Here is a 121413-nt window from a genome sequence, read left to right on the forward strand (position 1 = left end):
GAGGGCAGATAAAACATTTAATCTGACCCAGTGTTTGCCTGGGAGGAGAACTCACAAAATGCATGAACTAGTGATTGAAATTGCCACTTCGATACACTTTTCTGGTGGAAATGACAGGACTGCCCCAAAAACAAAGTGTTGTAAACAGTTACTCCTATTTTCCTCCTAAGGCAACAGAGGTATGTCGCGAGCATTTTTTACAAATCGTATTCAATAATACTTTGACAATTTAACAATACTTTACCAGGATCGCGCACCCGCAGTGTAGTGTAGATCAGGACAGATAACAAACTCCGCATTACCCCTGTTCTAGCGGAACTGTTTTCCCTCACGCGAGCGCACAAAAACAGATCTCACAATAATGATACACCCGGAAGCTACAGCTCAACGTAAATTCAACTGAATAATAACAAATGTTCGTTTGGAAAAACTACATAGAGGAAGGCACAAATCATTAGGCCATTCGATGAACGACGACAAATTTCCTTCATCACATAATTTTTTTCGTAGATTTTATATTCGAATCAAACCTGCAGCATAGGGCATCGAGGAGTTGACTCGTAATGGCAGCGTTGCGGCCTCAAGCATGCAATGACTGGTAGCCATGGTACCATTGGAGAATTATTTTTTGGCTCGCCAAGATTGTAAGCTTGGAATCTTTATGGAATCCACGACAGCCACTTGTCGTTGCATATCCTTATAAAATGTATATGAAAATATTCTCAATAGCTCTACAGTGGTTGCCCGCCGTTAGCGCGGTGAAACTCTCTGGCCGCCGATGGCAGACTTATCCTTATGTTGGGACAGCCCGATACAATGATGATTGACAAGTTCACGTGATCGAATCCGTAAGTCGTATTGGTAAAGATGGCATTCGGTGTATCAAAATTTCAACTTGATCAGATTTATGAATGATTTTACCCTGCAAATCATGTGTATATCACCTGTCTGATGGACCTTTTTACTCATTAAGTGAAAGTAATCCCGGGAAATAAAAACAGATCTCGACAATATTATTGCAATCTCCAACAATAATTTTGATCAGTCCACATCAAACGAAAAGAAAGAAAACAGTCCATATATGAATTTATTACACCTCAATCATATGGATTTGTCCCTCGGTTTGACATCATCGTATATGAGCGTTTTTCGCGGCGCCGCACCGTTCGAGCTGAAATAAAATTGCCGAAGATTTAAATCACAGGAGAGAAAAAAACAAAATTTCGTTTTCAATGAACGCACATCAGATATAAAGGTGTTATTTACAAATTAACTGCTGAGATGCTAAACATGCCAATAGACGAAGATAGGGGCGCGAAGTTCTTTCTCATTCGTACATGTTTCTGGCTTCTCTACCAGAGTGCCGATACGTTTCACACATCGTTAAAAATGAACACATATTTTGGAATATCAAATTCATTTCTGATAAATTTGAAGAACAACGCGATTTGAACTAATTTTGAATAAGAGGATGGTGAAGTAAGGTCGGTTAGATCTGCAAATGTAATCTCATCTGATTCTCTTTAAGTCATACACTTGTTTATGAGTAATTTGTAATATTGCAACATTTAGCTGTAGAGCATCTAACACTTTTGAGAAATTTGAAAAATCTGAAGATCCAATTATCCCAAATTAGTTCAAATCGTGTTGAACTTACAAGATGTAATGATTTATATTGTATATTTTTATCACCTAACAGAAATGTGAAGACAAATGATTAATGGCACTGGAGCAAACGACAGCGTTTAAAGAAAAGTATGCATGGTTGCAAAAACAGTTGCCATATGACTATCAGTATGTTATGCAGATATTACAAACTTAAGTCATCCTTGACTTCCTTGTCTTTGTCGGTTGCCGCGTGAATTTGAGATCGATGGAGTTGATCAACGTGACAATGTCTTACTTCATCCGGACCTGTTTGAACTTTGTAGGGTACATGTTCTGTTTTCTCAGTGACTACTCATCTATTTATCGTTCCCGCGATAATTTCTGACATAAAAGCTTTCTCCTAAGTCAAGTTGACGATCTTGTGCAGTCTGTCTGGTAGCTGCTTGATCTAGTTGCTTTTTTTGCACATTGCTGCGTAGATCTGGTTTCAGGAGATCTAGAATTGTACGCATTTTACCGAAGAATACTAATGCTGGCGTTCCTCCAGTGGTAGAATGTGCAGGTGCGCATCTATATGGCACCTCAAGTAGTTTACTTGCATGTTTCCGCAATGTTTCTTTTGGCATGTAATGCTTCCTTGAAGGAATGTACAGATTTCTCTTCAAATCAATTAGTTAAGGTGTTGTATGGTGCAGATGTGATGTGTTTGATGCCGTTTCTCTTCATGAATGTTTCAAATTCATCTGCAATGAATTGTGGGCCCCTGTCACTTACAATACTTCTTGGATATCGTATCTTACAAATACATGTATATGTTGCACAGCATATCTACCGTCCTTACAACAGTAGGGGTCGTCAACAATATAAGAATTACGTCAGACCATTTTGAGTGTGTATATTTATTTATCCAGAGCTTCGTCAAACAATAAAGTTTCTTTAGCTAAAGCTTTCAACTTTACATTCATATACAAAGATGATATCATTTTTTAAATAATGCCTGTCTCCCTATGATTTGTCCTCCTGAATTGGAGATATACGAAGCTACTGAATCATCTGCTTCTGTTTCTTATTTGGATATTTTTTCTCGAATTTGACTCTTATGGTTACCAATGTAGAAGACCGTACGACAAGAGAGATTATTTCAACTTTACTATCATCAATTTCCCTCAGCTTGACAGCAACATTCCACATTCCAAAGTTTCTGACGGAAAAGCTTTAAATTGTTCATACCAGGCTGAAAATCTTAGTTAAAATATCTACGTCAATTATAGACTCTTTCTAACCTACCTTAGTGTATATTCTGTAATCCAAACTTCAGGTCATCATTAATGTCCATCGACACGCGATGTAAACATGTATGTTACAATCTTTTCCCCGTCCACTGTTTAATGGATAACTACTCTTTTTACATCAGATACGGTTCACCGTTTTTATGAATTATTAATGGTGCGAGTTTGACAAGGAAAACCCGCATATTGACATGGTCTGATAGAACTTTCCAAAAAGTGAGATCCATGCTACATCGTCATACCGATATGTAAAGTAACACAAACATTGGTTTTGAACAATGGCTTCGTAGATACTGACAACAGACTACAGATAGTCCGTTCGAGAGTGTTTTTGTCTTAATTGGAGGCGCTTTAGTGATGGTGATACTTCTGCTAGACAGGGTCCCTTAAAAACTGAAACTTTTAATTGGCAATACCAAAACTCTCTGTTTTGTCTGCAGGCAAGTAATATTGGCTTAAATATATCCCTTCTTGCTTTTCTTAAAATATTTTTTTCTCGCAATGAAACTTTGAGGGCAGATACACTGATCATCAACATGAAGATAGAATTATTAGGCTGCAACTCAGAGTGTAAAAACCCACTGTGAGAGCGGTAATAAAACATTTTAACACGATTGGAACTAATTTGGGATAATGTCGATTTAATCTACAAATGTTATGTCATCTGCTTTTCTTTGTATATCACACACTTGTTTTTATGACAAATTTGCGATATTGCAACATCCAGCTATATGGTACCTAACACTTTTGAGAAATTTGCAAAAATATGAAAATCCAATTTTCCCAAATTAGTTCCAATCGTGTTTTTGGCTCTCTCTCCCAACCCCCAAATGGGAAATGGGAGGTTTCTCTCGGTTTGTAGCATATCACCTCGGCATATTGGTCTTTGCCTTCACACAAACATTTCTCTTTTCATTGATTAAAACCATTGCCAGTCATGACAAGTTTGTCATATGATGCCATGGTTTGAACCAGCAAGTGTTGTCATTTTATGATTTGGCAATATCTTAGATGAGTAGACACAGCATTTCACGTCTATACTAGGGCCTTGGATAGTCAGTAGGGCGAGTCAGGTATTGTGTATGTAGGCCCCATAAAGACCGATACTTCCAATGGTGTCCATTAAATTTCAATTTTGCCGCATTGTTTGGTTCTATGAAGCTTTTGAATATTATTTACCTGTACAAACAGTGGCTTTTCTTCACTTGCTACCACTGTTTCTGAGCAGACGTTCAGATTAAAAGCTCAGTAAACACAAAATTGCATACATTTTAATGAAAGTTTATTAAACATTAAATGATGTATAATCGAACATCGTTCAGAACTAATCAATTCAGAATTTTGACAAATAAGTATTTACAAACGACAGGATAAGAAGGTCAACTTTGAAAGGAACTATTCAAGACAAATCTTTCATTAAAACATTACCAGTCTGATGTCTGACACTGGGTAGTGAGTTTCTAATATTTGGTAATAGTTTCATTACTTATGTACAGTATAGATTCAAATACAAAAATATGCAATCCAAAAAAATCCCAAGAATGCACCCAAGTTGGCTAATTGGCTGACATGTTGTGCCATGGAGCTGATTATTGCGTACAGTTCTCAAGAAAATGCAGTGTAAGGCCATGTTGTTTAAAAAACAAAAGTTTAATATATATACACCACGTGAGGGTGTCCTTCATAGTAATGACTGTTGACTCAGTAGACTGAAGAAGAGTATGTCATTTGTACATGTTTTGGATAATTTTTGACTTTGACTGTCAGTGCGTATCTTTCAATATACAAATATTCTCTTTGAAAAGCATTCTCTATCAACCCTTCCATTCCTTTTCTCAGGAAGTCATGATAAAGTCTGTAAGAAAATCTGCCCGGTGTGTATCGTGTTTTACATGCTTCTAGTTTGGTTCCTGAATTGAATATGGTTCGTTGATTCTTGGTTTGTTGGGGTTGTTTGCAATTAACCAGTCTGCAAGCCATTTCTGAGGAGACAAAAAAGATGACAAAACGATAGATATTATATTCACACCTGTGTGTAACTGATGGTGACACAATGCTGGCCGGATTAAATTCCATGAATTCCTAAAAAATGTATCAATGTTCTTCTTTCATTGCGTGTATACGAAAAAGGTAAAAGAACAAAAATATCACACAAGGTGTACTTACAACAGGATCTTCTGGTTTCTGTTTGCAAAGTTCTGTCAGGCCTTTAAGCAGTGTGGGATTAACCACTTTTGAAAGGTAATCTTTAGCAGCCTGTCCTGCTGGAATTGGTTCTACTATACCTGGGTTGGTGAATAGAAGGGGGTTTTAAATTGTGAGAATTTGAATGTAATCATAGCACTGTGGATCAAGGCATAGGTGCTTATGAAATTGTTCATGATATCGTATTTGTGAAAACTGTCCATGCATTGGATACAAATCAAGAAATCTGCAAATATTTGCCCATCTATGCTTGGTACACCTAAATGGTTTGCCTACTGTGTTACAGAAGGTATAGTATAACACTCAACAACCTAGCTAACATCAGTGTGAACTGCACGGATATTAGATCACAATTTAAGAATTATCAATGCTCGACTCTGGTATTGAACTCAATGCCAAGGCTAGATATTACAGTGATTTCTTCTGACAGTCATTACTCTGTGAAAGTTCTGCAGTTGTTAAGTTTCCAGAGAGAAGAGTTTGGAAATGAATGCACAGGCAAAAACTGTGAAGTACTCATGATGACTGGCCAGCTTTAATTTACAAGATTCATTTGTAACTAACCCTGATTCCTTCTACGACAGCATATCATCACTGTGTTGGTGTATCAGAAATTCTTTTCTCACTATGTTTATTGTAATTACATGTACACTGTTTTGATTTACAGAAATTGCAGCCAGTCACTCAGTTACCATTACAACCACGACTTCAACGTGGTTGTTGCGACTACATAGAAGTACTTACTATCTGGAAAGAGGAACCTGATTTCTCTTTCTGCACTGGAATACATGTCACTACCATGGACTGCGTTACGCTGGTCATCTGTGCCGTACAGTGCACGGATACTGTGGAGATAGTGAGATTGAAAACACATAGAGTTACTGTAATGTAGGTCAAAATTTACAACTAACATTATTTGCTGTTCAGTACAGGTCTGTATTGAAACATGCTCATGTCTATGATAATAATAGGATGAGAAGTTAGACTGGAACAAATATACTGAACTGGATTTAAAATGTCACACTTTATCAACAGTGTAATGAAGTCTTAACCCTTTGAGCGCTGTAATTTTTTCCCACCAAAATTTTAGTGCAAAATTTTACCAATTTTTATGAATTTTCTGTAATTTTTTGATAATTTTGGACCAAATGGACATCACAGTTCATTAGCTACAGTTTTTTATCAAAATTTTGGCAATCAAATGAAAAAAATTGACTGGGGTATATTTTGTAAAGGTGACATAAATTGACTTTGGCGCTCAAAGGGTTAATCTGAAGATCCTATAATGGACTGTAATTAAAGACAAAAACCCACAAGGGACACAGGATGATATTATATGTAAAATGAAAATCTTATCTCTCAAAATTCAAAAATTCTACAAAAGAATAGATGTTCATCATTATGTCATAGTAAATAACTTGAAATACTGTAACACAAATCTGTCCATCACCATGATAGAAATGGTCAATGAAATATTAAGAAACAAATTTCCGTCAAGTACTAAAATTATTGAATAATTAATTTTGACTAGTTGGTCATCTATGTTATACAATGCATGGATGCTGCAGGCTAAGACATTGAAAATACAGCACAGAGTTTCATGTTATTTCACGTGGCCTAGTTAAATAATTTTATGATGATGAGCAAACACTTTCTCCTGCTGCAGTTTTGTCTGCGCCACAACACAGCTAAGTTAATTAACCCATTCATCACCATGGTTTGGTCCAAACCCATTGTTATTAATAGTGACTGTGGACCTTTTTACAGAGAATTTGGGGGTGAACAGCTTAATACTGATGGGCGTAAAAAAAAAGCACACCATCTTGACAATGTACACTGAGACTTCTCACAAACAAATGACAACAAACATTCATGTTTTCATATCTGATGTCAATACATGCTATACAGATTTATGTACAACCATAGATCTGTACAGGACATGTTGTACAGATCACGCATTTAGTAATTTTCCCTTTCAAAGAAGTACCTCAGAAATGAAAGTTTAAAGCTTTGCCAGTATTTTGCTCAAGGTAGCTCAGGACTGGTTTCTTTCAAGATCAAAATTAAAAACCTGCAGTGGATTTGATTGTCGTGAAAATCACCTACATTTATTGCTAGCTGAAACTGAAAATACTAAATTTTCTTTGTTACCTCTATGGAAGAAATATTAATTTTCAGTGCAAAAATGAACAAGACGGAAATGAGTCTAGATGAACAAAGGCTCTAGACCTGAAAAGATGAGTAGAATGTTTTGAGTTCAAATACTAGTATCTGCCTCCAAGCTGCCTTAGTGTAGTACAAAGACTAACACTTTGAATTACCTGTCAGGGTGTGTTTCCCTTGCTTTCAATGTATTTGTTGGCCCTATGAGCTCCCTCCAGTATGATATCGCACACTCCCTGGCTAACACCATTGCCACAATTGGACCACTGCTCATGTACGCAACAAGACTTGGGAAAAACATCTTGCCGTAGTGCTCAGCGTAAAAGTCACTGGTCTGCTCTGGTGTAAGATGTACCCTTCTTTTCTGAAAAGAAAAATATTAAGATATGTTAAGATCATATTGGAACTAAATAACACAAAATCTAGTCAACATTTTTCCTTTCAAAAATTTATAACGAAACTGTATGTGTCATGGACTATAATAGGTAAGTATCCATCTGGGAACAACTAATGGATAAAACTATATGGAATCAGTGAAGCAAGAATGAATCTGGAAATACAGTACAGCATCCACATGGGATTGTGGAGTTTTTATGCTACATTCTGCATTATACAATAAATTGAATTTTCAAGTCATAATGTACCCTACACTGATTTTTTTCCCTGCAAACTAATGAAATGGATCTACTCCCGTGAAACTGTGAATCGAAAAGTGCAATGACCCTTGTGCCATTATTGTAATGTGCTGACACAGTCTCGCAGCAACTCAATAAACTGACTCTTACGCAAATTGAATCAAGCAGGATGATTGGTCTCCAGTGTGTGGAAAGTAATAAAATTTTTGTAATGAAATTACAATTTGCCTATGGCTTGTTAGCATATCAAACAGCTTTCAAAAAAATTCAACGGAAACGTGACGAAGTCATCCTTGCATCTACTTAAAAATGAATAGAAATTATCTGACTGTTGTGTTCATCCATCAAAAATTTTCACAGTCACTCTTTCTTTCTTTGAAAGATCCTGACCTTTCTGTATGGAATTTTTTTGTTATTTTCTTCTCGTGTACTAAGAAGTGGCCCCCCCACATTATTTCTGTCTGCTACAGAGAACTTGGGTTTTTATTTTGTTTACTGAGCCTCGTATTATGAGTCAATGTATTTTGTGCAGTAGTATTAGTTTGAAAGAAACATCTGGATCATTCTAGATCACATTGTCAACTCTGTACACTGGCTGTGGTGAAAGTTTGATGCTTTGGGGGAGAAGAAAAGGAACGTTTTTTCACAAAGCTGAAATTTTTACGGTCAAAGTTAAAAAAGCACTGGTATACACATTTGCTTTTTTTGCCCTCGGGATTACTACCAGCACTGTTCAAGAAAAGATACCAATGACAGTCGAACGATAAATTTTGTGGGATTCGAAAATAATGGCATATTGCACGTAATATTTAGGTTATTGGAACAGGACGGTTTCTACTGTTTGTCTGTCTCAGCTGTACATGTCCATGATACATGTATACCGTACTGTAGATGTAATTCACGTTATCAGGCGTGAAAGGGTTATTTAGCATTGCTTCACAATTACGTTATATACGGTAAACCTGATTCATTTCACATTCATTGCATGGATTTCCACGTCACGTTATGAACACTAGCCACTATGATTACAATTTGTCATGTACAGGGTCGACAAGCTAGTTCGGTTTCTTTGATGCATGTACACATTCTTTTTACGTGGCGAATAACTCGTCAAACTCGGTTCTTTATGGGACCGAAAGGTGTCAACGATTTGAGTACTGCACTAACTTCTACGGCACACACAACTTTGATTCAGATTTACGCGTAGCGACACAGTTGTGCGAAGACAGATATGAGGAAAACAGTGGTACACTGGTAAATCCAGGACTTCTCTACTATTATTACTTGGCTTACCTGCAAAATTGTGAATCCGGATCTGAGGATGATTTCTTCAATTTCATCGGCTTTATCAACACAATCTGGCTTGATTATCGCCAGAGTACGCTCAACAAATATCTGCGGTGGCTCCATGGTCACCGTTTCGGAATCTATCTCAGGCATTTTCGTTGGAAAGTTAGAATTTCAGCGTATTCGATAAGACCGTCCACAGCTCTTCGACTGACTGTTGCTATGTTACGTTGTTTTGATGCTACCACGCAGCTGACTGCGCAGTAAGCGCCCTCTTTGCTGATTATTGTAAATTCGTTTGTTCCATATGAGAGGGCGCCTTCTTTGGTAGAAATGATGGTTTCGTTTGTTTGAAGTTATAATATGAGGGGCGACCTCTTTGGTAGATATAATAAATTCGTTTGTTCGAATTCGCTCACAAGAGGGCGTCCCATAACTTCCCATCGCCGCTGGACACAAACTTCCCCAGATGTGAAACTTTCCGTCGCTGTTGATATCTGCACGAACGGCAATCCAAGCAAATAAAATGCCTTGCTCGTATTTGTTTGCTTGACTTATTCATTTTAGTGATATATATTCTCTCTTGATGTTGGCTATATTTGCTTTCGAAATATCATTTCATGCATGAGATTTGAAGATAAAGACAGCCTTTTATATTGAGCTTTTTCGTAATTTCTTGCGCTGAAATCAAGAAGGACACTGTGCCTCAATCGTTTTAATCGACCTAATCTCAGTGCAACTCTGCTATGTATTCTTATTTACATGTTTATTTGCAGTTATGCCAACATGACTTACTATATTGATGTGCGCATGCATGTCTTCTGTCAGGGTTGCATTCATGAATAAACTTTTAAGGTAGTATGCACCTCGGAACGTGAAAGACTTGTTTGTTTGCTCAAAATTTTCCCGATGAAACTTTTAATCATTTTCTTATCAAATCAACAATAAAAATCGGGGGTTTCCGTACAAAATTTGGAACTAGAGAAACAAATAATCCAAAATTTTGTGATATTTGAAATTCATATTGGCCATCATCCCTGTGTATGAGGAAAAATTAAACTTTGGATTTCATAAAAAAACTAAGACGGTGAAAGTTTTTCTTTTTCAAAGAGCTTTAAAATGAGCCCCCACTAGTGATACATCTGGCAGGAGTTGTAATTTGAGAGTCGGAATATCTGTCCCCGGGGCGCATTACGCCTTAGCTTTTGAAAAGGACTACACTAGAACTGAAGCACTTGCAATGCAGATATCATGACCTTTGCCAGTTTCTTACAGTAATACATGTAAGTGATGCAGTTGGACTGATGCACAAAGAATTGCAGTGCTGGGGCAGATTCAAAATGCAACTCCTGTAAACCTTTCTACAGTTGCTATGTCAACAACTCTTTGGATTTCACATTATAAGATCAGCAGAAAGTAAGTTTCACATCCAGGGTGCCTACAAGGAGAATGATTTTGTACCTACAAATCCGCAAATGCTTGCCAAGTAGCATCCAATCTCCATTTTAACTTTTTGTCACAAATTTTAATTTCCACATATAGTCTCAAAAAAGACATTAAATATTTTTAGAGGGAATGTGTGAACACCTCCTAATAAACTGCTTTGACATGGAATTACATTGAATAAGAGTTCTAAGGCCCATCTAACATCCATAAATACTGATTGGAAATGTTGATTAACAGTAAGGTAGGCATGGCCAGAGGCATTTATTTTTACTTGAACAGTGCTGATCATGATTCATGTGACATCATTATTGGTATTTAGTCTGTAAACCCCCGTCCAAAAAATAAACAAACAAACAAAAACAAAAAAATGTCAAGTTTACATGTAACAGCTACCTTCATCACTTTTGTGCAAGGAGTTTACTTTTGATGACAAACAAAAATTGCAAAATAAAAGACAATATATCTTGGATATGCTGTTGAAACATCATAGATACAACTGAAGGAGACAACGAAACTGATGATTATGTAGCATTTTATAACACGTACATTTATTTCAGTGTGTGCCGTATTGCAATCCTACTAATCACACAGAATGGAAGGATTAATGTGATTGTCAATCATGATTTTCACTGTGTGCGTTCCAACAGACAATCATGACTGTGATTGGCCAATTATGATTACGATCATGCAAATTGAACACACCCCTCATGACTTTATTACATGAATCACTTTGCATACCACAAAATCTGACTTGAATTTGTATACTGACACCAACCTCTTTCATCCAACCACACCTCGCACCATCAAACAAAGAACAACAATCATAAATTGTACATTTCTACGTTGTGGCAAAGATCTGTTTATTTTCTTATTCAATTGATAATGCACAGCAATGTTATTAATACAAGACCACAACAAAGCTTGATAATTTATCAAAATTTCACATGTTTTGTGATTACAAAGTCAAAATCACTACAGCAAATTTCTAGATACACAATTTCTGATTATTTCACATTCTACAATGCTACTGCTCCCAAAACCGCAGATGATGTGGTATTGTACATTTGGGGGTCGTAAGATTTCAAAGTTGCTTTGAATAAAGTGACAGTGCAGTTGAACTGGTGAATCTTACTGAAAATCTACACTGTGTCATGTTTAAAAAATATCCAAAAATTTTAACATCACTTGGAAATCTACAAATTATGACACGCTGCTTTAATTATCAAACATAGGAGGAAACAGATCTGGTTCAAAATAAAATGACACAAGTGAGTTTCAAAAAATCTACTTAACAGCAATTCTTCAAACTTATACTTGAATTTATTACAAAAATTTTGTTGACAAAAAAAATATTTATATCTCTCAATGTGCTGTCTTTGAGAATCACAATATTTGCTTTAAGATCTGGCCTTTTTTTATCTTCTCACTATTAGAGTCAAAGATGAATGTATTGTGCATTTGTTAATTTCTACTTTTTACTGATATATACGTTAAGTCCTTTGAAACAACCCATCTGTAATCTACATGGCATTGATATATTATTGTGAGTGGACCCTGACGTTTGTCTGTAAAAATAAAATGTTGCTGACAAAATACAGGACACAAAGAGCTTAATAAAACAGTTGCTCTTCACCTTTGCATAACTGCTGTTTTACCACACATGTAACTTGCAGTGTTGGACAGCCTGAACGATTGAAGAAAAAAAAACATTTCTGTCATTTCAGAATATTTGTGTGCAGGTATAAAGAAAGAGTATTATATCTTTGTCTGGCAGAGATTTTTGTTTATGAGACTTGTCACTCACATGTGAAAGTTAAGCATTTATGAGATGTAACATCGGCATTATGCATTTCTCTTTTGTGGAAGCAAAATTTTTGTACACATAATATCATGCTAACAACAGTGATGAAGAAATCTGGTAGCAATATTGAATTTCAAACATGATGAGTATGATTATGATAACTTTTGTCTTCTTCAGTTGAACTTAGATGAGTTTCGTCATGTAAGCAAGTTTCATGGTTACCAGATAACAAAGATGAGATTAACTAGTGGTAGAATAATTTGATTGCTAACTTGATTTTCAATGCTACATGTAATAAAACGTCTCGCTAAACAATTTTTGTACTGATTGTAAATGCTTCATTGCATACCATATTTATCAAATTGTAACTTTTCTTCTGTAATGTAACTCTTTGCAATAGGGCTGGAGGCTTTGAAATGCAATTAACACACACACACACACAGAAACACACACACACACACACACACACACACAAACACACATATATATATGACAACTGTAATACATGTACTCACATTGCACATTTTAGCATTTGTCTCACTGGCACACCAGAAGGCCGGTCCAAATGAACACTTCTTAGCTCCCAGCAGAGGATTGCCTGTACAAAGTCCCAGAACCTGGCACAGGGAAAAAATACATTCCTTTGAATCAATATTTTATAGCAATTAAGAACAAAACCCAGAAAAAGTCGGCTGACTTGCAGCGTGTTTGCGAGGTTATATCTGATTGGTCGATTGTCACTATTCACAGCAACTTAGGGAGTTTATTTGTATTATTTCATTATAACGGTACAATTCTGCCAACCAATTGGATAACAGCTTCGAAATCGCTGCGAGTCGGCCCCAAAAAGTACGAAAGTATAAATCTCAACAAAATAGTCCAAACTACTAAACTCCATGTTAAACACATCCTGCATACAAAAAAATTATGGAAAAGTTCCTCACTATATGGCCTGCAAAAGACGCTGAAGGGATGTATGTACTACCCGGTATATCACTTACCTGACAAACTTCATCTGCTGTGAGAGACTGCAGTAGTTGAAAGATGACTGGTCCATACTCCTCAACCAATGAAGTGCACTGTTCAAAAAGTACATAATTGACACTATGAGCAACGACAGACAAGAATTGTCTTTCATGTTAAACTAAAGTACTAAGCCTACCATGGAGGGGACATCTCCGGTGAAAGGATGATTTTTTTGCATGTGACAATTATTTACACTACATGTAATAATGGAATCATGTTCCTTAATCTGTTCAGATAATTCGTAATACTGACAGTTTTAATACAACACTTATTCACTATATATACTGCTTTCTAAAAAAACACATCAGAATTTTCATGACTCAAGACTTTTATAGTATGCTTGAGGTTCAACAACACAAAATCATTGTGCAAAGTTTATGGACAATGATAATTTTAGAATCCAAATGAGACAAAGCTAACTATACTTTCCACACAGCATAAATTTCAGTGTGTAATTGCAGATTAGTGTGTTAAACTTCACAATTTATAAATATTATAATGACACCCTGGGCCTTTAACGTGCCTTTAACTCACCTCATCTTTAATGGAGGCTGGCAAGATACTGCAGACTTCTTCCAGGGCTTGTTCGATCTCCTGTTGAGTGGCGTTTTTATCCAGAACAGTTAAGAGATACTGAGCAGCTAGCTTGCATACATCACACCCAGTATCTTGGACTTTTGGCACTGTGTGACGACAAATTACAAATATATGTGTCATGTCAGTAATAATTCTGAGTTATCCCTTTCCATCACAAATAGACTACTTATGTGACACTTTCACACCCATTTACTAATAGAAAGGTCCAACTTTTCCACTGCGAACAATATGGTTTGACTAATTCTCACAATAGAGGGGTGGGGTGCCTGTGTATCTGAGTATACCATATTGTACAGAACATTGCCCATCCTTATCATGGCACAGTCATCTGTCGACTCACATTTGAAAACTAAAACACAAGAAAGCCTTGTTTTTTATTTGGTGCATGAATTTAAAATAATGTGAAGTTACAGAGTCTTGGTTTAACATCTTATAAATATCTTTTATCGATACAAAAAGTCCATACATGACTTGAAAATGTGTGTTAATTTCATGGTATCAATTAAATAATCAGTGCATTTGGTTTTAATGAAATCTGTGCTAGAGAATTCAGATGCATTTGAAAACTAGGAAGTGCACAGCTTGGTGCAGTGTTTGACTCCCCAGAGGAGTATTAATCAGACCAATAGCAAAGTAGACGGAAACTTGAAAGTGCTAATGAAATGTTGAACTCTGAGGGCTGTCTAAAGAAAATGTTTTTTTCTAGCTTGTAATATTTTCCTGCATAATAGCCAGTTCAAATATTGAATGCCAGCCTTAAAGTACGACATTTAAAAGTTACAAAACGATAACATTACCGTAGCCAAAGCAGCTGATTAGACATAGCCAGACTTTTAGAAGTGATGGCGCCCTCTATCATACCCTACTACAAAATAAGTATCCATGATCATTGTTAAACATACCTTTGACCTCATTTGATGTGCATAGACCAATCAGAGTGCAGATTTGTTGTGGTTCAATCTGACTGATGAGCAACTGAATGACAGCAGGGCCGTACTCATCGACGAAACTCTTACATTCTGCACCGAGGGAACCTGGCAGCAAACTGCAAACTTGATCCACAGCAGCAATGATCTCACTCTGGATGGAAGACAAGAACATCACCAAACAAATACTTATGATAATTGTATGAGCCTTAAAAAATGAAAGATTTTAACTTTTCCTCAAACTTTCATAAATGAAACCTTCAACTATTCTTTTACAAATTCAAGACTAAAAAAGCAGGGATCACAGTGCAAAATTTGGTCCTAGAGAAATAAATTACCTAAAATTTATCGATATTTGAAATTCAAAATGAAAAATTTTATTGTGCAAATTTTACGATAATGACTTATCATCAATGTTGCATATTTAACCTACTGAGTGCTGTGATTTTTCCCACCAAAATTTTAATGCATCATTTTACCAATTTTAATGAATTTTTCTGTAACTTTTTTGATATTTTGGACCAAATGGACATCACATTTCATGAGCTACAGTTTCTCATCAAAATTTTGGCAAAAATCTGAAAAAATCTGACCGGGTATTTCTACAAAGGCAACAAAAATTGACTTTGGCGCTTAATGGGTTAAGTATTTTGGATCAGAGCAGACAATTGTTTGTGGTACATTTGAAATCTAATTGGACTAATGCCTTGATAGTGACGGGTTAGTGACATAAACTCACCTGAGTGGCATTGTCAGCCAGCATTGAGTCAAGTTCTCTCAGCACAAATTCACACAAGGCACATGTTGGGGTGTCTTTCACAGGTGTAGTCTTTACCGACTGTAGCAGAAGCTGTATAGGAGACCAGAATGACTTGTTGAAGCGATGTGAAGAGAATTTTCATCAGGGATAATAAAGAACTTGTGGTGTGATGAATTCATAAATTTATATTTAATAATCATCAAACACATATCTGGAAACAACGCTTCATAACCTGTATCAGAGTTATTCTGTCACTGGAAATTTGCATATTTCCATATTTGGTCAAAAGCAGATGGCGCATCCATTGTTTTCTCATATGACATCAGTGGCACAATATCCATAATATTTTGTTTTCATGTGGCCACCAAAGTGAAACTCACTGATTGTCAACATAGGTTGAGATGACAGAATTCCTAAAGTATTGGAAGTCAATATATTTATCTCCTGTTATAAAGTATTGAGATAAGTTTTGCTGTGGATTTTCTGAGAGTTGAATTGATCATATTGATGACCCTTTCGTTCTTTTTCCCTATGCACAGGTCCAACCACACTATTTAAAAACAATGAGATTTACAAAGTCTGGATGTGAAGGGATGAATTGAAAATGAACAAAATATAAAGCATTGATTAGTAGTATCACTACCTGTTGGCTTGGTAACTGAGCTTCAACTGATTGCTGCTTTAGTGACATACATTGTGTCGACATATGTGTGATGCAAAGAAACAAAAAGTGGCTTCCAACTTACCTCTTTGTTTGTGGGACCACAAAGTCCAATCAACTGCAACAAACAACAAATATCTGTGTTAGTTTTTTTATTTTTGGATCAGCAGCACATTTTTACATACCCTAGATGCCTTTTACCCGTTTGTTAGCTGAAAACAATCATCTTCTGTAAGTACATATCTATGTACAGGAAAAAAGATGGCATTTTCAGTTGTAAAAAGTTCAAAGCTATTCACGTTAATGTGTGTCTTTAAAGCAAAAGCCTTCAACTTTTGCTCAAACTTTCCTGAGCAATTCTCAAACTAAACTTTCAACCATTCTCTTTCAAAATCAAGGATAAAAATTAGGGGTCACTGTGCAAGTTTTGGTACCTACAAACAAATTAATTGAAATTCAAGATGGTCGCAATCCCTGTATTAATTATTAACTCTATAGGGAAAAATTAACTTTTTTGATTTTTCATAAAATTAAGCAATAAATTTAGTTACTCCCTTGGCTTTAAAATGAGCCTAGACAAAAAGTAGACCAAAAAAGTTTCGTTCATGTTTTTGAGTCCAAATATCTATTCCTGATGTGCATTCTACATGTACCTTAAAATGACACATCGAGGCATTTGAGCAACATCCACATTGCTATGCTGGTTTATGTATCTGAAATTTGAAGAAGCTGCAGGCAAGATTTGCAATGGATGGTAAAATTTACGGGTTGTGACTGCTTGCGTTTCTAACACTGAATGAGATAAAGGGCATTATTTGGGCATAATAACTATTTAGTAAACACACTAACGATTATGAGTATCTAGCGTTTTGCTATTTTGACATAAAGGATATGAATTACTTTATTAATGAGCAGAATATCACACAGCTTAATGAAAGACCGTCTATTGTGAAAGGCACTGGCTGACAACTGCCATTTGGTTTCCTGGGCTGAAGTTCACCTGATATGACCTCGGTTCAAAGGTCAATCACAGGTGACCTGGACACTGTGCATTTGTCATGGTGTTGACAACATTGAGCAAATGATTAAATACTTGGTTTTGAAGTCTCCATCAAGGGACTATTTTGTACAGGGGGAAGGTTACATGAGTAATTTATCTGCTTTCACCATTGAGTAGTGACAGCATACCAAAATATCAGGAGTTAAGAAATCTTGACCAAAAGTCTTTTTTAAAAATATGAGAGCGAGTTCTTACCTGGCAGACTTTGAGAGGGTCCATCAATTGTTCTATCAATTCTGGGATAGCATAGCCATACTGTGTGATAAGATCATTGCACTGAAAAATGACAAGAAAAAATGTTCAACTATTTGTATTACTTAAAAGTTGACTCCAGAGTTCTTCAATGCATCAACAAATCTATAAATTACCAGACTAAAAATTTGCAAATTACTATAGTTCATAGTTGAGGCCTGTTAATTCAGTTATTAAATGTACACTGATTTAAACACATACATAGTCATAGTCTGTGTATGCTGTTCAATAGCACCGACGCCAAAGGTTGATATAGTTCTACCTTTCATATGCAAAGATAAATTCAGACAAAAATTTTTAAGAAACTATTGGAAAATATATGCACAGACCTGTGAAAAGTGCACTTTATTATCATGAATGTTACAATGGAAACTATACATGTAGAAGGCATATTTCAGGTGCTTCGCCTGCAAGTTACGGGAGTACCTTGTATATAAATATCATAACAGGCAAAATATGTCTGATTTTCTATCAGCACAAATGACCTCAACATTGTAATGTTATCTTCTGTAACACCAAAGGAACTGCAATCTGCAGTATTTGGTAGAATGGAGTGAATCTAAATCCTGGAGGATGAAAAATTCAACGCATTTCAAAAGAGGAAAAAAACTGCAGTTTACATAAATGCTTTATTAAGAGAAAGGAAGACAGAATCAGTGTTCTCCCCAGGATTTTTTGAGAAGAGGGCGAAGACGTGGTGCGAAGCACCACAAGCGACCGCGTTGGAGCTTTTGAAAAACAGCGATTAAAATGGTGTTATTTGGTGGCACTTGGGGAGTATTTTTTTCAGATTTTTTTCGTATAAAAAACTCAAAGAAAAGGAGATCTGAGACAGTGTACCATAACTTTTATTACAGTTCACTGATTTCAATTATGAAGATTTCATTTTTTGAAAACGAAAACGTAGCGAGAGACATACATTTATTCATCGATGTCAAAATTATCACCATAACACTCAGGTTTGGGCAGCATTTTTTCAGATTTTTTTCGTACAAAAAACTCAAAGGAAAAGAGATCTGAAAAAGTGTTCCATAAATTTTATTACAAACGAAAACATAGCGAGTCTAGAGACATACATTTATTCATCGATGGCAAAATTATCACCATAACACTTACGTGTTCTCATCCTGATACAAGTCCGACCGAGCCTAAAATTAGGTTGTTTTGCTTTTGGAAGGAATACACAAACGAAATTCTAACCTCTTATAAAAACTTCAGTGTACTCTGCTGTCCTTGGTTACCCTCAAGCTCCTTGCCATGTTTACTCAGCTAAGTCGGTTACCTAATGCACGGTCCCTATGGAGGGACCGTGGCTAACGTAACGTTACGGACTGAGCCATGCAAATATGGCTGCCTTCGATGAGTTGCACATGGGCTTATGATCTCGGATGACATCACAAACTCGCGAGATTTGCAAGATCGATGAGAATTACGTTTGCAGTCTGCAGGATCGACGCTCACGCTTGCATTTTGCTTGTAAATCACTGTCAACTTTTTTTCCCCGTACATTTTATTGTTTTATTTTTCAAAAAAATAAATCTTTTTCATTTCTGGCAAGGGGGCGCTCGGAATTTACAAGAGGGTGCCACGCCCCTGTTACCTTATTCAGGGAGAACACTGAGAATATTGTCTGTACCTGTCCCCTGATTGAGCCAGGCAAAATGTCACAGAATTCATGCAGAGCCTTTACAATTTCTTGTTTGGTTTGGTTCTTCTCCATGAAACCATCAAAGTATTGCATTACAAGTTTGCAGACGTCGCACTCGGCGTCCTTCAAAGCTAAAATCAAATGTAAAAACACAGTTTTTCAGAGATACATCTGTGAGCATCAAAGACTTCATATGATGCTAATGAATACATTGATCGACCAATCAATCAATCAGTAAATCAATCAATCAATGTTAATTATATATGTTACTCTGAAAGTCATGTCATGGATTTTAATCAAAATAATGGATGCAAAATCTGCAGTTTATAATCAGTGTCCTTGAGAGATAAAGCAACGCTGTGAACATTAATAGACAGGTCCATCAGTAAACAATAAAGCTTTCATGATTCTAATCATTCAATGTCAAATCAATCCATCTTCCTAATCAATGTCACACTGACACTGTTTGACACTGATGTTCGTCAAAATAAATTGATACAAAATTTACTGACGTCAAAGTCTGTGTCAAAATATAAAACATGGTATTGTTGAGATACAACGGTGAGGACCAAATGACTACTTAGAAAACAGCTGATATCATTCAGCAACATTTTCTACATGATTCTACAATCAAGTTTTATTTTCTTCTCTGATGTGGAAGATGCGCAGCGATATCATTGTTAGAGACAAAAGACTGAGATTCGGAATATTTATACCAGCTGCTACATGTATTACACAGTTTAAAACATGTCTCTTTGGTCTAGAGAGTCTAAAAAGAGTTCAGACCAAAGATGAAATGCAACATTTTGTTCACGAGCTGATTTCAATATACCCAGAAACACCCAGGCAGGATGGCAACACAGTACAAACACACACCAAGCACTTTGTCACACAGGTGAATGCCTTTCAAGCTAATGTAGTTTGCTCACTGAAGAAAGAAGTGACACCTCTCCCGTGTAGTACACATTGTACATTACTGAGTGACTGAACACGCCTACAAAAGCACACAGACAGTGTGACCTGTTTGATAACCTCTGCCACCATCAAACATCAAAGTAAATGAACTTTTTCAGAACTCCGATCTACCGTAGGTGTGGTAAAAATTTTTCCAGAGAGAAAATTGTGAGTATTAATAAGAAAGATTCAATTATAGTAACTTTTATCTGCTATACTTGTCTTTGGACTTGACTGCATGTTGTGAGGGATAATACGGTAGGTCAATCAACTTGCAATTTGCTAATTGGATACTAAGTGCCCTTTGAATTTTATGCAGTTTACAGTTATATAATTTAGATGCAAATGTCACAAAAATATTCATATTCAGCAAAGATAAACCATTCATATCACACCATTATGGGGTGAGAAATGTCCTATTATGTCCTAATATTACAGGCATGTCTACGCTGTTCAGAATATTATGAATTTGATTTTGTATTCATGACATGTTGTCAATGATATTCTTCTGGACTTTGCCCATAGAACAAAGTGCCTTGACATTAATGAGTAGACAGGGGCCATAGAAATCTGACCTACGACTGACAAAATACAGAAAAGCTGTACTCTTCACATTTGACAAGTCTGACAGAATTTCTGTGTGGTCTCTGTATTTGCCCACCTTCATCCAAATAAGGTTAACACACAGTACTTACGCTGTGATTTTAGGGTCTTGCCGGCGCAGAGTCCAAGCTTGGTGCAGACTTGAGTTGGGTTCAACTTTGCGACCAAGAGCTGGATGATTTCTGAGCCGTAGTCATCGATGAAGGCTTTGCACTCAGCACGGATTGTCTGCGGCAAAATGCTGCAAACTTTGTCAACTACAGAGATAATTTCAGACTACAAAAAAAAGAAAAAGAAAGTATGTATTCCTGATTGAGGAACCTATAATTATATGGTAAAAATAAATGATGAAAATTTATTTAAATATTACGATGCATTGTCCGTATTTCAATTTTCATTAGCGTCAATATCAACATCAGAATAGGTATCATATTTTACATTTTCATAAGCGAAGAGTGAATCAACATTTTTGTTTTAACAACTTACACATCATGTAATTATTAATGATAAAATACTTTATGTTAGTATTTTGATTCTTTGGTAAGATGTAACAGCCATTGAGATGTCACTAGGACCCTGAGATCAGAGAAAGATGGCCAATGGATAAGACATAGAGAGTTACTCACAGCTGTTGAATTCTGAGTCAGAAGTGAGTCGATTTCTTGCATTGCAAATTCACAAACTGTACATTCCAGAGAGGAGTCTACTTTCTTGGCAGGGGTCATTTTCACACTCGGAACAATCTGTTGGATAGGAAGGTAAAGATTACAACGCTTTATTTTTCCATTTTTTTCCTTTTATTTTTGAAACAAAGTTAAAACTGTATCTCTGAACACTACCAGTTTACATTGAGGATATATGTTAAATCAGACGTTGCAAGGTTAGACAAGATGACAGACACATGGATAGGTCATTGCAAAGTAGAGTTGAACAATACCCAATGATATACTTTGTTACTACAAGTACCATGATGATGAGGAAGTGAGAGACAAATGATGATTGGTTATTGTTGCTGTCTGGAGGTGAATACTAACCAATCAGTAGCTACGTTTCATTGTGTATGATATGGCAGTGAGGAAGTGAGTGATACAGTAAGTGAATGATAGGTGTCAAAAGTCTATTTTATAAAGGCAATATCAAACCCACAAGTACGCTAGGTTCAATATTTTAGTAGGTGGTTGACGGGGCACTCTATGGGAGTAGATCAGGCACTGACAACTAACTGACCACAGATATCAATCTGTTTGACCTAAAACAACACTAAATTAACGTCTAATTAGCTGCATTGTTGTGGGAAAATTTCAAGATTTTTCCCGAAAGTTTTATTAGTAAAGTGATCACTAACGACGTAACCTACATTTTACCAACTATTCACAGCAAAGTGATTTCACAACCATGCATGTTTAGAAAGGTGGGAAAAAAACTTGAAATACAAAAACAGAACACTACAAAGCAGACTTTTTAGTCAAAAGGCACACTATACATTCAAAACAACCTATTGGTGACATATTCTTACAAGTTTGGGTTTCATGGACAAAACAGTCTTTTTGGGGCAAAATCCAATGGCAGCACATATAGTCTGAGGATCCTGTGGAAAGAAACGGAACATGTACACAGAATATTAGCAAAAGGGACACATGCGATCATCCAGTAGTTTCGATGGGATTTTGTGAGCATGTATGTGAGAGTTTTCAGGATAAAATCATTTTATATCTCTACTCATATACCGGTGTATTATACTTCATTCTTATCTTCTACTGCAGTGACTAGCAATCACTTTCACTCAATCATGAGCGCACGACTGCTGAAGCTCACAAGAATTAGGCAAAGTCATGATCATGCACAAGGTATTATTACAAAAATGATAAAATCTGTTATCTGTTAATTTCGCACCGGTGTAAGTTTCTAGCCTAATATTAACTCCCCCCCTCTTCACTTCTTTTTGTTGATCTTGACATCTTTCTGAGAGTCTTTCAACGAAATCGACAAGCATCCTTTACCGAACTATCTCTTACCAGTTCTGTTGCCAGCAGATCCAACAACACAGGGATGTACTGATCCATGTAATTTTTGCATTGCTCTTCAAACGGGCCAAGCGACTCGCAGAGCTCATCAAACAGTTCAAGTATCTCTTCCTTGGTTTTGTTGTCCTCTAACGCTTGCTTAGCTTCACTGACGATTGCTTTGCAGTCAGTGCAGAGATCCTGTCTGCCACCAATCTGCAATAAAATATGGCATGGGGCATCTACAAAGCATGTGCTCTCCTAAATGTTTGGGTTACACCGAAGATAATATGGTAGTAGACATTACTGCGATCCGATACACCGATTTAAAGCTTTCAAAGCTTTTGTTCAAACTCTTACAGTTCTTGCTGACACACATAGTTATTTCAGCAAACGTGGCTCACAGTTAACATTTTAATAATGTTCAAAATTATTATCAAGACAAACTTATGGTGATCATTTGGTCTGTTCCATCTATCTCTTCCAGTTGAGGGGCAGCCAACAGGCAAAGTTACAGAACAGGACAATTTTATTAGGCGTATTACTTTTCATGTTGCCAAACATCTTTCAGATGTCATTCCATTTTCCTAAGCACATGGCATGTGAGTTAAGCAAAGGAAACTGGATAAACAAACACATGATCTGTAGATTATTTCTATTGATGCTTTTACTTCTACAGATGTAATAGATATATGTGGGTATTACAGAATACCTTAGATGTGAGCTAACATTATGTAAACATATCAAAAGTAGTTTTTATGCACCACCATTGTTACTACTACCGCTATCACTACATTGTGTAAACTATCCTGGGCCCATAAAACATGAATACCTGATAATATATTCATGATGAATTCTATCCTCAAAAACGTCTATTCAGTGTTCTGAAACAGTTTGAGTAGGCTCTGAATAAAGACACAAGGAAACAAAACAACGAAGAAATTTCTGCTTATCTTGCTGTTCTCGAGCAGAGGACATGACTATAAACTACACTGCAGAACGATATGCAAGATGATGGGTATGAAAATGGCATGGGTAAATGAAATGAAAATGGTGACACGCACACATATAATGAAATGGATACGCTCATTTTTGAGTAAACAAAAACGCTTGTAACCATAAAATTTTTGTTTATAATTTGTTACTACATGTATGGCAATAACCCCTGAACTCAATAGCTACCTCAAGCATGGGTTTGATGACTGGTTCCTTCTTAGCACCTGGTTTGCATAGACCAATGGCAGTGCACACAGTCTCGGGGTCAAGTTCACTGATGATCAAGTCGAACAGGACTTCAGCGTAATCATTCACTGCAGACAGACACTGAAAAAAGGACAAAAATTTATCATTTGAGAAAATATCGACCACAAACTTGTTCCTATTATAGCTTCACTAATGAGTGTTTTTAACAAATGCAGCCTTGGGTATGTAGCAGACTTCACATGCGAAAATTCCGTTAGCCCTAATGCCTGCACCATGACACAACGATACTCATTTCTGCAAATTTAAAGAATATTGAGGAATATTCTGAAGCTATACCAATCTGAGGACAATTATATTTTATTGGGAATGGAAATATTTGCACACCTTGCATCTTGCACTAGGGTATGACAAACAGGAGATTTCTGGTCAAGTTCATACTTCAAGTTTGTAAATTAGACAACTGCTGTACGGTACAGTTTTTTTGCACGCAACTTTAGTCTACTAGTGGGAACTCTAAGGATTACCGTGGTACCATACATGAGAGCAAGTTAGAAAATGTTCTTCTTTTAGATGTCATTGTGCATGTACTTGTATTTTAATCATTAGAGTTATTTTCACTGGACCAATATTCCACACAAATCAACTTTGTTGCAGTTGTCTATTTTTAGTGTGAACTTGCCCAGAAATCTCCTGTTTGTAATACCTTATCATTGCTAACAAAATGACCTCACCGAAAGGTTAAGCTAATAGCAGAAATTGTATGTCTGGGGGAACAAGGTTTCACAGACACACCAAACATAGCTGTGATGAAACACAATATATATTTCTATGGAATAACGGATTTCAATGCCAGGTACATGTAAACAGCTAATTACCATACATACATGACAACACTCTGAAATCTGCTGCACAAAAGTGTAGATTACATTCAATTAACTGCTTACCATATCCTTCAACGATTCATCTGGGATTAGATCACAGGCGGATTTCAGGAATCCCATAATCTGCTGCTCCGTTGCATTGTTTGCAATCAAGCTACGTACAGTTTTAATTACTTCGGTGCAGAAGTCGCACACCTCGTCATTCTGTCAACAAAAAAGTAAACAAATCATTTCCCATCGTTTCACAGGGTACTAATAAAATACAAATAAAATGGCATAGATATTCAGTGACAGAAACCATTAAAGCCATACCGATAGCCATATGTACATGTATTTCAATATCCAGGTATCACTAAAAGAAGAATGTTATTATCAGATATGAAATTTTTTTATAAATAAATACTGTAAACTACCTTTCATCTTTAACCCTTTGAGTGCTGTATGTTTTCCCATCAAAATTTCAGTGCAACGTTTTACGAATTTTATAAACTTTCCAATCATTTTTCTGATAATTTTGGACCAAATGAACAAAACATTTCATTGGCCACAGTTTTTTATCAAAATTTTGGCAAAAATCTGACAAAAACTGACTTAGGTATATTTTATACGGGTGACAAAAATTGACTTTGAAGCTCAAAGTGTTAAACCTGTGAAGGACACCTTCCTGAGATATAAGAGAGAGGTTTGATAAACATGGCTTTTGCTGTCCTTCAAAAATGTACACAGATTGCACTCTCAAGGTAAGTCTCACCTGCTTTGCATATTTTGGTGACCACACATTGTCCTTGCAATGTTGAACAGCTCCACACTCTTTAGCATTGCTGATATGAGAGCACCAGTATGACGGCCCTTGAGTGCATTTGTTTTGACCCAATAAATCTGCTGCACTGGCTGTATGAGATAAGGTAAGATAAAATTAGATTCAGTAAATAACTAAATAAATAACAAAATGAACAAATACATTAAATAAACTTAAATTTTAAATTAAATAATGAATTAAGTCAATAAATTTTGATATATACAGTATAAGCAGTTGTCTGTAAAATGAGCTTTTTTTTCTCTGATATGGCTATGCCGTATTGTGTTCAACATCACTAGAAAATTCATATGATCTGATGCAGCCATTCCTGAGATCAAAAATTTTGAAAAATGTATTTATTATGCAACACCTGGATCGTATGACATGAAACTGCATTATCTTAATATGTTCACTCAAATGTAGTTATGAGCCACATATATGCAACGTTTCATCAAATTTGTTGAGGTCAAAATAGTTGTCATGAAAACAATATCACAGAATATGCAAATTGGCACTCTTTTGAGTCCAGTTCAATAGGACAAGCTAAATACATGAGACTTATCTTTTGAGAATCACTTTCTAGGTTATTAAATATTTTGAAATGATAAGATCAAAAACCTTGGACTAAGCACATATTCAACACCATTGTCAATATCTGTTAAGGTAGTATGCTCCTGTTAAGGTAGTATTGTCAATATCTGTTAAGGTAGTATGTGCCTTGAAAGTGAAAGACTTAAACTTTTGCTCAAACTTTCCTCAAGGAATCTTGCAATCATTCTCTTTCAAAATCAAGAATAAACACAGGGGGTCACCATGCAAATTTTGGTACTAGAGAAACAAATAACCCAAGATTTACCGAAATTAGAAATTCAAAATGGCCGCCATCCCTGTGTTAACTCTATGGAGAAAAATAAAAATTTTCGAATTTCGAAAAACTAAGCCAGTGAAAAGTTTTCTTTCACCAAGAGCTTTAAAATGAACCCCCACATGTAGTATATCAGAAGAGAATTGTAAAAGTTTGACAGTCCGAATGTCTGTCCCCGAGGTGCGTTCTACCTTAATAATAATATCGGGTTCTTATATAGTGCACATATCAACAAGTACATGTGCTCAAGGCGCTTTACAATTATTATTACTTATAACTATGATAATATGGAGTGTTGTGCCAAATTTCATTTCATTCTGCAAAATGCCATTAAAGTACAATGTACAGCACACTGTCTCAGACTCAACAGGTCCATTTATGTATTTAATTGAACGACAATCTAAATCAAAGTAATATTCATGAAAATTTGATAAAAATTTATTCTAAATTTTGATCATATATGTTGGTTGTAATCTAACTCACTTCACTAGCCACACACTCATTGCATTTCCTTGCAGTGAACTTTAATGGCATTTTGCAGAATGAAATGAAATTTGGCACAACACTCCATATTATCATAGTTGGTGCAGAAATGTCTTTTATATTGAAAACATATACTCTGCAAATAATTGGCAAAAATTGCAATTGTAGTTCATTAAGCAAATAAATACCGGTAATGGGCTAATAGGTACTGGAGTACTGAACAAATATTAGAATTGAGTCACAACTCCTTTTTTTCTTGTCACATCTCTGTGGGTTAATTGTCACTATGTGAGCTGTGCCATTGTCAGGTCCAACAATCCATTCAGGCATGAAAGAGGACAATTCCGGACTTGCTTCCCGTTCAAGCAATAGATATAAAACTCGCATGACTGCTCCCACCAGGATGCTGTTTTACATTAAAATAGCCATGTGTCATGAACTCATCATCACATGACATTGGCATGCTCATTTAAATATTCATGACAGTATGCAAATTTTTCCTGCCAATACTGAGTAGTAAACACCCATTGTACCTGATGGTACTGTCCCTGAACTGTGCTATGTTCATTAGTACATGCTGGCATTGGGCCATGTCCATTTTCTGCACAGCATTCTACATACTCAAAACTTCTGGTGACTACATATTGGCTTACCCTTTCTTTCAATTTATCACTTGTCATAAAACATGATACCAATGAAAGAAAACATTAACCCTCAAAGCAAAAGTCACTTTTTGCCTCCTTTATAAAATACCTGTACAATACAACCAAGTTAAATTTTTTCAGATCAAGGTGATTTTTTTCCCCCAGATTTTTCCAAAAATTTTGATCAAAAACTGTAGCCCATGAAAAGTCTATTTTGTCCAAAATTATTGAAAAAAAAGAAGAAAAATAGGTAAAATTTGCTCAAAAATTTTGACGGAAAAAATTAATAAAAGTACTCAAATGGTTACAGTAACAGAAAATATGCTCACATACACCAGACAGGCTTAGAATCAAACTTTCAGTTTCTACAGTTGGAAGAAGCTTGACGATGACCAGGTGTTTTACAGTCTTTTTTCTAGTGATTTTGATTTTAATAAAGGTATATTTCGTATAACTGCTGGAGATGTATTTGTTTGCCATTTTGCACATCAATTTTTTGACCTTTTCATTTTGGTTTTACTAACACCTTGACACATTGCATTGGAAACTGTTATCAGTTGGAAGTATAACATTTGGTCAAATGAGATCAAGGCTTGATCACTTATGTGCGTTTTTTTTAATATCTTATCTCCTAATTTTTATATTTTATATCTCATGGTTTGCACCTGTGTTTTGTACAGGTATTCGTTTCTGCGATTGCTAGAAGCTTCTGACAACTATTAAGAATTTGAATCAATTCATGTACATGACAACACTTTTAATTCTTTCTTTTTTATGGTTTTCAAAGGTGGCAAAAACACCTTTTTGACGAAATTCACTTTTTTCATATTATTGATACAAATGTGGCTATGTGAGGTGATCTACTGGCCCTTTGGATATAGAGATGTTGCAATCTTAGCAAAATTTATTGGCTGTGGTGTAAAAGTATTTTATACGGTAAGTTTACACATTGGCATTTAGGGTCTGTCGATAATAAAAGCTGACGCACGACAAACGTAATTCTTTCGTTTAGGGGGGGGGAGGGGGTAAAAGCTCATTTCTTTTTGTGTGCGTCAAACTCGCATGAGGATTTTCGTCTATTGTTTTCGAAGTGCAACTTTGCAGCGAGAATGCAATACTACCTTCGCGTTCATCGAGAACAGAATGACCACAAAATACGGAGACAGAAAAGACAACGAAAAGAAATAAATTTGAAATAAAAACCTGTATGCTTTTTCAACGTGAATCATGTACGTGAAACATTTTCCTACGTGCGAAATGCATTAAGATTTTCTGTGTCTTAAAAAGTGAAACGCGTAAAAGGGGGGTTTTTCATGGGTGTGCGGACTGGAGAGGTGCGTGTGGGTTTGTCAGAAACGGCTTCATAATACGAAATTGATTTCGCATAAGAACTGTCGTTTTGAGGGGGAGGGAGGGGGTTTCAAGTAAAACGAAGGAATTACGTTTCTCGTGCTTCAGCTTTTATTATCGACGGCCCCTTACCTTACTACAGAAGTACAGGCATCAAACAAACAAACAAACAAACAAAAAATAGATAATGATAACGAGATTATGCACGAATCAAAATAACACTGTGTTGCACCAAGGGTTTAACCATTTTCACTTTGTGAACTAGCTGAATCATTATATCCCCTCTCCATATTCCAGCTTGGAATGATTTTTAGTTGTAGTACAATACGCCTACCACTTCTGCATAGTGTAGTTTGTGTGTAGGGTTGCCATTTTTCACACGAAGTCAGTGTTTGACAGTGTGGGTGGCAGCAAATTTTACTGCCACTACAATCTAAGTAGGATCACCTGTATGACTAGTGAAGAAGACAAAACTACTATTTTCATTTTACTGAGTGTCGAGAAACAATAACCCTTTATTTGGACATGTTCTATATATTTAGAAAGTGACTGGTGCTTGCAATGTTAAACAACAGGATTTTCCTGGTAACACAGGTGATACCAGTATCACTTCCAGTTTGTGATTTAGATGGTCACAAAAATACCCTACTTAATAATGGCATTTTTATGGTTGTTTACAGTTCTAATGAATATCGAAAGAATCTGAATACAGACATTGAGTGGAGAAAATAGAGAATGATCAACATTTGCATACAATGGGAAAGGGAAGATATATCAATTTATTACTCAATTAGCAAAATTAAATTTGTACTCAATTTGGGTAACCATAATTGACGCCCACAACAAACTGAATATTTCTAAAATATCTTTGACTCTACTATGGCACCTTTTCATAGTATTGATAAAGAGTTAATGTATAAAAATTTGACCTGACATATTATCTTTCCATTTAATAATGATGTATGTTGTCATTTGATAAAATACTCTGACACTAATATGATATTGATGAAATTAATATGTAATGAGCTTACTTGTTGAATCATATTTTACAGACTCAATGACACAGAGTAATCAAACCTTTTTTTCTTAATTGTCAAAACTTCTGAAATCAAGTTTGAAGTTTGCAATTTTGAGAAAGTGGTCGTAACATAGACAATTTATGACATTGAAACAAGGTGATAGCTTAAGCATGCAGGACTTACTGGTAATTAATTATGTGCAGTATGTTGGAAAAAAGTTACAAAAAATCTGAGACAATTCTTTGCAAAGAGGAATGTTATAAGATTTTCAAGGGTATTATTACATTCACCTGACAGTTTATAGGCATATATTTTTGTTATTTTTGACAAGTACTAAGTAGATAACAATAATACAGAACTCTTGGACACTGAAGAGAAAGGTTTTATTGATCTGTTTGACACCATGCCTAAGATTTGAAGGCCTCAAGATTTAACCATTGTACATATCTCTGTTTACTTTGTTTTCTATTTGTTTTCTGTAACCTTCAGTGAAATCTTGGCATAACAATTTAGAACAGGTAGGCCGTACCAGTGCAAAACCAAGTTGTACATATTTGTTCACAATCCAATTGTTCCCTGCGATCTTCATCAAAAGATTGGCAACTTTTCTGTTAACTTGGTACACTACAGCTAGCTCCATTTTTAAAGACAGTCAGCCAGGATAAATGGTAAATAATAAGTGACAATGGGGCAAAGGTTTACGGTAGATGTTCAGAAGGGTTCTACAGAGACTACCATTTTCGCCTTCAGGGCACTAGTAGTTAAAGCTAAGACCCTCCAGTCTGAATTTTCAGGAAAGTCCCAAAACTTAGCTAGGTCTATTAAAAGTCCTTCAGCATATTATGTTTGTAAACTACTAATATTTAATCATTTTGTTATATATTACAATTTTCTTTGCCTTCTTTGTCACCTTCTGCCTGTGAGTATGAGGATCATCCCTAGAATACCAACAGGTAGTTTTTCAAAAGGTTTGAGTGTTTGAGTAAAAGGTGGGGAAACTGTATTATTTCTGTTGTTCCTTGCATTGTTATTACAAGGGGGACCCAGATATCTTGACCAGAAAACTCTGACAAAATATAACTGGGTACCGCCCCAAATTACAAAAGCACTGATGTGGGCAGTGTCTGTGGAGCCCTCACACTAATCTTAATAACAGCAACTGTTTATGATCATAATACAATCAAAGAGAAGTATGTGTATGTCTTTCTGTGTGAATTGAGTTTGAAACTGCTTCAAAACAACTGATGATTTGGCAAGATGTTGCTTTTCGCAAAATATCTTGGATAAATACATGAGAACAAATTTTCCCCCTGTAAATTCCAAACAGCCAGGTCATATGATCAAGGTATCAGGTACAAAGATTGAAGTATTAAACAGATAAGATCAGGGTAGCTGAAGATGCACATAGACTAGATAAGCATTTGACCTCATGATATGATCGGGGTCACAGACACACCTCCTAAAATAAGTATGAAGTCCTCACTTAAATACAAATAATTCATAGGTGCAAAAAGTTACACAAAATTTCCTCTCTCATACTTTTGATATCAATTTGAATCCTGATTTTAAATAATATGCAAAAATTTCCAAGTCTAGCAAAATTAAAAAAATGTACAACAACTATCTGTAGAACAGCTAACTGCTACATGACTGCTAGAGTTATTATATAAAAGAAACTTATGCATTTAAAGGTTAGATAAAATCTTAAATAGAGAAACGTCAGTGACGCAATACTGCACACATTTGAAACACTGTTGTTCCTACCTCTGCCAAGTTTTGGTTTCGGGAATACAGATCCAGTTTCGAGCTTCCTTGGCTACTAAACAAGCCCATCAATTCAATATTTGCTATTTTGTAATCACATTCACAATTTTTCTCATGCAACAAGAAAGTCGTTTTCAGGATTGTTATCGATACATGTACCAAACCCCGGATGTGAATTCCATAGCCAACATTCGGTCATTGCCATCGGAGAATCTTTCTCTCATCCTCAACTTTCGCCTACGCGAAAGGCCCGTGAGCTTTAATCATCACTTTGTGAACAAAGCAAGTTCAGAAGAGACGGTGGCAATATGAACGGCAAAAGCAGCAAATACCATTGCGCGTAAGATTATTGTGGTGTTTGATCATCTCTGATATAATTTACTGTATAAAGAGTCATTTAAGTCACAAGTAACGTGACATATGTATTTCCGCACAGGCTGAACCAGAGTCATGGGGATGGGGTATGGCCCACATCGTAGTTGGGATTTCAGATTGTACTGCTGAGCAAGGTGTAATATTTCAAAACAGGATTCATTTGCCTTGAGATCAATTTAGCGATCTGCTATAACTGCAACTACAAATAATTATGTCTAGCGAGCATTAATAAGCTCTAACTTCTTCTAACGGACATGACCATGCAACAGAGCAGCGCACAGGATGTCGCACTCGTTCACCGACAAACTGAAACATTGCCAGTTCTGTTATGCATGAACTTGGCATTCTCGACCATAACAAATGTGACACGAAAACGATATCCTCAGCCCAACGTATCATTCTGCAGGTCTTATCAATCCCTAAATATACTCACCTGCCGCCAAAAATGAGATCAAGATCAACACTTTCATGATTATCGGCCCACTTTCTGCAGCAGTTGTTGATACAATAAGAGTTCCCCCTGCCAATGAAGCCATATCACGTGCCTTTCGTATTATTTACGAAGCCCTTCACCGGAAGCGCTATAACAAAGCGTTTCATTGGTTCAACGTGCTGACACTTGCGAACGTAAACCAATCAAACAGTATGTTATGTCGGAACAAACTGAAAAGCTGAAGATGAGTCACCTGACGTTTCGGCCTTGTGTGCACATCTTCGTACCGCTATCTGACCTTGTACATCACACAATTCACGGGGGGGAAAAGACAATACATGTTAAAGCTAGCATTACATTGTAACGAGTTAGTTCGAAAATGATGAAATGAGTGCCATACAGCTTCGCTCTGTACGAGCCAAAGGTCAAAGTTGCAAGGTCATATGTATGTTTTCAAAAGCAACCCACACACGTCGCAACACAACACGAGAAAATTCGAATAGTAAAATATTAACTCTTACAGTAAAACTTAACTTAGGTTCACGATTGATCTAGCAAGCGGAGGAAGGCATGCATTCCAAGTTTTCTTTTTGGACCTAAGATTCGGTGATTAAGTGACTATACTGTGCTGAGGGGTCCTTGCTGAGGTAAGTTTGACATTTTTATGCCAGTTCAGTCTGTGTGTACTGACAATTTTTACACATCATGGAGCTAACACTGAGACCATTATGAAGGCGTGCATGTATGCTGTACATGCACAAGCAGTTCATTGCCTTCAATTGACCAAATATTCGACTCTTGTAAGACTAGAAAGAGCAGGCAAATGTGCAAAAATTGACGGAAATAGTCGTGTACGGGACTGGTCAATTAGCAGTTAGCAGCGTGCTTTTGATTTTGGTGATGGGGAGGGGTCAACACGTCGAAATGCTTGAGGGGGGGGGGTTCAGTGTGTTTTGAATTAAGACAGGCTCACATTTACCTAAAATGCATCATACCAGTCACAAATTATCATTATTATTATTGTTATTATTTTTATTATCCTTTATTTCATGAAGGTGACCCATACAATAAAAATATATACTCAGAAAACTACATTAAAATATTTTTAAAAAGTGGGGATAAAAAAAATCTGATAGAGAATACTCCGACTGTGTTTACAAAAGCTGGAATGAAAATAAGAGTCGGAGTGCATCATTAAGTTCTAGTTTTTTGCACCCTTTGGATGATCACTTTAATATATCAGAGAAATAGCAAGGATTATATCCATATGAAAGTCAGCACTCATGCATCATGAAATCTGCAATTAATACAAAAACCTGACTCTTGACTGTTTTCTCTGTAAGATCTCAGTATGAGAAAGCAACATGCAGTAATATTTCTCAATACATCGATACAGTGACATATTTTACAGTGGAAAACATGACCCAATATTTTTCATTCTCATTAATGTACCTGAAAGGGAAACTGTTTTCCCCGTGTGCCAGGTTTGCAAATAAAAGGTGTGCATGGATATGTATGTTGACAAACTGAAGTAAAGACATTTCTGTGGTTAATAAACAGAATAAAATCATGAAATACATGCATTGTCAAAAGATACTACAGCTATCGTCCCTTACTCACAAATGACAATAACAGATTTTCAGTAAGCAAAGCATGGGTTCATCATCACTTATACAATGGCTGGTGACAGTCTAATTTATGTAATCCACTGAAGTGTTTCAATTCCTATACTACAACTGAATGTCAACAATTTCACAAAAACAGGATGTTAAAATGTAACTTTTAAAAAATATATATATATATATATATATATATATATATATATATATATATATATATATATATATATGTTAATATATGTATAATAACACTTTATAACTTCAAATATTGTATAAATATATATACACATGTGTATACACATATGTATGTATATATAAAATATAAATATATATTATATATATATATATATATATATATTATGGATGTATGTATATATATATATATATATATATATATATATATATATATATATATATATATATATATATATATATATATATATATATATATATATATATATATATATATGTTTGTGTGTGTATGTTTTGGCTCAGCTTTTTTTGGGGGCTGTTTTGCCGTTTCGAAAGTTGGAATGTTGGAAGCGACTGAGTTAGCAAATAGAAGTGAGGCTTATATGGATGGGCAGCATGAAGCACAATTAAATGGATGAAAAAAAAGAATACCAGGATTGTAAAGTACAAATTAGAGATTTTGGATAACATATCATCTGAAGAATGCTCTTCTGTGAACTTTTTTGACTACTTCTCATGGTTGCATGCAAGCAGACACATACATCTCAAATCACAAGGTTCTGTTTTGCAAGGGAATAAGAAATACAAAATATACTTCCTCATTTCAGGTGGTGCAAAGGCCAGAAAGTCAAGTTGCTGCCATGGGCTGGGTTTGGAATGGTGCAGCAATGGCTGCCGTGACGGGCATCATCGTAGCCAATATGAATTTCTGGATGACTGCTGAACGAGCAACTTTGAAGTACCTTTCAGATACCACCTTAGAAATCATCAACAAACAGTATGATAGATACAGCCATCATTTTGATTTCCTTGGTCAGGGCCGGAAGAAGTTCAGAGCCAGTGAGCTTTGGAAGGAATCAGGAGCAGTGATCTTGGTGGTCCGGAGACCTGGATGATCTTTGTGCAGAGAGGTGAGACAAAAATTGACGGTAGTGGCTAGTGGTTTCAGAAATAAACAAATTCAGTTCTATTCAATTTTTAGCCACTATAGACTATAGAAGCTATTGGGATGGGTATCCGTCCGGCGTCTGTCGTCAGTCTGTATGTATGTATGCATGTATGTATGTATGTATGTATGTATGTCCGTTTGTGAGGCATCCGTCCACTCAAATATCTTGAGAACTGCAGTACTTACTGATTTGATATTTGTTGTGTAGATGAAAAATATGATTTTGAGAAACCATTTTTTTTTAATTTTTTGATATTGTTGAAAATAGGCAAATTAACGCAAAAAAAGGCGTTTTTGGTAAAAAATCTTCTTCATAACCGCTGGTCAGACAGCTTTGTTATTTGGTATACAGGTCCCTAGGGATAACCCAACTTAGATTTGTTCAAATTGTGATGAAATATGCAAATGTGTATTTTTAAGGAATTTTTTTTGTCATTTTTGGTCAAAATTTGACTTACATTGTATGTAATTCTTGTACTGTATAAACCCTATCAATGCACCCAGAAAAAATAATTAATATGATTTTAAATAATTGAATTAATTAGGAAATCATCAAAGCCAAAATAATTTTAGTGTAGAATTATTAGAAAGTTCAACTTTTTCGACAGTTCATAGTGAAATGCTTACCATCTTGGAGGATTAAAACATGTAAAGGCAACTTTCCTGAATCCCAACTTTGACATATTCTGAACTGTCATTTATTGTGCCCTGTATGTTATCTAAAAGAAATTGCTCATAATAGCTTGACATGATAGGGTGGTCAAATAAATAGAGATAGAGAAAGTTCTGATTTCCAATTATGGTTGACTTGGTAAGGATAAAATAAAATTACTTTTTGAGGAAAAAATAGAGTGGTCAATTAAAAGAGTGGTCAAAGTGATAGGGTTTTTATGGTAAAGCTGGACTGTAAGATTCCTCATGTGCTATTTATAGCAATTATGCAATCTGTGTAAACAGTGCAATGAAAGTGTTAGGTGATTCCTTATAATGCTTTTGATGACCTTGAACTTCTTAAGTTTCAAACATTTGTCTCTTCTTTGTGCTCTCTCTGATTACCTACAGGCTCAACTTATTCAACAGAACTTACTTGCTGTAGTAAAAATTGAATATTGCAATGTTAATTTGAAAGTTAAAATGTGCTTGGTTAATAGGATGAAAATACATGTACTGATAAAGATAACCAGCTGAAGATTCTTTATAACCTGACAGATATGCTGTTTTTTATGACGTAAATCTTGATAATCAAGTCATGTTTGCTTTAATTAGAATGTAATTAACTCTCGTTTATTAGCTACTATAGACTAATATAGTCTATAGAAGCTATTGGGATGGGTATCCGTCTGGCGTCCACCGTCAGTCTGTATGTATGTATGTCCGTTTGTGAGGCGTCCATCCACTCAAATATCTTGAGAACTGCAGTACTTACTGATTTGATATTTGTTTTGTAGATAAAATATATGATTTTGAGAAACTATTTTTTTTTAATTTTTTGATGTTGTTGAAAATATGCAAATTCATCAATACATGTGTCACAAAAGGTTATTCTCTACGTAACACAGCAGAGCTCTGTCAACTGTTGGGTTGCTTCTTTTTTCAAAACCGCAGGTCAGACAGCTTTAATATTTGGTTAACAAGTCCCTAGGATGACCTTAGTGAGATAATTTCATACAGTCAGGAAATACTTCATTTTGTATCCATGTCTATAGTAGCTTCAGGGACATTGGCCCTATGTTTAAATTACTTTACCATTCCCAAAGATTAGTCGTTAGGGACAGGTCTGGTAGTTTTGATATGCACAGCCTTTGTAGAGCCTCTCTATGGGCCCAATGTTTGCTATGAACGTCTATGTCACATCTTGCTATGTTAGGCCTAAGGCCAAAATGCAGCAAAACCTCACTGGCTGTGCAAGCCGGCTGAATGGTGCTGCTCATGGAGTGGACTGGTGAGAGAGTTTGGGCATAGTAGTCTTATACATGTCGCCAATGCCATTGATGTTCACTTGTGCAGCGCTGCAACAGTGTGATGAAAAGCTCAAGGTCCAAGGTATTGGCAGTGCCCAGTCCCGGACCATGGCCCACTAAAGGTTGCACATGACATGCATTATACTTCTGATGCCATGTTTTTTTGTAGAGCTTCAAATGATTTGATCAAAATTTTGTCTCTGATTTTCAGGAAGCTGTTGAGCTGTCCTCTCTGAAAGGTGAACTCCAAGTTGGAAGTGTACCAGTGCCCATCTTTGCTGTGGTACATGAGACTCTAGGAGTTGACGAGTTTAAGCAGTATTTTGAAGGGGAAGTATTCCTAGACAAAGAGGTATGTTCTCCTCTCTTCCACACTCCCTCAAGAGTCCCCCTACTTCGATGTATATGTAGTTATTTAAGTTGAGTAGACTCATGTTTGTGACCAAAGAGACACATTGATGTTAACTTACACCCATGAGATACTGTGCCTTTATCGAAGTACTGACGGACATGACTGTTACATTACAGACAATTCACTATTTCACCATGGTTGTCCTAATTATTGAAACAACACAGCATAGACATACAGCGTGTTCATTTTTAGCCGGATGCCGGCCAAATTGACCGGCTACTTCCGTATTTTGGCCGGCTACTTTTCAGCACTGTTTCGCTCTAGCCCCAAAATTCAGGTTTGATAACAATATTTTGATTTTTTGGTGGTCTTGCAAGCCGGAAATAATATTTCAGAAGTGCCGGTGTGGCTATATACGCGGTGAACTTGTTGCTACCATGCACTGTAGTACCGCGATCAGCGAACGTGTTGTACTATACTGGTAATCGCTCTCGAGGTCAACCCTGCTTTCCCGATCACAGCCCGAATTATTCCGATTTTCACATCGGGTATAGCCGAACAGTGGACAAACATACAAGTACGTAATGCCCGCGAATAGCCGACCATTTCCGAATGAAGCCGACGTTGTTTCGCTCAAACGCCGAAGAGAAAGTAGACGCTTGAAAGCTTTGGTTGTCTGTGTAAGAGTAGGGCATTGTCTGATGGGTTTGGTAGGTTTTTGATCAAATCTAAAGCGACCAAAAGTTACTGAGTCTCATTTTTCGTACTTTTGAAACGCCATGTCAATCCATCCATGGTCGATCACGATGTCCGACAATATTCAACTCAAGTCGATCGACATCGCGTTTTGTGGAGGGGCTGTGGTTGTATGCATCGCGGAAGAGAAAGTCGACGCTTGAAAACTTTGATTTCTGTGTAAGAGTAGGTCTTTGTCTGTTGGTTTTGGGAGGTTTTAGATCAAATCTAAATAAACAAAAAATTACTTGGTCTCACTTTCCGTACCTTGGAAACGCTACGTCTATTACAGTGTCAAATTTCAGGTCGACTGATATCGCGTTGTGTGTACTGTATTACAATCGACTGCCCGTGCTTTGTACACATACGGTGTAGCACCGTCCCTCCGGACGGTGGGTGTAGTACAGGTTGGTGTTCGTATAGTTTCGGATTTTATCAAACATGAACACTAAAATTTAGCTCTCTTTCTTTTAATTATATTCAACATCACCAAAAAATCAATAAACAGCTCGCGGATTCGTTTTATTGTGAAATTTAATAGTACAGTGAATTGAAATCACTGAAAATTGTGTTCCTATAATTCATTGAATTGCATGAATAAACTGTTTGATTTTACTGCATCTTCAGTCAAGTTTATTTAAATCAGTAAAACACTTGGTACAGCCAGACTGGTCAGGATTCTAGTGGATAGTTTTCTGGGTTGTGAAAACCCCTATCTAAGATGTATTTCAAAATGTTTGTTGAAGATATGAGCTAAATATGATTCTACACAACAGTCTGGTGAAATTTTGCTATTCTTGCCAACTGAATGCAGTTACCCCAATGACAGGCCTGAGTGATATCAAATTAATTTTTCTGAACCGAACTATCCCACGAAAACATGTTGTAATTGATTGAGATAATGATTATTCTGTATGCTGAAATGGTTTTTCATACTGTACAAGAATGCATGAAATTACTCAAAAATGTCTTAAGATTTAAAAATTTCCTGCACACCCCCTCCCTGAAACCCTTCACATGTATGTATGTTGAAATAGCCTTTTATACATTGTAAAAGAATGCATAAATTACTCAGGAACGTCTTCAAATTAAAAAAAAATCCTTAACACCTCAACACTCTTATGCTGAAAGTCTTTCATACAGTACAACAATGCATGCAATTACTCCAAAATGTCTTCAAATTTTAAAAAAATTTCTTGCCCTCCCTGAAACCCTCCCCTGTGTGTATGTTGGAATAACCTTTCACACACTGTATAAGAATGCATAAAATTGCTCAGAAATGTCTTTAAATTAAAAACAATACTTAATACCCCCCCGCCCAGAGAATTTGGTTGCACACAGAAGCTAACCGCCTACTTTTCTAAATTTTCCGCCTACTTCAAAAATTTTTGAGAACCCTGACATATCATTAACTGCATATGGTCACATATACAATTTACAAGTGTTGGAGACAGCATCAAAATTCAATGTAGGATATTGATCAGTACTTTACTTCCAAAAAAAGTTAACATCTTGTAATTGTGATTGCTATTGTATTCCCATATGTCCAAACTCAAACTGTATTATATCTTTTATCTGACATTGCTGTTGTAATGCTTTTTCCTCGTTCATTGCTTGCTTTAGTATCTTTAATAATCAAGTTTTGTATTTCTCTTGTGCAAAGTATAAGTTCTTTCAAAGCTGTGACTTTGTTTTTCATTCATGCGCAAAGGAATTATGTTACCTGTTGAGCAACAATAAATATATGATCAATTTTTGATGTTTGTTTATAATTTCAGAGGCGTTTTTATGGTCCAAAGGAACGCTGGATGTTCTTGTCCGGTTTTCTGAGGCCGATGACTTGGCTTTCACTTATCAGGACATACAGACGAGATATAGAAGGCAATCTTGAAGGTATGTTTACACTGAACAATGCAGCAATAAATCTGATGAAATTAAAAGTGCCATTGTTGTCAAAGGGTAGACTGTACAAATCATCAGAAGGATCTCATCTACACTGGTTCTGATATTTGCCCGATTTTTGTAATGAAAAACAATATGTAAGTCCAAATTTTAAGTGAAGTATGGATGAAGAAAATAAAACTATGTTTGTCTGGAAGCACCTGCTGAAAATACCGGTACTCAGTAGTGTAATATGTAAAATTGGACAAACTAAAGTCATGGCATAGACTGCATAGGGCGCCCCCAACAGTAAAGTTCACTTATTTTGTAGCGTTCCTTGTTTGTTATGCCAGAACAAGAACAAAACCATGTCTTCATGATCTTTACTTATGGTAGCATTACAAGTTCATGTAAATTTTGTTGCCCCAGCCCAAAAAGGTTTATTTGAAGGGTTTTATTTAATCCCAAAGTTTTCCCTTTGTTTATCGTGCCGTTTCCATAAATTTTATTTACATAGCTGCATGTTTTCATGATTCATTTTCACACTGTGCAAAAATTCTGTTCTTGGTTTTGAATTACATAATGCAAAAGCTTTTAATTTTCAATGAAAATATCATGTGTGTTGCTAAAAGTGAAGAATCGATTTCAACCCATTTTTTTTCTGCACGCATTTTGATTTCTTGACAATTTTGCAATGTTCAGTATTCAGTGCAAATTATTTATAACCCTAATTGCAGGTGAAGGCCGTTTGCTTGGTGGTGTCTTTGTTGTTGGTGGTGGAGATCAAGGGATTGTGTATGAATACAGAAATGCCGATTTTGCTGACCATGCTAACTGGCAAGATGTCATCGATGCTGTACAGCTTATCCAACCAACCATTCCATTTGAACCGGAGTAAAATTATCCGGCATTCAACACAGCAGCACATTATTCTGTAGTAATGTAGTGTGTAAGTTGTAGTGGATGATGAAATTTCTGTAAAACTCTGTCAACACAAATTCACATTCTTTACAGATTTTGGGTCAGAATCATGTAAACATTAGGATATGTGTAATTATCGATGCAATTCTTGAAAAGTTCAAATACAATTTTTAATTTGCCGTGTGTGCTTGTTGTTGAGTGAAGTTATTTTGTTTGAAATCAGTGTTTGTAAGGAGAAAGATGCTATTTTATTTCAAAATAATTCAGTGTTGAACTTATGAACACTGTTATGCCAATATTTACATGCTTTAGGGATCCAAATACTAGTAGCCATTGTGCTGCAAGAATCAGGTGCTATTTCACTCTTTCACATTGTATGTGTTTCAGAAAATTGGAGGAAAATCGTGTGAAACCATAGATGTTTTCATCTTACACATTTCCACGGCTGTTTTGGGAAAACTGGTTCAGTAATGAGTTGGAGTGTGTCTTTATGATGGCACAGACTGAAATGTGGTGTCCACCATGGTCTGTGCTTGATGACATGACAGGTCCTCTCATTTCATGGGAGCCAGTTCTTTCATCACAGTTTGAACCAATAATGAGGCGATTTCTGCTTGAAAGTGACCTCCACAAGTCACTCATTATTACTGTCACCCTTGCAATCTGTTGGCATTTTTCTTATCATACGTGAGACATACTGTAGGCAGTCATACTTCAAGGCATTATACAATTAGAATTTCAAAATCAAGACATTACTCATTTCTATGTCATTATTCCAATATTGTTGAATGTGGATTCAATGACGGAATATTGTCACTGGCATGAGATTTTTTAGACCTGTTTTCGTTATCAACAATTTGAATGCTTGAATGGATTTGCTGTAATATTTTAAATAAACTGAACATCTTTTTGTTGTACCTGGAGTTTTCATGTGTTTTTGAGTGTTACAATCATAGAAGTATTTATATCAGAAATAAACGATTGAGATTGTAATAAAACAATGTTGTATATCAACAAATAACCATCTATAAAAGGAAAACTACATTGTGAGATGGCTCACAAAAATTAATTTTGGAAGAAAGATTGAATCAGTTTTTTATCTGACTTTCCAAAGGATAGTATCATCATACAGTTGCGACTAGCTTGATTAGCAGATAACAGGAAAAGATTATTAGTATAAGTATAAATCATACCTCAAAATTTTCTTCCATTGGGAACAAACCAGTCATGAATGGATAATGCAATCAGTGTGTTGTGTTATATGTCAAGGTGTCTGCCACTGTGGAAACTTTACATCTGATTCCAGATATGTACATAGCACATATCTGAGAATTTAAAGACAAGTTTGTGTTTACATGCAATTTCAAGTCAAAAACATTGAAAATTTGTCAATATTTACTTTTTTAATAACGATATTCATATGCGTCAATATAATTTCTTGAATCTGTTAAAGACCACAAAACCAATACGCTTTGATAAAGAGACATGCTATGAATAAAATCCACAGAGTTTTTTTAGCTCCCATAGCCATATGTATATATGGCAATGGAAGCTATTCTTATAGGCTAGGGAAATGTCTGTATGTCTGTATGTCTGTCCGTCAACATCAAAAACTCCAAAACCGCTGTACATTTCATCTTGATATTTGGTGTGTACATGGATGATGGGCTGTAGATGAGATTTTGTTCAAATGAAGTTGTCATTGCCAAAAATATGCAAATTAAGTGAAAAAATGTAAAAACAGTCAAAATTGAAAAAACTCAATAACCACTGAGCAGATTACATGAAACATTAGCATGTAAGTACTTTGGGCTGACATGAAATGATTGTGCACATCTTGGGTCAGTATCTTGGACTTGCTATTTTTCATGATTTTTTTTGTAATTTTCTCCCATTTTTGGTCAAAAAATCTCCTGCTCTGAAACCACAAGTCCGATTGATTTGAAACTTGGTATGGAAGTGCATAGGAGTGACCTATCCCAAATTTGGGCAAATCGTGGTGAAATTTGCATATTTTTAGTTTACACGTCCATAGACTCCCATGTATAAGGCAGATCTCCATAGACTCCCATGTATAAGGCCACGAAAAATAAAAATTTAGTTTCTCATCGTATTCATATTGCAAAAAGGATGCAGTGACACAATTTTTAGTCCCCACGGATGAAGTCCAGTGAGCTTATAGATTGGGTCATGTCCGTCTGTTCGTCCATCCGTGAGTCCATCCGTTCACGCAGATATCTCGGATATTTTGACAAAATGTCATGTGACCTTGATGACCTTTGATCTCAAATATACATATTTGTCCATAACTCAGTAACCACAAGTGCTACCACCCTTCATATATGGTATGATGGGACAGCTTGTGACGCCACATATTGTACCTCATTAATTATGCACATATCTAATTTTGAGCGAGCCAATAGAGCTAGAGGTCTGATTTTTGGTATATAGGGATAACTTAGCAATACAATTTTTTTGACAAAATGTCACGTGACCTCGGTGACCTTTGACCTCAAATATACATATTTGTCCATAACTCAGTAACCACAAGTGCTACAGCCTTCATGTATGGTATGATGGGACACCTTATGACGCCACATATTGTACCTGATTAATTATGTGCATATCTAATTTTGAGCGAGCCAATAGAGCTAGAGGTCTGATTTTTGGTATATAGGGATAACTTTGCAATACAATTTTTTTGACAAAATGTCACGTGACCTCGGTGACCTTTGATCTCAAATATACATATTTGTCCATAACTCAGTAACCACAAGTGCTACAGCCTTCATGTATGGTATGATGGGATACCTTATGACGCCACATATTGTACCTCATTAATTATGCACATATCTAATTTTGAGCGAGCCAATAGAGCTAGAGGTCTGATTTTTGGTATATAGGGATAACTATAGGAGAGAAATTTTTTGACCAAATGTCATGTGACCTCGATGACCTTTTACCTAAAATATATGTTTATGTCAATAAATCAGTAACCACAAGTGCTATGTCCTTTGTATTTAGTAGGATGGGAGACCTTATGACAACACACGCTTTACCTCATTAATTATGTAGACATCTAATTCTGGGCAAGCGAATAGAGCTAGAGATCTGATTTTTTGGCATATAGGGATTAATTAGCAATATAATTTTTTTTTTCAAAATGTCATGTGACCTCGATGACCTTTGACCTTGATTATACATATATATGCATATTTTAGTAACCACAAGTTCTATACCCTCCAATTTTGATAGGATATTAGACCTTAAGATGTCACATCTTGTACCTCATTTATAATGCACATATGTATTTCTTGGCTGGCCAATACTGCTAGAGGTCTGATCTTTTTTCCCGATTTAGAACCATAACTTAGACATGCCTCATGTGTTTCAAATTGGGAACAACAACAACATAGACCTATGTGCCCATAGATCTCAACATATACACCCCAGTGATACTTCTTAATGACCACATTTTCCTGCCCCATCAAGACTAATACTCCTATTACAAGTGGGGACTATGTCATTGTAAATGACTTGTTGAGTTAATGGTTGTATCACAGTATTCGATATATCTAATTCTGTATTTTTTCCATTTTATATTCTGAATAATTACATTAAACATATTTCACTGTCTCCAGTACATTTTCACTTCATGCACTTTATCCCTTTCACACATGTTCAAATATCTGACCAGAGAACTAACACTAAATAGTCCAGGATGGGAGCTACAGTGTCATTGACGCTATTTTTTTCAGATCTTTTCACTTTTATCATTATATAATGCTAGTTAATGTAATAATAATGCAACATTTCAACCAATTTCAACAAATGTTTTTAAAGGACCATGTAGACAGTGCCCAATCTCAAAAATTTGCCAGGGACCCCATTTTTTGTCATTATTTTATATATCTACTTGAGCTTTTTAAGTATGCAGGTAAACAAGCTGTATATCCATGCCAATAACATCACCAACACTGACACCACTAAGGTATGAAAGCATATGTAAGGCCCTTGTTTGCATTCCCTCCTTTCTTTTTACATTTTTGTCGTTGGGGGCGCACTGCAGGGTAGCTGTATGTTACACTTTGAGCAAGTTTTGTATGGTACGTAGGCTTATTAATATTCAACATGAGCCGTCGAAGACTGGCAAGCTTACAAAGTCACAAAGATTCTTAATCACTTAACCTGACACAATTCTACTCTTCAAGATTTGATGTGACATCGGATTGCAGCAGAGGCAACTCAAAAGGTCTTTGATGCTTGTGCATAATGAAAGAGCAACAAGGGGCCAGTAGCTGTAAATTTTGATAAATTTTTCACTATTTTTGTTTGTCTGTCGATTACCATTTCTACTGGGTAAAACCTCAATGAAACACCAACTAATTAGCTTGTCAACTCGGCATCTAATGCACTGTTATTGTTTACATTTGAATTATAGTCTGGACCAGAATTCACTTGCCAACAATACCAATGAAGTTTACAAAAGTACAGGCCTCCGGCCCAGTCGACAAGCTGAATACCGTGTCTTGTCATGCTTTGGGGAGTAGAATTAGACACTGTAGTTGACATTGGACACAAAAACCAATGCAAACAGGTATCCCAAAGGGTACATCATTGCACTACATGAAACATGATGGAACACTGCTCTGATATATTTTAACACTCAGAAGCCTGAATTAGGTGTCTCTAGGGTGTTCAATGTTTGATTTGATATTTACTTACACTGGCAAGAGTGTTTAAATCCAGTATCTGAGATGAAGTGCAAGCAATTTTTTACACAGATTTGATACATACCAGGGTTGACAAGTGACAGTATTATCAATAATGATACGAATAATAATATGAAACTTTGTCCTGGCTTATTGTAGTTGATAGATCAATGGGATTTAGACTGCCAATAATCCCTAGTGGCTCTATGGCAAATTCTACACAGACAACTTCCTCTCTGCATATGGTTTTGTTTTGAATGAGCCATACATGTACCATTCAATGAATACATGCATCTCAGAGATTAGCAGGCAACATAGTGGGCCATAGCATGATTGTGTCCTATCTTTCTGTAGAAAATGAAGAGTTTTGACACCATATTCCAGCCCAAATTTTCGACCCCCCCCCCCCACAATAAACTGTAGAGTTTGTGTCTTGTAGTTGAAAATGTCCTGGGAACACTCATACCAAAATCAGCAATATGTGCCCCCCCCCCACACACACACACACACACACAACATGTAGCACTCAGGTTTGAGTTTTGAAAAAAAGATTTGCTTGTCTTTGATAGGACGTCCATAGAGGCTTGTTTTTAAAGACGGCATAACAAACTGAATTATCAAAGATCTACTCACACAAAATCAGTAAATTTTTTGTCAATTAAGCTGTTTTATTGAAGCCTGTTAAAAGTATACACTATGCTTCATGTGTTGTTGCTTTCAAGAAAAGTGTTGAACCCTACAAGTTGTCCTGTACATCAGCAGTAGAAAGCCATTTAATGTTGACTGGTGAACATTCATGTACTTCTGAAGTTCTTCCTCTTCTTGTGGATAAAGCCATTTATGAATGAAATGCTTGCATCTGATTTCTACCAGTGAACGATAGCAATATTCAATTTCCTCTGGACCAAAAACAAAACCGTCAACCACGGCAAATTTGCTCATACAAATAACTTCCGTTAGCAGACACTTATCAACTCTGTTTTTCATGTGTGTATTACCGGTAGAGGGTAACAATTATTTTGGTGATTGAAAAGTTTATGAGGTTGATGGATCAAAGCTACTTGCTGTAAGAAATCTTTCATGCTTGTGAACGCAGTTTGTGAAAAGATCTCTCTAGTTCTGGTCTTCAGGTCATCTGAGCATCCATTGCATGTGCTGCCCAGTCTGGCGCAACTTGGATGATTTTCTCTAAGATGTTGTTAACCTGGAAACACAGGCTCTGGATTTGTTTGTCCCAGTTTGGTAGAGTCTCCCGGCCTGATAACAAAGCACAGTTTGAATTCAATTATACCTGTGCAATACATATTTATGTACATGAAATCTTCTTGAATCAGACAAATTTCAACAAATTTCAATTGGACAGGGTTCTCATAGTTATGGCTCATGTGTAGGTTACTGTAAATTGTACAGAACAGAATTAACCAAGTACAATGCTAAAACAATATATGTACGTGTATGTACTGGCAGAAAGATTCCCACAGTTGTGATAATAATAGCTGACCATGCAAACCTAACTGTTGTACCACTAACAAAAGAAAGTCTTTGAATCAAGGAAACTGTACAGATTCTATGGATTGGTATAGGGTTAATGCAAAGAAATCTGTATCATGTACGGTAGGTAGGAATTACTATGTTAATTCAAGGAATTCAGAAACGTTGTCATTACAGGGCACACGGCTCACCATATCAGCTTTTTTTTTTAAGATTTGACATTTCAGAAGCAAATTCAGTGAAAGATATCTATGGCACTGACTGGCCAAGCTAATCAGATGTTCCTTTTGAAAACTGACGATAATCTTACCTTCAAAATGTACAATACTGTCAATTTGATCAATGCAACCATTCATTCTTCCTTCAGAAATCATTTGTGATGCTATTTTTTCAGCCTGGGTTGAGTGGAAAACAACAGACATGTTGAAACAGAGGCATTATGCATGTCACAGATTAAACTGCACATATATGATTCCCACATATACCGGTATGAGAACAGTCAAACCCTGTAACAAACGACAGGCTGTGAGAGAGTCTAGTTTATGCCAAGTCTTTGCAAATTAAGATTTGCCAACAAAGGAACTTTTTCAGTGATGTTTCCTACCTTTGCTGGTGGTATTTCAAGCAGTGAACCCAATTCTTCAAATGTAATGTTATTGTACAGTTTACTGGCTGATAGTAGGTTATGTTCTATGACTGCTCTGTCTAGAATTGTAGAACCTGTGAACAAGCACACAGAAAACACATAAGAAACTCAGTCCGCAAACAAAACAGAATTATATAAGTAAATATATAAATAAACAAATGCATAAATAATGAACAAATCAAACAAATGCAGAATAAATAAACAAATAATTAATTTCAGATGTTTTTGACTGCATGCATTATTCTGTACATATTCGGGACACCAAAGTTGCTTTTAGGTTCTCAGGGCTGGTATCACAATTCTATTACACTAAACACACAATGAAGATTATTTCATGAAGATTAAGTGACATTTAGAACAGATTGACATTGTTGTAGTAATGACAAAGTCTTCAGAGGAAGTCAGAAACATTTTCATTTGTAAAATATTCAAGTTGATTGACATTTACACCACACTGTTGGCTTATTTTCAAAATTTTTCTCTACATGTGCAGTGACTTGTAACAGATAGAATAATTCCATGCAAATTGTATGTGATATTGCACCTACCATCTGCTGTGGTAGCTAGTTGATGAGACTGTAACGTGGCTGCAAATTCTTTTAACTGATAACTTCTGATAATGCGGTCTAAGTACATCTTTTCTAGAATGCCATAGGCTGGCAATTGTTGGCATCTTTCATCTTTGAAAAGAGTTGCAAGCATACGTGACCTCTGTTGACCTGTATCAGGGAAGACAAGAGATGGTGCGAAGTTACTGGAAGATGACCACACAACTCTTCGTGGTTAGCATTTACTTCAAAACTTTCAGACAATGACTCATTGTAAGTTGATTTGCATATTCAAACAATGCTCATTAATATCCTTTACATAATTAAGTACATCGATTTCGGAAATGAGCATTACATGCCCCTGCATGCCTTTTTCTTGATATATAGACCAACCTTCAGCATTCAAAATACAGACGTACATATATCATAGAATTGACAAGACAAGGTTTATAATCATGGCAGACATATGATATCAGCCCTACTCGTGGTTCTTGTAGAATGTAGTATTAAAATTATTGGATTAGTGCCTTGCATCATTGTATTTAAAACTGACTAAATTCTATGATAGAACTGGAAAAGTCCCTGACTGCGTGAAAAGTAAAATCTACCACAGTATCAAATTTCAATCCACGATTGTTGTTAAAATAATTAAGGAAAGATTTGAACTTCACACGAGAACAAAATCACTGATTCTGACTGAAGGCATGAAGAATGAGTACAACCTACATTCCCATAACAAATAAATAAAAATTCTGTTACATGTAAACATACTATAAGACAATATTGTTTGCATGATAGATGTAAGACCAGTCTACATGCTAAATTGTAATGGTTAGTCTACAAATGTCATAAGGTTTAATGAGTAAATGATACAAACACCGACTGGAAGGATCAAGCTACTATACCTGCTGATGCTAGAATTGTACAATGGAGGGCATGTTTCAAAGCCTGCATTCTCTCTTCTTCTGCAATGATAGTCCTGTATGATAATTCATTGTATCTCTGTGCTGCTTCGATGAATTTCCTACGATAGTCTAGCACCCTGGCATAGCATACCTGTTCAGAAAATACAATGTTACTTTGACGGCTTATGGACACCGACATTGAAAATGTATTATGGTAATTATGGTATGTTACTACAACCCAAAAATACAAAATTCTATGTGCTTGCGTCCTGAACTTGTTACATGGGCAAAGAAACTCCTGTTTTTCAGCTGATAATATGAAAATCTTTGGACATTGAAAATTCTATGTACAATATTGAAGATAAGTGATTTAATAATATTAGAAAGGCTTAGATAAGCTTTCTTGATTGACAAAAATAGTATTCTTGTTCAGCAATAGACATAAATAATTCAATTTCACTCAAATCTGGATGTTGAGATGGTTGATAAAATTTCTCTCAATGCTAATCTGAGGTTCCAGATAAGCAGACACACTTATATGACCACAGAAATTCCCATTGTGCTTACTTTATAGTGTATATGTAACTGTTCATTGGTAGAATCTGCTTGGAGTAGAGATGCTCTGTTGATATATGCCTCAGCCTGTACTGGATCTTCATCCTCTAGGTAAAGCCTGGCTATCTTCAGGTATGTCTCTAATTTATAATCTACAGAATATTGTCTGTTGAGTGAACAATAAAGCAAGTTTCAATTGTATGCGTAGCTACCGAAATTACTAAACCACGGTCTGTCTCAATGTTCATTTGTAATGTATCAAATATTGTCTGTTCAGTGAATAAGAGCAAATCTCATTATGTTTGTGTAACTTGGGAAAGCACAAAAGCAATGCGTGTCTCTGATTTGTCATTTACAGAATATCGTTAGTTGAGAGGAGAAACATTTGCGATGCTTAAAAAGTTTGATAAATCATTGTAGCATATGTTCCTTATTGATAGAAACTTGAAATGTGAAAAAGCAAACATCAATAATTGAGTAACTTGGAAAATATCTAAAATTAACGAACATGTTTGCCACCAATTTCTATTTTGCAAATTACGACTGACACCAATTTGTTTTGTGTGTGTACTCTGGAAAATTTTTGAAATCTGGGTAATAAGGCTCTTTAAAGGTAGGTGAATCAATCCCAGGATTGAGTTTGTTCTAGTCTGTAAGAGGATTATGGAGGTGTCATAGCCTTTTGTTTTCCATTGAAATTGTAATATAGTAAGTAAATTTCCTGGCAAGACAATCTGACGCCTGAACCATGCCTTTTAACGGGAACTTACAGGACCGTGGGCACACAATAGGGGATTACTGAAGATGCAGCCATTTGCATGCACTGGGCGGGAGTTTTTGAATTTTCATAGCATCGCTTTGACCGTATGATAAATTTGAATAATCTGATGGGCACTTTTGTGACATATGCAAGGAGGGGTCACTTGGTCGTACATGGAACACATTTTGAAACATATGCATTCTCCGACAACAAAGGGAACATTTTTTCAAGTTATTTTCAACTTTAGTCGCTATTCACATCATATGCAAGATTCAACGACAATGAACGCCCAAAACATGGCAAAATCATGGGATTCTGGGACAAAACACGGCACGTCGAATCAGTAGCGTGGATTTTTTACATTTGCATAGATTTATGATAATCCAGCTTTTATAGGGGAAGTTCTTGTTTAATGAATTATGTATATTTTTTGTTTGTTAAGTAAACTACAGCACATGCCTGTCTGTATTTAAAGAGACATTTTACAGCAAGCAAAACAAATCAGATGAAAATTTTATTACTGGCACTTGTAGGGCATTGTACTTAATCTGCAACTGTACAGACACCACAGTGAAAACTCAATTATTTCCCTGGTGAACTTGAAGAAGCAATGCTACTGAATTGCTATTTTATTGTCAGTACAAACTTCCCGGAAAGTGCAATATCTTTTCCAATGCAAAGAGATTACATATTTATGAAATGTTAGTTCCTCCTGAGTGATGCAGATGGCAGATGAGTGCAGCGTACAAAGGTAAAAAAAAAGACAAAAATACGTGCATGCAATATTTGCCCCTTGTCATACCGAGTGCATATTTTACAATCAGTGAAACATAACATGTACCACAATTTGCATTTTAATAAGGACTTTTACGTCAAAAAGGCCTCTCAAATAGATACTGTAAACACAGATTTGAATAAATTAACTAGCTGTAGCATACAATTTCCAAGTAGGTAACAATATGAGTAGCTTATTGAGTTTTAATAACGGGAGGTGACAGGCTAGGCAGAAAAAAGGTTAAATGATATAAAACTTACTTCTGTCCAGTTTCTAAAGGTATTCCAACTAAGACATTGGCGGCATCGCGCCATCTCTGTTCTCTTTCATAGATTTCTGCTAGATGCTGCCTTACTGATGCAACCTTCAAAAGCATTAAAAAGACACAGACATGGTTGGAAATTGAGAAGTTATCATACAGTACTACCAATTTCACATTTTGTGATATTCTCAGGCACAGGAGCATGTATGAGAAGTTTACAATATTATACTGCAGAAGTTCTTTAATTTAATATTTTGTGACATTCATGTGTATGCTTTATTACTGAGGTGTGAGATACCTTATAAATTGTTCATTGATACAACTATATATGCAGTACCTTTAGCACTGTTTCAGCCAGCCTGCGGCATTGCCACATTTGATGCAATTTTTTTGTTCTGTCCCTATAAAATGATCTTTGGGGGTCATCATGATGAAATCTGCCTAGGCTAGGTTTAGTGGCTCTTGAATTTAGACTGTCCATCCTCAAAAGAAAACTACAGCTAACAATAAAAAGCTATAAGGTGTTGAAACAGTTTATCCTCTTTCCAACAAAGTTACAATGTATTGAAACAGTTTACTCTTTCTACAAACTTTATTGGTACGAGGAGACAACGAAACTCATCACAGCAGAGAATGAGACAAGAAACACTGAATCTTTCACACTGACTACATTAATACATCATAAACAGATACAGGATAGGGCAACACTGTTGGAGAAAGTGCTTACCTGTTCTTCAAATGAAATAACCCTTGGTTGTACTTTGTCTAATGTAAAGTGTGACACTTCCTTGGAGATATCATCAGGTAACTTTGCAAGATGATTGCAACAGTCTGTCAGAATCTGTCTCGAAATGACGAGACTGACATTTTCATTGACCACTGAGAGAGAGGATGAAGAAATTCTTGTTACAACACAGACATTTTTTAGGAAATGTATAAACAGCAGCAAGAATAATGACCAACCGTGCCAAAGCATCTAGCCCTGTACATTGATCATATTACTACTACACTGTACTCTCAACATCTAATGCTTGATACACGTTTCATTTATGCAAAGCGAATTAACAAGCATTGTATGAGTATGCAAATGAATGGTAATTATTCACAATCAGTGGATAACATTCAGTTGCCTTAAATCATGCACCAAATGATCTGCTTAAATCATGGACTATATGTTATTAACCCTTTTCCTGCCAAGTCGGTGAAAATCCGCTTGAAATTCGGTGTAGCTAGAATCTGAGCAGCCACGGCCGTTATCCTGCCAAGGCGGTGGAAATCGGGCTACTTTTTGGTACCCCCTTTCCTGCCTAGTCGACGGAACTACGTGTAGCAAACCCTTGCTCGCGCTAGGGGTCGTTCGAGGACAGGTTTTGGGCGAGGAACAGCGTTTGCTCTCGAAATGGGTTCACAGAGAGTCCAACGACAGGGAAAGGTGCGGAAGCTACCCAGCCAGTCCCCCACCCCGGTGGGGGACTGGTTTTTTGGGGGGGGACGAGTAGCGTACTTGGCAGGTTAGCACGTTGACGTATTCTAGCGGAGTTTGGGTTAACTTGGCTCTGAGGCACTACATAGATTGCGGCCGAAATTGACCGTCTCGGCAACGCTAATCTGTAAGGCAACCGCCTAAGACCGCCTCAGCTGGCGGTGCAATATTTTGCCAATGGTGCGAGACGAAAATCACGGACTTGGTCCTGATTGACGGGAAGTGCGGACGGATTTGACGGACTCGGCTTGATTAGTCCCTGACATGGAACTGATCCGAACGGACTTGAGCGACATTTGTGAAGGGTAACCACCGCTTTTAACCGACTTGTTACCTTCTCGAAAAGACTACCCACTCAGATGTCGGACGTTGTTGGCTGCACTTGGCTCTAGACGTTCAAGCCGTACAACGAAACACACCGCCTCAGCCTTGCCATTCACGAACATGGCCTCAAAATTTGATACCATTGTTCACCGACTTGGCGGCTGCGGTTAGGTGCGTGAACCGTTGTTCACCAACTTGTTACGCCTATGTTGTCCCTGTGAAGTTCGGCTAACGGCCGAGTCTAACGGGAGTTGGCAGACCTGTGTTCGGTTTATACCGTAGTATGACCGACTCAGGTAGAGGTACCTGTCGGTATATTCCGAGTTTTACGCACTCGGGCGTCATGACGGGTCGTCATCACCGCTGATGACGTAGACGTGCTGGCCACGTTATTTGAAGGAGCCATGTTTGCCCAACGGACGAGGCCAAGACAGCTGTTGACAATTTTGGCATCCTTCATCTTTGACCGCCTTAGTTGGGTAAGCCGCTCGGCAGGCGACGGTTATGACCTAAACAAGCCGCTGAAGCACTGTTCGTTGCCGTACAAGAACGAGACGGCCAGTCCATTACTGCTTAATGGGCGATCTGTCGGGTTGGCTTGTCACCGACTTGGATGACAATACGCCCTGCGCAGGCGTACTTAGAAGGGACATGAGGTTAAAGATACGGGTTTCCCACCCGTACTAAACATGGGCTTGGGCCAACGTCCTTGGGTGGCAGGTGCGCATGCCACGTACCCAGCTGGACGGAATGTCAAGTTGAGATGCTAATGACATTGACTATGTTATGCTAAGTGCTCGAGGGATTTGCATCGCAAATGAGTATTATTAGCATATCAAATGGTGCGGACAGGCAATTTACATGACGGGTAGGAATGTCAGCGCCGGTTGGTGGACTGATTGCCGTAGGTCCATTATAATAACAGGTGGATGCATATATAAACACCCCTGCGTCCAATCATGTCCAGGGCTTTGTTTCCCTGTGGCTTTAAAAGGGAGGGACCTGCTAGTCTGTTGACACTGTTCCAGACATGAGCTTGACGGACCGCAAAAGTTTTCTGAAGGCGAGCAGACGACTGAAGCTCAAAGATGCAGAGTCTCCGGGCGGTAGTGGTAGCGATCGTTGTGATGTCCCTAGTAACGTTCTAAGAAGTCGGGCAAGAAACGCTCCCGTAAGGTGAAGCTATCTCCGGCTGAAAAACCCAGTGGTAAGCGTAAACGTAAGACCGATCGTTCTGCCGATGAGGATGATGACGGGTCACCGGTTGCCAATGGTTCTCACCCGGCTGCTCCGGGAGAGACTACTTCACCTGCAGAGACTACATCTGCTCTTGTGGGAGATACTTCACCTGCACAGACTACGTCTGCTGCTGCTAGTGAGACAGTGAGTAACGAGACGGCTGATGCCATTGGTTCTGCCCCGGCTGCTCCGGGAGAGACACCACCTGTTGCGTGCACCATGAGCCCTCATCCTGCGTCAGGAGAGGTTCCTGTGCCCAGTGCGAAAGAGCTTGAGTCCTCGTCATCAGCAGAGGCTGCCCAGCCCGCTCCTGCCATAGTTTCGTGTGCTGCGATGTCCCCGCCGAAAAAGATAGTGCGGAGGGTTCGTTATCAGGATAGCCCACCTGATTTTGAGCCAGATATGATCCTTGATGCCGCTACGGGCGAGTTCAGGCCCAGACGCCCAGACGACGGTGATATCACCGCTGAGTCCGACTCGGAGGTTGACGAGGATGCGGCAGAGGACGATGACTTTTATGACAGGCAGTATGTAGGTGAGGCAAGCTCTGACGACGATGATGACGTTGCTGCTGTGTTGGCGGAGGACAACACCCCTCCTGTCTGGCGTATGTCGGAGACTACCGATGCTAATATATTTGAGGAGACCGATTTTGACCATGAGAGAGGACCGACTTTCACCTTGCCCAGCCACTCCCGTGAGCTCGATTACTTTTTTAAGTTTATTCCAGCTACACTGATCAGATTGGCCAAGGACGAGACTAATAAATACGCCAAATTCCACCAGCGATATATCGCTAGGAAAATAGATAAATACTGGCGTAACGCTGACTACCGAGAGGTGCAGGCGTTCATTGGCGTCTTAGTCTGTATGGGTATCGACCGTAAATCATCAGTGGAGGATTATTGGTCTAGCGATCCCTTTCTGAGAAACCAGGGTATTTCTACTGTGATTACCCGCAGTCGCTTTCAGCAGCTTATGCGATACTTTCATCTGGCAGACCCAGAGAACGATCCACGTCGTGATCCTGATGAGGCACGCCGCCGACGTCGGTGTCAGGAGGATCCCCTTTATAAAATCAATCCATGGATGGAGCCCATAGTTGACAGGTGCGTAAATAATTATAAGATGGGTAGAGAGATCTCCATCGACGAGGGCATGGTGCGATTTAAGGGCCGTTCTAAATTTAAGCAGAGATTACCGCATAAGCCTGATCGAGACGGTTTCAAGATATGGCAGCTGTGCGACTCCACCACTGCATACATCGCTAACTTTGCACCGTACCTAGGGTGAAATTTCGGGATCGGACTGATGGGAGACGGCAGGAGCGAGGTGTGGTGAAAAGAATTACGATGGAGCTGGTCCAGCCATTCTGTGGATATAATCACAGCCTATTCTGTGATAGCCTGTTTAGCACGGTCGTTACTGCTAGAGAGCTGATGGAGACCGGGATCTACATGGTCGGGAGTTTTAACCGCCGTAATCGTCGCACCATGCCCCCTCAATTAATTCCGCCGGGTAAGAGGAAGCGCCTTCCTCTGTCTGTTGGGGATATGAAAGCCACGACCAGAACGGACTCTCGTCTTAACATCACTGCTTATCAGGATAGTAACGCTCAGGTGCTGATCTTGAATACGGTCTATCCACCCTTGGAGTGCGTGCCAGTGGGGGAGGGAGACGAGCAGCGACAAGTGCCTCTGTCGCTGTATAATTATCGCCGGTACATGGGAGGCGTCGACCGAGCCAACCAGAAGCGCAAGTACTTTCACACTGGGCGCAAGAGCCACAGATGGTGGACATATCTGGCATGTTACCTGATTGATGTTGCCCTGGTAAATGCATATATATGCTTCAAGCATGTACACCCTGATAGTAAGCTGACCCATAAGATGTTTCATCTGCGTGTCGGGAAACAACTCATTGGCGGTTATTGTGGGCGATCGCAGCCCAGTGTGAGAGAGGTCGAGGCCACCGTTTCTCTTGCCTCGTACATCAATCCACAAAATCAGCCGATGCACGTTGTCAGCCGTTTGGAGGGGCGGCAGAAATGCTGTAAAGTATGTAGCAGAGAGGGTAAGACCACTGCGAGCGGACGACTGTCTGAGACGTCCAAAGGATGTAGTCTGTGCGGGGTTCATCTTCACGAGGGCGAGTGTTTTGCGGCTTTTCATCATCGCATGATGCTACGAGGTAAGAGGAGCGTTGGCGTGCAGACCTCTACTCACACAGCCCCGACGACACCCATCAGCAAGAGAACCCGACGTAAATAACGGACAGGGGACAGCTTCGCCTAACAGTGGCTTGACTGTATTCTTAAAACGGACCATGATCACATTTTGAGCACGGTTGTGCCATTTGTTTGTGCTTTACGATCCCGCTGATTGTAAATTGAAACACGGATTATTTTGTACAATCCCCCGATTGTAATCTTTGTAACACGGACCATGCACTCGGACGTCGAGACAGACTCTGAGATTTATTATTCGGCATAATGTAAATTATTCCCGAATAAAATACTATCTATGGATCGCATATTTTCGTTTGTTTTATTTAGACGGATTATTTTGTACAATTCCCCCTATTATAATTTTTGAAACACGGATCTGCCACCCCGATTGTAATTTTTGAAACACGGACCATGCACTCGGACGTCGAGACAGACTCCGAGATTTATTGTTCGGCATAATGTAAATTATTCCCGAATAAAATACTATCTATGATCGCATATTTTCGTTTGTTTTGTTTTTACCCCCACTTTCGTTTTTGGCAGATCCGTAAGGACGCTATAGTAATGGATGAACGTGCGTTATATCACGTGGGAGGGGCACAGCCCAACGGAGGCTGTGCTCGTGCGACGTAGACATTGTACCAACCATCTGTCGTTTGGGTTAGTGCATAGAGCAGTTGCACTTTCCAGAGCTAAGGTGGTACAAAACTGCACCTTAGTAACAACTGCACAACTAACCTGTTAGGAAACGGTAACACTAACGAGCTAAGTGTGCACTGAACTGGCCAAACTACGTACACGCCTTCCTTCAATGGCGGAGCTATGTCGTTGACACTACGTCAAAGCAGACTGCACTGTGCGACTCTTCCAAGTCGTTCAAAAGTACGTGGCCAAGTGACACAACCCGGGGGAAACAGGACAGGTTTGAGGGTGCTGCCGCACCCATAGCACTAACCCCTGGGTCTTCTACTAACCCACGAGAGAGGTGACGTTTCCCCGGTGTGGCCGTGCGTGCCGGCGAACGAGCTTTACTTCCGCAAAAGTAAGCTAGAAAAGGGCATAAAAGTGCACGTCCCCCGGGGCAAACAACGCCCGTGACCTCGTCATTTTCTGGACACAACCTCATCAGCGGTTGCCCCTCTATACCGGCATGCAAAAATTTTTGAAGTCTAACACGTATATGGTCGGTAATCGTACCCCGAAAATGCGGTATTTTCCCGCCAAATGCCTGGCAGGAAAGCGTGCAGGAGAGCCTATCTTCTGTAGACACGGAAAAGGGGGCCGGTTTTGACCGACTTGGCAGGATAACGGACAGGGGCGCTCGGCAGGAAAAGGGTTAATAGGTTTGTCGTTTCACTTTCATGAGGCTTATGTGTGTAAGAACACGTACTTGCTTCTACAAATGACTTCAGTCCTGCAATCAAGTCCTTGCCTTTCTTCTTCAGTATGGCATCCAATATTTTACGATACCTGTTGAACAAAGAATACACACGGAAACTTGAATGAGAAAACTGGTGATACATTTAGTGTTATACTAGACATAATTTCATACCATCTAATAAGACAGTGAAACACACCTATGACATATGGCTATAAGCAGGGCTTGAAATTAGCGGTAGTCCCACGTCCACAGACTACCAACTTTTCAGAGGGGCAACCAAAATTCATGAAATGGTAGTCCAAACAGACTACCAAAACCTGGGACATGAAATTCAGTCTGTACTGGGCATGCCATGTCACCAAAGTTTTGAGTATCACTATTGCCTTTGGGTATTAAAGGTGTGCAAGTATTCACATCAAATGACTAGCAAATTCACTTCATGCTCAGAAACTTGAAAAATAGCTTTTCCTTGTCTAGTGAATGAAAAAAAAAATCCCTAAACTAAAATATGCATGGGCTACAAGCCATTGTCAATGGGCTATCAACTTCAGAAAATGGTAGCCCAAGTGGACTGCCAGGGAAAAAAGTTAATTTCGAGCCCTGATAAGCATTATGCTTATCAGTTGATACGTATGGCATCATGTGACTTTCAAAAATTTACCTGCTATTATTTTGTATCCTCTATTTCAATATACGGTATTTCAGTATTTCGCTCCATTGGTTTACTTTTGATACAGTCCATTAGGGAAATTTCAGTGCTTTATTCTACTTCCAATTTATGTTGCAATGCAAACCTATGGTGTACAACATGTCAACACAGAATGATATAACGTACATACAATGTCCAATGTTATTGTTGACATTGACTTAGAATCTTAGTACAGGCTCGAAGTCATTTGACAACAACATTGCATGTTATACTCTGTATGTTGTTTGCAAGGGAAATACTTTGTACATCAAAATACTTGTGGAAGAAGAAGGAGAAGAAGAAGAAGAAGATGATGATGACGAAGAAGAAGGATGTGCAAATGTTTTCAAGAGCAAAAGGTAGCTGACCTCTGTAATATTTTGAAAATATTTTGAAATTTCATCACAACTTCTGGACATTAAATCTTCGAACAGTCATTCTGTGTATTAATGATCTGTATATTAAGCAAGCTCACTTTAATTTTCAAGGGGCGCATACAATGCATATCACACAGTCATAGGAGCAGATGCAAGGTACATATCAATAACATTCCCTGTCCAGTAGTGAACATCCGGGTACAGAGCGCTTAAGGGTCACCACTCCGACATTGTGACGAGACGAAATGTGACATGTAAATATCGATTTCCTGTTAGCCCGCAATACGAAATACGTTGTAAAATGGTAAGAAGCCAAGAGAGTCTTACTTGTCTGCGACATCTTTGTGCGAACCTCCAGCAGCGGCAAGAGCCGAGAGTTGCTGCTTGACATCGGCCATTTTCTTTTTCTGACCTCGTGTAATGACGGATTAGCATAGCTTCAAAAATACATATTTTTAATTACTATAAGATAATACATCCATTTGAAGATATCTGAAATTCCGCTTTTTTAAACTAAGAATGTATATTCTTACTACCTTTGAGTGAGTAAGTGCATTATTATAATCGTCATATCTACGTATACTGTACGAGGCTGATCGCTTCGCGGATTTTTCCCCTATATTATGGGATGGTAATGGTGGGCGCGTGATTTTGAACAAATATCTAGCCTGCCGACCCAGAGAGCGATGAAGATGCACCAAAATGCATCAATTATATACAAAAATGATTTCACATCCTTAAACTCTAGGACCTAAAGTGCATATGGACCAAGTACAACGGAGATCACTTTCACGAATGGGTGAGTACCGTGGCGGTTTTCTAGCGGCAGAGGGTCAGGAATTTCTACCCAGACTGTATGTGTGTGTTGCATGTAATCAAAAAGGTCACTGCGTCAAAGACGCGCGCCGTTTAACTTTTTTTCATCTACAATCGTCGGTCATCATTACTAACAAAGTTACATGGTTTTATTGAACACATCGTCCACTACCAGCATTCATGACCTTGACATATCGGTTGACAGTGTTTCAATAAAATGTCATCCGTGTATTTCTGGGATATTTTGATGGTTAGAAATCATGGATCTTGCAGTGAAGTCGAACGCCCCTCTCTTGCGGCCGTGGAATATGTCCATATTCTACACTTTACACTTGAAAAACACAGTATGCATTGCCCTTGATGCTACAGAAAACCACCCATTTGACCGCACTTAAACATCACCTTCTCTTGATGTAAACTAAAATACCAATACTGGCAAAAATGATCCAAATCCGCGCGTCGTGAAATATACGTTTTACAGCTGGTGTGTAACTTCTTTGTTAGTCAACACCACTATACTTGCTGCAAATGCGGACAAATATATTTCTGTAATTCGGATAAGCTGCTGTTATAAAGTACCGTTTCTGTTAATTCTGACAGTTTCGACGTTCCACTTGATTTTCAGCGACTTTTCAACTTCGACCTATATATAGTTACCAATCCAGCAGTGCTATTGTGTTCATTATGTCCATGATACATTGTGGGGCTTCCTTATCTGCAGAGAATAGTACTCAATCCTGTGCACGGTTACAATAGGAATAGAAAGGTGTACGTTGACCCAGAAGCACTGTTATCAGTGAGATGATTTTTGATATCTTAATGGACCAGTTGTTGTTTTCAACATAATAGTGACGCCTTAGCCAGTAATTATTCCTGTTACAGTTCTACCTTGACAATTTGATGGTCAGATTGTGAGTTGGAATTATTGATTTTAACAGCAGTTTCCTTGAGCCCTCCCCCCCTGATCTGAAGCCCTAAATCCTCATAGGAGACATCCCTTTGTGAAGTGGTGTTGTGTTGGAGACATCAGATATGATCACAAAGACAACTGTGGTCAGGATTCGTGTCGGGATTTGCTTTCATGCATATTATTACTATATTTGAATTATATGTTCTAAAACGTAGTTTGTGGTAGGGGTAACTTACTGTTCGTAATGAAAAACGTATTTGCATTATGTATGCAATCTCAGTCCCTCTGTAGAGGTACCGTGATGCATTATAACGTTAATTTCCAAGAAAATGCCATCCTTGATATTTTCACTTGCAAAGTCTAACAAACAAAGAGTCACTATATTTTTTTGTATAGAAGTGTAATTGTGAAGATAGTCAGTCCAACTACAACCATGTGAGAGAAGTTTGGGAACACGCCCGTACCTTACATGTAGATGTGTAGAGTAAAAAATGAGGCAGTACAACTGGTCTCAAATCTCAGTAAATTTTAATTAAATAACACCAACGTTTCAGCAACACATATGCCACCTTCTTCAGGGTAAACATTGGTAAAAGAATATGTACGTGTTCAGTGATAAAAACTACATAATAAACAAGAATAATTCTCTCATTGATTGATAAAAATTTAAACAACGAAACAGCAAAATATATGCAGACGTTGTAGGGAGAACTTTTTTTTTATTTACGTGATACTTTTCTGTGTTAATATTGTACTTGTTTTAATTCTTAGTATGTCCTTCTTTGATCATTCAGTTTTTTCAACCACATGAAATCCAGATGAGATTATTGGCCATGTTCTATAGCAACAATATTGAAATTCATTGAAATAAATGTTAATAATCAGGTCTATCAATGCAAAATATGTTTTGTGCAGTGTTTTATCTGTTTGTAGTGAGACGATGGTTTTTATAAACTGTGTTTCTGCCTTGAAAATTGTTCACATGTATGTGAGTTGTATTGATCTCATTTCTTATTTACTATTATGTTTAATCAGCTTGCATTATAGCCCCTGTGTGCATATTCATGATATAAAGAATTTTTTTGTGGTTAACTTTCATTTGCTATTAGTTCGTATAGTCTTTTCAAAACCAGAATGTCATTGTTTGAGTTACTGTAAGTGCAGTTTATACGTTGGTTTTCATCTTGAAGTTTGACGTTCATGTATGTACTGTCAAATGTTGTAACTCTTAAAAGCTATGATTTATTGACTTGATATCGTTGCCTTGGCAGGCCCTGAACAACTTAAAAGATATGTGTAAGAATGACAGGGGAAACCCCTTTAATTAATGAAAAGTGTTCATGAGTACATACCATACCGATATGTAGATATGTACGACTAGAAAACAATACTTTGGTAATTTAACCTGGTAATGCCAATAAGATAAGAATTAGCAGGATCTAGTTCACCTTATGTATATTGGATATGACTAAAGATGATTTACTCATCAATGAGTATTTCCAGTTTGTTTACAGGAACTAAACCTCCTATGCACCTGCTTATGAGAAAAACAGTTTTTGGTCATTAATTCCTCTGTTCAGCAACATTCTCTGCCTGTCAGTACTTTTCTTTCTCTCACATACATATCCATCTCATGCAAAGTGTGAGCAAATGTGAACATTATTTTTTAATTCGCTTGTAAGCTGTTATAATTTGTCCAGAAGAAAATATAACTTCACCGTGAGCTTCCTGCCACACTTTAACATGGTTAGTTGATATTTGTGAAAGAAGAGAAACCCAAGTAGTCATTGCAGGATGGAAGTTACCATAATGCTTTTACTCTTACAATAAAATCCACCTTTGTAAACAGGAATATGCACAGCTTATGAGTGATATATTTTCATTAAGATGTTTCTTATCCTCAGTTTACCAGGGACTAGTTGGAATGTTGTAGAATGTCATTTTCTGACTTTGACATCCCTTGGAATCTGTAAGGGTTATCATGGCCTAGTAGTTCAGGTATGGGACTCACAATCAAGGGATAATGAATTCATGACCCGAGTGGCTTTTTCTGGAAATCTACCATGTATTCTTACAGTAACACTGCATGGGTGTAAATGGGCTTCTCACCTGATGGGTGACGGAGTAAATAAAAACTAATTCATATCCAAGTTCTAAACAACAAATAATAGTAAACAAAATTTTGATATTTTAGAAATAAGTCCACATTTAGAGCATTGACAAACATTTAATGTACAGCATAGGAAATGAAATGAAATTTTGGAGAAATTTTTAGCTGCAAGTGTAGAGGCAGCATGTAAGACTTTCATGTGACTAAGTTTAACCGAACAAGTAAAGTTTAACCTTTTCGAAGGAGGAGGATTGAGATCTTGTTGGTACATGCAGCGGCATCAGTATTTAGCCAAAATAATTTATAAATAGGGGAGGGGATCTGTTTTGGTAGCGCATACAAAAATGAAACCAACAAATATGAATGGAGAATTGTTTATCAATCACAAAATGTCTAACAGCCACAGAAGGTACAACATGGGAACAACAAGTGCAATTAATCTTGTGGAGAAGAGATTGTTTGTTAGTGTAATGGGTATCGTTCTTAAATGTGCAGTAATTTCCAATCCAAATTTCTCCATTACACTTTCAAAGTGTCATTGTAGTAAGTGAAAGGGTTAAAGGTCAAGTGCAATAGGTTCTGGTTTGCCAGGCAACATGACAACCAAAACTTAGTGTATTCAGATACATACATTTTAATTTCCCTGGCAAGATCACCTTTTCTTTGCATGTGGAAAACTTAACAAAGCTGGTAATCTTAAAGGGAGGGGATGATCAGCATCATGCTCAAAGTTTGTATGGGACCCATACTGGTATGACCGATGTAAACACTGTATCCAAGGTAGGTTAGCGATTGATGAAAATTGTCATAATGTACACTGTAAAATTTAACTTTTGCAGCTATGTTGACATGATTAATGTACTGTAGATATTGTGTGTGAAATACATTGTTTGTAAACATGGAAGTCGTACTGACATAGTTTCACACCCCTCTCCCTTTACTGTAAAGTAGTTCTACACTTCAGAGATTTAGAATGTTCTCTTCACAAATATTCACATCATAAAACTTCAAACAACAGCGTTCAGTCAGACGTACCGGTAGAGGACCGTTAATATGCAGGTTTGTCTAGTTTCATAGAATTATACAAAGCTGCATGCAGACACAAACTCTGTACTGGTATTCATTTAATTGTGTTGTGTCAAGTGAACTCTTTAACACATCGCGTGCTACGTACCAAAAAGGATAACATTCTACTGGTAGTGGTACATGTAATTCCTTTCTATACATCATACAGCAGAAGATAAAGGCTACACATGTATCAGTAATAATGAGTCAAAGAAAGATACCACTGCATGATGAAAATAAGTCATTGCATTTCATGAATACAGGTGATAGTAAGAAATAGTGTACTTCTTTGACGTGTGTCAAATTGAGATTCATTTGTGGATATTTTACATTAAATGCAAGTGATAAATGTATTTTGTTTTCACGGCTGTAATATCACGGGAAGATAAAATCATTTGATCATCAGATTACAATCTCTTATCTCTAAAGAAGACAGGTTGACTCACTTTACCTATAATATGTTATTGTTATACACTGCTCACATATTACTTTACATTGTGCATAGTGTATACAATCATTCAGATAATGTATGTGCATGAACATCATATTGAATGACTGATATTTAGCTGTGTGATAGTACACAACTTCAATCGAGTTTTTGTGATATGAAGTGTATCTGTAAACTTTCACAGTGTAGCATTGTGAACACTTTGGTAATTGGCTTGATGGTCTAGCATACATGTACATATGTAGTTGGACATGCATACACTTGTGTGTACCAGCAATTCTTATTGTTTGAGAATGTGGAACATAGAGGGTATTATTGTGGATTGGTTTTGAATAACAGTAGCATTTCTTCTTTCCTTTGTAGATTGTAACAGTAAACAATAGGGAACTCAGGTAAAATGACTGGGAAATGACTGGTATTTGTATAATCCTGTATTGATAAAGTTTCTATCAGCAACTTCAGTTTTGTGTGTTTTAAATGTCTGTAAAGTTGGTCAGACTGACATAAAATTGCTGAAAGAGAACTGTAGTTGACAGAAATGTATCTTACACCAAGCCAGGATTGATAAAGAGAATAATCGTACAGTTGCAGGGATCTACTAGAAAATTATGCTGAGGAGCTTATTATTAATTAAATTAAACCCTTGAACTTTGACCCCATGTAACCTATAACATTATGATACAGGCATCTCCATCACAGCTGGGTGAAAAGGGTGAACCTCGATATCTGAAGTAGAGCAAGACTCTATTCTGTCATGTAATGAGTGATCAGTGGTATTTGTTTTTAACGTAGTGGTTGATTTCAACAGATGCTTTTACTGTTGTTTGTCTCCCAAAGATCTAAGGATTTCATGTCTAATGCCACAACACAGATGCACTTGACCCAACAATCCCTCTCAATCATAGCGTCATATTTGGAAAACCAATGCAGTTGAACAAAGGCCCTCTTCCATTATTCCTTGCTGGACTATTCAGGTGTCGGGGCCTGCTTTGCTCACTTTCAAGTTTCATGTACGGAAAGTAAACATCCTGGCTATCCCAGTACATCAAGCAGATTATTTGGGTAGAATTGAAGGAGAGAAACCAGAACAGACAGTGATTAGGTTTTAGGCAGACTACCAGCCAAGTTTAAATACAAGCTCTCTATCTGCAACATTGATGAAAACTGAACCAGTTTTTAAGTTGGGTTTTCTTACCCACCATGCATTGCAGTGCCTGGGGATTATGGTCTGCCATTGCACCATGGGTGCAAAATGCATCTGCAGTGAGGATGGTATGCTGGTAAAAATTGTCTTATATTAGTCTGGACTGAGAAAGAGAGTATAGTTATGGTACCACTACCAGGCAGGCGTGTACAATACCGGTGGTATATCTCCCCCTGAACAAGTTGTAAAACCAACTGAATTGTAGTCTACATGTAGTTGTATCGGTGTCAAGATAGTCAAGATAATGCAATGACTATGCCTTAATAAAGTGAAGCCTCAACATTTCAATCAAGATGACAGACTATATAATACCTCTTGGTGATTAAGATTGCTGTCTCATCAACAGTTTGCCAAAAAGTCTCCAAAATGTCTCTAGTTTTCTCTCAAGTTAAGGTAAATAGCCGACAGCGAAAAAATCTAGCCTAGGCCTTTTGCTAGTAACTCACTCACAATATCCAACTGCCACATGTTTTATGGGACAAATTTTCCCAACTGTTTTCCTCATCAGATAATACACTGACCCCATTAAATTGAACAGTCTTAAAAGTTGTGTCATGCATGTCGTGTAAAGTTGATATCGATACATACACTTGTGTAAATTGCTTGTACGCTGTATACAATCACTCATGAGCCTGTGAATGTAGACTGTCTTTGTCACATAAACAGGGTTAATTTTTATTGTTATCATACACATCTGCTGGCTGTGAATTCATGTCGCTTATGCTCTTATGAAGCAAGTCAAATATGAATACATTTGCATTTATAATGAAAAGTATGAATGTATTATCGTATCACAAATAGGGTTCTCAACAAAAGGTGTATGTAATACCTTTGAAGTAATGTTTCTGTTTCTGTTTCTTGAATGGGTGAATAAGATTTGGAACTTAGGTGTGTAGTTCCTCTGCTGTTCGTAGTCATTAACTGATGCTCCAGATCTTCAGATGATGAAAAGAAGAACAATCTGTCTGTTCAAAGTGTAAATTTGTTCTTCACTGCGATGATAATTGTGACCTTGAAATATCCCACCCCTAGACTTGAGAAGTGGCAGGACTAGTAATAAAGCAAAACTGAAAGAAAATGAATATCTGTGAGAATATTTTCACTTCTACACATACATGTACCATGGATGGAATAGTATTTTGAAAATGTTAATTTTAGTTCACTATTTTCGTGAAGTTGATCAAATTAGATCAGCCTGTAATAATGGCATGAGTGTGGCTTTGTATATTATGGCCTGTTAGTTTCTCCTTTTGATGCTTAAGTGTAACTTCTCTTTTTTCATACACCCTATGAGATGTGTACCTTTACTATAAACTGTGCATATAAACTAGTATACACATGTACAAATGTACATGTACATGTATGCACTATACATGTACATGTACTGTAGGCATGTTGATGTACATGAAAGGTATCAGTTGTCGAAGTTTCGGCTTGTCAATAAAAGCAGCTTGTGTATGGGCATAGCATAATGTCATTTTTAACAGGTGAAAATTTGAGCAACCAGATTTCCACTTATTTTTATAGCATTACATGTATTTAAAATGTTAACAGCAATATTAAAGCAGGGGCTTGTTTAAAGCACATACTTGTGTTGTTAAATTCCAATACTCAGTATGTGCATTCTAAAACATATTGGCAGCAAAATATTCCAAAAGTTCTGAAATAGATAATCAGATACTGCTCATTTATTGGTTATTATCATCCAGCCAAGCAGTTTAGCTAAAACTTGAACATATTTTCACCTCCTTAGGCATGGTATGTTAAACTGTGCAGTCACTAAGTCATATTTTTAATTTTATTATCTATTCTTCCAGGGACCTTCAAATGTTCAAGTCTTTGTTAGACTTCAACATCTCTGGTTTTCAGTCAACTTGACCTGACGGTGACATGAACTTTGCATGACAAGCCTTAAACAGTGCTTTGTTTAGTTGCGTGAAACAAATCTGTGTATAGGTTAAAGGTTGCACATAAATACTGGTTGCAATGATTCTCTCAATACAAATATACCAAGGATTTTGTGATATACAATATAGTAGAATTTTTTTACTACCTTAACTTATCAAATTCTTCCTGTACATGTACCCACAAAGCCAGGAGTTACCAATTTCTGAAGTTTTATCATAAGTTCACGATGACAAGCATACCAGCAAGATCAGATGATATACAATTTAAATTTTAACTGTTAATGTGGACTTGTAAATACCATTAAAAAGGTATAAAAAACTGCCTGTTATATGAAAACATGAGCTGAAGCTGTGTGTAGTTCACAAGCCAGTCGGATTTACATGGTGTATCTGTTTTGCTCGGGGACCGGAAACCTACAAGTATCATTATTGTCAGTGCTATACAGCAGTTTGAATTTGGAGTAGCAGAATACATGTATGTGTACATGTTGTACAGTATTGGAGCTCTGTGTACTCGTATTGTGAGATTTTAAAAGCAAGACAGTGTTATGTATCTGAACTTGGACTTTGAACCATCATTCTGTAAATGCAAGGTCATATGGCATGAGTTTGTGACATACAATGAGTATCATTCAGACAGTTCTTTCAACTGATTGGTCGAAAGTGATTTACCTCATTTAAGTGCATATGAACACAATAGCTATCCCATAATATGTTCACCTGAAGTATTGAACTAGGTAATGCACCAAGAACAGTATAAATATGCCCTTTATTGATACTGATGGAACTACTCTATCTACACTGCCATAACAATGTGATAAATATTGAATCATTGCAAGGGGAGAGTTTTGTAAGGACAATTGGGTGATTAAACACACAGACAACCTCATGGCCATTTATTATTCTCCAGTCCATGACAAACATCGATTGCACTTTTGCAGTCAAATTACAGTTCCTCTAAATAGATAACTCAGAGAAGAGGAATTAAAGAGCGCGCACACAATGTTAATTGTCATGAACTTCACTCAGGTCGATTTATCACTACTCATCAGATCTGTCTCATAATTAGCATTCACAGACAAATCTAGCCCATGTTTGGAAAACACATCAAAAGTACTCGACAGTTGCGTTGAGTATTGATGATTTGTATTATTACAGGAGAAACAATATTCCAATTATTACCATTCAAATGTATATGAGGGACAGGTACTGGTAGAACATATATAGATTTGTATAGAAGAAACTAATAAAACATTAACTGAAGTCTTTTGTCTTACAGTATGTCCCACATATAGATGTGTACATGTATGTTTTCCCTGAGTATATAGAATATTTTGGAATGTTACTTTGTGTAAAACAGAATGTTGATAGTTCTCAACAAAATATCCATGTATGTCTCAACAAGATACTGTATGACATCACTTCATCATTCAGATACTGGTAGATTGCAAAAACCAATGTTCTTTAATATTCATCGTGTTTCTTACAAAATTGTCAATGTGTCAAGTTTTTGTCATCACCAATAACAGTATTTGTTCACATGTATTAGGCCAAAGTAAGTAAATTCTTTGTTTTGCGTCCACTCGAAATCCTAAAAGGTACGCGGGTAAGCGGCTAAAAAACACACACAGAAAATTTAACACAAAATCTGTTTGCCTTTATCGGACAATTTTTCTCAAATCACATGAATACTCCTGTCACAGTGTGACACACTGTATGGTCACTGTCTGCATTTTCATAACAAATGGATCAAAATAAACAGGCATTCTTTGACGTTTGCTTTTCTCTTATTAGTTTTAGATTTCTTTCTTGTGCACTCAAAGTGTCCACATGTCAATACCATTGCACAGCAACTTGAGAGCCTCATCAAATTACTTAAATCTGGACAGTTTGAGGAATGGGTACACTATAACAGTATACAGTAGCGGTCTTTTGTGGTCAAGTTCTTGTACGTTTTTTTCAAGTTTCTTGTAATGTCTATGCTCTGATGGAATGTCATAGTTTTGCTGAAAGGTGTCTGTTTTGAAAGAAAACATCAAACAGAAATGGTAACTTGTAGCCTCGGCATTCAATTTTAGAAAGATGGGGCATCAGAGAGAAGAAGAAATTGGTGATATGATTGACAAAAGTATTCCCTGTAGCTCTCTCGGGACTATTGGTAAAACCAGCACCTTTCCTTTCCATCAAATAAAAAGAATCATTTCGCAATTGTCAGTCTCCACACACAGACTCATCAGACCCAAATTTAGGTGGAAACTTCACATCTATATTCCTTGTACTTTCAAAGTACCACACCCCAGATTGATTGAAAAGATGAAGTATCATGGCATAAATGGAAATATTCTACAGTGGGTCAAAGCATGATTGACAAATACAAAACAGCGAGTAGTCATAAATGGAGCATCATCTGAATGGAGAATATGTCACAAATGGTGTCCCCAAAGGGTTCAGTTCTTGGACCGGTACTCTTTCTAATCTACATCAATCATACTTGCGGTGAATTAGTTGCGAACTCAAAAATTTACTGACAATACCAAGACATATCATCCCTTGCGAAATTGTAGTGATCCTGAAATTCTACAAGCTGATTTGGACAATAAATGAGTGAACACTGGCGGACGCATACTGGCTACAACAACCCCTTCAATAAATACTCAATGAACAATATTTTGCTGGGACGTACAACTGAAGAAAATGACTTGGGCGATCTACTTCATTCTACCTTAAACATTCAAGCAAATGTGATAAGTTTGCAAAAAAGCAAACAGAATGTTGATCTCATCAAAGGATCATTGTCGACAAATCAAAAAATGTCATTCTTCGTCTTTACAAGCAACTTGTGAGACCACAGCTCGAACATGCAGCACAAGCTTGGTCACCATGGCTACAAAAGGACATAAAAATCTTAGCACGGCAAATAATACCTAAACTCCAACACTACAATTATCAAAATAGACTTAAACAGCTTGGTTTAATAACACTTGAACAAAGAAGATTCGCGGCGACATGATTCAACTCTAGAATTAGTTATCAAAGGCCATGACCACTGTAACCTTTCACTTGAGTTAGCAGCCGACTCGAGAACTTGAGGACACTGTCCCAAACTTCATAAACTAACCGTTCGACTTAACACGAGAAAGAACTTTTTTCAGTAAGAGTTTTTGACACCTGGAATAAATTACCAGCCGATGTCATTAATGCAGAAAGTGTGACCTCCTTCAAGAGCAGCTACGACAGCCTGCTACAAGTTTGAACTTTCACAGAGGGATTCTAATATACTTTCCCATACCATAACTGAACAAAAGAGTACGTAAAGGCCTTTCGTTTACAGGACTGGTCACTGGTTTATTTTTTGTTTCAAGTTAAAATGGACAAATTAACCAAATTTTTGGCAAACCTAAAAGACCAATTAACTAGGATAGGCCTCAACACTTTCGGATTTCTCCGTCTGCCATACTCTCTGAGTCGTGGTAAGCTTACTCAAGTCCAATCGGCCGACTGAATCTCTCTCTGTTCAAGTCTCGATTGCTCGCAATGACCATGCCTTCAAGTTGCCGTGCAAAGGTTTCCTGTTTTTTAACTTCGATTATTTCCCTGCTTTCATCCAATTTTATCGTGAAGACAAAGCTACAACAGGCAAAGCCACAACAGATAGCGGGAACGTGAGGCCCCGGCGTGGGGCTGAGAGTATCAACAGGGGTAAATGTGTAGAGAGTACTGTTTTAGGTCACCACATGGTCCATTAGTGAAATCTGACTGCCGTAAAGATGTGTTTCGTCGCAAAGTTAAAAGCTACGACTTGTTTTTGCGACAAAATAGTGCCATCAATGGCGAAAATTTGAAAGGAAAGTTTGTGTTTTTTTTCCGAAAAATCTCCAAAAACCTAGGCGCGCGCGGACGCAAAACAAAGAATTTACTTTACTTTGGCCTTATTTTGTAGTAGCGACTATCTGCATACATGTACGTGTCGCCGTAATTTCACCGGTGATTTATTGGAAGGGAAAGTTTAAAGACTGAAAAGCAGAAAGGTTAATGATTCATAAAGTCCAGTCAGTAGTGTTTCCTGTGTTGATGTGGTACTTAAGTTAATTGATTTGTGCTAGCTATAAGATAATAAAATTCTTTCATATGGAATGTATACAGTACTTGCGTGCTCTATAAGAATATGAAAGTACGGGTACATAGCAAGAACTTGTCAAAGCCAAGCCAATCATACATGTACATGTACAGTGAGCGTAAATATTGCGTAATTGTGAGATGTTATATAATATCAATGACGTTTTTAATTGGTCTGTCAAGCATGAAATGTACAATATGTGTACACATAACCTGCTTTGACTAAACTGTATAATCAGTCTGTGTTCAATATGCACATGCTCATTGTCCTCATAGTTGTGTTTGATAAATCTTGGCACAAGTTTTTGAGCTTGAGATATATTGAATTCCACAAAATTCCCCATCTTTCAGTACTATTATCCGGAACATCCCAAGTTCATCAATGTGAAATGCATACTAAATCTTTGAAGGAAGGGGCAATTTATCTTTTCTGTGATTCTATGAATTCTGTTGCGCCCAATATCCATTTTTAAAGATTTGACAGCCCTGTTGAAAATGCATTGGTTAAACCACGAAGGATAATATTTCTTCAAAAATGAGTGAATCTCTCTTCATAAATGTACATGTAGTAAGGTCTGATACGTTTATCATAATGATGTATGTATTAAATGTTTTAAATTGGTGAAAAGGAAAGTAAAACGTTAAACAGATGTTGCATATATGTAGGTCAAATTCCAAAATATAGAAAATTCTCCAGTCTTTCCAATTTAAATGTTAACATTGATCTTTTGAAAGTGTGGTTGGATTTATGGTCTGAAAAGGAAGTTGTTTCTTGTTCGTCAACAAGGATGATCTTGTTGATTTCCTGTGTGATTGACACACTTACTGTATACCGGTGCATCGTGCATTGTATATAAACACACTGAAATCTTTACACCGTGAAAGGGCTTGTGAATTACATTGCTTGCCTTCACCAATGGTGTGACAGCTGGGTTAGTATCCTGTATATGTATTTGTATCAATAGACACTTTTTCCCCCCGTGCTGAATATCATTATCAGACCCCTTAATCAAAGCAATCTATGTGACTTATTTCTGCACCAATACGGTTTAAATGAATGTGTAAATGGTAATTCACTCTACCCTTAGTAGGATTCAACTTTTTTGTCAAATTACTTTACCCATAGATCATTTAATAAAAATACATATGATTGATCAATAAATCAGTCATGCATATATGATTACGTTTCCCAGCATGCTGTTTTTCGGCTGAAGACAAAATTGGTAGCAACAAGCTTAATTTTGAATTCATTCAGAAGTTCAGTAATTGGTTCTTTCAAAGATTTATTTCATGAGATAAAAATGTATAAGTTGTTAAAAATGATTTCTGTGGCATATGGTGACACACAACATTAATGATATTTGATATACCAAATTACATGTATGAGTCTCAAAATGGATTCATTTTGGTATACTGTAAGCACTTAAAGCTTAACCAGCATATATGGACTTTTGAAGGCAATGTTTCATGTCGGAAAATCTTTACGTGTGCAGAGAAACCAGCAGTTTTGAGTACAAAAGATTATTCAGGCTTACATCATCAACAAAGGCTGTATTTCATCCCGGTTCATGTCAGCTCTTCTTTTTCTAAATGAGACAAAACCCGTCTTATTTTATCATTGGTAAATGGCATTTTGCAGGGACATGAATACAAATGACTAATTAGCTTATAATGCTTCTAATTGCCCCACGAAGATGCATGACATGACAGACTACCGACCACGGTGACCTCACCCCCACTTTAATCTACTTCAGGAGATTTTCTGAAGTCAAAACGGATATCGTCTGCAGACCCATGAGCTGCAACTCTGCTCAAAATTTGTCTAACCTCAAGGTACCGGTATACCTCCAATTTCCTCAGATATTCATTGCAATCGACAAACTGAACTATATCCCTTTTCCTGCCGAGCGCCCCTGTCCGTTATCCTGCCAAGTCGGTCAAAACCGGCCCCCTTTTCCGTGTCTACAGAAGATAGGCTCTCCTGCACGCTTTCCTGCCAGGCATTTGGCGGGAAAATACCGCATTTTCGGGGTACGATTACCGACCATATACGTGTTAGACTTCAAAAATTTTTGCATGCCCGTATAGAGGGGCAACCGCTGATGAGGTTGTGTCCAGAAAATGATGAGGTCACGGGCGTTGTTTGCCCCGGGGGACGTGCACTTTTATGCCCTTTTCTAGCTTACTTTCGCGGAAGTAAAGCTCGTTCGCCGGCACGCACGGCCACACCGGGGAAACGTCACCTCTCTCGTGGGTTAGTAGAAGACCCAGGGGTTAGTGCTATGGGTGCGGGAGCACCCTCAAACCTGTCCTGTTTCCCCTGGGTTGTGTCACTTGGCCACGTACTTTGAACGACTTGGAAGAGTCGCACATTGCAGTCTGCTTTGACGTAGTGTCAACGACATAGTTCCGCCATTGAAGGAAGGCGTGTACGTAGTTTGGCCAGTTCAGTGAACACTTAGCTCGTTAGTGTTACCGTTTCCTAACAGGTTAGTTGTGCAGTTGTTACTAAGGTGCAGTTTTGTACCACCTTAGCTCTGGACAGTGCAACTGCTCTATGCACTAACCCCAACGACAGATGGTTGGTTCTACGTCGCACGAGCACAGCCTCCGTTGGGCTGTGCCCCTCCCACGTGATACAACGCACGTTCATCCATTACTATAGCGTCCTTACGGATCTGCCAAAAACGAAAGTGGGGGTAAAAACAAAACAAACGAAAATATGCGATCATAGATAGTATTTTATTCGGGAATAATTTACATTATGCCGAACAATAAATCTCGGAGTCTGTCTCGACGTCCGAGTGCATGGTCCGTGTTTCAAAAATTACAATCGGGGTGGCAGATCCGTGTTTCAAAAATTATAATAGGGGGAATTGTACAAAATAATCCGTCTAAATAAAACAAACGAAAATATGCGATCCATAGATAGTATTTTATTCGGGAATAATTTACATTATGCCGAATAATAAATCTCAGAGTCTGTCTCGACGTCCGAGTGCATGGTCCGTGTTACAAAGATTACAATCGGGGGATTGTACAAAATAATCCGTGTTTCAATTACAATCAGCGGGATCGTAAAGCACAAACAAACGGCACAACCGTGCTCAAAATGTGATCATGGTCCGTGTTAAGAATACAGTCAAGCCACTGTTAGGCGAAGCTGTCCCCTGTCTGTTATTTACGTCGGGTTCTCTTGCTGATGGGTGTCGTCGGGGCTGTGTGAGTAGAGGTCTGCACGCCAATGCTCCTCTTACCTCGTAGCATCATGCGATGATGAAAAGCCGCAAAACACTCGCCCTCGTGAAGATGAACCCCGCACAGACTACATCCTTTGGACGTCTCAGACAGTCGTCCGCTCGCAGTGGTCTTACCCTCTCTGCTACATACTTTACAGCATTTCTGCCGCCCCTCCAAACGGCTGACAACGTGCATCGGCTGATTTTGTGGATTGATGTACGAGGCAAGAGAAACAGTGGCCTCGACCTCTCTCACACTGGGCTGCGATCGCCCACAATAACCGCCAATGAGTTGTTTCCCGACACGCAGATGAAACATCTTATGGGTCAGCTTACTATCAGGGTGTACATGCTTGAAGCATATATATGCATTTACCAGGGCAACATCAATCAGGTAACATGCCAGATATGTCCACCATCTGTGGTTCTTGCGCCCAGTGTGAAAGTACTTGCGCTTCTGGTTGGCTCGGTCGACGCCTCCCATGTACCGGCGATAATTATACAGCGACAGAGGCACTTGTCGCCGCTCGTCTCCCTCCCCCACTGGCACGCACTCCAAGGGTGGATAGACCGTATTCAAGATCAGCACCTGAGCGTTACTATCCTGATAAGCAGTGATGTTAAGACGAGAGTCCGTTCTGGTCGTGGCTTCATATCCCCAACAGACAGAGGAAGGCGCTTCCTCTTACCCGGCGGAATTAATTGAGGGGGCATGGTGCGACGATTACGGCGGTTAAAACTCCCGACCATGTAGATCCCGGTCTCCATCAGCTCTCTAGCAGTAACGACCGTGCTAAACAGGCTATCACAGAATAGGCTGTGATTATATCCACAGAATGGCTGGACCAGCTCCATCGTAATTCTTTTCACCACACCTCGCTCCTGCCGTCTCCCATCAGTCCGATCCCGATATTTCACACCTAGGTACGGTGCAAAGTTAGCTATGTATGCAGTGGTGGAGTCGCACAGCTGCCATATCTTGAAACCGTCTCGATCAGGCTTATGCGGTAATCTCTGCTTAAATTTAGAACGGCCCTTAAATCGCACCATGCCCTCGTCGATGGAGATCTCTCTACCCATCTTATAATTATTTACGCACCGGTCAACTATGGGCTCCATCCATGGATTGATTTTATACAGGGATCCTCCTGACACCGACGTCGGCGGCGTGCCTCATCAGGATCACGACGTGGATCGTTCTCTGGGTCTGCCAGATGAAAGTATCGCATAAGCTGCTGAAAGCGACTGCGGGTAATCACAGTAGAAATACCCTGGTTTCTCAGAAAGGGATCGCTAGACCAATAATCCTCCACTGATGATTTACGGTCGATACCCATACAGACTAAGACGCCAATGAACGCCTGCACCTCTCGGTAGTCAGCGTTACGCCAGTATTTATCTATTTTCCTAGCGATATGTCGCTGGTGGAATTTGGCGTATTTATTAGTCTCGTCCTTGGCCAATCTGATCAGTGTAGCTGGAATAAACTTAAAAAAGTAATCGAGCTCACGGGCGTGGCTGGGCAAGGTGAAAGTCGGTCCTCTCTCATGGTCAAAATCGGTCTCCTCAAATATATTAGCATCGGTAATCTCCGACATACGCCAGACAGGAGGGGTGTCGTCCTCCGCCAACACAGCAGCAACGTCATCGAGCTCACGGGCGTGGCTGGGCAAGGTGAAAGTCGGTCCTCTCTCATGGTCAAAATCGGTCTCCTCAAATATATTAGCATCGGTAGTCTCCGACATACGCCAGACAGGAGGGGTGTCGTCCTCCGCCAACACAGCAGCAACGTCATCATCGTCGTCAGAGCTTGCCTCACCTACATACTGCCTGTCATAAAAGTCATCGTCCTCTGCCGCATCCTCGTCAACCTCCGAGTCGGACTCAGCGGTGATATCACCGTCGTCTGGGCGTCTGGGCCTGAACTCGCCCGTAGCGGCATCAAGGATCATATCTGGCTCAAAATCAGGTGGGCTATCCTGATAACGAACCCTCCGCACTATCTTTTTCGGCGGGGACATCGCAGCACACAAAACTATGGCAGGAGCGGGCTCGGCAGCCTCTGCTGATGACGAGGACTCAAGCTCTTTCGCACTGGGCACAGGAACCTCTCCTGACGCAGGATGAGGGCTCATAGTAGCAACAGGTGGTGTCTCTCCCGGAGCAGCCGGGGAGAACCAATGGCATCAGCCGTCTCATTACTCACTGTCTCACTAGCAGCAGCAGACGTAGTCTGTGCAGGTGAAGTATCTCCCACAAGAGCAGATGTAGTCTCTGCAGGTGAAGTAGTCTCTCCCGGAGCAGCCGGGTGAGAACCACTGGCAACGGTGACCCGTCATCATCCTCATCGGCAGAACGATCGTCTTACGTTTACGCTTACCACTGGGTTTTTCAGCCGGAGATGGCTTCGCCTTACGGGAGCGTTTCTTGCCCGACTTCTTAGAACGTTTACTAGGGACATCACAACGATCGCTACCACTACCGCCCGGAGACTCTGCATCTTTGAGCTTCAGTCGTCTGCTCGCCTTCAGAAAACTTTTGCGGTCCGTCAAGCTCATGTCTGGAACAGTGTCGACAGACTAGCAGGTCCCTCCCTTTTAAAGCCACAGGGAAACAAAGCCCTGGACATGATTGGACGCAGGGGTGTTAATATATGCATCCACCTGTTATTATAATGGACCTACGGCAATCAGTCCACCAACCGGCGCTGACATTCCTACCCGTCATGTAAATTGCCTGTCCGCACCATTTGATATGCTAATAATACTCATTTGCGATGCAAATCCCTCGAGCACTTAGCATAACATAGTCAATGTCATTAGCATCTCAACTTGACATTCCGTCCAGCTGGGTACGTGGCATGCGCACCTGCCACCCAAGGACGTTGGCCCAAGCCCATGTTTAGTACGGGTGGGAAACCCGTATCTTTAACCTCATGTCCCTTCTAAGTACGCCTGCGCAGGGCGTATTGTCATCCAAGTCGGTGACAAGCCAACCCGACAGATTGCCCATTAAGCAGTAATGGACTGGCCGTCTCGTTCTTGTACGGCAACGAACAGTGCTTCAGCGGCTTGTTTAGGTCATAACCGTCGCCTGCCGAGCGGCTTACCCAACTAAGGCGGTCAAAGATGAAGGATGCCAAAATTGTCAACGGCTGTCTCGGCCTCGTCCGTTGGGCAAACATGGCTCCTTCAAATAACGTGGCCAGCACGTCTACGTCATCAGCGGTGATGACGACCCGTCATTGACGCCCGAGTGCGTAAACTCGGAATATACCGACAGGTACCTCTACCTGAGTCGGTCATACTACGGTATAAACCAAACACAGTCTGCCAACTCCCGTTAGACTCGGCCGTTAGCCGAACTTCACAGGGACAACACAGGCGTAACAAGTCGGTGAACAACGGTTCACGCACCTAACCGCAGCCGCCAAGTCGGTGAACAATGGTATCAAATTTTGAGGCCATGTCCTGAATGGCAAGGCTGAGGCGGTGTGTTTCGTTGCACGGCTTGAACGTCTAGAGCCAAGTGCAGCCGACAACGTCCGACATCTGAGTGGGTAGTCTTTTCGAGAAGGTAACAAGTCGGTTAAAAGCGGTGGTTACCCTTCACAAATGTCGCTCAAGTCCGTTCGGATCAGTTCCATGTCAGGGACTAATCAAGCCGAGTCCGTCAAATCCGTCCGCACTTCCCGTCAATCAGGACCAAGTCCGTGATTTTCGTCTCGCACCATTGGCAAAAAATTGCACCGCCAGCTGAGGCGGTCTTAGGCGGTTGCCTTAGAGAAAGCCGAGTCCGTCAAATCCGTCCGCACTTCCCGTCAATCAGGACCAAGTCCGTGATTTTCGTCTCGCACCATTGGCAAAAAATTGCACCGCCAGCTGAGGCGGTCTTAGGCGGTTGCCTTACAGATTAGCGTTGCCGAGACGGTCAATTTCGGCCGCAATCTATGTAGTGCCTCAGAGCCAAGTTAACCCAAACTCCGCTAGAATACGTCAACGTGCTAACCTGCCAAGTACGCTACTCGTCCCCCCAAAAAAACCAGTCCCCCACCGGGGTGGGGGACTGGCTGGGTAGCTTCCGCACCTTTCCCTGTCGTTGGACTCTCTGTGAACCCATTTCGAGAGCAAACGCCGTTGCTCGCCCAAAACCTGTCCTCGAACGACCCCTAGCGCGAGCAAGGGTTTGCTACACGTAGTTCCGTCGACTAGGCAGGAAAAGGGGTACCAAAAAGTAGCCCGATTTCCACCGCCTTGGCAGGATAACGGTCGTGGCTGCTCAGATTCTAGCTACACCGAATTTCAAGCGGATTTTCACCGACTTGGCAGGAAAAGGGATATAGTCATAAACTATGCTTCAACAAAATATTCTTGTGGCAGAATAGCGAGAAATTGAACAGATTTTTGTTCATTTTAAATTTCCCGCCATTTTTAAAATCTTGCCATATTATGTGAAACATGGAGAATTTTTTATGTCAAAGTGAAGTGAATTCCTTTCCCATTGCTTCAGTGGTTTGCACCTTGTTGTATTTGTAAAGATTTAAATGTGTACATGCACCATTTACGCTGTTTATCATTTACATGTAGTTGTATGGTGGCTGCCATATTTGGGTGCGGCACTCGTTTATTATTTGTCTTACTGAAACCTCCCCATACAGTCCCACTCAGTGGATAATTATACTTAAGTAAACATCTCTGAGTAAGCACATTTCTATGAACTAACGTGATTCTTAATATAAAACCATGAAAATAATGTCAAAAGTTGCAGCTCATGTGCCTTTAAATATCTGTGTAGTCTCACAATGAAAACAGATATTTTCAAGACCCATTTCATTCATCTTTTTCTATTTTAAATTTCAGAGAAAATGTTTTTCCGAATTTGGAGGTAGAAATCAACTACAGTATCCCATACAATAAAGCCACAGAGGAAACGAATAAACACAATTGAGACTAGAGTACTTTTGACATGGAAACCTCTGATGTTACAGCTGACATACAAGCTGAACTTGACAACATATTAGCCAGCACTGGAACAGACAAATCTGCGCTTATCACGATGACTCCGATATCAGACAGTCAGTCAGCAACAACTGCCTTTCCAGTGAACATATCGATTGCGACCCCGCCAACGACATCGACAGTGGCAGTACCCATATCAATTGTGAACACACAAACAACTGCAGCGACCACACAAGGGCAAGTCACAAATGCCAGCAATACGTCTAAAAGTACAGTGGTGGTAAGTTCAGTGACGTCGTCCCCACAAAAAATTGTCTCAGCGGCACAGGGTGGTAAATCTGCGGCGCCATCAACGCCACCCAGGACTATTGCCGGGGTCAAACGGCCAGCGCCATCGGGGAGTGGGCAGTACGTGACAAAAGTTATATTTACTAAAAACCCTGTAATCAGCAGGCCAGTAACGAATGCAGTGACAATGACAAATGTGCCGTTGAGCCACATGCCAACTTCTGTAGTGCAGTCTTTAACACACGGTTCATCACCAGTCAAACTTGTGACAGTTTCGCCGGGGAACGTTACTACAAAGGGCATCGTCCTGGCATCACCGACAAAGAATCAACTTGCGCCGGCCAACAAGATTGCAATCTCCCCTCTGAAAAGTCCAGGCAAGATCGTCACCAAACCGATAATGGTCACCACTCCCAAGAAAATCGCTCCAGCGCCCATTCACGTCACCGGGCAAATTGCAACGCAAGGTGGTGCCTCTATTGTCAAGACACCCATGGTAGCAGGAACTTCAGTGGTGACCACAATGACAGTAGCAAAGCCAACATCAACAACCCAGGTTGCTACTCTGACGGTAAGAAGTGTCGTGTAATACCAGCAAATTACCATCATTCAGAATGAGTTCAATATACCAGTATTTCATACCTGTAAATTTTTATTTAGGTTTTATATTAATTTCTCCATTTTCTCCATTTGATGAATAATATAATGTCATTTTTGTCCAGGGTAGCAAGCGCTGAACATTAAGCCAGATTTTACACATGTACATTGACATGATTTAGGTAATTACAAGATTAGAGTGTAATTAGACAGAAATGCCGTGGCAACAGCTAATCTTATTACTCTTTTCTCCTATTATATCTATTCTTGATGACAGAAGGGAGATTCTAATGCCCCTTAGTATTCAACAAATTTTCCTCCTTAATCTTAATCTGGTTAGGTGGAAATTCCAGGACATTAACCTACCCCACCCCATCTGGGCTTTGACTGCTATTTGCATTGTCTATAAAACTTCCTACCTGGTTTTCAATAGCTCGCGTCATAAAAATGAAAGATTTAAACTTTTGCACAAGTTTTCTCAAGCAAACTTTCAACCATTCTCTTTCAAAATGAAGAATAAAAATCTGGGGCCACAGCCAGAATTTTGGTACTAGAGAAACAAATTACCCAATATTTTACTGATATTTGAAATTCAAAATGGCTGCCACCCCTGTGTTGTCTCTATGGGGGAAAATACTTTTTGTTACCCCACAAAATTTAACCGACAAAAACTTTACCTTCTACAAGAGCTTCAAAATAAGAATCCACAAATGGTAGGCCATAAAAGTTTGAGAGTCCAAACATCTGTTTCCAAGGCCCATTCTACTGTATAGCAACAGTACCTGTACGTGTAAAATTGCAACATTCAATGCCAAAGAAGTCAGGTAGATCTAATAGGTGTTGTGACACCCAAAAGCATATAGAATTTTTTTGTACAAGTCCCTTTTTGCGCCAACTATCCAAAAATTTAAGAAATTTTTGGTCAAAACAGCCATGAATGGTAAGTGGAAGTTTGATTAATCCAAATAAACACTCATACATGTACATGTATTCAGATCGAGGATGGGCATTGAATGGATTACATATCAAATCTTACAGATCTTCAACATGTAGCTTGACCTGCAAGTTTATCAAAAATTAATTGAGCCTGCATGTTCATTCAATTATTAAAATTTAATCTTGAAGTTACAAATTGCGATCTCTTAGAGAAAAAGGATTAATTTTATCATATTGACTCTGAATAAATCCGAAACGTTTCAGCTATTTGTTAAAAAATTTACGATGTTGAAATCTAACAGCAGTACTGTGGTCAAACATGCATGTTTGTAATACCCTTATGTTCAACACATTCCATCAAAGTTCATTTTATTTTATAAAAGATTGACAGTATTCTGTATCATTTCATCTGAATTCTTGTTGTTTCCGTCTTGCAGGCTGGTGGTAAACCTGTTGGTGTGCACGCTGTGAACTCTAACAAAGCAGCCATACCAGCTACAATGCAGCAGATCCAAGTCCCTGGTAGTAAATTTACCTATGTCAGACTGGTTAGTTCAGCAACATCCAGTGTCACCAATACTGTTGGTAAGTGGATTAGCCAGTCACAGCCATGGTCACTTTTTGTACAGGATTCACAATGCATGCAGAATCCACAGTCTGTGAATATCTTCATTGATAATAAGTCATTATCGTTTGATTTGCATACTTGACCATCCTCATCAATGTCAATAGTGGTGTGCAAACATGAATGATATTTTGTTACACATCAAGAATTAGATATTGCATTTACTATTTGACAGCACTTGTATGAATAACCTAATTATCTGGTTAGGTTTACCAATAAAAAGAGTGACTTTGGTGTGGATTTAAACACACAATGAGTATGGTGAAGTGGGAAGTTTCTATGGCTGGCAGCATAAAGTAATCAAACATTCTAAATGCATTACTTGGTATATTTGTGAAAACCGTTTACAGTTGAGAATGGCAATGGGAAAAGTAGTGTATCTGATGGGAAGTAAATGTGAAGAAACAAGATGACTTTATGCTGAATAACACCCCCCACCCCACACCCCCCCACCCCCGATGTCTTTTAAGTGCTGCCAAAGCAATTAAACCATTGATAACCTGATAATAATATGACAAAATAATGACAGAAGTTGGATACACTTGTCACATCAAATATGATGTTGGACAATGGGATACTAGATCTAGAAAATGTCAGTAAAATCTGCACATGCTGATGCAAAATTTTCCTGTGTCATAACAGTAAATGTTTTTCACAAATACATGTATGTCAGGAACTGTATCTTGGATTTAGTGTTTGATCACTCTGTGCTGATAACCATAGAATCTTCCGACTTCTTCATATTCACCGACAAAAAAGACAGCTGTTCTACCACTATATCACTGCTTAGTTAAGCTCTTTGATGACAGGTTCATTGAGTTTGTTGAAGTGCAAAATATTAAAATCCCAATTGACCCAACATTGGATTGTTGGTTTCTATAATGTCAAAATAAGCCAGTTTCTAGACACTGTGCTAACGTCAATATTAAGTATGATGACAAACCCAGCTACGTGCTAGCTGTGCTGTTTATTTAAATTCACAATTCATCAATCATCTCTTCTAGTTCTAGTTCGGAATATTAGTCCTGGCTTTAGCCAATCAGATGAATTAATTCAGACAAAACATAATTTAGGACAACATCCTTTCCGAACAAATCACTACTATTTCTTAATAATTGAACAAGGCATTCATGAAGTAAGGATATGTGTATATTTAGAAAAAGATTGACCATCATAGAGAATAAAGAGGTTTTATTTTTGAATCATCATCTTTCTAGCATGCATTTATGCATTCAAAAATGAGTTTGTGGAAGATGACTTGTGTCACTCTTTCCTTTGCAGCAAAACCAATAGCTCCAGCAACCATTCCAAAACAAATCCAACCAGCCACAGTGACATTAGCATCAGTGAGTCAATCCCAACTGGCAACATCATCAGCCGGACCAATTAAAGTGGCAGCTGTACCCATTGCTCCAGCTCAACAGGTTTGTAAAAAAAAATTTTACTCACAAATGCACACATCTTACAGTTTTACAATCCTCGATTCCAATACTGTTCAGCATATTTGATATCTCACCTGTAGATGAAAAAATGATATGAACGATGAACCCCGACCCTTATTGCCAAATCTCTTGAGATCACTTAGTTTTGCAGGTTGCCTAAACTGCTTGCATCCTTGGCAGTTATCCTGCTAGGTGTGTGTAACCAGTGCTCAAATCTGATTATGTCGATATCCTGTCTAGGCAGCCAAATCCAATAACACATGTCAAGATTTAATAGGGTTTTTTGAGGGGATTGAAAACTGCAAAGCTGAGCTCAAATACAGGTAAGACTTGTGCCAAAATAGTTAGGGAGCTCTATACAGTTTTGAACAGACTTAGTGGGGTGGCATGTCATAACTCAAGCAGGGTAGTAGATTCAGCAGTATTATGGGTCACTGATGGTGAATATTTCGTGGAGTATTAAAAGAGTTATCTTCTCATTGTACCTTAATGACATTTCAGTTAATCAAACAGCAGCCAGCAACAGTTCCGATGACATTGAGCACACCACAGCAGGGCAGACTTCTGATGCCTGCAAACGCCCTACCACCGTTACGGCCAGCACAACCAGGTGTTTCCCAACTACCTGCAGGCACCACAGTGTTTGCCACTACCGGACCTGGCAATGTGGTGCAAGGGTATGCTGTTGTGCCAGCACAGTTTGTAGCCCAGGTGAGCAAGCTTACCCATATGTAGGTCATGATTCTTTGAACTTTGACATGTGCTTCATTAGCATAAGTCTCAGTGATACTGTGACACAAGAAGATGAAATACTCAAACAGTTGCCTATTTATTTTCAAGAATGTTTTAAACTTACCATAATACAGTACTTCATACATCAGTACACATCAAATAATGCAATAGATCAATTTATGACATATCTATTTCTTTCAGAAACTTTTTGTCAAAGAAATAATTTGTCATGATATTACTTAGAGATGTGGTTACGTTTTCTGTGATGATGTATCAAAGTAACTGTTATGATGATATGATCACTTTTATATCCATTCGTTCACCTGATGTGAACACAAATATTCAGAGAGGGAAAATTGATAACAAGTACCGGTAGATGTTAGTTTCTTATCTACGTACCTTCATATGTTAATCTCAAGATCACATCGATGGACAGATCCTGTGGCCTCCGTAGTAATAAATGGTCACATTCTACCGAAGGCTGCATATTCGTATTTTCAGTGTTGCTGTCACAAGATTTGTTCACAAAATCTGCAGTGTGGCAAACCACTGCTGATAAGAAGTTCATTAAATCGTAGTTTGCCTTTCCTACATGTACTCACATATCTACATGTACTATAATGTGTTCTCTCTGATCTCTTAGCTACAACACCAACAACAACAGCAGAAGCCGCAGCAAACTGCAGCTGCTAGCAACTATGTTCCTATCGCTACCAACAATTACCAGCCTCCATCAGCCACGAGGCATCCTGTAAATGGGTGAGTCTCCGTGGGGTGTACTTAGAACTTTCCACCCTGGCCCAAATCATTGAAATCTATTTCTAGATGTACATCTCATTCCCCTCATCGCAAAATGTATGAAGTTTGCTGGTTTAACACTTTAACCACTGAATGTTAGTTGGACCAAATCATCCTCTGTCGCAAAATTAGACCTCTGTGTAGACATAGAGGGAGATAGGGTTGAGAGAAAGGAAAGCGAGACCTCAAAGACTTCCACAGCCATTGACATTAATTTTAGCACGAATTTACTGGTCTTCATATGAAAATAAATTAAAATCCCAGTGTAGAGAGACCTTGCAATTATTTAGGCAAAATGACAACTTTTCATGAAAATGTGAACTTAACCTGTTCACCCTAGATTCTCATTAAACTGGTCCACTATCACTATTTACTACCATGGGTTTTGACCAAACCATTCCGGAAAAAGGGTTAAACTAGTACCACACATATGAAATTGTCATTGTTGTTACACTTCCAGACACTTCTTTCACTTCCAAAACATTTCTGAAGACTTGCCCTTCCATAGTGATTAATGTTGTAATCTTGCCTTTAACAGATCTATGCAGCAAGACCAACTAGGAACAAGACCCAGAAAACCGTGTAACTGCACCAAGTCGCAGTGTCTCAAATTGTAAGTACAACAGCTCAAGCCCTTAATTTACAGACTTACTGACATGTTTGATTAACCCCTTGTACCTTGCTTAGATGAAATCTCCACATTATGGTACAAGTTACCCAGGGTCAAAGGTCATAGGTCTAAGGATTTGAAAGTTTGGAGGGTAGTGTTTTAGACAGCAGTTTGATTTCTAGACTGTTTCAGCTGTTCTTTTGTCTTCAGGTGCATAATACATTGCTAATTATGTGGTGCATTTCCTTTGAGTACTCACGAGAGCATGATTGCCTATCACACCTTCCAGATATTGTGACTGCTTTGCCAACGGAGAGTTCTGCAACAACTGCAACTGCTCAAACTGTTCCAACAACCTAGAACATGAGACGGAGCGTACTAAGGCCATCAAAGCGTGCCTGGATCGCAATCCCATGGCGTTCCGCCCAAAGATAGGCAAAGGCAAGGAGGGAGAGTCAGACAGGCGGCACAACAAAGGCTGCAACTGCAAGCGATCTGGTTGTCTGAAAAATTACTGTGAATGTTATGAGGTAGGTGGGATTTATGTAGTTTATATAGTGTGTTCAACCCTGATCCTGCCAGACGGTATCACTTCCCAATCTGCTAATTCAGTAAATTAAAAGCGGTACTGAGTCAACTCTGTACATAGTTTCACTTACTTGGCATGGTATGTCACTTACTTGGCATGGTATGTCACTTACTTGACATGGTATGTCACTTACTTGGCATGGTATGTTGTAGCAGTTTTGATCACTGGAAATATATGTCCTCAAAGCACATTCTACTTTATTATGCCAGCGGTGGCGCTGTACACCGTTTTTTCACCAATCACATATTACATAAAACATCACTTGAGCAAAGAGTATCAACATTTTCACTACTTTCTTCTCAAGAGATGCATAATTGCTTTCTCACCTGCGTTCCTTAAATTTTTTATCTCAAATTACAGCACTATCCAGTATTATCCATTTCAATCATGCTAAATTTGCTTTTTTTACTCATATTTTAGGCCAAAATAATGTGTTCTTCATCCTGCAAGTGCGTCGGATGCAAAAACTTCGAAGAAAGTCCGGACCGCAAGACACTAATGCATCTTGCAGATGCTGCAGAAGTCAGGGTGCAGCAACAAACAGCGGCCAAGACTAAACTATCCTCACAAATACAAGATCTTCCATCAAAACCGTCTGCTGTAGCAAATACAGGAGAGAGGTCAGTGTAATGGCACCTGCTCTTCCTTCACTTTATGATTTAATACAGTACTGTGTTCCTATACATTGGTAGTTTAACCTGCTGCCCCCAGTTGCCTGTAAATGGGTCCACACTCGTCATTGCTAACAATATGTTTTGGGCCAAACCATGGTGCTGTAAGGGTTCACATGAATTTTGTACAGTCTACAAAGCTTGATCAGTGAGTAATGCATTTTGATTGGAAATACAAATGAATGTTTATTTTGACTAATGGGAGTATAAGGTGAAGTTCATAACGTAAGAGTCCTTCTTTGGCTAAGACGAATCCTGTTTGACACCTGTCTATACCCAAGATACCCTAAATTTTACAAATTTGACTTGAAAACTACTTGATCATGCCATGGTTCGTTTCCATATTTTCCAAAAATGGACAGTGACATTTAGACTGATGGTGAAGATCGGTTAGGCAATATATAATGTGAAATGGAATCTTTTTTTGGATAGTTTAGCTGTAAGTCCATTTTGGTCTTTTGGTGTGTACTGTAGCCTAGACTGATAAAGGGGGTTAATGCGTGAGAAGTCACATACCAACAGTGATATGATTTTATTGCAGGTAATTTATTTTGGAGTTCAAAGTTGAACCGTCCCCCCCAGATGTCTAAATTTGCCCTCTGTTTAAAACTCTGGTGTGTTCATTATGCTTGCAGGCTTCCATTCTCGTTCATAACATCAGAAGTTGCCGAGGCAACATGCCAGTGCCTCCTGGCACAGGCTGAAGAGGCAGAGAGAAACAACACTCCTAATGAAACAGCAGAAAAGATGATTCTTGAAGAGTTTGGAAGATGCCTTCTGCAAATTGTACATTCAGCAAGCAGGACGAAAGGTAAACAAACTTCTTGTGCGTAGGAAGAATTTTCAAGAAAGTTTCTGTGCAAAAAGCACCAGTTGTGATGCTTTGCACATGTGTTTGGTTTTTGAGCCTCAAAAATTTAAAGTAAGTTTCATCTCTTTGGTTTTGATTCCTGTTGTTTGATTCACACTGTGTAAACTTTGTTTTCACGTTAACAAAAGCTATAACATACAAGGAGAAGAGTGCAGCTCCCCTTTAAAATCTCTTTCAGCTCTCTCCCATTTATGATCCTGAAACACATCTTTGCTTCTGTCTCTGTCTCTTCCCACTTTCCTTCTCTCTCTCCTCCCCTTTTCCCGTTTCCCCTCTATTTCTCTATCTCCTGTCTCACCCATCCACAAAACAAACAAGATTTGAGTATACAGTATGAAGGAGGAGATATGATATGGATTTGCAGACTTCCGTTGGCATGCGCTGCATACCAGTGCCTGTTAGAAATTCACTGCACTCATTCATATACTCCAAAATATGAACTCTTGTTGATGAATTCTTTTTCCTTTCAGCACAACCACCTTCTTGAGGCTGAGCCTTTATTGTTCCTTTTCTCAAGATCAAGTCTGAAGTTAGGTGAAATTTCTCCTGCCATTGAGGGGATGTAAACCCAGCAGATGGACTTATTTTATCCTAGAAAGTGTACAAAGCTACAATGAAATGCCAGACAGCTCAACAGTTGAACACATACCCACCGTAAGCAGCTTAGTCTGATGAAGAGAAATGGCCTCTTTCCTCAAGGGGTGTGTATGTCATCTGAAAATTTCCACAAAACTTTCAGGGCTGGTAACACCAAATCTGTCATGACCAAAGTGACACGTTTTGCCGGATTGTTAGATAATTTCCTCTTCTCCAGGCAGATTTGCTTAGTTTGCTTTACACATGAAAGATGTTATAGTGTGGTTTAGACAGGTACATGTATTGTCACATCAGCATGAAGATAGGACAGTCTTCCACCCTACTGTTGGTACTTCCAGCGAAGTTCTAACAAAGAAGACTTAGGTGAAAGGTCAAAGGTCAAGAGAATCAAGACAATCAAATATATATGTATGGCACAAGAATGAAAAAACAGCCACTGGTGTGTGTTCAAGTGTTGACTTTCTTGATATCAGTTGTCTAAATCTGTAAAATGCATAATGTATAAATATATTTTGTGTGTAGAAGAGACTTTTAGAATGAAAATTTTTGCTGGACAGTTTTTAGTATTAACAAAGACAATTTGACTGCAAACAGTGTATATGGTTCTTTGTCAGCATAATGAAGTAATATAGCCAAAATACAGTAAATGTTATTGTGTCTGTTGTATGCCCAGTGTTTAGAATGATATAAATTTTCAGTGTTTGAAATTTTTGAGATAATGTTTGGAAAGCATGCTTGACATCAGATTTTGATAATCACTTGTTTTGGGAAAGCTGCGAACTTTCTTTGGATGTATTTCTTGTATTTTTTGGATGGTGGAAGGCACACAGACCTTGTACAGTTTATTATTTGAATTGTTTTCTTGAGTATATTCAAAATGGAGGGACAACACGGATGGTATATAAATATATCGCTACCCTGCACCCTTTTCTTTTTGTGCAGTATGACAGGAAATGATATTTTTAGGGCAAAATTTGAATTGCACCTGTACTACCGTTTTCTAGGACTGCTATTGGATGGAACGTTGCCTGACTATGTACCCACTCATAATCAACAAACTTTTGTACATGTGCTTTGCCATTTGGTTGAGCCAATGGTTCTGCTCTGGAACAAAAAGGACACTTCGTGTTCTGCAGACTCCAGTACATCTGAGTGATCACGTGATTCTGGTACGAACAAACCCACGTGTACAAAAGCTCATAGAAACACAGAATATGTTTTGCATGTTCTGTGCGCATTTGTGCACATGGTTTTGTTTGTAGCATGGTCCATTCAAATTCCGGGTGTAACCTTTTCCCACCAGGTCACTGGAACCATCAACATTTGTCACCCCCATTTCTGTGTCTGTTGGTCCATCATACCTGTAGAAAACAGTAATAATCTATGGAGGTCTACTGGTGAATGAGGTAAACTTTAGTAACAAATTACAATAAGATCAACTGGCGAATTCATTTTGAATCTGATAATATCTTTCTGAGCGTTACCTCAAAGTGGTGGTTTGTATCTTTTATCCAAATTTTCTCCACTAAACCTTTAACCCCGATTTTCATGTGTGTAGGCCCATCCAGCCCGTGTAAAGTAATGTTGGATGCACTAAACTGTGGCAGTGAAAGGGTAAACTCTTTGAACAGTTTGAATATACGACACATATGTCAGGCTTTCAGAGCATGTCAGTGAGAGACATTTGTTTCAACTTTAATATACATGTACATACATTGTGCCGGTATATATGCGGCAGAAAAGTGGTGTAGGCAGTTTTATGAGTAATATTTCATATTTAACAATGTAGGTGTGAAATCACCTGTTTAAAATTTAACAAATCGTAATTGCCCATCAGCGTTTGCACATCAAAGCAGCAATAAATGTCAATTTCACTGATGCGTTCAGTAAAGCTGTCAGACAAGACGTCACAGTGTTTCTCTGAAGTGTTCTTGGTAAAGAGTCATTACTTCATATATGTCTCACACCACTTCAACCTGTTCACCCCAGTTCCCTGTAGAAAGGTCCATACTCACAATTGATAACAATGGTTTGGGCCAAACCATGGTGGTGAAATGGTTAAAGCCTGCCAAGTTAACTGCAGTACCTCATTTCCCCAATAATATTCCGTATTCCCATTTTCCATTGAAGTATCAATAATATGTCTTGAAAGAGTGTAGCAAACCCTTCCTGAATGGGACTACATACCCCTTTCTGTTAGAAATTGGAATATTCCACCACTAATCAAGTATTTATAAGCTGGAATTAGGTAAAATATGAAGTGAGTCAAACGCTGACGACCAATATAATGAGGTAGCTAAGTGGACAAGCTGACAGCATAAATATTCATTAATTTCAAATATGGCTGTAGATATCTGATTTTGATCAATTTGATCAATTATTGCGGTAACCTTCAGTTTGAAGCATGTGATCACTCCTACATCAAGTGGTTTGTTCTTACTGTTTTCATGGGTATCAGTGGAATCGTCTATTTTTCATAAGAAGTGGGGGTGAAAAAGATCAAATGTGAAGTGTGGCTCTGGATGGACAGCCACAATAAGCATGGTCAGTCTAGTCTAGACTGTCGGGCAATGCTTCCTCCAAGGTTTAGTGTAGAAATGCTATCCATTCACCATAGTCATGAATTATAACGGCATAATGGAAACTTCTGAAGGGACTATGGAATTCATTTGAACTTTTACTCTTACAATCACAGATACAATAGAATGATACAGTTGTCTGCCCGACTAAATGATTAAGCCATGACACAAATCTACTGTAATACTTTTTACAGTAACACTACAGTCCATATTGCAAACTGCACTTCTCATGACATAACGACAGAAAAGTCCACCGCGTTGATTTTCACACTCAACCATTCTATCCCTCACCCTTTCATGTGAATTGCCCACATTTATGCATGATTTATAACCACATGAACTTTGTCAGATGATTAATACTAACATTTTGAATAGAGAATTATTTACAAAATATCAGTATATTGTTATGAATTTTGCAGAGTACAATGTTCCCATGTCATCTTTTTTTCATAATTATTTAATTTTTGTCAAGGGTATTTAATGGATTTTGGGCACTGCGTATCCTGTCATCTGACTTGACTTAGAATTATTTTCATTTTTACACGTGCTACTGAAATAGTTCTGGAAAATTTGACCTAGGATCATTATTTGAAATAATTCATTTGGGATTTTACAAATGTCTCCCTTCATAATGACATTATATAACTGGAACCATCACTGGCTTATTTAGCTTGTCTAACGCCTCAAATGAATTTCCATGTCTATCATTCAACCAGTTCACCCCCAATTTTCTTGTAATCAGGTCCTCAATCACCATTGCTAACGATGGGATTTGGCCAAACCATTACGAGGAAAGGGGTAAACAGCCTTCTTTTCAATTCATCCATCCATGTACCTACCAGCCTGTCATCTATCTGTATATATTTATATCTGCAACTCATTTCATCTTATAACCCTCTCTTTGATCTTCCTATCCACTTATCTTTCCATCATGCTACTTTATTGTGTCTGTCAACCAGTCTATCTCCATCTGTCCTTCTATTGCTTTCTCTTCTCAATACATCTTAGATCAGTTGATTGTTTGCACCTTCTCTTTTCTCATTCAACTTCATAAGCCCATTCCTCAAACATGCCTTGACTTCCACTGAGTTGTATTTAGCAGGGTTGTCAGGTCACTATTCTGTGGTTCCCTTCAGTGTATTGAATCAATCACATCTAGGACACCACAAACACTAACCACAGTTCACAAAATCATGACATGCGTTCCCCAACCTTGCCACCAAAACATGGCTCAAGCTATATTTCCTTCTCAAATACCCTGTTCCCCCATCCTCCATTGTTGCGTCTCATGTTCCACTCTGTTTAAGAACACTGCCACTCTTTTAAAATGATACAGTAACTCTCAGCCTTTCCATCAATACTGTAACTTTGAAAGAGAATTTTGCAGCAAATTGTTTAATTGAAGGGACAGTAACTGTAATATCTTTATTTTCTATGATTGTGTTTAAAGCACAGTACTTGTACTGCTTCTGAACATGTAGAAATATTTGGTATTAACTTTTCAAGAGGACAACATTATGTATTGGGATATCAACAGAAATTTTAGACAAACGTTGGATCAAAACTGAAAGATTGTTCTGAGGGGCCCCTTGATGACCCTCCAGGTTACTAGTAATTAAAACACTGTCTTTGTTTTTGAATATTCACTGTTGCCGTTAAAGCTCCATAAGCTGTATCTTTTGGCTATTTTTTCATAACTTTTGTTTTGTGGTTTCCGTACACTTTCTGCATTGAATCCCTAATGTGTAATTTAAGGCCAAGTATTTACCATATCAACACAACCTATATGAGTATAATCTCTATTGTTATTGTTGAAAATTGTATTCAAGTCCGGACTAGAATTCATTTGTAAACTATAAACAATGATCACTACACACATACAAGCTGTGTTGACAAAAAGAATACTTGAAATTTCAGCATGACAAACGGATTAGGGTCAGACAGGGTAGTTGATGTACAGAAGCAGAATACTGAAAAACTTGCCAAAAGTCACAGCTTATGTTCCTTTAATTGGCTATACTATATGGTACAGACTAAACAGTGACAAAAATCCACTGTGGTGTTTTAATCCTTTTACCACCAAATATTGCACTCCATGGAAGAGCAGGACTTCTTTACAAGCATGTTGGAGGTGGAAGGGTAAAAACTGATGACCCGGAGATTAGATAGTCCAGCATTTTTTTTAGTAGAAGACATCTGTTTGTTGTAAAGCATTGTAATACTGCTTAGCAGTGTGCGTAACCAGCTTTCAACAGCCTGGTCAACTTCCTTCAATTAGAAAGCTGGGCTATATTTGGCCACAGTCCCTCCATGCCTGCAGATGGTCATTCCACAAAGACTGACTGTTGGCTGTATAGAATGTCACAAAAGCTGAAGAAAATGAAAAAGTCACAGTTACTGCCTCTGTGAGATTTGACGTGAAAAAAAAGTGAATGCTTTCAACTCTGAATCACACTTTGATCATTATAGAACCTTTCCATTTCAAAATCAAGAGAACTAATTTGAACAGTATGCATTTTAATGAATTTGTCAGAAATTTTGCAGATGTTTGATATTCAAAACCAGCCCCTTCTCCTACCATTAGAATGAATGGATAATTGTTACTTTGCGAGCTATTAAACACCTGGCTTTGATTGAATTTTTTTCTAATGGTTTCAAGGAACTACTGTATGTCAAAGAATGGTAAGCTTTGGAAAATTTCATTTTTTTCTCAAATATGGCTGGGAGAGAAATTTTATTAAAAATATATGCGCTGCATATTTTTCTCTCACTTCTTTGTATCAGTGTAATGTAAAAATTGCTTGTTTATGAGCAGTGGAATTTTTTTTCTGTGGCTAGATTTGTGCATAGTTTTTTGTCAATCACAAATATAACCATGTGCGTGTTGGAAGTGAATTTGCTGTACTGTGAAGACAGAAAGGTTGATGTAATTACAGAATTAATAATAATCTAATTGCAACTTTTAACAGATTTTTTCTAGTAGTGTTAGAAAAACAAAAATGATGATTATGACTTCAGAATATGAAGAGATACCCAGTTTGTATTTTTAACTGTATAATAGTATCTTTAACATAGTTTCCCCACATGGTGTAGTATATCCAACTATCATATGCAACAGACAAGAAAGTTAGATTTCAAATCTAGAGACTTACACAAGAGGCAGATGTTGTGTATGTTTTATAAATTGTGTCAAAATGAATGTTTTTCGGGGAGAGAAGGTGCTATCTGATAGAATTAGCCCCTGTTGCAGCATCCAATATGTGCTCAAGGTAACCGTGTCGTTGATGACACTGTATTGTACAGGCTGTTCAGGGAATAAAGATGGCTTTTCTCGAACCCAATGTAAAGAACAACCCCCTTTCAGGTCTGCTACCTCTCACAACGTTTTCCCTCACAAATCTAGTAGGACTGATCTCATGTACTGACAAAACTGTCATCTCTATGATAGAATTTGACAAATAGTTAATGGCTTCTACTTCACAGGTGTTGCATAGGGAATTCCATCACCCAGAAAATGATTGTGTAAATTTTCTTTTCATGAGTTGCATTCTTTTGTTAAATGCACAATATGAGTAATTCCATAAGGAGTAAATATTAACTCCTATTTTGCCAATCTTCAGTTTAACAATTCCATTTTTTGACTTTGTTTCGAATTGCCAACTGTTCTCCCCATCAGATAATTTTCTTTTTCCACTCCCCCCCCCCTCCCCCACCACCTGGTGCAACACAACTGCGTAATTGACACACAAAAAACCTGGGGTGATGGTCCTTTCTATAGCATTTTTCTGAATTGGAAAGTCAGTATTTTACTCTGTAACTTCATTACTGTGCAGAAATGTCATATTAATTTTATATTTATTTTCCAAAATACTCATGAATTGCCTTTATTCTCTACTATTGTGATTTCCATCCTGGGACTGCACCTCTGTAAGATCTCTCCCTATTAATTTGTGTAGGTGTGACCTTTGACCCAGGTTTATTCAGACATCCCACACCAAATTTGACCTTGAAACCCATATGCATTTTCAGGAATACCTATATTTGGCAAGCATGTTACCTTTGCATCTGAGCATTTTTTGTACGGAATTCAATAGCTGATGTAAACCTTTTGAAAGCTGTGAGTGTCAAAACAGCAGTATTGTGTGCATATTATGCTATTTTGAAATCTGGAGTCACACTTCACAGCACTGCCTCATTTTGTACCACAGTCCACAACAAAATAAATGTTGATACAATAGGAAGACATTATTTTTGTCATCGTCTTCAATCCACTGCAAGACACAATCTACATTAGTCACCCATCTTTAGTTCCTATTTTTCTTTGAAATCCACAGTCCACTCAACTGCTTTTGGTCAGAAACCTCAGCCACTGAAAGGTAAATTTTCATGTAGCCTTGACACATTTATAACTCTTATTTTCAGACTGTCATGTCAAAGTAACCATTACGCACGGGGGGGGATTTGGGGGGGGTTTGGTTGTTTTTTTTTTTGGGGGGGGGGGTTAGAAGAGGGAGATTTGAATGATTTGTACTCTGGTTAAAGGGGTGAGATCTGAAAATATTTTGGTCCCCTACTTCTTAAATATTTAGATTCCACAGTTTTGTAGGTAATTCTATAAAAACATTGTTATACCATTCAATGGTTCAAATGTTAATAATAATTGAGCAAATTCTGGATATGTGTACATATGTTCCGATATGTTGTTAAGCTGAATACTGAATATTTCAATGGCATCAGGGTGTAAAACGAGAGAATGGAGTGAATATGAAGAGCAAAAATACTGAAAAGACATCAATATATTAGTTTATTGTGGGCTTCGTGTTTGGCCATAAAATGAGGGGGCATATTTCTGATCGTATAGAGGGGGTTTTGAAATGTTTGTAGGGTGTACAGTGGGGGAGGGAATCTAAAACTACTTTAGGATTCAATCATGATTCCTCCAGCCTCTTCCCCCTCTAAGTATTTGTAAATGCAGCCTTAAGCTTGTCGACTTGTTTTCTTTGTCGGCCCCTTCTAAAGAAGAATGCATGCGTCCGTCTCTATCTCAAGTCATTATAAATAGTTCTAAAGTTTAAATGCAAATCGTCAAAATATGAGCATCAAGACAATGTTTTAGTTCATTTTCCCCAAAACTTGATTAATTAGCAGCTCACATTTAGCATTAAGAAGTGCTAATATTGGGAACTGAGAGTAGAAACATTATGGTATTATACAAATTTGTTATTTATAACACAAACAGAAAGATCTCGTAATGGGATGATCTGTGTACCTGTTCGAAGGTCATGGAGCGCCCTCACAGAAACTCGTGTCATCCACAACGATGAACAACTTGCAACTCTGCCAACTTGGAATATGTAGTATCTGTCGACATACCTTAACAAACCCCGTTGATGACATGGATGGGGTTTTAAATGTAATCGGTGAAAAACATTAAAGTAATCATACAGTCTACAAAGCATACTATGACAACTATGTGGGTTTCCAGGTGCATCTAGCGGTGCTCTGAAAAGCGTGCGGTACTATATAACAACTATACGTTTATATGTGGGTTTCCTGTTGCATCGGACCTTTCAAATGTATACACTCGCCGTTGAAATCCTTGGTAGAAAAAGCAACCTTGTGGTTAACCTTTGCCTACCAAGTATCCGTTCACACACCTGTTGCTTTTCTATGCTTGTCGGAAGGGAGCTGTACAAATACGAAGAACATTTTGTACACAATCATAACTTCTTAATGGGTTATATCTGTTTTACAAAATCGGGCGCTTTCCTACTGTGAGTAAAATACCCCGAGGAAAATACCAGGTCAATGTGAACCTCGTTTACATGTAGAATGAATATTAACGAGCTCAATCTATTCCACAGTGTAAAAATATTTCCAATCGACAGCAACACATCTGATCGCAGGCAGAAGTGACTTTATTCCTTTTTCGATAAGGTGCCCTCTGAGAGAGAGAGGGGGAGGGAGACAACGCAAGTCTGATAGGTATTGTCTCACAGTTACGAGTGTAGTGATACATAGCGGCCGCCGCGTAGTATGCATACAATAATAGCAGCTGTAGAACGAAAGTGGACCGTTCAAGTCAAAAGCACGGGTTCACGTCTGAAATCGCACCCAAAAACGGACAGAAGGTCGTTTTTGACGCAAAGAGGCGGGTAGGTATGAATTCTAAGATGTATTGGAGGCCATCGATGCTGGTTTGGTGAATAATTGAGGCTTATTGTGAGGGAAATCGGCCTCCGAACTCTGCGATGGGTGCGTATAACGGCCATTTCGCTGCCAAACTTCCTATTATTCTATGCATACTACGCGGCGGCCGCTATGTATCACTACACTCTTAAAAGGGAAATGAATTGTGACCTGATTAGTCGAATCCGAAATGTGTGCTTAATCGTCTTAAATTAATGCATCGAAATTGCTCTGGATGATAGTTTCGAGCAGATTTTTAATAATCTGTGACAATCTTTTGTCTATTTCATCCGTAGGTCAGTAATGACTCGATATCTCCAAAAAGCTTCTGAGAGGGAACAGCTCAATACCTTTTGTTCAATTCTCAGTGGAAAATAAAATAGAAATACAGCCGGGGAAGGGAGTACTTTGAAGTGATCATCTATTGAAAGAGAAGAGAAAATTAATACACTCGCATGTGCACCTCATAAGCTCGTGCATATATACATATATATATATATATATATATATATATATATATATATATATATATATATATATATATATATATATATATATATATACCCTATTACCAAACCACACTACGAACAACACCGGGAGCTATCTGTACATCGCGTTTACATATATATATATATATATATATATATATATATATATATATATATATATATATATATATATATATATATATATATATATATAATTTTATATATATGTGTGTGTGTGTGTGTCTGTGTGTGTGTGTGTTTATGTATATATATATATATATATAATTTTATATATATGTGTGTGTGTGTCTGTGTGTGTGTGTTTTATGTATATATATATATATATATATATATATATATATAATTTTATATATATGTGTGTGTGTGTGTGTGTGTGTGTGTGTGTGTGTGTGTGTGTGTGTGTGTTTATGTATGTATGTATGTATAACATATCAAGGAGAGTTCAACTCCTACTCACATGATCTTCGGATGGCTATAAATATTTTCCATTTCAACATATGTTAGACTGGTTTTCCCTTGTGCGTTACCTGATGGTGTTCCTCACATTTTAACTTAGGCCTACAATTGTCGACATTCAGATCGACTGATACAGGACTTTCGGGGGTTATCGTTTTGTGATGTCGGGGAGTGTGCTTACAAATAAAGGCAAACAGATCGTGACACATTCCGGGCATACAATGTACATTGCAAGCCAACAGCCTTCTCAAACTCATCGTCCACTCGCCACATCCTGCTGCCCGGGCGGAAAATATGAAATAGAAGGAAATATGCCTCAAACTGGATGACCTGGCTTGTTTTAATGGAGCGATATATTACAACGAATCATGGACAGAATATAGGGGTGAGTCGACTCCCAGATCGGGATGGCGAAACTCGCGCGGCGACGAAATTCCAGTATTATTTAGAAATGGCAAACCAAGTGTGCGGTTTTCAAAGCTTTTCGTTACTAGACTGCATTTTAGATCACTACCTTCAACAAATTGTACATCCCAATGCACCCAAAGTGCTGAAAACATGCCCCCCCCCCCGGGCCAAAAGACCGCGGACACAGAGCAGCTGTTACTTTTTTTGATATACGCTCGAGCTCCTGGTGCAAGATCGCTTTCCATCGTGATAGGCTGAACATACCTGTGACTAGAATGGTTTGTCTTCTTGAATTACACAGATGCTCCCTGATTACATTGTCATTGCACTGCGGTATATCTATCAGCATTGAGCGAAAGTATCGGGCCTTCTGCAAAGTCGTTTATGCATCTGCGCTCATATCGCGCTGAGCTCTGAGCACCCTTTGCCATCCTTGTTTTCTTTGTATATTCGTCGAGGGTTACCCGCCGTGTGTTCACTAACAGCTGTAGCGACCGACTTATCACATACCAATAGTACAAAAGAAACGCTCAAGAATTGAGAGAGTGACCAGTGCACCGTGGTCAGTGTTCTCTGTCCAATGATGGCTACGGCCGCAGCTGACGAGATGCCGGTGTCCCCTGGTGTACTGACCGCCCAGCAACATTACGCACTTTCGGTGACGTTGTTCGCTTTAGGTAAGCAACTTCAACAGTAATGATTCACAGCTATATAAAGAAGCTTACAGACTTCGGCTTGCACCTTTGCATCTGAATGCGCACAAACACGACTCGCACATGTCATACCAGCTGGGTATTTGCACCACGTATAAAAATTCCCCGGAAAACATCTCTGTCTTTCTTCTGTCCTATCCTCGTAAGAAACATCCAGCATTCTGGAAGAAGACTGAAAATGGCTACCTGACAGAGATCATTATTTCACGTTTTCACCAACTGATGTTGTGTCCTTTTTTAGCTCCATATTGTAAGGTTTACATCATGGCGCTTACCTCCATGCTTACAGGAACATTCTACAAAGCACACAAAGCGTTTTCGTATATAAAGGAGCCATGAATGACCTGGGCAGAAGGTCAGCATTTGAGGACGCATATATACGTTGTTGTTTTGTTTTGTTTGTCGGTGTAAATAAGCATTGTAATGCACGAACGTTGCGAAAGAGTGATACATGTAAATACTGCCGTCTTTATTTGCAGGTTTTGTTGTAAAGGAATAGATAGGGCCTCTCTCCGATGTAGGCGCTTATGATAGTCTGCTCGAACAATAGATCCGCATATCATGTGCCATAGACCCCCGAGCGTCTATGCGTGTACTCGGTGCTATGGAGTTAGAGAGCAGAGCGCCGAGTACGAGATGGATCGATCGGTCAGACTTCCCGGCCCATAAGGGCCTTACGTTCAATCCTTACGCAGGAATATACAGAGTGACTTACATAAGACCCAGCGTGTTTGCTTCGACAAATTGACTGCACTGATCATATGGTATGGTCGTCAATTCAATTGCAATTCACCGAACGGTCATTCACCTATTCATATGCACGCTGGGCACAGTTGACTCGGTAACCAGGGCAACTCCATGGTTCAGCTTTATCGTCAATTAAACGGCTTTTTTGTCGCTCTCGAAAGTGACAGTAACAGAATTTAGGAAATAAAACCAGGCGGGGCCTTGTTTGAACGTGTAAAACACTTAAATGCATATGCACAGAGCAGTGAAAAGTAGAAGGTCGTAAGTTGACAATGCATCCTTACAATCGACTCTATCTGTTTCCGACGCATCTACGTCACGTCGGAACGTATACAGCATACATTTGGCTAGTAAAAGGCAATTACGATTTTGCTTGTTTCGTTAATTCAGTCACCCGGAGACCGACGTTCAGAAATTGTAAATATGATTTGAATTATTAGTGCACTGAAGATAAGATTATTTTTCAATGTGGAATATTCATCTGCCCCGATTGTGCATTATATAGATTTGAATGTTTTAATCACCATCCATCGTAATCTGGAAAAATCTCGTTCAAATGCGTCTTTTCACCATTTGTTCGCCAACAATTAGCCGAAAATGGAGCTTATCGATCCTCCTCCAAGGCACTCTGTACATCTATCCATCCATCCAATCGTTTATCCACACACATGATACACACATTCACGCGGGCGCAAGCACGCACGTACGGATTTTCTGATGTGAACGTTTGCAAAACGTATCCATAATGTTGGAGCATACTCGGATTAATTTCATTAATTTCAGGTTTATGTCCGGGTACATCGAATCGCATGCATGCAAACCGAACCAAGCCGTGAGGACCGGACGATGCCTCTCTTCGTTTATGGCAGAGTCTAATTTACAAATAAAGCTGGATTGTTTCAAAATAACAAATCAACCACTGTGAAATCAAGGACTGTTGATTTGTATGGAAAAGAGCTCAAACATGCCGTGACGAAACATGAACACACGTTCCAAGAAAATTGAAAACCCAAGGAATCGTTATTGCCTGCAAATCTTCGCGCAAATTTAGCCATTCAGTCAAAATCCTTTAGGATTGACCATCAGATCTTTGGAGGGATAGTGAGAATAACGATGCGAGTACAGTTTTCAGGGCTTTCCAAAGTTTGTATTAACATGCTTAGCGAAGCATTCAATACACACTGTTTCTCAGAGTACCATTCTGACACTGTCCCTATAGTTTCCTAACGTGATTCTTTTTGCAAACGTAACAAGGCTGTAAATCTCTTTAAAACATTTTTGTTCAACTTGGTTTGCCATTTTACCTTCACTCGAAGACGTAACTGTCTATCCCTTTTAGTCAAAGAGATTACATCTAGACTCGGCCAGAGATATTAACTTGTGCAATCGGATTTGTACCAGATGAGTACAAATACCCTATTTTATGTAACTATATCAAATGTCGCCTAAAATAAAGGGATCGACAAAAATCTTTATATGGTACCAGTCCAAGTAGACCGAACGATGGAGTTTGGAGAGTAGCCTAATGGAGGAATCATTCAGTCAGCAGTCAGAGCAGCATTACTTCAAAGTCGTTCGCGGCCAAATCCCGCCCTAACCAGACTCTTCATTGATGTTTAGTGTAGGATGTAAAATCTGTCCCCAGGCACTTATGTCTCTTTTGCATTAAATTTCGCTGACCTAGAGCCGAAATGTTGGAGAGAGAGAGAGAGAGAGAGAGAGAGAGAGAGAGAGAGAGAGAGAGAGAGAGAGAGAGAGAGAGAGAACGAACCAAGGCCCAGCTCTCGGCTATGGAGAAATTTATCTGTCGCGCCGATAGCGCTCGCCTCATACAGTAACTGATCTCCCTGTTTTTACTAAGCGCCAGATGGTGATATTACCGTAGGCAATGATGCTAGTCTCTGTAGTCTTGAGGTTCTGTAAGCCGAGGAATTGTGTATACGTAGTCTGGAACTTTCAATACTCATCTACTTCCAGACTTCACTGAACCATAAAGTGTATTGATACTGCAGACCAAGGATATCAGAAATACAGAAAGGGAAGCAGCTTCAATCGGATAAATGAATTGTTAGTTGATTAAAGGTATACAGTCACCTGTAATCGAAATGTGCCCATATATGGTCAAAGGGGCGTTCCTTTGTATTCAAAATGCCCATATGAGGGCGCTGTTTTTTAAACAGCGGCCACCGCTTAAAATCCGTGATTGGTTAGATTTTCTCTTTCCATGGTAACTGTAGGAAAATTGGAAGAGGTGACAGTATACCTTAAATGTCCTTGATGATTTTCATGACAGACAGCTCTGAAAATTCTAAATTATGTATGACGTTATTTTTTGTCCTGTAACTGTAAAATAATACAAACAGAACTCTTCCATTTTCAAGCAATTGCATGTATCTATGTTTGAGTAGACATGGCTTTCACCACGGGAATTTCCTTTTGTGTTTCATTCGATCCGTAAGACTTGTGCACGTCCAGGAGCTCGCTAAATGTAACCCCCACTTGCCTATGAGTATGGGCGTAAAGCCCTGAAATGCAATTAACTGAACTTGCAAGTTGAACTTAAACTTCGTAACCGATGTGCACTTTTGAATATGATCTTTGTATCATTGATATATTTTGCACTGTTTGCCCAATGAAGAGTTCGAATCTCTGTTGTTCATATCATCCACATATAAACATCTGTTAAAAGTAGTGGATCGTCCCGTCTGCGGCTGTGCAAATGGCTAGTATGGGACCCAGATAAGGTGTCTGTTGCCATGCACAACATGTTCTCAATATCACTTGTGCATATTCAATTTTAAAATGGCGGTTGTGCCGAAATTGGTGGCCGAAGCAGCTCCATATACACGAAGGGACGCAATAAAGTTTATTTATCAAAATGTGTTACAGGCCGAGTTACACGAGGCAACTCGCCGAGCAACACGACGAGCAACACGGTAGGCAACGCATCAAGCGACGCGACTGGAACAGTTACACGAGGCAACTCGTTAGGCAATTTGTCGCTGGTTTCCTTACAAAAGATTACGGAGCGCATGCTTGAAGAGCGGACTATGTTTCGTGGCGGCCCATTATCAAAACGGTTCTCTAGATCGTGGCAAACCGCAAATGACTCGACCAAAAAATAGTAATATTTCAAATCGTCGAATTAAAGGAAACTCCTACTAAATAATCTACAGATCGGATTAATGAAGGATATTTTCGAAAAATCTTACTAGATGTGTCGTGATAATCAAAATATAAAAACTCCAACTAAATAATTGTTCAGCTAGAATTATTTCGAATATTCTTATAGCTAGAGACATGTTTGTCATGTCGAGATGGCTTCACGGGTATGCTTGATGTAACATAGGGTAAGGACAGAATTAACAGAAGCAGGGTAGTGCGATTAAAATATAACTGGTTGCCTTGAAAATGGTGACTCTCCTCCAAACTGGCATACGAAATTGTGGCTTTCCACTAAATTAATGAACTCCCGTCTTGATTTTAATGCCAGAACATATATAAAAGTGATAATTATTATTTTCTAAGAATTATTAATAATTCAATATTAACGGGAAAATGGTATTCCCACTCCCGGGCCATAATGGACGAAAGAAAACTTTGTACAAAATAATGTACGATACGAAGCCGAGTACACTATGGAGTGAAAAGTTTACTTGAGTCCATAATGGTCCTGGAGGGGTACACTATTTTTGATTAATAGTTCTGGCATTACCAGGGAATTTATAAAACATCTGAGGCCACAATACGAGACATTTGGATATTTTATCAGTTATTATCTGGAAAATAACGTCACAAATTCTCTGTATTGACAATGATGTGATTTAATTTTATCTAAAGATTAAAATTTTACGGCACAGTGAAACAGCAATAAGCTCAAACCAGAATAAGAAATTTCAAAATCAACTTTTCCGCGACACTGAAAAAAGGCTAGCTTGTGGTCATGAGGAGGGTGGTCACGCCGGCCGCGTCCTCCCGTTGTAGAATTGAAAATTTGGCTATCGGTGCATTTCAGACATGTAAAAGCCATGAGTATTAGCTGTTCTGCAACACAAAAAGGATGAATACTTTGTGACAGATCATGGTGCGATGCAACGGTGCAGTGTTTAGGGACGGGTGTCGTCAAATGCGTTCAATGACAGAAATATCGGTCACGTATCGATTAAAGCCCGTCCTGGAATATGCGTATCAGTCATCATTAATGCACCAAATAAGGACATAGTTTTTAAATAAATAAAAAATAACTTAGATATTTTTAGGTTTGCCAAAAGTTCTTATAACACGTAACCCGAAGTGACAATCGTGTGAATGATGGCATATTTTATTCTGGGGAACTTTGAAATACGCTCCGAATAAAATTTGAATTAATAAAAATATATTAAGTTATTAAAATGCAAATTATCAGCTCATGGTTAAGGTTAACGGGTACAAAATATTGTCGTACAATAGGTCATATGTTCATTATTCTAGCAATTTCAGCTTACCAGCGAGCGATCGTTGAATCGCACAGTCTACGAATCCATGAAGCATAGAATGCATCATGGAGGGCAAAGATGTCGGGCATCTTGAGCCTTCCACGTTCGTAAGTTCCAAGCAATGTGAGTCTTTTTATTCTGTCAGGCCATTATTCCATAAAAAAACTTGGAAATTGATTGATTGATCGGCTTCAAAAGTTCATCAAAAGCACCAAGAATTAACAATACGTAAAACAGTTTTAGAAGAGCTACTAATTGGATGATAGTGATTTTACCATACAGACTTAGCTTACGCTTTGACCAAAGTTTCAAAACGGTCTTAATCCTTTCGATTTTTTTTCTCCCAGTTAAGTAGAAGTAAATACCTAGAAGTAAATACCTAATAATTTTTTTGATGAAGATTCCAATTTCAAACCAGCCGAGGTGTCGCGTCTATTTTTCCACAAACTGAGCCACAGTGCTTCAGATTTACTAACATTTAGTTGAAGGACAGACACTTGTCCAAAAATCTGAACAGTGTGAAATTCTGTGAAATTGGGAAAACGTTTCGCAATTTTGTTATGGTTACCGCCATTGCTACCGCCTCCACTTATCTGCCTTAAAATAGGCAATTTTTGTTCTCTTTAGTAGTTATCCCTCCTCATGGTGAGAATGACCTGGCGTAGGCGCAAGCAAAATGACACTTGATACATTCGTCGTTTCGCAAAACATCTCGCAAAATGTCTTTTGGTGTACAATCTATTGGAGCCTGGCATGTCTATATGTGCTCGTCGGTAAATTAGGGATGAAATAATTCCGATTAATTGATTAATTCTTTGGTTTAAGAAAAAATATATATTGACATTTTTCTTTGATGTATAGGCCTAAGAGGAAAATACTTATATCACGATGACGTGGCGACGCTCGAGCATATTAGTCAGAAAGTTTTACTTCCACATTGTCTTTCGTCAGGCTGATTGTATTCTCTGTGTCGTCCCGACCTGATCGATGGCCTTCGATACGTGTAAATATCAGTCCATATATAAGGACAACGGAGAATATTGATGGCTCCTCAGGAGAAATTATCATTCAGCAGTTTATCTAATATTGAAGCGGCTATTCACCAGTTTACCGAAGATTGAAGTAGACTTGATAGAGAGGGTGGATATTTTTTGGATTTGTCTATAGATTTATTGATTTATCGACATATTGATTGGTTGATTTTTTAAAGTTTATGGTATATTTCCTGTTCGAGCTTTATAAATTTATATGTACTAACAAGTTACAATCGATGAGCGCAAACAGGATCACTGTTGTGCGCATGAGTATAGGTCAAAGGTTTCTTCAGGCGACGCGACGCAGTTTGTGGCAACTCGTCCAAGCGACGGGCGACGCGTCGCCTGAAAAACGACATGTCGGTTTTCCGGGCGACGTCGCCTGACCACCTCAGGCGACGCGACGATATCATACAAACGAAGCAACACGGCGGGCAACTCGCGTTGCCTGTCGTGTTGCTCGTCTTGTTGCTCAACGAGTTGCCTCGTGTAACTCGGCCTTTACAGTCATTGGAAATCTACAAGACAGGTGAATTATGAACATGTATCAAATACTGCATTTGTATCAATTTGCTCGCTCTTCATCGCCAACTTCCTGTACATGCGCGCAAGGTTTGAATGTCGTATTTTCTTTATTGCTGCATGTTGAAATGAAACTAATTAAATGATTGTACGTCTGTGTGTAACTTTGATCTATTCGTCTGTTTGCACAGCAACCATAGGAACTGTAATGGGTAGTATGAATATTCGGATGTTTCTGTCAAATCCTGAATTCATCGCAAGAGGTGGCCTATTCTACCTGAACATGGTGATCTCAGATATGTGTAAGTATACAGACAGACTTTTGAAACAAGTCTCTAAACGATCTCTATATGTCCAGCAAACTGTCCTCATTACGATATTTATTTTGAATTTGAGTTTGTCGAAATTTCAAGTTCGTTTGTCGAACGTTGCATCGCGATAGAATTCAAGTCCACAGCCTTATGTCTGTTGTCCACAAAGTGAGCATGCGCGTTGAGTGAAAGGAGACGAGATACGAACGTAAAGGTAATCTCGAAACAGAATGATTTAAACTTTTCTCGAAGTTTTTCTCAGGGAAACGTTGATCGCTCTCTTCCTCAATCAAGAATAAAGACCACGGGTCACCATTAGAATTAGAAGTTAAAGAAACAACTTGCTTAGTGATATATTTGATATAAAAAATTGAAACGATATAATAAATGAAAATGGCTCCCATGTACCCTCTTTTAATTCTTTCAGAAAAAATTAACTATCGATTTTCATTACAAATGAGATGGTGTGAAAACATTTTCTACAGTATCTGCAAATATCTGACTGTGATTCAATTAAGAGTAGTCTGAAAAGAAAACAGCAATAAAGAACAGGAGCTAATTATAGTTTATAGAGAAATGTAAAATGAAATTGTGCCGCTGCCTTGGCTAGTCCATTTAGATTGTAGGTAAGCAGTATTGATGAGCTTACGGCTGCCGATGCTGTACTCACCGTCCGTTCGAATCGCGCAAAAAGAACACTTGGATATTGCGAACTGCTATCACTAAATCCTTGCATAGAGGCAATGTCTAATTTCCGTACGTAGTGATAATACGCTAATGACGAAGAAAGGAATGCTGGTGTATTACGTTTCTAGAAGCCATTAGATATGCACGCATCTCTGTTTCTCGAGTTAACGCGAGTTCAAAGACCCCTGAACACTTGAAGGCTAAACCATGTAAAAAACCTCAGTCACGGACCGTGGCTCAGTACTGTGAGAGACAGATTGGAATCGTGAGATGCCTACTAGGGTAATGACCGAGGATCAGATAATGTTTATCCTGATGGGGGTGCAGTCTAGTCAAATCGAGGCATATTGGGATTCACAGAAAATCGGATCCATGATTTGAGTACATGTTCTAAACGAGAATGAAATGCACTCTACAGACTTCAACTTCAAGCCAAGCATATTTGCATACGGATATAACACAGCTATAATTGTGGACCACACCGTGAAGTTGCCTAAGCTGTTACTTCGATTTAAAACTTTTGATGTATTTCGGAGTTTTTGTCTTGTCGCGTAAATGCGGGTATTTGTTTTACTCCTGAAATCATGTGGGAATGCACAACCTTCAACTTGTCAGCACAGCCAGTGTGTGATCCCAAATGCCGCTGTTATTAAAAATCTGAATTGTAGTCCGGACTACAATTAATTTGTCAACAACAACAAAATTGTTAGTTGTACACAATAGGATGTGAGGATGATGATGTTGTAATCCATAAAATTGGCAGCAGCACAAGTGATGATGAACTTTTTTAACCTAATTCCTAAACACAGTATACAGTGTATACGAGATATTAAAAGAACAGCAAGAGCAAAAATCTCTTTTCCACTCTTCAAAAGCTAATGAAATTTATGTCCTCTTAAAAGAGGTTATCAATTTTAGGGGCAATGGTTGAGGGTTCACTTATTTTGACTGATGCTCAAGAAGAATTTGCCGGCCTACCCCCGTCCATAATAACTGAACGCTCCATAACGCTTTGTGCTTCAGTGTATGTTAGGGAGCAATAAGTGAACGTAGTCTGAAATGTCATCAAAAGTGAATCTATCGTCCTATTGCATAAACCGTGTCATGGAAATACAAAGCATCAGTAGTCCTGTCCACATACAGTTCGCTGTCTACCATTGGAGAGTAGCCAGTGAGAGGTCGCTTGGATACAAATACAGATTTCGCTCAAAGTCTTCAAAGATGAAATCCGCTGATTTCTTGTACATGGATGTTACATACTGCCAGGTGTTGTCCCTCCTTCGCTTGTATTTGTAAATACACGTTCTGCATATACAGCGGTTACTTGCAATTACAGCCAGTTAGAGTTTTTCTCCTTTTGTGTGTAGCAATACAAATAAAATGTAAACCCAAAACATCATCCAATGCACATGTGAACATCGCACGTATTCACACTCTCTCCCGTGCACTGCACTGCTACGTCAATGCCATTATCACTTCATGCTTTTTTTGTAAGTTCTTGACATATTGATTAAGCTTACTAGCAAGAAGTAACAAGTGTGGGCAAAAGTATATTACATGATAATATTAATTTTGACGTCCAAGTAATTGACCTCTGGGTATATTGTTACGTCATCAATATGTCTGAAACAGCAAAACGTCTATAGTGTGATCTACTGTCGCTTGTGGATAGGTACACGGCGAAGACCCCTTTAGCAGCACAGGAGGGGCATGCTGTTACAGGGCCTTCACCGCGTGTCCTATCCCAAGCGACTGTGGTCAGATCGTGGAAAAGAGAATGATATGATAATCGTTGACAGATTGGCGTTCTCGCTGATGGTTTACCATGGATAGGTAGACATCTGTTGAGCTGGGCATGAAGACAACCCCTACAGGGCACTTCAAATAGCAGGCTTGTATTTCTGCGAAGTGATTTTTGGAGAGGATATTACTGAGTATGTTACCTTGAGAGCTGAAGAAGCCGAGTGCGTAGTGTCAATGGCCTCGTAAGTTGCAAGACACGCACTCATCTCACGTACTCGATTCTGTGAAGCTCATGTTTTTAATGTCTACGAAGCCCACTCCAGCGAGTTTCTTCAACGTGCAGTGTCAGCACATGTCAACTTCTACCTCTTCCAGCGGATCATTCTTTCTCGTTTCAAACCATGAATTTGCTCACTCAACAGTTTTTGTCCTCTTCATATTTTGTTCAGTAGAATAAACTTCAGAGGGAAAGTGACAAGTTTTTGTAACTGCCCTCCAACTACAGTTTGCTACGTTTTCCTCTCTCGCAAATCTCTCTAAAGAAATTTACTGCATCAAAGTGTCCTCCCAGAGACTTTGTATCTCTCTGTACCATCCTTTATCAATCAGATAGTTTCACACGTATTATATTATGAACAACGTCTGACCTTGATAGCTTGTCCAATTATACTAGGAATACATTTTATTCGAATACGGAAAAAAAACCAAGTATTTCTAATCGAAGGCGTTTTCAAAAGTTGTCACAGACATCCTAATTAAACTTATGCAATGTACCACTCGCTTTGCCTTTTCCCAGTTGCTTGCTGAGCAAAAGGAGAATCTGTTACTAGCTCTGTGATAGTTGGTCACAGAGAAACCACTTGCGAACGCCTTTTCTGCGCGAACATCTTGTGGTAGTGCAGTTGAATGGTGTTTGTATATTCAAACTGTCCAAGCATATAATATACGAATGTACCAACATGCATAACTATGTAAATATAATGAAAACATGATACGATAATGGTATATCTACGAAGTTGTCGGATTAACCTTCAGGGTAAAAGAGAAAATCACGGGGAGGAGAGCATACAGAAGCATCCAGCGTATTTCTTTGTCTGAAATGATTATACACGTGACTACAGTACACGTGGTACATCGTAGTTATGCTGAAGACTGTCTCTTACAAAATGTAGATTATTGAAGACATGGGCACCGTAAGAGGTGTTGTGCCTGCAATAAGTAATATTCAGATGGACTATTGGTGAAATCCAGGGGCAGCGGTCAATTAAAGGGACAAAGTCGGCCATTTTTCATGCATTTTGTTTGATGCAAGATACTACTTATATTGTTTGACATGTTGAAAGATACCGAATGAATGGGTGACCATGCATATATTCGAACCCGGTTTTAGACAAATCAAATGACCATTAATTCATTTTCGCCATGGTTTAATTTAATTTGTTTAAAACTGGGTTCGAATATATGCATGGTCACCCATTCATTCAGTATCTTTCAACATGTCAAACAATATAAGTAGTATCTTGCATCAAACAAAATGCATGAAAAATGGCCGACTTTGTCCCTTTAAGTAATTTGTTGAGCCGTTTGTCACCGAGACTGAAAGGTCTGGCACGCCCTACGTGCCGGGGGGGACGCCCTCGAGCGACGGACCTTCCATTTGTCACCTTGACGAATGGGCATCGTCATTTCATAAATTTTAATGCCTTCACGTAACATTTGCATCATAAACCATACGTTTGTTTTTCTGTATTTATCAAGTCAATTTAGATAATTGCTATTCACTCTTATGTTCTACCTATTCTATCAACGGCCAGCTTATCCTTCAGTAGGTCTATTTAGAAAGCCCAATAAAAACAAATCGCAAACGCAGACTGTTGATAATGCAGGAATAAATTAAGATATCGCTTTACATCATCAAATTCTTACATTTTGAAGATGGTACTTATATTGCTTATCAATTATAATGTATTCAGTAAAATGTGGCCGAAATTTAGGTTGATTTGTCGTACTTTTAGCATTTCTTCAAAACTCCAAGTAGTCGTTTCCCTCCGTGACTACCGGCATATTGATAAACAGATGTCGACTTTAGAATGGAAAGGAAAATGTTTGAAGAAAAAATAGATGTTTGCGGGTCAAAGAGCAGATGTGTAACCACAGGCATGATGTAGACTGGGTAGTTTTAGTGTGGAGTCATGCTACGTTCCGAGGTTCTGATACGTATAGCTGTGGATTCTACACTAAGACTACCCAGTCCGCTTCACGTGTGTGTGTGTAACATGACCATTGACGACCATCGCTGCAGTTTGCATTAGTGACGTAAACGCAGCAATGTGCACAGGTCGATTAGGCATTATATTTGTGATGATTTTTCCTTTATTATCATAACAAATGATTATGAGTATTACTAAATTATTAATATGAATGTTACAGAATATTAAACTTTTTTACAAACAATGTCGTCTACTTTGTGTTAATGCCGTCTGGAAACTCCATAGTTGTGATAATTATGATTATTAATAAATTACGATTATGATGAATAAAGTTACTACACAGTGTATATAAAGAGCATAAACTCTCGCCGTGGATGGAACCTGGGCAATGGTGTCACTTGTATATTTTGGCATAGATTGTGAAACTATACAGGGGTCTCCAGAGGGTTGATCACATAAGCAGATTACAATGTGTAAAATATGATTTTATTCATCATAATCGTAATTTATTAATAATCATAATTATCACAACTATGGAGTTTCCAGACGGCATTTACACAAAGTAGACGACATTGTTTGTAAAAAAGTTTTAATATTCTGTAACATTCATATTAATAATTTATTAATAATCATAATCATTTATTATGATAATAAAAGGAAAAATCATCACAAATATAATGCCTAATCGACCTGTGCAATGTGCAACCGTGCGGTGGTGATCAAATTTTTGACCAACTATTTTGACCAACTATATTTTCGTATCTTTTCCAAGGTATGGCAATGCTTGAGTCTCCGTTCACCGCCATCTCTCACTTCCACGGCAAATGGATGTTTGGTGACGTAGCGTGTCGGCTGTACGGCTTCGCTGGCATGTTTTTCGGCATTTCCAATATCTTCATGCTAGCCTTCATCAGTTTGGATCGGTGCTGGACAACTTGTTCTCCGACTGAAGGTGAGCGGGGCTGATATAAAGAAAGTCGTAATTCGGGAAGCTTGGGCTTCCAGTCGAGGATAAAATGATGATGATGATGATGATGATGATGATGATGATGATGATGATGATGATGATGAGCGTGGTGGTGGTTGTATAGGCCTAATGCTGACGATTATTAATTTGGTTTTTGAATGTCAAAACGATACATAATTACCAGTTTTCAAAAAACCCTGTTATCACTTACAAAATTTACAAAAAAACGCCGTAAACGCACCTCTTTGAAACAAAAAGTATAAAGAAGGACAGCGAAGGACAGTATTGACACCTCTCATCATCCCATTCTGGAGAGATTACACTGCTCTGCTCTCCGTTCTCATCCTTTCTGTTGTCAGAGATACCGTCCATCACAGTCCTTCAATATACTTCATATTAGTCTGACTTAAATTGGACAGAATGCTATCGACGTCCCGTTTTTACAATTACCACATGCGGAAATAATTACATATGCTCTCAATCGCACCCGCATTGTTTGTTTCATTTCCTGTATCTTTTTATTCCCGAACCTTTAATGCATTTGTTGAAAAATAGCCTATGGCTTTATTAGATCTCTGGACGGATTGGTCACAGGATGGGGGATCTAAGATGGAAAAGCGTTTGTGGTTTAGCTGAACTCGATGGCTTTTGCAAAAGTTGGTCAGTGGGAACAGTGTGAAATTCACTGAAAGAGTGTACAAAGGCATTGCAGTTTATTTGACCGTGAAAAAATCCTTGTCAACCGCTTCCAAGAGCTCTGCATCGCTTACTCATGAATTCAATTTACACCTTTTCTTCCTGTGCAGTCGAGCAGAAGGCAAAATTTTATCCGTTAATGGTGGCGATTGGTTGGTTCGTTGGCCTGGTCTCGGCAGGGGCACCGTTGTTTGGCTGGTCAAGTTATGAATATGAACCATCAGGAACCAGTTGTGCCCTCGACTACATGAAGAACGACGCCACCTACATTCGATACATTATATGTGTGTTCGTGACATGTTTTGCAGTCCCTATTCTCATAATGGTTTACAGCTATGGCAAGGCGAGTCGCGTCGTCAAAGCCACTGGGAAGGTCACTGATTGGGCGAATGAATCTAATGTGACACTAGTAAGTAATGCCATGTCTGATGAAAGCATCTTTGGTGTTTTGTAGCGACAACCTACTGTACCAATATTTACATTTTTGTCCTGACGCTGGTAGGAGGCAATAGTAGGCAAGAAATTTGATGAGAACATTTAGAGTTCCCGACTATCTTCTCATGGTACATCAAATGGAAATGCATGCAATCCTTCGATTTTTGCAGCTTCTATATATATAAATACGAGAGATTTCAAATAATTAAGCAGGGATCTTCTTGATATAGAAGAATTTTCGTGTCAGCTTATCGTGTGTTTCGTGTCGAAAAATGAATTTGGCTACTACTTATTGGAAACTAAGAACTTGTGTTTTTTTATTCGCCGGTATTAGGTTTTCATTCTGCCAAATTCATAATCATCGCTTACGTCGTCGATATCCTGCCCATTTAGACTACGACTCTGTACAGAGACGATGGAACGAAAACTCTCCGACTCATTGTGTATCGTTTTTTCATTTCAGCAATCTGCGCTTTGCGTGATGCAGTTGGTGTTTTGCTGGGGTATGTATGGCGTGAATTGCTTGTGGACGGTCTTTGCGCCGTCGAGCACTCTGCCGCCGATGCTCACCGTGATCGCCCCGGTCTTGGCCAAGACATCTCCCATCATCAACTCCTGGCTGTATATTTACAGAGTCAAAAAATTCCGTGGCGCAGTCGGTGATATGTTCAAACCAAAGGAGGAGTGAAAGGAACTGAAAGCTCGGTCGCCTGTGGGCGCTACCTCAGTGCCCAATGATCCAATGGAGGTACATCTACCATGAATCTGTGAGGCGCCAATCAGTTTTTGCACTGCCTGCCTGACCCATATGGTTACATACCCTCACAAAATACCAATTAAATATTACCGCGGAATAGAATTATCATGTCATTCAATAAGTATGTTCAACTAGAATTATACAGTGACTTACATGGGCACAATACATCTGTTTATACACTTTTCATACGATTTGTCATAATTGTTATCTGTGTTTTAATATGTCATGAAAATGTTGTCTGTATCATGTTTTTGAGGAGTATCAATAGATATACGATCAGACGATCGCGTTACGAATTTCTGAGTTTTGTTTGTAAGGCTTAAATAAATGAAAAACAAGTGTTTCCTGTCACATGGCTCCGAAAGATGGCGTTTCAGCGGTCGGTGACAAACGATTTTGTTTGTGCTCGTATTGAACCACTTAAAGCAGAAGATTTAAATTCACGTTTTCTCATGTTCTCTTTGAAAGTGGAATGTTAGGTTATCAATGGGGTTGTCGGATCAATCCATGACATTATTCAACCCACCATTTTTTCACCCTGAAATCAAGAAATGGAAGTCGAAATATGGGCAAATTTCATTATTTCATCGGTTCACATGACCATTTACATTAAAATTGGACCAAATTTCGATCTTAGATGTGTTTTCTTAGCGGCGTATTTCTGAACTAAGAATAACAGGTTCAGTGCGGTATCTTTATCGGCCAACCTTATTTTTAATGAAGTAATGCAAAAAGAAATAACGAATTGGGTAAAATGCTAAATTGTAGTTGGTTTTCCCCGAGTACGAATGGCGACATGAACCTCTAGTTGCGCAATGTAGAAATTCCTATTTGCATTAATTAATTAAAATTAAGAATGGCCGATAAAGATACCTCGCTGAACGTGTTATTCTTAATTCTAAAACGCATCGCTAAGAAAACACATCTAATATTGAAATTTGGTCCAATTTTCATGGTCATGTGAACCGATGAAATAACGAAATTTGCCCATATCCATTTCGTGATCATTCAGGATGGAAAAATGGTTGACCGAATAATGTCACGGATCGGATCAATGGAAACAGACCAGTTTTTCTCTTGTCTTATTCTGATCATATGCTTTTACTTTTACATTCAATTTGTACTGAGTTCTTAATGTCCACCAGAATTCTTGGCGGTAAAAATTGGGTAGTACAGAGAACGATACATTGCACTTTGAAGCACCTATAAAATATATTTAATATAATAAACACGTTCACCACATAATTAATGTCCCGGTGTCGTTTATGTCTATTTGTATATTCGGGTGCTTGACATTTGGGAAAATCTTTGGGAATGCAGACGCACGCAGGCAGTGTGACCCATAGCGAGAGAAAGGTCTTTCCAAAAATGCGAGAAACTTACGTTACTTCCAGGTTTTCACGCTGGGCCCATTCGTTCAGTACAGGCTCTGCTATTGGTTAGATTTGAAATTCGCCTACGTGACTTAATGTAACGCGGGGTCTTTTAAATCTGGAATGTAAGAAACGACAAGATGCGATGAAAAACCTGCTGATTTGTCCACTTTTCATTTGTAAGAGGTAAAAAATGTTTGAGTATGATTGAATGTGCTCTGACCCTACGTAGAATTTTACCACTTCCGATGCTTGCTCGGTACATTTTTGGCGATGGAAAAAAGTGTGTGAAAATGAAGCGACACACCTTGTGTAAAGTTAGGCTGTATTGACTATTGCAGCGCATGTGTATAGTAAGGCTGTATTGATTTTTGCAGCGCATTCTTTGTTCTTTTCTGCAAATACTATCATCAACAACAACAACAACAACAACAACAACAACAATAATAATAGTTTTATTGATAATAATAATAACAGCAACAAATTGACTGAGTCCAAATATACTTTTATTTTTCTTCATTTTTTAAATATTTAATCATCATCATCATCACCATCATCATCATCGGAGCCTGAGGTCCCTACAATTCATCGAGAAAAGCTATTCCGGCAGCAATATTTTAGGGCAGGGGAAATTTTAATTTTGCTTGGACAGGGGACATATTTTTATCTGCCACGGAGCAAATTTTTATTCTTTTTTGTCGGGCAGGGGAACGGGATTGGTGAAAAAACTAGGAGAGGGGAAGTTACTTGTAAAAACGGGGACAAGGGAAAATCGACAGATTTTTTATCACAAGGCAGGAGAGGTTCATGTCTGCAGGGGAATGATAAAATTTTGAGGGGATTTTTTTCCAGGGCAGGGGACATCGACAAGTTATTTCACCACAGGGCAGGGAGCTTCAAAAATACACAATGAGGAGGGGAAACCGACAAAAATGTTGGGAGTGGGTAAAAATGAAGTTTGAACGCGGGAGGGTAAGTCGAAAAATTTTTAGTTGGAGGGCAAATTATGAACAGCTAAATACCTGTAATTACTCTCTTGACTTAAAATTAGTTAGTTCACACTGCTTGTCATGCACAATATATCTTATCATAATAAGGGCCCCTTTAAAAGTGCACTGTTCGTTCGCTGCACCTGCTATAGTACCCGCTAGCCCACCAGATATTCACGCGTCGATTCCTTCATCAAAGTTTCCAATCTTAGTACACTTTATTCACCAAACAATCTGTGGACGTAGCCAACTAGCCATCTAGAAGTTTGCTATCCCAACCCTGCTACTTTAAAAATAATATTTCGCCTCAGAACGTCAAGAAGCATAAGCAGTCTTGTGATGGAGGGACTGTGCATTCAGTTATATGTGAACTCTGTAGGTTGGACCATTTTAAGCATTAAGAGATCCGTAAAGCGACATAAAAGTAATTAAGTATGCTAGTCGAAATATACCATATGTAATTATAGGACGATAATATCTATTTATGTCCGTATCTATTCAAATTTAGGAGCCCTCACAAGTTTGAACGCGTTTGTTAACAACGACAAAGAAAATGGAAGTCTCTCGATGGCATTGTTCTGTATTGTACTCTACTGTAGTTATCGTATCGCATCGTTTCATTTGCTTCGTTTCATCACGGTCGGACGATGGTTTCGTACGGCATGTCGTCGCATGGTATTGCATTTTATTGCATATCAGAGTGCCGTATCGTATCGTATCGTATCGTATCGTATCGTATCACATTGCATTGTATTTAAATAATAACACATGAGAGCGAGGGCAATATCACGATTTATTGCCCAAGCTCTCATGTGTTATTATTTTTATTACACCGAACAAGCAAACATGCAAAGAAACAAAAACACAAAGACTTCTTCGAATACAGTTCGCCTTCTGAGTCCGGACCTCAGCGTAAAATGTTGTCAGTGCCGAGTCTAGGGTTGCCGCTAAAGTTTGCCGATCTCCTCGGTGGCGTATCCAAATTTGTTGCTTGTATAGTCGCTGAACACAGAAATTGCATTCCTCTTGCCATTTTCGTTCGTTTGCTGTTTACTTCCATCAAAATATCGTCTATACTGTGCCGGTGACAGCTCTGCAGGACGTTTCGCAGCCATAAGTTGCCAACTGCAAAGTACAACAAGCGAACGACAATTTGTTTTGCGCAGAAAGGAGGCGCAGTAAGTAAAATGACGTCATCCATGTAATATCAAATGCAGAGGGCATCATCAAGTTCGCAGAGGGCATCATCACATTCGCAGAGGGCATCATCACGTTCTTTTACATGTCACGTGAGTCTTGTTTAACCAATGGCAGTGCACGCTGAATGAGTGAGGTGTAATAATACATTTTATCATATACCTATGCCCTGTATTGTGTCTGTACTGAGTTCAGTGACATGATTTATCATGTTGATTTGCTTGTCAATAAAGTGATACGCCCTGTTGATTTACATATGAAAGGAATGATCAGCGCGTCTTTCATTCATTCAATTGAATATTTGCATATGAAAAAGTGATACGACCTGTTGATTTACATAACAAAGCCTGATACGGCCTGTTGATTTGCATACCGGACTACTTACATGTTGGTGCCCTAATCAAACAAACCATGGTGCCACGTCTATGATTTTGACTTTGACTACGATATCATGTCCGATCTCCAAAAGTTGCAGGGTTTTGAAGCATAGGAAATGCGGGGTAACTAATAAAACACATGTGTCGATATCGGATTAACCTGCTAGTAGTGCTACCAATTTGAACAAATTAAAGAGCAGACATCACACCGTACGGGCACTGACAGATCGATGACAGACCAGCTGTTCCGTCCGTGCATAAGCACAGACGCGCAAGACGACAAGCAAAAGTGCTATCGGACATGTCGGAGGACCGGAAAATTCAAAAGCACAACTTTCAAAAATATCATGTATTCATGGGAAATGAGTTCTGGAAAATAATACCAAACACAACACTTGCATGTACCGTAGGATTCGGTATATATCCTACATGTTTGAAGACAGAGTTCAAGCATTTCTCTGCTCAACCGTAAAATAATTGTCAAGAGCTAGTATATCAATCCGCCGTAGCAAAATGACGCAAACAAATGTAGTCCATCAAGAAAAACCACAGTGAAACGTATCATATTTTAATATACGAGATTTATTCATTCAATAACGTGGGCATAGGTATATGATAAAGAGGTTATCCCTCGATATCACCTCTTGGTAGGGTCGTATTGCTGCTCGTGCGGTTGTGGGCCGCATCACACTCGTCTTCGACTCGTGTGATGCGGCCCACAACCGCACTCGCAGCAATACACCCCACAAGAGGTGATATCGAGGGATAACCTCATATTATTGCATTGCATTGCATAGCATTACATTGCATTGCATCGCATTGCATTGCATTGAATTGCATTGCATTGCATTGCATTGCATTGCATAGCATTACAGTGTATTGTATTGTATTGTATTGTATTGTATTGTATTGTATTGTATTGTATTGTATTGTATTGTATTGTATTGTATTGTATTTGTATCGATTTGTATAATATTGCATACTTGATGATAACGTTCCCGACAACTTCATTCCACCGCTACTATACATAGTTTTAACTTCATTTAAATATGAATCGAAGTGGTATTGAACGTGGTACCATGTCTCAATTAAGGTCTGTGTTTATCTACATAATCCACTTGTGCACAACACGCATGTGTAACTGTATTTACAAATGTCCTGTTCGAGCGACGGTATGAAATTTTCATGAGAATTATTTTATCATGATAATGTATTTTATTCAGCACAGCCTCGTTCGTGGCCAGCATTTGGTTCCATCCGCTGCTTTCGTAATGCTAGTGAGCAGTGACTTTCTTGATTGTTTAAGTTCAGTGTCCAAATGAACTAACATTATGAATGAACCTTATGGGTTCGTTTGAAACGATCTTTCTCCACCTGTGTAACACAGAACGGAATTTTGGCGTCAATAAATATTTTTGTAAATGTATTTCTCGCGCTACTTTTATTTAGTTTGTGAAAAACGGTTCTCAGTTCTACTTTAAATCATGTCGAAGTGCTCGATTTATACATGTCAATGCAAGCCGTGCTAGTGTGATTTCCAATGCCATTGTTGACAACTGAATTTTAGTCGAAACACCGTCCCTCCGGTGCGCGCTCGGCGGACGGTGGTCGAGACTCGAGTTCGTCAACAGTAACGGTACTGCAGATTTACTCGAGTTGCGTTGTGCTGCTAAAGATACTACTACTATCTTGTATTTTAACACATTCCAAGGAAAAGCAGAACAAGTTGTATTTTTCCTAAGCTTATAAAGATTTAATGTTATTGTTCCTTTAATTCTCGGGTAGTAATCGAGTCATGACAATATCTTCGCGTCAAATGTGACTTTCTCGGGATTTCGGCCCTACGTCTGTATTTTTATCCCTTTTCATAAGTGTTCTGCTTTCCCTGCCGAATGTCCAATCATTCCTTTCCCCCCTTGCGTAAATTTGACATTTTCCATCCATCCGTACACGCAGCTAGATTTTTGCATCAGAAATCCACCTCGCTTTCCTACAATACATGAGATATAGTGCGAGTAAATATGCAAATTACAGCCCATTTCCGTGTCACGCAAGTTTCGACGGGTATGTACGGGGAATAACGATTTGTGATACTGTTACGTGCAGAGAAAACGAACAAAAGGGTGAACTCAGCAGTTAACGTTTAAACAAAATTTATTACGAAAAAAAAAACTAATTGCTAAGTCAGGGATAGAGTACAAGCTTTAAAAGTGTACAGACTACTTATCTCAGCTGGGACGGCAAAGCTCCAGTCTCAGAGTTGTAACAGTCAGTTGAATGAATGAACAGTCCTTGCAGGCTTGCAGCTGCACAAAGTCCACAGTATAAATCCAGCGTTGACAGTGAAGGTCTTGAAAAGTCTTGAGAATGACTACTGCTGGAGTTTATAGTAACACACAAGAGACACGATCCCAAAAGTCTGACTGGAAGCTGTGCACGTCCCTTTTATAAAGGCATATAAGAACAATCTAGAACTTTTATTGACATGCTAATTACTGTTCTAAAATTATCTCCCTTACACAACTAATCAACTTTCCAGAACATTCCAAACATGACTAATTGAATTCAAGGTTGTGAGGTCATCAAGGGCAGTGACCTTGGGAATGTTCTAGACTAATTGAACTCAGGTCATGATGAGTGTGGGGGAAATGACCTACATAACACACCCCCTCTTCAAAAAAGAAAATTTTTCAAAGAAAAATCTTTCTTTTACAAATGTAATCTTGAAAGGATTAAGTACTCAATTTTGTTTTACTCTAAAGTAAAATTTCTTGAAAATGAACAACA

At 38.4% G+C, this 121413-nt stretch overlaps 6 protein-coding genes across 9 annotated transcripts; 3 read left to right on the forward strand and 3 right to left on the reverse strand.

The window, feature by feature from the left end:
- Positions 1–4162: 4162 nt before the first annotated feature.
- LOC139123090 (nucleoside diphosphate kinase homolog 5-like) lies at positions 4163–9477 on the reverse strand. The gene is made up of 5 exons (XM_070689079.1): positions 9194–9477; positions 7424–7629; positions 5847–5947; positions 5064–5182; positions 4163–4879 (listed from the first exon to the last, which is right to left on the reverse strand). Exons 1-5 carry the CDS (start codon positions 9338–9340, stop codon positions 4796–4798), a joined length of 657 nt encoding a protein of 218 aa, XP_070545180.1. The 5' UTR covers positions 9341–9477; the 3' UTR covers positions 4163–4795.
- Positions 9478–11461: 1984 nt separating this feature from the next.
- LOC139123088 (prosaposin-like) lies at positions 11462–33131 on the reverse strand. Of its 2 annotated transcripts, XM_070689075.1 has the most exons (17): positions 32741–32897; positions 25760–25899; positions 25072–25212; positions 24107–24247; positions 22937–23140; positions 22438–22509; positions 21548–21664; positions 21014–21197; positions 19353–19495; positions 17660–17740; positions 16490–16522; positions 15723–15833; positions 14960–15137; positions 13995–14143; positions 13436–13513; positions 12950–13051; positions 11462–12317 (listed from the first exon to the last, which is right to left on the reverse strand). In XM_070689075.1, the coding sequence occupies exons 1-17, from the start codon at positions 32841–32843 to the stop codon at positions 12285–12287; spliced, it is 2010 nt and encodes a 669-aa protein (XP_070545176.1). In that variant the 5' UTR covers positions 32844–32897; the 3' UTR covers positions 11462–12284. The 2 variants fall into 2 exon arrangements, with proteins under 2 accessions (XP_070545176.1, XP_070545177.1); XM_070689076.1 differs by lacking the exons at positions 22438–22509; positions 22937–23140 and having other exon boundaries at positions 32741–33131.
- Positions 33132–33197: 66 nt separating this feature from the next.
- LOC139123089 (peroxiredoxin-like 2A) lies at positions 33198–42267 on the forward strand. The gene is given in 5 exon segments (XM_070689078.1): positions 33198–33387; positions 35160–35462; positions 37673–37813; positions 40327–40441; positions 41167–42267. Coding segments are annotated over 4 exon segments (687 nt in total). The 5' UTR covers positions 33198–33387; positions 35160–35192; the 3' UTR covers positions 41328–42267.
- A 4438-nt stretch (positions 42268–46705) lies between these two features.
- On the reverse strand, positions 46706–60234 carry LOC139123092 (COP9 signalosome complex subunit 4-like). 2 transcript variants are annotated; one of them, XM_070689082.1, is made up of 11 exons: positions 60051–60143; positions 59320–59452; positions 58668–58747; positions 52732–52883; positions 52003–52106; positions 50220–50373; positions 49653–49803; positions 48748–48918; positions 48158–48273; positions 47864–47948; positions 46706–47319 (listed from the first exon to the last, which is right to left on the reverse strand). In XM_070689082.1, coding segments are annotated over exons 3-11 (1065 nt in total). In that variant the 5' UTR covers positions 58669–58747; positions 59320–59452; positions 60051–60143; the 3' UTR covers positions 46706–47188. The 2 variants fall into 2 exon arrangements, with proteins under 2 accessions (XP_070545183.1, XP_070545182.1); XM_070689081.1 differs by lacking the exon at positions 59320–59452 and having other exon boundaries at positions 60051–60234.
- A 10-nt stretch (positions 60235–60244) lies between these two features.
- Positions 60245–96079, forward strand: LOC139123091 (protein lin-54 homolog). The gene is made up of 11 exons (XM_070689080.1): positions 60245–60522; positions 80398–81355; positions 82755–82902; positions 84224–84366; positions 84886–85095; positions 85760–85875; positions 86453–86527; positions 86814–87054; positions 87534–87733; positions 88420–88595; positions 89126–96079. The coding sequence occupies exons 2-11, from the start codon at positions 80504–80506 to the stop codon at positions 89140–89142; spliced, it is 2178 nt and encodes a 725-aa protein (XP_070545181.1). The 5' UTR covers positions 60245–60522; positions 80398–80503; the 3' UTR covers positions 89143–96079.
- Positions 96080–99373: 3294 nt separating this feature from the next.
- Positions 99374–115935, forward strand: LOC139123093 (visual pigment-like receptor peropsin). Of its 2 annotated transcripts, XM_070689083.1 has the most exons (5): positions 99374–100070; positions 107076–107186; positions 112608–112787; positions 113609–113907; positions 114397–115935. In XM_070689083.1, exons 1-5 carry the CDS (start codon positions 99974–99976, stop codon positions 114619–114621), a joined length of 912 nt encoding a protein of 303 aa, XP_070545184.1. In that variant the 5' UTR covers positions 99374–99973; the 3' UTR covers positions 114622–115935. The 2 variants fall into 2 exon arrangements, with proteins under 2 accessions (XP_070545184.1, XP_070545185.1); XM_070689084.1 differs by lacking the exon at positions 107076–107186 and having other exon boundaries at positions 99786–100070.
- The last annotated feature ends 5478 nt before the right edge of the window (positions 115936–121413 follow it).

This window comes from Ptychodera flava, chromosome 22 (assembly GCF_041260155.1).
Source record: "Ptychodera flava strain L36383 chromosome 22, AS_Pfla_20210202, whole genome shotgun sequence".
In the NCBI taxonomy this organism is placed as follows: Eukaryota; Metazoa; Hemichordata; class Enteropneusta; family Ptychoderidae; genus Ptychodera; species Ptychodera flava.

Bases quoted from the DNA above. Each gene is read 5' to 3' on its own strand.
- LOC139123092 (XM_070689081.1), bottom strand. From the start codon at position 60,121: ATGGCCGATGTCAAGCAGCAACTCTCGGCTCTTGCCGCTGCTGGAGGT. The intron at 49,804-50,219 runs GTAAGCACAATG...TTTTCTGAACAG, and splicing joins AGTTACATATACACTATAAA to GTATGCTATGCCAGGGTGCT. The intron at 47,949-48,157 runs GTAGGAAACATC...CACTCAACCCAG, and splicing joins TTGAAATACCACCAGCAAAG to GCTGAAAAAATAGCATCACA.
- LOC139123091 (XM_070689080.1), top strand. From the start codon at position 80,504: ATGGAAACCTCTGATGTTACAGCTGACATACAAGCTGAACTTGACAAC. The intron at 85,096-85,759 runs GTGAGCAAGCTT...CTGATCTCTTAG, and splicing joins CAGCACAGTTTGTAGCCCAG to CTACAACACCAACAACAACA. The intron at 86,528-86,813 runs GTAAGTACAACA...CACACCTTCCAG, and splicing joins AAGTCGCAGTGTCTCAAATT to ATATTGTGACTGCTTTGCCA.
- LOC139123093 (XM_070689083.1), top strand. From the start codon at position 99,974: ATGATGGCTACGGCCGCAGCTGACGAGATGCCGGTGTCCCCTGGTGTA. The intron at 100,071-107,075 runs GTAAGCAACTTC...CTGTTTGCACAG, and splicing joins GGTGACGTTGTTCGCTTTAG to CAACCATAGGAACTGTAATG. The intron at 107,187-112,607 runs GTAAGTATACAG...ATCTTTTCCAAG, and splicing joins CATGGTGATCTCAGATATGT to GTATGGCAATGCTTGAGTCT.
- LOC139123088 (XM_070689075.1), bottom strand. From the start codon at position 32,843: ATGGCTTCATTGGCAGGGGGAACTCTTATTGTATCAACAACTGCTGCA. The intron at 24,248-25,071 runs GTAAGCAGTTAA...TCCTTTTTTCAG, and splicing joins ATGAATCGTTGAAGGATATG to TGTCTGTCTGCAGTGAATGA. The intron at 19,496-21,013 runs GTAAGTACTGTG...ATTTGATTTTAG, and splicing joins CAAGACCCTAAAATCACAGC to CTTTGAAGGACGCCGAGTGC.
- LOC139123090 (XM_070689079.1), bottom strand. From the start codon at position 9,340: ATGCCTGAGATAGATTCCGAAACGGTGACCATGGAGCCACCGCAGATA. The intron at 7,630-9,193 runs GTAAGCCAAGTA...TTTTCTTTTCAG, and splicing joins CCGGATTCACAATTTTGCAG to AAAAGAAGGGTACATCTTAC. The intron at 5,948-7,423 runs GTAATTCAAAGT...CTATCTCCACAG, and splicing joins AGGGAAACACACCCTGACAG to TATCCGTGCACTGTACGGCA.